Here is a 142,271-nt window from a genome sequence, read left to right on the forward strand (position 1 = left end):
CATAGCATTTCCTAACTTTGTCCTGACAAATGGTGATTGAAGACATATGGGGGGGGGGGCTTTTCTGCTTTTGTCTGTGTGCACATGCCAGAGCTCACAGTATGGGTTTGCCTCTCTTTTAAGTAACTTCTGCAGAAGTTTGATCTTCTTGAAACCTGAAATCATCTTTCATTCCCTCTCAAACAAGAAGCAATGGTTTGGCATTGCTTTATTGATGTTTACTTAACAAGCATGAAAGAGATTTCTAATGCAAACTTAAAAATAACTTGCTCTATGATTCACATGATAAGACTACAGAAGCTACAGGTGTTTGATTGCCTGCTGTACCTGTTTAGAGAATGAAAAAGACCCACACATGCATGTGCACATGAACTCCTGCTGTATATTTAGTGTTTACGATTTGCATTTAGATGCAGAATGGTATTACAAATCACATTTCCATATATTGTCCTTTGAAGATATATGGCTTTGCTTTGAAGAACGTATATTAATTACAACAATGGAGGCAAAGGAGATGCTGGACACAACAGACTGGCGTTGGAATACTAATAGGAGATTTAGTATGAAAATGCTTACAGAACAAGGATTATGTTCGCCATGCTCTGTAAGTGTTGTTTTGTTTTGTATGTACTTCAAGGAGAAAAAAAAACCTGACGCAAAAGCACTGAGGATGACAGGCTACCATGTGATTCCATATTTCCATATATTTTACTTTTAAATGCGACATAATCAGATTTCACATCATCCTGCTTCGTTTTCAATCAGTCAATCGACCTTCTTTAATGCAATTCATAATGTAAGTAAAAAAAGAAAGAAAACATGCACAAGATGCCTAACATGGAATAAATATACTCCAGAGACAGTGAGTGAAAAAAAGAATAACAAATGAAATAAGAGAAGTTAAATGACAGGTCTACAAAAGCAGCTTTTTAAAACAAGCTATTGATGAGCCTCCCACAGATCCGCAGGGGGGGCTGTTCAGGGTGATAAAATGCACTTTTAAATGTATTTTTGATGTTTGTATCAAAGCTAAGATCTCAAATAAAAAAAACCCCCAAAAACAAACATCTGATCTCCTTCACAGTAGTTCACTGTTTTCTGTCTGTTAGTGACGTCATCTGTATAATTAAGTCCTTTGCTTGGCCAGCCGGCAAATCACCATGATTTCAGCTGTGCAACCAACAGCAATGCAGAGATCGTGATTAATGTTGTACTGAGCTGATGGTGTCTTCCCAAGGAATTGGACATATTTTCTTCACAGTGTTATCTCAAATGTACTTTCTCACTACATTTCTCTACGTTCTTCAGTGGCAGAAGGTACCTGAGTACATTTACACAAGTACTGATACTTTACACCTCTTCACCATTACAGTTAAGAGGTAAATATTATACTTTTTTTTTTTTTTTTACTTCATTTCCATTCATTTGATTACTGTAGTTACTTGTTACTTTGCATATTCTGATTAACACAAAATATAATCAACAAAAGATCAGATCAGATTGAGATCAGATTTTAATAATCCCCAGGGGAAATTCACAAGCTACCCAGTTGTATATAAAGTAATTACAGTGAGCCCCATGCCTTTAGCTGCAAAATTAAAGTGGCACGCATATTCATGCGTCAATATTATAATCCAATTATATAAAATACTTTTCTCCAAAAATAGTACTTTTACTTTTGGTACTTGAAATAGATTTTGATGCGATACTTCTGTGCTTTCATTTAAGTAAAATTTTGAACACAGGCCATTTACTTTTCAGAATGTTTCTACACTGTGTTATTGTATGTACAGTATAAAAAATCTTCCACAAATGTTCTTATGTCCACAGACCACTGATGGCAGAAAACTGTTATTTAATGGTACTTGACATGGACAAAAATATGAAAAGATTAAATATGTCAACACGGCAATGTAATCTACTTAAGTCCTTACGTCATCTTCTAAGGAGCAGTGATGGCCTAGTTGTTACAGAGGCAGTGAGGTAAAAGGTCAGATCTCAGCAATGGCAAGTAAAATGAGGGCTGGAGAATGAATAAACTCACTCCCCTCAGCAATCATGGTCCTTGAACATAGACTGCTTGCTTAAGACTTCATGAACATGGCTTAATGGTGTATATCTATAATTGACTAGCTCCACTTTGAAAACACAGCAAACAAATTACTCACAAAAATTACAAAGCTGTGTTGCACTGGGAACCAGAGTGATGTAAACTGACAACCCAAACCAGCATTTCCTTCACCTTCACCACATTTGCCATGGTAAAAGTGCAGAAAGTTATATAAACACAGTAAAAGCGTTGTAGAGATGATAAAACAATTATATCATCATTAATTAAAGCTTTAAAAATAGAAAAATAGTCTCCACAGAACTGAGATGACATTGTTTTTAAGTGTTATGGCTAAGACATCCTTTGTCCTTTTTTCAAAACTGAACAGTACACTATGACACCACTTATGCTAAAAGAAATCTATCTTCATTTGAACCTAAAGATAGGACTTTAAAAAGCACTATTTTAGACCCTTGTGGATGCAAGACTTTCTGTAACATTCTCTTTCCTTTTATAGAAGAGAAAGATCATTACTACATTTTTCTTTCATTTAATAATAATGAGTCTCCTCCTGCACCCAGATAAATGAAGCTTTGTTCAAAACCATGTACCAGTTTTAACTGAACTGCTTAAAAAATGTAGATTTCATGCAAGACCTCTTCTGCATTTTTACAAAGAACTGGATATGTCTCAATAACAAGACACAGTCAAGTTGCTGGGTTGAACTCCCCTTAAATCAGTGCCTGGAAAAAAAAAAGAACTGTGGATGAGATCATGGCAGATGTGAGAGGAAGTGCTGCTCCAGGCTATGTCTCGAAGAGGCCAGAGGATACTGTGTCATCCACAGGTGCACAAATATGCAATGTAGGAAACATTATGACGGTATGGTTTCTAGTGTTGTGGCTGGAAACAGCCTGTAGGCAGCAACTCGATCCGATAAGTATGGTGAAAAGTGTGGGAAGTTCTGGCTTTCATTTCAAAGAGGTGTGAAAAAGGGAACAAGAACTTAAAACTGCTTAAACAGAAATCAAAAATTAGAAAATAAGAATGTGAAGACATAATAATTAATTTTAATTCTGCATTATTAAAGTCCGTCAGACTACCTGAATACTATTGACAAACCTGAGCAGATTGTATATTGTAAATCTTGAAACTTCACTTTTTAACAGAAAAGTGTGAAATAAACCTTTAACATCATCACAGCTCTTGACTGCAACTTCAGAGACTGGGCTATCTGCTGAGTCTCATGTTTCAGGTATGAAGAGTACCTTCAAACAGCTTTTGATCTTGAAAACGCACTGAGGTGGGGAAACAGGTAATGAGATCTTGGTGGAGCACAATAATGTACTTGTACACAATTCCACAATAGTGTGGCAACACCAACTATTCTGAAGCTCTTGCAACCTTGGTGAATAGTGAAAGTATGTGGTTGAACCATGGAGCCTGTGTTTGCTGACACACCAATATTTAATTATGGATGTATTTACCACTTCAAATAGCATAAGATCCACCACACTTCAGCAGCAAATTAATAATGAACTCCTCATTTACAAACATTTTCTCTGATGTCAGGCCTACATCAGAGCACATGATTTGCAGTTATAAAGGCCAGACATGAGGGATAAAGGCTGAAATGTTTGTAACTATGCCAACAAAAGGACAAAAACTATTTACAAGAAACACTCTATTAGAGACTGGTTAGCGTGCCAGTTTGTGCCTGTTTCTGTTCCCTGGGCTTTAATTATTGAAACCATTGTTTATTCATTTTACTTAGGAAACAATGCACAGTGTCTTGTATTTAACATTTGAGAACATTGTCTTACTTTCATTCATCTTTAAAAAAGATGTTTATATTTCTCAAAGTACAAAATATTCTTTTGGTGCTGATAGTGAAGAGTATTGCCTTAGCCATTAGAAGAATCTTGCTCAAAAACAAACTTGATAATGGAGAGAAGCCTGGTGGCTGCCTATTCACAAGCCCACGGACTTGAGGGTTTAAAACTACCAACATTTTCATGTTGGACACTGATTAATTGTACAAATATAAAAGCCTTGCCGTTCTGCTTGGAACTATGAGTATTTGCTTACTATGTTACATAATAAAAACAGGAGGTCTATTGATGGCTGTGATTTACATCTGAAAGAGTAAAAACAATTCAGGCAGATAAATAGAACAAATACATTGGGATTTACATTCTATAACATCATGTCTGAGTCTGGGGGGATAAAGGAAAAATATCCTGAAGGTTTTATTTGTCTGCACATGCCTATACAGAATCCAGGAATGTGGAGAATGGTGAGCGAGCGACAAGAGAGGCCTTGTATTTGGAGGTCTATCTCCTGCCCACCCTGTAGATTAGCCTCTTATCTGTTAAATGAGACAGTGCCGACAGATTTGGATAACAGGACTTTGGCATCAGCACCACGCTCCCTGCACTGAGAGCTTTGCTGTATCACAGAGAGTCCCTGTGCGAGAGCTAAGCAGCACAGGCAGCCTTGGACCAAGCAGTGGGTGGATATGGGGAGCCACATAATAGACAGCTTCAGACACTGCCATTCCTTCTCCTTGAACTCTGCTGTTTTTTTTTTTTCTCTTATCTCTTATCATGGGTATGACATTAACATGGGATTATGATTGATATACCGCAGGGTCTAGGTTCAAGCCCACATATCACCTGGATGTATGTGTGGCTGTGATTCCGGTAGCCACTGACTCATTTCTTCTCAGTCTGCGCTGTTACCATGCGACTAGTCAGGCAATAAGGCAGGCTGAAATGCATCCTCCAGCTCTGACTCATGATTTGATCTGGCTTGTAGTCTAGTACCTCACCCCAGGCTGGATTTGATAGGTGGCGTTAAGTGCACACCTGGGACCCGATGTAGGGTTTCCTCACTTTCTCCCCATTTCCATCTTCCCTAAGCCCAGGGCCTCAGCCAGTTATCAAGCAGGAGAGCTGCACCACACACTTGGCATCCCACGCAGACTTACTGAGACAAAGCTGCCTGCCACGTTAGGCATGAGTGCCAGTCACCGTCAGGTCCAGTGGACAAAACTGGAGCAAATTCCTGGGACCTTACATGTTCTTGCTAGTTAATAAATCTCTTAGCCCGCTGAGGACAGAAAACACAGGAAGGTGATGATTATCTAGACCAGAGGGGTAACAGGAGAGGACACAGAGTCAGGTTACACAGCACAGGCTCATCACTTTGTGCAGGGGTTGTACGCTCCAAGATATATAGGCTACATACCATAGGTAAATCTGACATCTAAGGTTACCTAGAGAGACTATATGAAACAACAAAACTAAAAGTTAGCTGTACACTTTTAGTGTGGCAGCTCTGTGAGCTTGTATTCAGGCACAGTAGTGCTTTGAGCTAAATCAGCATGCTAACATGCTGATGTTGATACAATATAAAGCAGGTATGATGTTTACCATGTTTACCATCTTAGTTTTGCATGTTAGCATGCTAATTGCTAATTGGCATAAAGTGAAGCTGAGGCTGACTAAACTTCCTTTGACTAATCTAAACGAAAATGTTTCGAAGGTCATAGCTGTTAGACTTTAGTTACCAAACTAGTCCAAATAAGGAAAAGATGAGGACTGGGGGGTGAATGTGGCATCGTAGTTATAATGTGTAAAAGAGTCATTAGGAGTCCTGTTTAAGACTGTATAATCATGTTACTGCACCACTGGATTGGATTACAGGTATTTCAGGTAGATGCTAAAGAGTTGCAGAACACATTTGGGGGCTTTTGAGGGGCTATTCAGTCATTGGGGTTTTGATTTGATTTCTGCTCCTTATTGGGGTCATCCTGTGGCCACGCCATTTGCTGATTTCTGTATTTGCTGATGTCCTCTTGATGTGTTTCAGAGTCATTAAGCATCATTTGTCTCTGATAACAAAACTGTTACCCCAGTTACAAAAGCCATTAGGGGCTTTTCCTCGGATTCCATTTAGCATGAGGCCTCACTGAGAGTTGCATGTTTACCCTGTAATGGAGTATCCTGATCTGCTAGTGGTCGGACGTACAGAGCTGCTAATGACCAATCCCCTGTAATTGCCTTCGGAGTCTCTGATGGTGGATTAATTATGTAGGGTAATTTGTGAATTATCAGCTAAATTGCCTCAGCTAGACTTGAATGGGGTTAAATTACATTGAGATACATGTAAATATGACAAGACAAACAAGTCACAATTCGCATTTCAATAAGACATAATATTTGGAAAATAATTAGTTTTTTTTGTTTTTTGACATAAAGAGGATGATTTCAGAGAGCAGAGGCTTATTAACAAACTATTTCAGTGTAAACATGTTGGAGTGATGATGGTAGCTCTTGGAAAACCTTATTTGTGCTGAGCAGCAAGAAGAGATAACCAGGGGGCAGGCACAAATGGGAACAGCACTCTGGTCTAGGCGCTGTGCTGAAAGGAAATCCTCCTCCTTCCTGTTCTATTATCAGCTCAACATAACAAGTGACGGCGCAAGCAGACACCCACTGCAGACCAAAAACAAAACCTCTAACAGGTAAATGCTGTGTCCCCGACACATGCTTTAAAGTGTTACAACACTGATCTTGATCAAATACTCCTCAAAAACACTAGCCTGTTATCTTTTCATGTGAGATCTAAAAAACTATTATAGGGCAGATATTTTAAATTGTGACTGTGACAAATATTGTGTTGAAAAAGAGAGAGCACTCTGTGAACATATAAAAAGCAGAAAGGGTCTTTCCATTTGTTATTGATTTAAGCTGAGAACGGCTGTCTGAAGTAATCTACCGTTGTGAGAGAGGGGAGATTGGCTCAATTGAGGGTCTTACTACTCAGCCAAACCCCTCAGCGGTCCAACAGTCTGCTCAGAATAACCCTTCTAATAAGTCACTTGGAAGAAAATGTGGGGAGTCAGCTGATTCCTAATCCGCTCTCTTTTTCGCTCTGTGCCCACACATCAAGAGTCAGATTGATATGTGCAATCACATGAAAGCCCCTCTGCGGTGGGGCTATCATGGTCTAGTAGACCTGCAGGTGTTTTTGTGTATGTGTCTTTTGGCAAAATTAGAGCTGGGTGATGTGTTTGCAATGTAAATCCCTCATCCACAATATGCCTCAAGTGTAAACAATAGAATGTGAGAACAGCAACTGCGAGGAAATGTGTGTATTCGTCTCTCTGACATTGATACAATTTACACGTTATGTCTGTGCTGATGATGTATTCATTAGATTTAGAGACAACTGAGAGGTGTAACACAATCATAAAAAAAGATTCTCATTTCTCTGAATCTGTTGTGTAATGTGTAAATGCAATCTGTGACTTAAAAAATGAATCCATGGAACATTTACGTATGAGATAATACATTTTTTTACATATAAATTTTGAAAGAATTTCATCACCTGTGCTCACTTAGATTAGAGCATTACTTTAGATACTCAATCTATTCTCTCAAGTCTGCATGCAGCCACTACATGCATGCGCCTTTTTCATACTGTCGCCTTGCAGGGGTGAACAAAGAGTCAGGGGGATTCAGATGACTGACAGGTCTATGAACTATTACAGACAGGCTCTGGTTCTCTATCTTAAAATCCTAATCATACTTGCCAAGGGATTTATTAGTATATAAAGGCACTTTCTTTGTTGCCATGAACATCAAGTCAATTTTTCTCCAAGATATTCACACAGTTTATAGTTTATGATAATGTATGAAGATGGCGTAACGTAAACGACACCACATATTTCACGCGAATATTTTCAGTGATGTAAAAGACAGCTAATCATTTGTTGGCAAAGCGAATGATAAAAACATCCATTTCCACTGTTGTATTTTGCAGTTTTATTTGACACTATAATGACATCTATGATTGTTGTTTCATGTTAAGTTTTTTTTTTTTTTTTTTTTTACTGTGCTGCTTCCTCCTCTAGAACACTTGCTGCCAGTCTGGGAGATGTTCCTCTTTCTTTAAACTTTTCTTTCCTCTTTCAAGTATTGTTCCCAATAGAGCTCATGCCCTATTTAAAAACCATAATAATGCAGGCTAATGTAACCAGTCATTCATATGAACTCAAAGAGATCTCAACAAAGAAATTTCTTCTTTGCATGTATCTGTTCCACCTTAAAAGGAGAAGGTAGGAAGTCGCCAAGGTGAAGAAAAGTAATCTCAAGGAATCCTTTGCAGTGCACAATGCTGGAGAGCAAGAAGTGGTTTTAATGTCTGCACACAGATCCACAAACCAATACTGACTTTTCATTTGCAAGTAAGAAACAACATTACATTTTATTTAATATTTTTGCTGAGGAGTTAAAGGAGCTACTGCTAAGGTTTGCTACTGCTACATAGCCAGCGTTACGAGCTCAGCATCAAACTTCATTCCTTTACTTGCCAAGATCTGTCTCCAGCTGTGGAAAACAACACTAATGTTAACTCTTGTCTATATTTTTTCTTCAACTGAAGTAAGCACGCTAACCAGCTAGATCCAGCGCGTCTCGCCACTTTCCAATAGCCATGCACTCTACCCTTCAGTCTGCCCTGAAGACACAGTGCTGCTCTGAGGGCGTATTATAACCTCTTGTATTGTAAATGCAACAATCACCACCACCCACTCCCAGCAAGAAACTACATTTGGCAACAGAGAAAACTTACATATAGCCCCTTTAATATAAAATTAGAACATGGATTGGACATTGACTAAATACTTCACCTGACAGCTTGTCATCCTTGGACATTTGAACCCTTGAACCTTTAAACAACCTCATGCTTGCATCTTGTGACCACAATCACAGTTGCCTTCCAGCAGTCAAGTGTTTCTCTGAGACCAAATGCACAGATGCAATCCCAAATTACTGCAAACTGTGTGCAACATGGTTGTATGATAAGACTTCTGTGCTAAACTGCCCAGCACACCTTGTCAATTAAATCCCACAATAATTACATTTTCAGTTCAGTTCAATTGCATTTATATAGCGCCAAATCATAACATACATTTTCTGAAGGCACTTTACAGAATAAGGTCAAGATCTTACATTATTATAGAGCAAATCCCAACAGTTCCCACCATGAACAAACACTTGATGACAATATTACCCTCAGCTAGTGGATGTTTGAATTCCCTGAAGTTTGATTTTCACTGTGACATTATAAATATTGATACTAAAATCAACATAACACTTTTGTTTTGACAAAGAAACTTGAATATAGTTATGGGGTTTTTGGGGGGTGGGAGCAGAGCAATGTTTTGAAGATAAGAATGTGCAAATACTGACACCTGTACAAACAGAAAATAAGGCATGTCTGTTGTTACTCATTTCAACACCCTTCTTTGGACAAATATAACCTTTAGACCATGAATATTCTCATTTGAACTGTGTGACTAGTTTTTGATTTTATAAAACATGAGCACGGTAGCGTATACAGTCTAAGTCTGTTATGATAAACTCAATGGAAGATGCTATGAGGCACAAAAACAAAATCAGATAGATACTTTCAGGAGTGTATTTAACTTTTGTTACTTATAATGGTACAGCCATGACAGTACATTAATACAGGTGGAATTACTGGTGTTTCTAATATTCATCATTGAGATAAATTTTCTGAAAAACAACACAGGCTCTGCAGATAGATACTTGTCTTCACTGATGGTCTAAGTTTGTACATTTGGATTGCAGAGAAGGCTATGAGGTTAGGTCACAAGATAACTTTACATCATTTGTCTATCAAACACACTATTGTGTATCCTGTGCTTTGTACAATTCCCTTTGTGGCTTGCCATCCTGCATCATTTTATTCTGTGTTGATTTTTTTGTTAGATCAAAGTAGGCTCATTCTCTGTAAAGTCCTTTGAGATATACTTGCGACAAAGGGCTCAATAAAAAACCTGACATTTAAATGAAATAAAATGGATTTTATTAAACTGTCCTTTGAGAAAGGTCGGCACTTAAGAAACAACTACCAACTTTAAATTGTCAAATGTGATAAGTCATGATTATATCTGTGGGAGAAAATATTTGTACTGCATGCTTACAAATAGTAAATGAATTTACATTTCATTTAATGCTTGTATTATAAAAAACACAAACATTAAATCTGCATGCATGGCAGGATATAAAGCCATGAAAGGTCCTGTTCATGTCTGTTGGCTGATAGTTGCTATGCAAAATCACAGGAGGAGGAATCAAGGATATTAAATAGTACTATTTCTCTATTTCTATTTCTCTGTCTATTCTATTGTCTGCGTGTTTGTTTAGTCCTCTTAATATGAATAAAGGACCAACATTCTGTCCTACATAAAACAAAGATGACCAGGGCAACTTTCCCACAAGAAAAATGCAGTTACATTCTTACACCCTGAAAATGAATACATTATGGCAATGAAAGTTGTAAGTGTATAATATACAAATGCCTCACACTACTGTTACTAAATGGTGTTTAATGTTCTCAGACATTTGATGAAGCTGTTACATTGTTGGAAGGTATAAGGGGAACCTAAGGTAGAATTTTCCTCACCAAATACATCTAGACAAAATGAATTACCTGTTTACCAGTGAGTAGCTTTGCAGACAAAGGGTCCTCCAGCCTTTACCTTCCATCTCTCTAGCCTACTTGCTTTCACTTGACTCAGTTCAAGATGAAGTAAATGCCTCACTCAAGGTTAGGATATTAGGTGTGTGAAATGCGTGATTATCAGTAGAGCGCTAATAAACACTCACCAGTTTATCCTTTCACCTGCATGTCTACAAATAAAGGGGAGGCGGAGTCATGCTGGTACACACGATCGGCCTCAACTTGTAGACCTGTCTGTGAGGAGGACAGAGGCAGCAAGGGAGGGGTAGCTGCCGACAGAATTACAATACAGAACAGTGAAGTAGCTGTAGACTTATCAAATAGTAGAAATATCGTCTCTCTTGACTGTGTTCAGATACCCTCTTTACTAAATGCTAGATATCCATTTGTGGCGTTGAAGGAAAGCGCATGTTTAATGGCGTTTTGGAAGTCTCCGCGGCGCTCTCCGGGTAGAAGAGGAGACATTACGGCGCGAGTTAGCTAACGTTAGCTCGTTAACAAGGTCAGTTTGAATTTCGTGTTCTGTCGCTGTTTTAGTACCAGCATCATTAGAAATGCCATCCTCGTCACCTTTGTTAACTCGGCTCATTTACAGAATTGGCATAGACTCCGTCCACCGACAGGACGGGTTACCAGCTACATTTGTCATCAGCATTCACTCTTGACGTTAGCTTGTAAGTTAGCCCTGCTTGGTGGCTATCACGGCTCAACCCGTTTGTTCTTACTCGACTTTGGTGTTCCACGTTTGGAAGTTATGGAGCTGGCTCACGTTAACGCTGCCTTGTGGAGGTTATAGCGCAGAAGCAGGCTTTTGTTATTAACAGTATCAATAGTGCAGCATGTCTGAGCTAACGTCAGCTGCAGTAATCTGAGAGAGCTGGGCATTTGTGCGGTGGTTTCTACAGCAGCAGCAGCTCGCTCCTTGTTTTCCGCCTAGAATAAAACAGGTGCACCTCTGCGCTAGCGATGGGCAGATGCAGGTTAGCACTCAACGCAGCTGCTTACTGCGTTTGCTGTTTTACATTTTTGCGCAGATTTTGGGACAATATACCCCCTTAAAGACATATTTGAAGTAGTGTGGGCTGCTAAATGATTTATCAAGGTTGAACGTCGTAGGTGGCGTTATCATTTACAAAGGCCTCGTCTGCCGAGTCCAGTAGAAACGGGGGCAACTGAAACGGGCCCGGTAGCTAACGTTTTTTAGTTAGCTAACGCTAGCAGTAAGACTAACTGGCTAGCAGACTAGCTACTGGGACACAATTTCTGTCAATCCAGAAACATTTGGTTGTGTTAGCAGTTTCTGTGTATTGTTGAATCACACGTCCGAAACGACATCTGTTGTCATCAACCACAGGGTCTTTATCGTTGCTGATGTTACATTGGAAGGGGCTGGTTTAGCCCAACTTGATATTAGCGTGAATTTCCTAACGTGTTTAACGTTGCAGTAGTTCCAGTAGCTTTGCTTTAACCTTATCATATAACGAACTGGAACATGTGTGGCAAGTAACATCATAATCATTAGCAGTAGAATCTGTCGGTCAGTTTACATAAATTACGAAAATCAGCTGATACATCACAACACCAGCTAATTTTCAGACAAAAGTGTTACTTGCTGGGAAGCTTTACAGAACAGTAATATAGCGTTGCCAATGTTTTACACTTGAAACTTCACTCTTATTTCATACTTTAGATATTTCTGAATTCATAAAAACTGCCACAAAATGATTTGTTGACTTCTACACTGGGTTTTGACAACATACAGTAGTTTTCCTGTAGCGTGAAATGAGTTTGCTCTCAGGTCATCATGCCAGGTTAGATTTTCACTCAGCCAAGGCCGATTTTGTGTTTTCTCCCCACATATTTCATTACTTTGTTGAACAGTGCAGAGGGCAACACAAGGGAAACATCCAATTGCGAAGCAAGCTTGTCTTGTGGATATGTTTGTTATTCAGCTCATGCACTATCTGGAGGCTGCTGGATGTGGTACGTCAATTCAATTGGCCCTGAGTGCCACTGTGCATCAGAGCCCTAATTATTTTTGATGGTTTTCAAGTTTTAACTACTGTTGAACTGCAGACGACGTGGACACTGTGGTTCTAAACGGTTTCGTCCCCCTAGTAGGGTAGGCCTCAGTGTGAAATGGGCAGAAATCACCCACACTCAAGCCTCTATCAGTCTACTGTTTACTATGTATAAAAAGGGCCTGTCACAGAAACAATGAGGGTTTAATAAGTTAAGTGTACATACTGTTGGAAAATGAACAAATTGTGTCATACTCAACTCCCCAATATATATTCAAATTAACATTTTTATATGAGCTGTGGTTTAACACTGGGGATTTTGAAACTATATTTCTTAAAATGTTTGAGCAAGGGTGCCATATAGCTTGGCCCCAGTTCTGTCATAAAGAAATTATCATGATCGTAACAATGAGTCACAATTATTCCCTCTTTGAGCATTGTGAAATGTCATTAAGGCAAGTTGTTTTTTAAAAATAGACTTTGTGCTTTGTTTGTGGACTATTTTACAGGCAGTCATTGTAGTGAAGTACCCTGAAGTTTTATCCAAGTTTTTAAGGTCAATCCTCTCAACTACAGGCAACATGGCTTCATTTTGCTATTTTGTTAAGGGTTAAGCCATGTTTTGATTGTCTGTTTTTTCTTAAAATGACATATCTTTGTTACTGTTAAGGTTTACTCATCTCAAACGCATCCAATTATGCACGTTTCTCTTTATTATGGTTTGTTGCTCATTTGAACGGCGTGTTGAAACACTACAAATCAGCATATTAAAACGTTTCATATTTCTTAATGAGATGTTGTTTGAATTGGATTCTGAATTACTCACACAGTGTGAAATGAGAAAGTGATAGAATCTAGGCCACAATGTGAAGAGCTTACTTTGATGCTCAGATGTTTTTTTTGTGTGTGTGTGTCTGTGTGTCTGTGTGGCAACAGCCTGAGGTGAGGTGTAATATTCATATCTTAATTAAATTAAGCTTATGGGCAAAACCTATTTTCATGTTAATGTTTGTGTTTTACATATAAACACAAATGGATGGATGAATCAGGCAATACGTTTTGTCTTTACTCTCAGCTGACATATTGTAGACCATTGAACATTCACGCTTTAAGTATTCTTGTATGACCATGTCTTAAAGAGACTGCTGAGTGTTTTTCATTTGTCTAGGATTTCCAGAGTCAAATGGGGGCTGCACAGGGGGAGAGGGTCATGGGATGTAAATCCCACTTAAGTGACTCAGTAGATAGAGATCCTAGATAAGATGCATGTCTCAACCTGGTTAATGGTTGAGGTGAGATATGACTCAGTATTCTCTGTAACCATTGTGTCACTGCTTTTTCACTGTTGTTTCCAATTGCTTTTTCTTAATATGATATTTTTGAAATACTGTTTATTTGGTACATCCATCCGGCATTGCAAACTACATGCAGGATTGTGGAGGGTACAGGATCCCTGTGGATGAGGACTGATTGTATGTTATAGTTTTCCCAGCTGGCAGTCTGTCAGAAACACCACACTAGATACTTGCAATAGATGCAAATCATCATCATTTATTCTGAAAGTAGAATACAGAGGTTACACAACATATAGTTATTGTTGTTTTGTCTTGCATACAGTAGCCTACATGTTTGTATTAGTCACTAACACTAGATGATCCACTGACACAATAGATTTTCCCAGCAAACAAATGACAAACTGTTGCTACCTTCGGATATAGGTTTTTGCCCAGTGATGAATCATACATTTTTAAATGCAAAAGCAGTGGGTTGGCCTGTGTCAATAGCACTGGTCGAGCTGTATGCTACTATAGAGCTACTAGCTCCTTACAATTTTATGATCAGATTTGAATATTATGGGCAGTTATTATAAAAAAGGAGTGAAGGAGATGGAGTAATCCATAGAAACCAAAGTGTCAAAAGTATCTGTTTGTGGTAGAATTTTTTTTATCAGGTTAAGAGAAGGCTGGATTTTGGTTCGTCAGAAAGGTCAGAGATAATTTCAGCTACACAGTTCATAGTAATATAGGCTTTTGTTTGTTAGTGGCTTTGAACATTTCAAAAATAAAGTGACGGAACATTCATTATGTGTTTGCAAAGTTTCAATTGTAAAGGCAACATACACATACAGAAGGCTGTGTTGTTAAATATTTTGTCAGTCCCATATGATTTAAGCTTGAACAAAATTTCCACTCATGATGTCTGAATCTAATGGCTTGTAAGCCTTTCAGAAAATGTATTCCCTTCATTCTTGTCCTTTGCAACATGATATGGGAACTGATGCTTTGTTGTTATAGTTAAAGGTTCTGAAAATCCTAAAAGGAGTCACGGGTTTAAGGTTGTTCTGATCACTTTTATTTGTTTTTGCTTTGACACCAATCTGAACTACTGAATAGAGGTCTACACAGAATCTGCAGGATTTACTGCTAGTTCCCAGAGATTCTGATCACTGCCACCTGCAACAATGTTTGCTATTGAAAACCTTAATGCCTCATTCAGCAGGGAAAATACAGGCACTCATGTGTTTAATAAGCCACTGTTAGAATATATAAATTGCAAACAAGTTTTATGAAATGGGTTTAAAGGTTTCAAAAACAGTTTCAGACAGTAGGAAGTAAAAGTGAACAGAAACATTATGGTGTTATCCCAGTTTCTCAGATACTTTATGTAATTTCCTTTAGGAACGGATTCAAACCAGATGTTTGAATATCACATGTCAGAGCAGCAGTGATAGTTTTATTGTTAGGATTTAGATTGGAATGGTAATTATTTTCTAATGCTATTCAGGTTTAAACGAAATGTGTAGTCGATCGTCTGATTTGTCTTAAAAGAGAGCAAGTGAGAAGAAAAAGTGAGTAGATGAGTGAGAGAACCAAACTGCCTTTTATTATGTTTGTTTAATTTTACATCTTATCCCAAAACGGTGAGGCTGAGCATCTGTTACTGCCTATATTTGGGTAAACACATATATATTTTGATTTGTGTCTTGTGTCCTGTGAGATCCCTGTCCCATTGCAGTGCAGCCCTCTTTTATGGGCCATTCCTAGCATTAGTCATCTGAATATTGCAGGGTTAGTTCAAACAGCATAAAACTTGTTATAGGGATTGGTCTTGTATATAATGACTGATAACATAGTGTAGTTTCTAGACCAGAGGGTTGTCCGATGATTGAAATGTGTTGCACTAAGACCCTCTGTAAGAAGTCTTCTGGCAATATTTTGGATTGTATAAGTTGACGTCACAACCTTGTGCCAGTCAGGCATTAGGATTCCAGGCAATTGGCTGACCCTCCTCTGCCAGTTTGTGAGTGCTACAGGATTGGGGTTGGCTGGGTCAGCACAATGGAGGTTCTAATTCCAACCCTCAGGGTACCTAATTAAAACTTACAACCTAGACAAACAACCTTTGACACTCATACATCTCATGAGAATGGCTATTACTCAAAATACAATGACAGAGAGGTAAAGATTAGCAGGATATTGTGTTATTATTTTTAAAGCAATGTTTACACTTTGAAATTTTTGAAAAATTAAGTATATAATGTAAATAGAAAATTGAGATAAACCCTGCGATTTGGTAAAATTTAATTCCTTCGTTAAATGAATTGCATGCGTTTTGGGCAGTGATTTAATCATTCCAAATATTGCTTCAGTTATTAATTGTAGTTGGAAGACAAATATTATGATCACTGTTATCCACTCATTCATTGCTCCATGTGTAATAGACACTGAGTAGTTTACCATCTAGTGAGCCATAAATTTAAATTTCAGCATTAATTCTCATATCAAAAATTGAGAAGTTATAAATCATTGTTGATTTGTGTCATCACTGAAGGATGTAGTGTACTATAGTACTATCTGCTTTTCAAACTAACTAACAGCATTCTTTCATGCTACCAACATAGTTTGCAATATACAAATTATGTTGGTAGTTTTGTGAGTAGATCTGTTGATCAGTGAGTATGAATTGTTGTGAGCAGGAACTTTACTGTGAAAGCAAAGATACTAGTATGTTTGTACTGATGTTTTTTCTTTTTCTTTTGTCACTCATGTTTTTTTTTTTTTTTTTTTTTTCCTTTATTTTTTTTTTTTTTTTTTTTTTTCTCATATAGCGGGCTGATATGGCTGTCTAACAGTCTGCCAAAGATCTCTTCATGGATCATAGAGGACAACAAAGAAAAACCACCACATCTGTGAGCGTCGCCAATAACTAGGGAATCTGACCCACAAACATATCATCAGACTGACTTCAGTGCATGTGGCCTCCTCAGTTGTTCATAGACATCTGTTGGGCACCCCAAAGGCCTATTGCTATGCACTATAAAAGGAGAGACATGAGCTGTGGGGATGCTGGGAGGAGCAGGCTTCTTTCGTGCAGGACTATCCCTCTGGTAATAGGGCTTCTGGTGACCATGGCCCCGGGTACAGTGCCAGAACAGCAAGAGACACTGGTGGAGATGATATCTGTGGAACTAGAAGCTTCCATGCAGTCCTCTGTACTCTCTGAGCTCCAGGCTGCTGCATCTTCAGTTGGTGAAGGGCCGCCTACAGCCATCCCAGATTCCTCTACAAAGAATCGGGGAGTGCACACTGGCATACCTGACTCCTCTGCAATCGTGGGTCAGGTGTTCCAGTTGAAGGTTCCCCCAGGACCTGCCAATGCAAGCTGTAATATACATGTAAGTACACTGTACACTCAATATTTTGATAAATCCATTGTAGATCTTCTGTGGGAAATATTTGGCATGTAATATTGAATCCCTCATAATCTAATAATAATGTGTTGGTATTTACAAATAATTACATGTAAATTATTTAACATAAATTTAATGGGGTCAGAATTAATCAGTCCGTATTTGTGTTTAAAAAAAAAAAAGAGACTCAGAATAACAAAGGGGTATGGGAGGACTTTGTTGTTGTACCGATAGACTGAAGGTCATTTTTTTTTCTTTTTCATTTGGGTGGTGGTTTTATTTGTGTGAGTACTAGCTTCAGGGTTTACATAAAAAAGTCTAAAATGTATTCCTCCTTAATCTGGATGTTAATGCTGAATAAAAAAGCCGAAGGCTGAACCTAATTTTGTTACAGTACAAGGTTTAAAACATTATTTTGCAAAGAACTGAATTATAATGACATTGAAAAATACTGTATTTTGGTCTTAGCTGTACTTAGATATACATACAAGTGTATAATAAAAGTATAGGTGACTCTATAGAAAGAATAACTAATCACTGAAGATGTGTGCAGTTGTATAAACTTACTAAAAACATTCACTACCTGTTTTTCCCTACAGGGACTACAGTGGCCACATGGAGCAGAATATTTTTTTTTTTATCGTTGTAGAGATAGATAATTCAGTATAGTATTTATTCCTTCATTTTTGATCACTGTATCACTGCTGATTGAAGCTGACTGTGGTGCAATTTGTTCCAGTCAAACTTATGAATGAGATGAGATGATTATTATTGGCCCAAGTGGTGATGCAGAATGATATCCTGTCATACAGTAATAACTCAAAATGAAGAGTGATGACTCACATAGTTGTTATTATGAATAGGAGCTCACTCTGCTTCCTTTTCATATTTGGCAAGATTTTGTAAACTGAATGGAACTGGGAGGGTGGTTGGGAGGGGGGGAGATAGTGAAACCATTTCTGCTTTTACCTTCTCCCTCTACCTCTGAAAGTTTGGCATTCATCTCAGTGGTTTTTCAACTTCCTGTTTCACTGGCAACTTGTTCAACATGACACGGAGAATATCTCCTCGATGTTCCCACAAAGACGTACTTACTTTTCTCTGTCTTATATCGTTATAAAATGTAAGCTCCTAGTCAGACTTAATAGTTTTCAGCCATCACTTTGGTCCTGGTAACTTTCCATGATCATTTGCAATTATTTTTGATACGATCACTTAATGAAAGTTAGTAATGAGTTTTGCCTTGCTGTATGAAAGTTGTATCTCAAAAGTACTTCTGTAGTATAAAACAATAATTGTGATTATGGTTTCTCATCCTGCAGCTCACTGAGATGGGAAAGGAGACTTTACCTTCCTGGTTATATTGGGACAAAGAAAGCTGCATTCTGAGAGGGTTGGCGCTGGATCAGGATAAAGGTGTGTATCATATCTTGGTGTCTGGAGAGGAGTTAATTGAGAAGACTGGCAGCCAATTGTCCCCCAGTACGGTCTTCTCTATTGAAGTATACCCAGAAGAAAGAGCAGACAGTGAACCAGCCCTGCTAACTCTACAGTCTGACATCAGTGGCCTCCAGCCCTTCACGTGTGGCTCTGAGGAGCCTGTAACTGTCCTCACTGTCATCCTGGATGCTGACTTGACGAAGATGGTTGCTGAACAGAGGGCCAACTTACTGGGCATTATGAGAAAATTCTCACATGTTCCCCTAGAGCAAATGAGGGTGGTACCTGTTGTCAACAACCGCTTATTTGACATGTCTGCTTTCATGGCTGGACCAGGGAATGCTAAGAAGGTGGTGGAGAATGGGGCCCTCCTGTCATGGAAACTTGGATGTGCCCTTGACCAGGGTAGCATCCCTGACATTAGCAGTGTCCAATCATCAGCAAAGGATGGGAACATGTCAGCCAGGCTAGGGTACCCAGTGGTTGGCTGGCACATTGTGAACAAAAAGCCCCATGGTGTGAAACGGGTCAGACGGCAGTTGAACAACACACCTACTCCAGTGCCCTCCCTGCTTCCTCCAACTACCCACCCAGAACCCCCTATACGTGTTGTTCCCACCCCAACTTCACCCTCTATTGCCCCAGCAACAGACAACTCTGCTCCCCCTGTCCGAGGACCTTTGCCTCTTCCAGTGAAGCCCACAATGAGGGTCAGAGATCAGATAGCCCACACACCTGTTTTTGGGCCTCCACAACCCACAAGAGTACTAGGAACTACAAGCACCATCCCTATCCAGCCGACCATGACCCGGCCTACATTTGTAGAGGCCACTGCTGTGCCAACACCACCAAGCACCACCAAAAGACCCAAAACGTCTGCCACAAGGAAACCCAAGAAACCCAAATCTTCCACTCCAGCTCCCCGGGAACCCAAGTCCACCACAGCTAAACCGCCCAGACGCACCACTCCTCTCTCTTTGGCTCCAGACTTGAATCAAACCCCAGAGATGCGTAACCCCATTGATCAGGTGAATGCATGGGTTGGCACATACTTCGAAGTTAAGATCCCTCCTGATACATTCTATGACAGGGAGGATGGTACTACTGATAAACTACGTTTGACTTTAAAGAAGACCCCCAAAGAGGCAGTGAATGAAACATCTTGGATCCAATTCAACAGCACAATCCAACTTTTGTATGGCCTTCCAGAGGAGCATCATGCAGGGAAACATGAGTACTTCATGTTGGCCACTGATAAGGGTGGGAGGAGCATCATGGATGCTTTTGAGGTACGAGTCAACCGTTGGTCTATTAATGACAAACCATCAGTTGTGTTTGCTGCTCGTTTCCATGGTGACCCCAAAACTTTAAGCAATGATGTTCATAAAAAGATTCTTTTGACCAAAAAGTTGGCTTATGCTCTTGGTGATCGCAACAGCAGCACAGTGACCCTGAGAAGCATCACTAGGGGCTCCATTGTGGTTGAATGGACCAATAACAGTCTCCAGCAAAGTCCTTGTCCAAAGGACCAGATCACAGTTCTCAGCAACAGGATCTCTGATCCCCAAGGGACACCAAAACTGGCCTTCATCAAAGCCATGGAGCCAGAATTCAAACCCATTAACATATCCATTCGTGGTACAAATAAATGTCAGAGCTACACGTTCATTCCACCAGGAGAGGTGCCATCGCCTGTTCTGCCTACAGCTACACCCTCACCTGGGACAGGTCGTAGGAGTAGTGATGATGTTTACCTACACACTGTTATTCCTGCTGTAGTGGTAGCAGCCCTGTTGCTCATAGCCGGAATCATTGCTATGGTCTGCTATCGCAAGAAACGCAAAGGAAAGATGACCATAGAGGAGCAGGCCACATTCATCAAGAAAGGAGTCCCCATAATATTTGCAGATGAGTTAGATGATTCCAAGTCACCACCGTCCTCCAGCATCCCTCTTATCCTTCAAGAGGAAAAGCCCCCACTTCCCCCTCCAGAGTACCCTAACATGGCTGGCCCTCATAGTACCCTGCTTAACCAGGATCTGCTGGAGGAGTATTCCGTTTATCAAGATGATGATCCTAATGCCCCTCCTTACCAGCCCCCACCACCATTTACTGTCCCCATAGAGGGCAAAGGCTCTCGCCCTAAGAACATGACCGCGTACAGGTCACCACCTCCCTATGTGCCTCCCTAACGCACACTGGAGCTTTCAGTTTGGAAAGCAGGTGCAATGTAGGGATGCTTGTTGAAAACTACTACTGGAGTAATTTTTCATGTGTTCAATGAAATGGCTTTGACTTTGTAGACGCAAGGCAACCATACCCATATATTTGACCACAATGGATAAGACACTAAATCGTACAATTCTACTACTGGCACAGGGCAAATGGATGGGGAACAGTTTGTAATTTCCAACACACTCTCTTTTTTTGTTTTCCTTCAGATCTGCTTTTGACTTCTTGCATATTCTTTTTTGTCTGTTTTTGCCAAGAAGAGTCAGTTTTATCTTCAATGATGTACTATTTCTATTGTATAGAAAATAATAAAGAAGCAGGAAAGACTGAAGCCCACAGGGCCTTTGAGCAGATGTCACCATGACAACAGACTTGAGGCTCTCCCTCACAATGTTAATCTTTATGAGTTCTATATCACTCTTATCTGTCCTTTGGCTAGGTTTACTAAGATTTTGCACCTGTTATTTCTAGAGGGGAATGAAATACAAAAAGCCAAACTGAAAGCATGAAACACTTTATTTACACAAAAATCAGTTTGTATCTTAGACTTTGATCTTTCTCTGTTCTCTTCTTTGCTTTGCTCCCTCTTGACAATAACATGCAAACCTTGCACTTATGCAAATTCTTGTTAAACCTTGCACTATGTGTCTTGCACAGAATTGAACACAGTAAGTGGTAGTCCAATAAGGAGAAAACAATTCTTTTTGTATCCTTGAACTCACCACATGACTGAGATTCCTCTGGTACTTGATCACAAAGGACATTACACTGATCACGCCTGTTGTAGATGTAGCCTAATTAAGTTACAAAACAAATAATGACTTTTTTTTTTCTTAATGTGTGCCACTGAACCTGCCTGTGAGATGACTGGTTTTGCTCTTGCCAAGGTGATGACTGTGGTCACAAGGCAAACCTTGTGGGGTTGCTACAACAATATGAAGGGGCCAATGGAATGCTGTGGTCCACAGCAAGGTGAGAGTAATATTGGCAATATGGTCAATGAGGTGGATCCACTGTCTTATATTCAGTTGGTTTTATTGGTGTGTGGGGTGGGTGGGCTTAGAGTACTGTATCATCACTGCTCTGCCTCTAGGTGTTGCACTGTTATGTTTAGTGCATTGCCTTTTGTCAGTTCAGATGAGGCATGGGGACAAGGGGATGTACATAATTGTGTGCCTGTGAAATTAAACAACTCCATAATGTTAGTGTTTTATCAGTAAAGTTAGTCGGGAAAGGGGGGGCCAGAGTGGGAAATAATTTTATTTTTTAATTGTATGTCTAGATTTATGATCACAATCATAAAAAAAATGACTTTATAGTTTGTGAGGGTACAAAAGAACATTTACTTGCCTATCACAAAAAATGCATTATCTCAATATGATGGGGAACAAAGAAACCACAACAATATGTGAATTATGTACATTTCATATCTGATATCACCATAAGAAAAAATGGATAAAAATCTAATGTTTTTACTGAGTTTTGATACAGTCTTAAACTTGTTTTATGAAAATATATTAATAAAATGTAATACTATTTGTAAAGCCTCAAAGATTGTGTTTTATTGAAAAAGTGGAACTGGATTAAAATGATGTTTTCAGCATAGATGTTTATGTATATAGGTTTATTAAAGAGCTAATAAAAACATCTTACCATGGAAATTACAATGCAATATACAGTAAACTCAAAATTTGCTATTATACTATACAGTATTATATTTACATGGTCAAAGAAGATACAAAAGCAGTAACAGGCTTTGTTACAACTGGAAGAATTAAGTGCAAATTATGAGATATTTTAAGGCTAGTATTTTTGAAGTCAAATATGTGATTTTAGAATATCTTACACCCCTCTTTGCTTTCTAAATCCTCAATACAGTTTATCCTAGTAAAAGACCTGTGGCATTTTTGTAGTCTTGCTTGACAGTATGTTATATTCTTGACAGCATTTCTGGAAGCAGGCTCCAATCTGCTCTAATGGTTGGCTGGTTTTGGCTATAACATGAGCTATACACACTTCTTTGTAATAAACCAAATACATAGCAGGCTGCCCTCGAGAGACAGTGTGATATTTTAAGAGAATTGCTCCCTTTCTGTGCCATTTAGGTGGGCAGTTTTTTCTGTTTTTGGCTCTGTGCTGGAGAAATATCAATAACAATGACTAATATTTGCTCTTAAATTCTTTCAGTATAGAACTTTTGTTATGATGGCTTGTTCAGGAGAGGTCAGAAACAGTTTTGTTGGTTGACACCTCACAGACAAATGTACCTTTTCAGAACAAATTGCAATACAAAACATTTTAACTTGTTCTTGTGTTGTCCCAGAAAGAAATCGTTTTACTGTTGTAGCAATAATGTACACGTGGTGAAAAGTTCAAGGGTATCAAGGTACTGAATATTCTCCATTTTGTACCTTGTACCACACAGTGTGAGTTTGTGTTAAGCACTGGTGATCAGCTGACTAACGTTCTAGTCCATGACTTATTGGAAAGAGAGAAAGATCTGTCTTATTTTTTGCCCTGACAAACACCTATAACTTCATACATAGCAATCATGTGTCTGCAGTGGTTGTAGCTTGTTGATGTGCGTGTGCTGTAGTGTGTGAATCTGAAAAACATGGTCAGTGCTTTAATTCTGTTATCTGCCTGGCTCTCATTTGCTCAGTCTTACTAGTCTTAGGTATCATACCACATAATTGGTAATTATGAGGTGGGTTATATTGCAAATTGAGTGTAATAATCATTTATCAATTAGCCAACAACCATCTAAGTGTGGGCGGCTGACTCAATTATAAGAGATATTAGTAACACTGGATAGTGTGATTAAACACAACTTAGTGAGTTTAACAGAATACAAACAGGGATGTGGGCATTTCACCCCTTGTTGCATAAATAACACACGATCTCAGCTCTTTGTTGACATGTTTACATGGTGTGGAGTGCAAACATTACAATAATGACAAAACAATGACTTCCAGCTGGAATAAAGTGCAACATAGATGTCTTCAAACACCGATGTAGAACATTGTTCAACAAGGCACCCTACTTACATATAACTCTCTTTTAATAACAATTAATTTTGATAGAGCTTCAACGAGTACTTGATTAAGTTATTAGTTGATCAACTTAACTACTTTTGTAATCATTTTAAGTAATTTTTCAAGCAATAATTTGCTGTTTTTCCTTGACTTACATGTTGGTAAATTGAATGTCTTTGGGTTTTGGGCTGTTGGTCAGATAACACAAGACTGAGGATGATGTGAACTTGGGCTTTTGGAAATTATAACATTTTCCATTGTTTTTGGATATTTAGTTACCAAACAATGAATCAATGAATTGATGCAATAATCGACAGATTAACTGATAATGAAAATGTTAATTGCAAGACTAAAAACATAGATGGAAAGTACTTTGGCAAGTACTTTTACCCACTATTCATTACATATATGTTTTCATTCTTATATTCAAACAAAATGCAATCCTCATCTCCCAGGTGTCTGTAGAAAGGTTGCTGACCATGTAAATCCCTATATAAACCTTTATTAGTTGAGGTAATATCCCTATATAAACCTTTATTACTTGAGGTAAAAAAGGTTTATATAGGGATATAGCAGCCAATATTAACTGCAGGAATAATCACTTCTGACAGTCTCTGTTTGACACTGAGCCTGTGATGCAGTTGTATGTGTTTGTTCTAGAGGAGTCACATCTTCTGATGTTGCAATTCAGGCAACTGATAGCAGCTCTGTGGAGTTGAGGTTGGGACAAAGTACAGTAATGCACACCAATATTATCAAGGACAGTTGTGACTAAAAACACTTGTCTTTTTCTTACACTGACCTATTGTGAAAAAGAAATTTTAAAGTATTGTTCAAACTGGACCTTGTTAAAATGCACCAAACCACCTTTAATTTAATTCCCTTTAATATCTCACTACACAAGTGGCATAGGAAACAAAGTGACAACTTTCTGTAAAAGTGCACAACCTACTGTAGTTTTCTCAAGGTCCATCCTCTGTATGTAGGGATATGCTTTCTATTAATACGCTCCTTGATGGATCATCTGAATAGTTTGAATCTACAAATGGACTTGAGCTAATCGATAGTAACAGCCAGTGGGAGGTAATGAGAGTGTATCAAAATGTGGAGTTGAGGCTATTTTATGCCCTGCCAGTCTCTCTCTTCATCAACCCCCCCTGCACTCATTAAAAATGTATTGGGCATGAAAGTTAATGTATGTGATGAAAAATGTATAACCTCATGAAGACCTATGGGAAGAACTGACCTTTAAGTTGTTGATGTTTGTCATGCACTGCACTTGAAAACCTGCTGTTGTGGTTGCTTTGCAGCACTGTGCACAAAACCACCCCACCAGTCTCATCCGTTTCCTGACTTATATTTTGCTTTATAATTGTTTGAAATTGCTTCACAGATTTCTGCATGTTCGCATTTGGTCTTTACGCAGCATCTGCTGTATATTTTGTTGTTTCAAAAACTGGCAGAGCACTAATAGAAACCGGTGTCTTGTAAGCATGTTTATAATTTCTGGGGTCATAACAAAGTCTAATTAGGCCTGTAGCCATGCCAGTCCAAGCTCTCATTCCAAACAGGAGGGTAATTATTTCCACTGCACTGTATCATTGACTCAAACTTTTTTCTTGATTCAAAAAAGAAAAACTAATCAGTCTTTGTATGCGCCCTAGTGCTTGAGGAGGTGGTAAGGTGATCTGCTTCTTAGCAGTGGAAATAGCAGAGAGGGTATGATGGTGGGCAGTACCACATGATATGGACAACTCTGTAATAGGCCTCATTAGATGCCCAAAGCCCAAGAAATGTGGCACTCTGTTTCCCATTAGGCTGAAAGCACAATAAAAAAATAAAAAAATAAAATCATAATAATGAAGGATAATTGAATAATTGTCAGGGACCCAAATGTATAGCCTATATTTCATATTTTATTATAGGCAATCCATAAAAATGTTATATAAAATTTACATACCATATTAGACAAAGAATGTGCTATTAACATACAGTGCATCTGCATCTATACAGACAGATTTTAACCTATATGTTATAAACGTACTCAGATAAAAGAGAGTGAATAAAATTAACCATGCAGGAGCCATACTGGTTTTACTTTTTGTATGTAAAAAATATTAAAAGAAGAGCAAATACAAAAATGTGACATTTCTCAGCAAATGTGTGTTGGTACTTTTGTCTTGTTCCACAGTATCAAAAAAAATTATTTATTTTAAAAATTGTTAAACAGAGGAGCTGGGGCATTTTTACTTCTCAATTTAGGACACTAGCTACTTTCTGCATCCTGCTAGCTGACTAAAATTAGTTTTTTGGCTAACTGCTAAGTAGCTAGCCAGAAAGCTGCTTAAAATCTGAACTGATCATCTGAGCCATGTTTAATTAACACAGTGCCTCAATCTTTCATCAGAGGTGAACTTCAATGGTGAGCAACAAAATATTATTATATATAATGAAATAAATTTGAATTATTTCACTGTTGTAGGTTTTATCATTTAAATGTGCACAGGTGGTTTAAAACATGCTGTGTATTTACTTTTATTAATCCAATTGCTCGGACAATACTAAAGACAAAAAGGTGAACCCCACAAGGTAAACCATTTATTCTTAGATTTTCTCCAGTGATGTGATCACTTGTGTTCTATGATTGCACATTCATTGGTGCAGTGATCACAACATTATGCATCTGTGTAACATTTGTGTGACTATTACACACATACAGTAGAAAATATGGTTTACACAACATTTGACATATGGCAGAAACCGAGAGTTGAAGTCACCCAATGTCTCCTGCTCATATCATTCCTTAAGAAGAGACAGTTTCTTTTGTATTGTCCCCAAACTGTGTTGGTTACCTAGTGTTTGCCAGAAAAAAAGTAGTAGGAAAATCAGCTGTGATGGTGGGAAAAGAAAGACATTGCAATGCAGTGCTTCAGGAAAGGGTCCATTCCCCTCCAGTAAATATCAACAGTCTCTTTCTCCGCCATTAACGTAAGGTAAGATAATTTGTTTTTCCAGTGTGACTTCTGAAAATATACTAACTAAAATCTCATCTGCAGGTCGCTCTCAGAGGTTATGGATGTGGCCTGTCACTGCAGTCACACTAAAGTTTGGTGTGTCACAAACACTATTTTAAGTTGTCTGTAAATGTGCTGTTAATTCTACTGTCAGTTTTTTTTTTTAATTAGTTTGTAATTTTTATCATTGTATGAAGAACTGTGAGAGTACACCTTTTGGAGCATGCATTTTCTGTTCTGCAAATGTGATGATTATCGTTTAGTAAGAGTTATTTTCAAGGGAATTAATGTCACTGAATGTGTGTGAGTATGTTTATATTGATTTGCAGCACTGATAATCATCCTGATGAAGTCCTCACCTAATCTCAGATTGCAGCTTGTCCTCCCACTGACAATGACTACAGCACCATCTTGTGAAAGAATGAAGTGAGTTCATCTGAATACTTTTCAAAGCTGCCCTGAGCACTGAATAGGGAGTCTATTCAGTATGGTGGTAGATTTGTTTCAATATTATTTGTGTGAACAGATCGACAATCTGTGCGTAAATGTGTAAGCATTTGTGTAAGCATGTGCAAGCATAAAACACCTTCCACGAATACAAAAAATAAATTTGCAAATTCAAAAAATATCTTCCAAATATAAAACGGATTTGCAAATACACAAACAAATTCCACAAATAAAAAAATATCTGTGAATACATTCAATTGATTTACAAATAAATGAAACGCATTTGTGAACATCTTCCTAAAATTACATACATTACAAATATAACTTTCAAACAGATATTTGTGAATCAATTTTATATTTGTGAAGCGAAAAAGTATTTGTGGATCTCAATTCTAAGATAATGGATTTTAATTTTACTCACATGGAGTTTTGAAACAAACTACCGCCAGTCTGAGCCGAAATCAGTCAGCCACATTCGGAAACGCGTAATCATCTGTTGATGACGCCATTTCCGCTTTTCAAACGAAGAGCCTGTAGTCTGCTGTGTGTTGTTTTTTCCCCAAAATAATCGGCGACAAGTAACGTACACTACGTTAACAGTTGTAGGATATGAAGTAACAGGACCTGGTTAAGGTCTTTGATAGTATGGCTGTTGGGGTTGATATTTGTTTTGTTAAGAAATTACGTATTGCAATTTTATGGTGGCAGTAAACATTCATGTTGCGAACTTTGGGACTGAAAGCAGGGTGCTGGATTTTTTTACACTGTGATGATGATGAAGATACTTTGTAAATAGAACACATTTTATACCCATCCATCCTGTAAAGACATCACATCAGTGATGTAATTTCTTCACATTGAGTCATTCAGTCTATTTGTGAGACAAACATTGAGAGACATCTACCTCTATAAAAACCCTATTCATAGTTTTTACACAGTGACGGTTCAAGCTTCATGAACTTTACTTTTACAATGTTCACAGCTAGAGTGAGTGATGTCACACAGAGTGGGGAGAAGCTGTTCAACTGTTTAGGATTGCAGTTTAGTTTTCATGTTGACCCCAAAAGAGCGTAGTGACATAAATGTAAATGCAGTGGACAGTGGGCACTGTTTGCTTATTGTATTTGAATATTGTCACTGTAGAGCAGGTTAAGTATTTAAAAATGAATTGTCAATAGTTTTTCAATTTTCATTTTGATATGGTCATAGAACAAATGAAAATTGGATTACAGCATTTTCTTTCTAATTTTTTTTTTTTACTTTGCTGGGCTGAAGAGCAGCACGGGAACAGGTGTGTTTACTGGGCAGCTCACACAGGTGCCTTGAGTGTCCTTTTTTATGTTGTGGTCTACTGGGGAAGCAGCATGTCAGACATGAACACAAGGAGACTGGACAAGTTGATCAAAAAGGCTGGGTGACTCACTTATGATCGTTGTGGAGAGACACATGCAATTTTTGATTCAGGCCATCCTGGACAATACCTACCACCCTCCAAAACATTCTATCAAGACAGAAAAGTATCTGTATCACACCTCAAAGTATTATTATTATTATTATTACTATTATGTCATCTTTGACTGGATATTTACTATACAAGATGTAAATAGAGGTGCTACTTGTAGTTCCCTTTATGCTAGCCATAGGGAGAACATGGAAACTCCAAATGGAAAGGCCCCAGACCCAGGGTTTGAACCAAGAACCTTCTCAGGCTGAGGCAACAGTTCTAATCACTGCACCACTGTGCGACCCCATCACAAAGTCATAGTATAGTAGAACATAAAGAAATCGTAGTAGGATAAGTCATAAAAACGTCATAGTATAGTAAAGCATAAAAATGTCATAAAAGAACGTCATAGTATAATAAGGCAATAGTACAATAGGAAGGAATGAAAAATCATAAAACATCAAAGTATAATGATGAATATAATGTCATAAAAACGTTATACTATAGTAAGGGATAAAATGTCATGGAAATGTCATAATTTAGGAAGGCACAAAATGTCATAAAAAATATCATAGTGTTGTAAGGCATGAAATGTCATGAAAATGTCATAGTATATTAACACATAAAAACGTAATAGTAGTAAGGCATGAAATGTCATAAAAAACGTCATGGTTATAAAGAAGTAAAATGTTATAAAAACGTCATACAATAGAAAAGCAGAAAATGTCATGAAAACGTCATAGTATGATAACAAATAAAAACATCGTAGTAGTAATGCATGATAATGGTAAAATGAAAAAAGGCATAAAATATTGTAAAAATGTCATAGTAAGGTAAGATATTAAATGTTGTAAAACGTCATAGTATAGTATGGCATAAATTCTCATAGTATAGTAAGAGATAAAACGGTAAAAGAAACCTCATAACAAAATATGGCTTAAAAACGTCAAAGGATATCATTGTATAGTAAGGCATAAAAATAGCAAAAAAACGACAGTATAGTATGGCAGAATAATGTCATAGTGTATTATGGAATAAAAACATCTAAAAACCTCATAGTATAGCATGGCATAAATTGTCATAGTATAGATAAGATAAAAACGTGAAAAAATCATTGTATAGTAACATGATAGTATAGTATGGCATAAAAATGCCAAAAAACAACAGTGTATAGTATGGCATAAAAAAGTGAAAAAACATGAAAGTATAGTAAGACATAAAAATGTGATAGTGTAATAAGGCATGAAAATGTGATAGTATAGTAAGGCATAAAAATGTCAAAAAAACGACATAGTATAGTATGGCTGAAAAATGTCATAAATTGTCATAGTATAGTTAGAAATAAAAAAGTAAAAAGACATCTTAATATAACATGGCTTAAAAATATCAAAAAACATCATAGTATAGTAAGGTATAAAAATGTCAAAAAACATCATAGTATAGTAAGGCATAAAAATGTCAAAAAAACGACATAGTATAGTATGGCTGAAAAATGTCATAAATTGTCATAGTATAGTTAGAAATAAAAAAGTAAAAAGACATCTTAATATAACATGGCTTAAAAATATCAAAAAACATCATAGTATAGTAAGGTATAAAAATGTCAAAAAATGCCATAGTATAGTGAGGCATAAAAACGTCATAGTATAGTATGGCATAAATTGTCATAGTATAGTAAGGCATAAAAAAGTAAAAAACATCAAAAAATAATAAGACTTAAAAATTTCAAAAAACGTCATAGTATAGTAAGGCATAAAAAAGTAAAAAAAGGTCATAGTATAATAAGGATTAAAAATGTCAAAAAACAACAGTATAGTATGGCAGAAAAATGTCAAAAAATGTTATAGTATACTATGGCATAAATTGTCATAGTATAGTTAGAGATAAAAAAAAGTCAAAAAATGTCATAGTATAGTAAGGCATGAAAACGTCTAAAACAGCATAGTATGGCATAAAAACATGGAAGAATATCATTGTATAGTATGGCATAAATTTTCATAGTATTGTAATAAATAAAAAAGTAAAAAGACATCTTGATATAACATGGCTTAAAAATGTCAAAAAACATCACACTATAGTAAGGTATAAAAAGTTCCAAAAATGTCATAGTATAGTGAGGCATAAATACAACATAGCATGGCATAAACTGTCATAGTATTGTAATAGATGAAAAAGTAAAAAACATCATAAAATAAAAAGACTTAAAAATTTCAAAAAACGTCATAGTATAGTATGGCAGAAAAATGTCATAGTATAGTATGGCATAAATTGTCATAGTATAGTTAGAGATTAAAAAAAAGTCAAAAAATGTCATAGTATAGTAAGGCATGAAAACGTCTAAAAACGTCATGGTATGGCATAAAAACGTGAAAGAATATCATTGTATATATATATTGCCATAGTATTGTAATAGATGAAAAAGTAAAAAACATCATAATATAATTTGACTTAAAAATTTTAAAAAACGTCATAGTATGGTAAGGCATAAAAAAGTTTAAAAAAAAGTCATAGTATAGTAAGGATTAAAAATGTCAAAAAACGACATAGTATGGCATAGAAATGCCAAAAACAACAGTGTATAGTATGGCATAAAAAAGTGAAAAAATGTGAAAGTATAGTAAGACATAAAAACGTGATAGTATAATAAGGCATAAAAATGTCATAGTATAGTAAGGCATAAAAATGCCCAAAAACGACAGTGTATAGTATGGCATAAAAAAATCAAAGAAAAAGGTCGTAGGATAGTATTACATAAAAACATCATAGTATAGTAAGGCATAAAAACATCTAAAAACGTCATGGTATGGCATAAAAACGTGAAAGAATATCATTGTATATATATATTGCCATAGTATTGTAATAGATGAAAAAGTAAAAAACATCATAATATAATTTGACTTAAAAATTTTAAAAAAGCGTCATAGTATGGTAAGGCATAAAAAAGTTTAAAAAAATGTCATAGTATAGTGAGGCATAAAAACGTCATAGTATAGTATGGCATAAATTGTCATAGTATTGTAATAGATAAAAAAGTAAAAAACATCATAATATAATATGACTTAAAAATTTCATAAATTGTCATGGTATAGTAAGGCATAAAAACGTAAAAAAAAATGTCATAGTATAGTAAGGCTTAAAAATGTCAAACAAACGACATAGTATAGTATGGCAGAAAAATGTCAAAAAATGTCATAGTATATTATGGCATAAAAACGTCATAGTATAGTATGGCATAAATTGTCATAGTATATTTAGATAAAAAAGAGTAAGAAAACATAATATAATATGACTTAAAAATGTCAAAAAACCAGCATAGTATAGTAACAAATAAAACATCATAATAGTAATGCATGATAATGGTAAGATGTAAAAAAAAAAAAAAAAAAAGGCATATAATATAAAAACATCATAATATAGTACGGCATAAAAAGTCATGGTATAGTAAGGCACAAAAACGTCATAGTATAATAAGGCATAAAAATGAAGTTTAGTGTAAGTTCAGTCAGGAAGACTACCTCTATTCTTCCTCTCTCACCCCACTTCTTCTGACCAGCTGATTTCGGATTCTCAGCAACCAATCTCCTCTCTCCTGTTGTCAGCTGTCATTCCAGTGCAGTTGCTGCAACCCTCCTCCACTCCAGTCTACATATCCAGTCAGCCCGTGGTCATCATCACCTCTTCCTATCTTCAAGACCACCATCAGCGTCTGGACCCCGGGGGGCACTACAATACTTCGCACAGCCTCACCACTGGTGGGGTCTAATCACCAAGGACTCTCACAGCTTACTTTGTTTGTTTGTTTTGCAAATTGCAATAAAAATTTGTTCATTAAGCAAATGAGTCTTTCTTTATTGAAATGTCATAGTATAATAAGCCATTTAATGTCATGAAAATGTCAGAGTATAGTAAAGCATAACATTTTATGAGAACTGCATATTTCATGAGGCATAATATGTCATAAAAACGTCTAGTAAAATAAACATGAAAAGTCATGAAGACGTCATACTATTGTGAGGCAAAAGATGTCAGTAAAGTACGTCATAAAATGTCATAAGAACCTGATAGTATACTAAGACAAAGAATAGTGTAGTAAGGCATTTAATGTCATGAAAATGTCATAGCATAGTAAAGGAATAAAATGTAATAGCATGGTAAGGCATAAAAATGTGATAGTATAGTATGGCATAAAAAAATCAAAAAACGTCGTAGGATAGGATGGCATAAAAAAGTGAAAAAACATCATATTATAGTAAGGCAAAAAAACGTGATAGTATAGAAGGGCATAAAAATGCCAAAAAAAACGACAGTGTATAGTATAGCATGAAAAAGTCAAAAAACATGATAGTATAGTAAGGCATAAAAACGTGATAGTATAGTAAGGCATAAAATTTCCAAAAAATGACACTGTATAGTAAGACATAAAAATGCCAAAAAACAACAGTGTATAGTATGGCATAAAAACATCAAAAAACGTGATAGTATATCAAGGCATAAAAACATGATAGTATAGTAAGGCATAAAAATGCCAAAAAAATGACAGTGTATAGTATGGCATAAAAATGCCAAAAAATGACAGTGTATAGTATGGCATTAAAACATGAAAGTATAGTAAGGCATAAAAATGCGAAAAAACGACAGTGTATACTATGGCATAAAAAAGTCAAAAAAGGCCATGGTATATTATGGCATGAAAACGTAAAAAAACGTGATGGTATAGTAAGGCATCAAAACTAGATAGTATACTAAGACATAAAAATGCCAAAAAAACGACAGTGTATAGTATGGCATAAAAACATAAAAATACGTGATAGTATATTAAGGCATAAAAACATGAAAGTATAGTAAGGCATAAAAATGCCAAAAAAACGACAGTGTATAGTATGGCATAAAAATGCCAAAAAACGCCATAGTATAGTATGGCATAAAAAAGTGAAAAAACATGAAAGTATAGTAAGACATGAAAATATGATAGTATAGTAAGGCATTAAAATGTGATAGTATAGTAAGGCATAAAAATGCCAAAAAACAACAGTGTATAGTATGGCATAAAAAAGTCAAAAAACGTCATAGGATAGTATGGCATAAAACGTCAAACAACGTGATAGTATATTAAGGCATAAAAATGCCAAAAAACGGCAGTGTATAGTATGGCATCAAAACATGATAGTATAGTAAGGCATAAAAATGCAAAAAAAAACGACAGTGTATACTATGGCATAAAAAAGTCAAAAAAGGCCATGGTATATTATGGCATGAAAACGTCAAAAAACGTGATGGTATAGTAAGGCATCAAAACGTGATAGTATACTAAGGCATAAAAATGCCAAAAAAACGACAGTGTATAGTATGGCATAAAAAACTCAAAAACATAGTAGAGTAAGGCATAAAAACGTGATAGTATAGTAAGGCATAAAATTTCCAAAAAATGACAGTGTATAGTATGGCATAAAAATGCCAAAAAACGCCATAGTATAGTATGGCATAAAAAAGTGAAAAAACATGAAAGTATAGTAAGACATAAAAATATGATAGTATAATAAGGCATGAAAATGTGATAGTATAGTAAGGCATAAAAATGCCAAAAAACAACAGTGTATAGTATGGCATAAAAAAGTCAAAAAACGTCATAGGATAGTATGGCATAAAACGTCAAACAACGTGATAGTATATTAAGGCATAAAAATGCCAAAAAACGGCAGTGTATAGTATGGCATCAAAACATGATAGTATAGTAAGGCATAAAAATGCAAAAAAAAACGACAGTGTATACTATGGCATAAAAAAGTCAAAAAAGGCCATGGTATATTATGGCATGAAAACGTCAAAAAAACGTGATGGTATAGTAAGGCATCAAAACGTGATAGTATACTAAGGCATAAAAATGCCAAAAAAACAACAGTGTATAGTATGGCAAAAAAACTCAAAAACATCATAGTAGAGTAAGGCATAAAAACGTGATAGTATAGTAAGGCATAAAATTTCCAAAAAATGACAGTGTATAGTAAGGCATAAAAATGCCAAAAAACAACAGTGTATAGTATGGCATAAAAACATCAAAATACGTGATAGTATATTAAGGCATAAAAACATGATAGTATAGTAAGGCATAAAAATGCCAAAAAAACGACAGTGTATAGTATGGCATAAAAATGCCAAAAAACGCCATAGTATAGTATGGCATAAAAAAGTGAAAAAACATGAAAGTATAGTAAGACATAAAAATATGATAGTATAATAAGGCATGAAAATGTGATAGTATAGTAAGGCATAAAAATGCCAAAAAACAACAGTGTATAGTATGGCATAAAAAAGTCAAAAAACGTCATAGGATAGTATGGCATAAAACGTCAAACAACGTGATAGTATATTAAGGCATAAAAATGCCAAAAAACGGCAGTGTATAGTATGGCATCAAAACATGATAGTATAGTAAGGCATAAAAATGCAAAAAAAAACGACAGTGTATACTATGGCATAAAAAAGTCAAAAAAGGCCATGGTATATTATGGCATGAAAACGTCAAAAAAACGTGATGGTATAGTAAGGCATCAAAACGTGATAGTATACTAAGGCATAAAAATGCCAAAAAAACAACAGTGTATAGTATGGCAAAAAAACTCAAAAACATCATAGTAGAGTAAGGCATAAAAACGTGATAGTATAGTAAGGCATAAAATTTCCAAAAAATGACAGTGTATAGTAAGGCATAAAAATGCCAAAAAACAACAGTGTATAGTATGGCATAAAAACATCAAAATACGTGATAGTATATTAAGGCATAAAAACATGATAGTATAGTAAGGCATAAAAATGCCAAAAAAACGACAGTGTATAGTATGGCATAAAAATGCCAAAAAACGCCATAGTATAGTATGGCATAAAAAAGTGAAAAAACATGAAAGTATAGTAAGACATAAAAATATGATAGTATAATAAGGCATGAAAATGTGATAGTATAGTAAGGCATAAAAATGCCAAAAAACAACAGTGTATAGTATGGCATAAAAAAGTCAAAAAACGTCATAGGATAGTATGGCATAAAACGTCAAACAACGTGATAGTATATTAAGGCATAAAAATGCCAAAAAACGGCAGTGTATAGTATGGCATCAAAACATGATAGTATAGTAAGGCATAAAAATGCAAAAAAAAACGACAGTGTATACTATGGCATAAAAAAGTCAAAAAAGGCCATGGTATATTATGGCATGAAAACGTCAAAAAAACGTGATGGTATAGTAAGGCATCAAAACGTGATAGTATACTAAGGCATAAAAATGCCAAAAAAACAACAGTGTATAGTATGGCAAAAAAACTCAAAAACATCATAGTAGAGTAAGGCATAAAAACGTGATAGTATAGTAAGGCATAAAATTTCCAAAAAATGACAGTGTATAGTAAGGCATAAAAATGCCAAAAAACAACAGTGTATAGTATGGCATAAAAACATCAAAATACGTGATAGTATATTAAGGCATAAAAACATGATAGTATAGTAAGGCATAAAAATGCCAAAAAAACGACAGTGTATAGTATGGCATAAAAATGCCAAAAAACGCCATAGTATAGTATGGCATAAAAAAGTGAAAAAACATGAAAGTATAGTAAGACATAAAAATATGATAGTATAATAAGGCATGAAAATGTGATAGTATAGTAAGGCATAAAAATGCCAAAAAACAACAGTGTATAGTATGGCATAAAAAAGTCAAAAAACGTCATAGGATAGTATGGCATAAAACGTCAAACAACGTGATAGTATATTAAGACATAAAAATGCCAAAAAATGACAGTGTATAGTATGGCATCAAAACATGATAGTATAGTAAGGCATAAAAATGCAAAAAAAAACGACAGTGTATACTATGGTATAAAAAAGTCAAAAAAGGCCATGGTATATTATGGCATGAAAACGTCAAAAAACGTGATGGTATAGTAAGGCATCAAAACGTGATAGTATACTAAGGCATAAAATTTCCAATAAATGACAGTGTATAGTAAGGCATAAAAATGCCAAAAAACAACAGTGTATAGTATGGCATAAAACCATCAAAATATGTGATAGTATATTAAGGCATAAAAAAATGATAGTATAGTAAGGCATAAAAATGCCAAAAAAAACGACAGTGTATAGTATGGCATAAAACCATCAAAATATGGGATAGTATATTAAGGCATAAAAACATGATAGTATAGTAAGGCATAAAAACATGATAGTATAGTAAGGCATAAAAACATGATAGTATAGTAAGGCATAAAAACATGATAGTATAGTAAGGCATAAAAACATGATAGTATAGTAAGGCATAAAAACATGATAGTATAGTAAGGCATAAAAACATGATAGTATAGTAAGGCATAAAAACATGATAGTATAGTAAGGCATAAAAACATGATAGTATAGTAAGGCATAAAAACATGATAGTATAGTAAGGCATAAAAACATGATAGTATAGTAAGGCATAAAAACATGATAGTATAGTAAGGCATAAAAACATGATAGTATAGTAAGGCATAAAAATGCCCAAAAAATGACAGTGTATAGTATGGCATAAAAAGGCCAAAAAATGCCATAGTATAGTATGGCATAAAAAAGTCAAAAAACGTCATAGGATAGTATGGCATAAAACGTCAAACAACGTGATAGTATCATAAGGCATGAAAATGCCAAAAAACGACAGTGTATATTATGGCATAAAAACATCAAAAAACGTGATAGTATATCAAGGCATAAAAACATGATAGTATAGTAAGGCATAAAAATGCCAAAAAAATGACAGTGTATAGTATGGCCTAAAAATGCCAAAAAACGACAGTGTATAGTATGGCATAAAAAAGGCAAAAAACGTCATTGGATATTATGACATAAAAATGTCAAAAAATGTCGTAGTATAGTAAGGCATAAAAACGTAATAGTATAGTAAGGCATAAAAATGCCAAAAAAACGACAGTGTATAGTGTGGCATAAAAAAGCTAAAAAAACAACAGTGTAATATATGGCATGAAAACTTCAAAAAACATCAGAGTATAGTATGGCATAAAAACATCAAAAAACGTGATAGTATAATAAGGCATAAAAACGTGATAGTATAATAAGGCATAAAAATGCCAAAAAAACGACCTTGTATAGTATGGCATAAAAATTCGATAGTATAGTAAGGCATAAAAATGCTAAAAAAATGACATTGTATAGTATGGCATAAAAACGTCAAAAAACATCATAGTATAGTATGGCATAAAAACATCAAAAAACGTGATTGTATAGTAAGGCATAAAAACGTGATAGGATAGTATGACATAAAAAAGTCAAAAAACGCCATAGTATAGGAAGGCATTGAAATGCCAAAAAACAACAGTGTATAGTATGGCATAAAAAAGACAAAAAACATCATAGGATAGTATAGCATAAATAAGTAAAAAAAAACATCTTAGGTTACTATGGCATAAAAAAGTCAAAAAACGTCATAGTATTGTAAGGCATAAAAATGTGATGATAAAGCAAGGCCTAAAAATGCCAAAAAACAACATTGTATAGTATGGCATAAAAAAGTCAAAAAACATCATGGCATGGCATGAAAATGTCAAAAAATGTCATAGTATAGTAAGGCATAAAACTGTGATTGTATAGTAAGGCATAAAAATGCCAAAAAACGACAGTGTATAGTATGGCATAAAAATGCCAAAAAACGACAGTGTATGATATTGCATAAAAAAGTCAAAAAAAGTCATAGGATAGTATGACATAAAAAAGTCAAAAAACGTCATTGTATAGGAAGGCATTGAAATGACAAAAAACGACAGTGTATAGTATGGCATAAAAACATCAAAAAACGTCATTGTATACGAAGGCATTGAAATGACAAAAAACGACAGTGTATAGTGTGGCATAAAAAAGTCAAAAAAGGTCATGGGATATTATGGCATAAAAAAGTCAAAAAAACGTCATAGATTAGTATGGCAAAAAAAAGTCAAAAACGTCATAGTATATTAAGGCATAAAAATGTGATAGTATCGTAAGGCATCAAAACGTGATAGTTTACTGAGGCATAAAAATGTCAAAAAACGACAGTGTATAGTATGGCATAAAAATGTCAAAAAACATCATAGTATAGTAAGGCATCAAAACGTGATAGTTTACTGAGGCATAAAAATGTCAAAAAACGACAGTGTATAGTATGGCATAAAAATGTCAAAAAACATCATAGTATAGTAAGGCATCAAAACGTGATAGTATAGTAAGGCATCAAAACGTGATAGTATAGTGAGGCATAAAAATTCGAAAAAAATGACTGTATAGTACGGCATAAAAACGTCATAAAACATCATAGTATAGTAAGGCATAAAAACTTGATAGTATAGTAAGGCATCAAAACGTGATAGTATACTAAGGCATAAAAATGTCAAAAAACGACAGTGTATAGTATGGCATAAAAATGTTAAAAAACATCATAGTATTGTGTGGCATAAAAACGTCATAAAACATCATAGTAAAGTAAGGCATCAAAATTTGATAGTATAATAAGGCATAAAAATGCCAAAAAAAGGAAGGTGTATAGTATGGCATAAAAACATCATAAAACATCATAGTATAGTAAGGCATCAAAACGTGATAGTATAATAAGGCATAAAAATGCGAAAAAAATTACAGTGTATAGTATAGCATAAAAACGTCCAAAAACATCATAGTATAGTAAGGCATCAAAACGTGATAGTATATTAAGGCATCAAAAAGTAAAAAAAACGTCATAGGTTAGTATGGCATAAAAACGTCAAAAAATGTGATAGTATAGTAAGGCATAAAAATGCCATAGTATAGTAAGGCATAAAAATGCCAAAAAACGGCAGTGTATTGTATGACATAAAAAAGTCAAACATCATCATAGCACAGTGAGATATAAAAACGTGATAGTATAGTAAGGCATAAAAATGCCAAAAAAAGACGTGGTATAGTATGGCATAAAAACGTCCAAAAACATTATAGTATAGTGAGGCATAAAAACTTGATAGTATAGTAAGGCATAAGAATGCCAAAAAAAAATACATAGTATAGTATGGCATAAAAACGTCCAAAAACATCATAGTATAGTAAGGCATCAAAACATGATAGTATAGTAAGGAATCAAAATGTGATAGTATACTAAGGAATGAAAATGCCAAAAAAAGGAAGGTGTATAGTATGGCATAAAAACGTCATAAAACATCATAGTATAGTAAGGCATCAAAACGTGATAGTATAGTAAGGCATAAAAATGCGAAAAAAAATTACAGTGTTTATTATGGCAAACAAAAGTCAAAAAACGTCATGGGATATTATGGCATAAAAATATCAAAAAATGTCAAAGTATAGTAATACATAAAAATGTGATAGTATAGTAAGGCACAAAAATGCCAAAAAACAGCAGTGTATTGTGTGGAATAAAAAAGGCAAAAAACGTCATAGTATAGTATAGCATAAAAACGTCAAAAAACGTTGTGGGATATTATGGCATGAAAACATCAAAAAACATCATAGTATAGTATGGCATAAAAACGTCCAAAAATGTCATAGTAATATAAGGCATCAAAACATGGTAGTATACTAAGGCAAGAAAATGCCAAAAAAAGAACTATATATAGTATGGCATAAAAACGTCATAAAACATCATAGTATAGTAAGGCATAAAAATGTGATAGTACAGTAAGGCATCAAAACGTAATAGTATACTAAGGCATAAAGATGTCAAAAAACGACAGTGTATAGTATGGCATAAAAACGTCATAAAACATCATAGTATAATAAGGCATCAAAACATGATAGTAAAGTAAGGCATAAAAATGCCAAAAGAATGACAGTGTATAGTATGGCATAAAAATTTGATAGTATAGTAAGGCATAAAAATGCCAAAAAACAACAATGCATAGTATGGCATAAAAATGCTAAAAAAACAACAGTGTATAGTATGGCATAAAAATGTCAAAAAACATCATAGTATAGTATGGCATAAAAACATCAAAAAACGTGATTGTATAGTAAGGCATGAAAACGTGATAGTATAGTAAGGCATAAAAATGTCAAAAAACGACAGTGTATAGTATGGCATAAAAAAGTCAAAAAACCTCATAGGATATTATGACATAAAAAAGTCAAAAAACACCATAGTATAGTATGGCATAAAAATGCGAAAGAAATTACAGTGTATAGTATGGCATAAAAAAGTCAAAAAACTTCATGGGATATTATGGCATAAAAATATCAAAAAATGTCATAGTATAGTAAGGCATCAAAACGTGATAGTATAGTAAGGCATCAAAATGTCATAGTATACTAAGGCATAAAAATGCCAAAGAAAGGAAGGTGTATAGTATGGCATAAAAACATCCTAAAACATCATAGTATAGTATGGCATAAAAACGTCCAAAAATGTCATAGTATAGTAAGGCATAAAAATGCCAAAAAAAGGACAATATATAGTATGGCATAAAAACATCATAAAACATCATAGTATAGTAAGGCATAAAAATGTGATAGTACAGTAAGGCATCAAAACGTCATAGTATACTAAGGCATAAAAATGTCAAAAAACGACAGTGTATAGTATGGCATAAAAAAGTCAAAAAACGTCATGGGATATTATGGCAAGAAAACGTCAAAAAACGTCATAGTATAGTAAGGTGTAAAAATGTGATAGTATAGTAAGGCACAAAAATGCCAAAAAAATGGCATTGTATAGTATGGCATAAAAAAGTCAAAAAACGTCATAGTATAGTATGGCATAAAAACGTCAAAACACATCATAGTATATAAGGCATAAAAACCTGGTAGTATATTAAGTCATAAAAGTGCCAAAAAAACGACAGTGTATAGTACGGCATAAAAATTCCAAAAAACAACAGTGTATAGCAAGGCATAAAAATGTCAAAAAAAGTGATATTATAGTAAGGCATAAAAATGCCAAAAAAACGGGAGTGTATAGTATGGCATAAAAAAGTCAATAAATATCATTGTATAATAAGGCATAAAAACATCATAGTACATTAACAAATAAAACACCATAGTAGTAATGCATGATAATGATAAGATGTAAAAAAACGCATATCATTTCATAAAATTATCATAATATAGTATGGCATAAAAAGTCATGGTATTGTAAGGCACAAAAACATCATAGTCTAACAAGGCATAAAAATTAAGATTAGTGTAAATTCAATCTTGAAGACTATCTCTATTCTCCCTGTCTCACCCCACTTCTTGTAAGCAGCAGACTTCAGATGCTCAGCAACCAATCAGATCTCACCATGATCTCAACCAGCCAATCAAGTTGTCCCTGTCAAACTCTAAAATCTGTTCTCCTCTCTCCTCTTGTCAGTTTTCATTTCAGCGACCATCCTCCACTTCAGGCTTCACATCCTGTCAGGCCGAGCTCATCATCACTCTAATCACATTCAGATTTCCAGCTTCACATCTTCCTATCTTCAAGACCACCACCAGTGTCTGGACCCCAAGGGGGTTTACAATACTTTGCACAGCCTAACCCCCTTATCATGTGATGACATCATGATGGGGGTCTAATCGCCAAAGACTCTCACATCTTACTTTGTTTGTTTGTTTTGCACATTGCAATAAAAGTTTGTTCTTTAAGCAAATGAGTCTTTCTTAATTGAAATGTCATAGTATTATAAGCCATAAAATGTCATGAAGACATCATAATTATAATAAGGCATATAATGTCATGAAATTTTCATAGTATATTGAGGCATAAAATATAAAATAAAAATGTCGTAGTATAGTAAGGCATATAATGTTATAAAAACATCATACTATAACAAGGCGTAAAAACATCATAGTATAATAAGTCATGAAAACGTCATAGTATATAGTGAGGCATAAAATGTCATCGGAACGTCATAGAATAGTATGGCATAATAAAGTTAAAAAAATGTCATAGTATAGTAAGGAATAAAAATGTCGAAGAACAACATAGTATACTAAGGAATAAAAAAGTCAAAAAATCTCATAGTATAGTAAGGCATAACAATTTAGATAAAAAACTAAAAACACATCATAATATAATATGACTTGAGAATGTTAAAAAACAGCATAGTATAGTATGTCATAAAAATATCAAAAAACCTCAAAGTATAGTAAGAGATAAAAAAGTCAAAAAACGTCATAGCATAGTATGACATAAAAAAAATCAAAAAATGTCATAGTATAGTAAGGGATAAAAACGTCATAGTATAGTAAGGCATAAAATTGTAAAAAAAAAACGATATAGTATAGTATGGCATAAAAATGTCAACAAATGTCATTGTATAGTAAGGCACAAAAACGCCAAAAAACGTCATAGTATAGTATGGCATAAAAAAAATCAAAAAATGTCATAGCATAGTAAGGGATAAAAACGTCATAGTATAGTAAGGCATAAAATTGTAAAAAATCGATATCATATAGTACGGTATAAAAATGTCAAAAAACGTCATTGTATAGGAAGGCACAAAAACGTCAAAAAACGTCATAGTATAGTATCTTATAAATTGTCATAGTATAGTAAGGCATAAAAATGTGGAAAAACGACATCGTGTACAGTATGGCATAAAAACGTTAAGAAACATCATAGCATAGTAAAGCATAAAAACGTCATAGTATAGTAAAGCATAAAAAAGTAAAAAAACTTCATAGTATAGTAAGGCACAAAAACGTCAAAAAACGTCATAGTGTATAGTATGGCATAAAAACGTCAAAAAATTTCAAGTATAGTAAGGCATAAAAATGTCCAAAAACGACAGTATAGTATGGCATAAATTGTCATAGTATAGTAAGAGATAAAAAAGTTAAAAAAACATCATAATATGACTTAAAAATGTCAAAAAAAAGCATAGTATAGTATGGAATAAAAACGTCAAAAAATTACATAGTATAGTAAGGCATTAAAATGTCGAAATACGACAGTATAGTACGGCATACATTGTCATAGTATAGTAAGAGATAAAAAAGTAAATAAAACATCATAATATAATATGAGTTAAAAATGTCAAAAAAACAGCATAGTATTGTAAGGCATAAAAACGTAAAAAAATATCATTGTATAGTAAGGAATAAAAATGCCAAAAAATGTCATAGTATAGTAAGGGATAAAAACGTAAAAATATATCATAGTATAGTAAGGAATAAAAACACCAAAAAACGTTATAGTATAGTAAGGCACAAAAACGTTATCGGCATAAAAATGTAAAAAAACATCTTAAAACGTCATAGTATAGTATGACTTAAAAATTTCATAGGATAGTAAGGCATAAAAATGTCAAAAACGACATAGTATAGTATGGCATAATTGTCATAGTATAATAAAAGATAAAAAAGTAATAAAATATCATGATATAATATGACTTAAAAATGTAAAACAAACAGCATAGTATAGTAAGGCATAAAAATGTCAAAAAACAACACAGTACAGTATCATAAATTGTCATAGTATAGTAAAATTTAAAAAAGTCAAAAAATGTCATAGTATAGTATGGCATAAAAAAGTAAAAAAAAGTCATAGTATAGTGAGGCATAAAAATGTGGAAAAACGACATTGTGTATAGAATGGCATAAAAACATAGCATAGTAAGGAATAAAAATGTCAAAAAACGTCTTAAAACATCATAGTATAGTAAGGCATAGAAATGTCCAAAAATGACACAGTATAGTGTCATAGTATAGTATAGGCATAAATTGTCATAGTATAGTAATAGATAAAAAAGTAAAAAAAAAATCATAATATAATACGACTTAAAAAAGTCAAAAAACATCATAGTATACTAAGGCATAAAAACGTCATATTATAGTGAGGCATATAATGTTATAAAAACATCATAGTATAGTAAATCAAAAAAGTAAAAAAAAAATCATAATATAATATGACTTAAAAATGTCAAAAAACAGCATAGTATAGTGAGGCATAAAAACATCTAAAAACATCATAGCATAGTTAGGCATAAAAACATCATAGTATAGTAAGGCATAAAAACATCATAGTATAGTAAGGCATAAAAACGTCAAAAAACATCATAGTAATGTAAGGCATAAAAATTTCAGAGTATAGTAAGGTATCAAATGTCATAAAAAATGCCAAAGTATAATAAGGCATAATAACGTCATAGTATAATAAGGCATAAAATGTTATAGGACAGTAAGGCATAAACGTGTCATAGTATAGTAAGCCATAAAGTTATAATATAGTCAGGCATAAAAGGTCATATAGTATAGCAAGGAATAAAAAGCCGTAGTTTAGTAAGGAACAACAAGTAGCGCTATAGTAAGGCATACACAAAAGTTTTAGTATAGTCAAGCATAAAAATGTCACAGTATGGTAAGGCATAAAAAGTGATAGTCTAATAAGGTATATAAATGTAATAGAATCGAAAGAAAAAAAAACTCATAGTATAGTAAGGCACCAAAACATCACACTATAGTAAGGTATAAAAAATCATAGTATAGCTATAGCTGTGGTGGGGTCTGCAGTCAAATGCTTTTTCCCTTCACAAATAGAAAATTGATTCTCAAATGTTTGTTTGAAATTTGTAAATGTTCAGAAGATATTCACAATGTTTTTCATTTATTTGTAATGTATTCGCAGATCATTTTCTCATTTGTGGAATTTGTTTGTGTAGTTGCAAATTTGTTTTAAATTAGCAAGAATACTTGTTAATTTGCAAATTTATTTTTTGTATTTGTGGTAGGTATTTCTATATTTACAGATTACACATTTATGCCTGGATTGTCAATCTGTGCACACAAATAATATTGAAACAAATCTGCCTCCATAATTCAGAAATACATTCTGTTGTCTTGTCGGTAGTGGCTGAACAGATCTTACATTTTGGGACAGGGTCATGAAAGCATGTCTCTGAAGCACATCAGGGAGAACAGAGAGAAAATCAGAGATCACTGCTCTATCAGTAGATGGCAGTAGCATCACACCATGGTAAAGGTGCTGATTAATAACCTTTACATGAGATCATCATGTCTTTTGTAGACAAAGAACAAGTAGCCTTAAGCTGGTGGTAAGCAAAATACAAAATCGCAGTTAACATTTATCAGATACTGCATGTACAGGCTACAAGATCCTATTGTAAGATATTTCAGTTTGTTTAAATCCAAAACCTACACGTGATTCAATGAAGGAATCACTGATGTTTGCTTTTAATGAAAGAGTGCATCAGCAAAGAAGTGATCCTCCGTTAATTCCCGTTGATAATAAATGTGTCGGCCCTCTCTTAAGTCACACACTCATAATTAGAAAGTGAGATAAGTTGGAACAGCTGTGAGACTCCATAATTCAGTCACAGATTTAGAAAGTGTAGACTAATTGCATTTTCCTTCTTATCTCATAAATTGGATCCATTCCAGAGCAGGGATGGAAATCTTTGTCTTAACCCATTTGCGTGTATGCTGTGGATTTTCAGAGGCGTGACAAAGCTAAGAGGTTTGGTGGTGGGGTGGTGGGGTGGATGGGTGGTTGGGTGTGTGTGTGTATATGTGTGTAGGGGTGGTGTTCATAACCAACTAGTAGAAAAGACATGACAGATACTGTCTTGTACTGGCTGCTCGCACTGGCGTTAATGGTGTGAGTAGCATTTGAAGCTGAGACTTGCTGCAGGGGCCGAGGGCAGCAGCAGAAGACACTTGTCATGTGAGAGGTTATTAGAAACATTTACATGGCTGTGCATTAGAGAGTCGAGAAGAAACAGCAGTTCCGAGGTCAGGTTAGATCCCCCAGCTCTGTAATGTCATGTTGAACCAACCTCTACCTGACATGCAAAGATCACTGCTGAATCAACATGTAGTTTTTTTTTTTCTTTTTGCTCTAAATTATACACAACGCAGCAGCAGGATCACTGTCACTTCATGCATCATACAGCACTTTGTGGTGTGCGTGGAAGCTCTTTTCCCTCTGTCATTACTTGCAGGTCAGACAACACACAACATCTCAAAATAAAACATGAGTGTTGCTCAGTATGAGATTGCTGTACACCATTTCTACCTTTTTGCAGGCATCTTGTGATCTGCCAGTCTCATATTAGCATAGGATGTTTGTGCAGAGCTTTGGTCTTTGCGTCCTCCATGCTCCCTGCTGGCCTGATGGCCAGATGGGTCAGTGACTGTGTAGCCGGGGCTTTGCGGGCCCCTTCTGTTCTCTGTGAGGGTCCACTCATGGGATTGAAACCCCAGAGACCAGAATTATAGAAGCTGGATCACAAGGTAGATGGGTTGCAAGCTGAGCGGAGACATTCACGCACATACGCATTCAGTGTACACACAATCCCACACAGGTACGTTTACGTGCATGGCAGAGAGTGTATGTGCACACAAGGTTGGTGTGTACTACATATTAAAGTCCTGGTGGAGATAGATCTGTCAGAGGGCATAATGTTTTACCGATTACAGTGGAATTAACAAAAGAAAATGTGATTTTATTTAATAAGCTAGAAGCAGACCTGATCTTTTATCATTTCAGACAAGCTGTTCAGGAGGGTTACATTACTGAAGTGAGATTTTTCTTGTCATGTCATGTGGAAATTTAGTCAAGTCATCTTCAACTGTTATTGCAGTCCATTAACTCCATTGTGAAGATACATAATTGATGCAGCCTTTGGGTAGAGTTTAATCAAATGGAGAGTGCTCCACACTCCACCGCCAACTGAAAAATGAGGCACACAATATTCTGCGATGTAGTTTGCGAGGGAAGACTATAATTCACGCTTTGAATTGATTTATAATCATTTGACTGTACACTTCCTGCACAATGCCCAAAGCAAAACTCATAGCTTTTAAGCTTTTAAAGGTGGACTCATGTGAAGGATTTATGAGCCTGAATTAGGATCAGTAAGTAAATGCATAACCCGAGACACCTGTTTCTGCTAATCTACTCCCAGACAAGCAAACGAAGAAGTGTGGTGTGTGATTTATTCTCTGTACCTTTTGGGTTTTCAATTTCATTTCATCTTTGTTTGATGTGGATTTCCATCACTCTTCCCCAACTATTCATTTCCATTTCAGTGTTTTGCTTCTCTTAGGCATTTACTTTTCTTTGAAATAACAGTGATCTGTGTGGGATGTGGAAATGCATTGTTTATTCCATGCTCCTTGAAATCAAGGGCTTACCTCTCTAGTTAAATTTCACAGCCAGCCAGCACTTATCTCTGTCAACTCCTGTTTAAGCTACACATGATCCGCCCTGGTTTAAACGCAGCTGGCTTTTGTTTGTGCCGTGAACCTGAGCTGCGATTCAATGTTAAAAATGTGCTACTTTATTTCATACAAGCTTCGAAAAGTGAGTTACATCTTGCACTCAGCCAAAGCATAACAAATATGCAACATATTCTCGAGATGTATGCCAGCACTCTGTATTTCTTTTCTCCATGAGTGCATTTTTCTGACAGGGGAAATTGGGGAAAAGTGGCAGATTAGTGCACCTACTCAGCTGCGAATCCTGAAGAGCATTCGTCTCACTCAGCCGTCTTAATAACACAACAGTCAATTAAATCCATGAAGTCAGATATGTAATTTTCAAATAATCATTACTGGGGAATTAGAAGTTTGGATATCGAAGAGATGGGAGGGGAAGACGGGGAGGGGACCGCGAGAGAGGTATAACCATCATTACAGTAGAGGCAAGACGTACTAAATCCCCCAGCCAAAGATGAGTGAAGATAAAGGAGGTGACTGAGCTAATTGTGTACTGTCAGAATCCATATCTCTAACGACTGTCAAGTGAGCAAATTTCAAATGTATTCTCTCCACCCACCCACCTCCCCCCAGGAGTAAAAGTGGTGAGAGAGGGAGAGGGAGAGAGAGAGAGGAATAAATACCAGGAGACACTAATGTGATGAGAATGATGCCTGGTCTCTTCCGCTGATTAAAAATGCAATAACGCTGTGACACACACACACACACACACACACACACACACACACACACACACACACACACACACACACACACACACACAGAGTGCAGCCTAAGCAGGGCAAGGAGTAGCTCTGTGGAGCCACAGATAAGAAATGGCACCTAGTGACCCCAAACCAATTTATTCACTCAGAAAAGTAGGGACTGTATCTTTTTCTGAGATCGCTCATAGAAAAACAAACAGCGTTTCAGCTGTAGAGACTCTTCACTAAATTTACGTGTGATCTTCCTCCAGGTGGTAATTAGTGCCTATGAGAAGATGTGGATTTTATGATTCATGTCTAACCACTGGCTATCTTACTGTACCACTAATTATAAAATCTTAGCGTCTCTATGTGCTGGTAACAGTAACAGAGGGAATACAGAGGAAGCAAAAGAATCTGGTAAACAAAAGGCATCATAAGGAGGTTTTGAGAACAAGATGCAGCGGGGAAAAAAAATAAGAAAAGTGAAGAGTGTCTTTATCCACCCTGTGTTATATCAGGCTTCAGTTGGTCACTGACGGGAAACAGATAAGGTTTCACTCCGGCTGGACTTGGATAATTGGACATTTATGGAGAGATAGGAGAGCCCAGGGCCCAGGAGCCATGAAACAGAGCTAATCTAGACTCAGCATCAGTAAATTGTCTGTGAAAGAGTGCATCAGGAGTTCTGACAAGATAAAGAAGGCTTTCCTCAAAGGCGGAGCTGGACCAAAGTGACATAAAAACTTAGATAGAAGAGAGCCTGAGCCTTTGATGCTGGGACTTCTACATGTCACATGAAATGTACATTTCACAGAGCAGCGGTGTCACCTTGTCATCCAAATTGGGTCACGCAGACTTGTAATTCTTACAAGGACAGTTTTGACAACTTTGTAACTAGACAGCTCTTAAGAGTCAGAACTTTTTGGCAAGTGTGCACCATGTACATTTTTAAAATCTATTGTTCAGCTTCAAATGTCCCACGCGTAATAATCTGCGACTGACAGTCCTTGGAGTTTGAAACATTTAAGTCCTGGTGGAGTGTGCCTTGCTCTCAGTCCACCATGATTAGTTTCCTCCTCTTTGATGTTTCCCCCACTTGATTCTCCCAGGAAACTGCTGCCTACAAAACAGGTGTATACTGAGCAGGTGGGCTCCTTACACAGGAGCCTTAAGAGTTAGGAGCTGGAGTAAACCATACCTCACACTAGGCAGGTAAAAAACATTCCTGAACAAGCCATGCTTAGTTTTAAAGATCTCTAAGTTTTTTTTTGCTTTATATATCAAAAGCCAGAATGCTATTGCTTGTTTAATGTTTCTTCTCTTTTTTGCTGAGCTGCAAATCTAAACTCTGTTCAGCCCCTACTGATTACTTGCACACAGACACTGACACAGGCAATTAATTTGGTGGGGTAGAGGCTAGTCTTAATTGGACATAAGTGGGATTTTTCTTGGCTGTGTGCAACAGAAAATGACAGACTGTGCGTATGAGAAGTAAAGACCATCTGGTCCCACAGGAGCTGAGAGAGATGCCAGACAAATGGAAAGAGAAACAACACAAAACCTGTGTTGGTAAGGATGTCTCTCTCACGCACGCACACGCACACACACACGCACACGCACACAGAAAAGAGAAATCAGCAGCTCTTGGTCATATATCACTTGCCCATGTACCAGCCAAGAGGGAGACGCTTAAAGGGTGCAGAAACAGAAGTCTTTCATGCGTGGCCTATTCATGTTTTTATATAATAATCAATATTGAAAATAGGAACATTATGCTTGCAGGCAGGCACAAGAATAAAGAATGGTTAGCTTGTAAAGGCTTGGTCATCAGCAGGACAAATTGATCTGACATGTTATATTATTCGTGGAGGGGATTGGTGGCCAGACTTTGGAAGGAGCAGCGGCGAGAAAGAGGAACAACGGATGAGACAGAGAGAGCAAAGGGTGAGTGAAGGAGTGAGCGAGTGGACATCCTCTCCTCTCCTCTCGCACGGTCTCATCTCTGCATGACAGCACCGCTCAGCGAGCCTGCTAATGTGCCTCGTCATGGAGTGAGACAGTAAACGAGCACGTGACATTTCCATCAGTTTACAGAAATCCATAAACAACTCGGTGATTAATTGTACTTATTCATACGTAAGTTAAACACCCCGCACTCTCTCATGCTATGACACACAAACACTCGTACAAACAGACTCACACATGCGACATGCACAGAAATAACTATGATATGCTGTTGGGTTTAATTGTATAAAAGATAACAAAATGATTTTATTACATGTTCATTATATAGCAGATATCACAACATACTTGCATGATTGCTCTGATATTAATGTTTCCCACACCATAATTAGGCATAATGTACCCAGTACGAAACTATGTAAAACAAACATGCTTGCAGATACGGGGGTCGGGGGGAGAGGGGAAGTGGGGGGTGAGGGGGGTCAATTCAACAACAGATTAAAGCCATATTCTGTCATTTAATGAAGCTTAGTCCTGGTAAAGAAAACAAACCGCAGGAGGATGCCGAAGCTCATTATCATTTTCAGAATTTATTTCTCTCTTTTTTTCTTTTTTTTTTGTTTACATCAAATATAACAGACATACATTGGCACATGCAAAGTGAACACTTTGTGGTGCTTTTCATTACCATCCAAATCCAATTGAACAAAGACTGGATATCTATTTTTGTACTCCAAACATGAAAATACTCTCAAATATTTACAAAGAAAATATACTTACAATGCCCATCACTCTAACATAATAATCATCTGGGACTGATTTGAGTTGATTTTGGTAAAACAAAATACTGTATGTGGCAGAGCTTGCTGTTCAAGGTCATTAAATTAAACTTCAAGAAAAAAGAGGCACAGAATAAAATCACTTATAAACAATACAAAACAGAAATCAGATAATGGGAACCCCAAGAGAATATGGCTTTAATGACATTTCAAAAGAAAACATCTTGAAAGCAGATCCATTGTCCCTTTTCTTTTTTGCGGCTGTCTTCTTTCGCAGTGACCCCCCTTTTAGCAGGCAAGTTGTTCTCTGTCAGAGAGCGAAGGGGGGCCACGACACAAGCGTAAAACCTACAGTTTGGTTCTGGCGGCCCAACCACACTGGCCTACAGCTGTGCTAGTTTCTGTCAGGACACATGTATCATGTCTGGATGAAGGTTGGATGCTATCCACACAGTCCTGGAGTGCATAGGTACTGCAGGTGATGCTGGGATGCCTGCGCTTGCTCTCCTGTCTCTGTCTGTCTTTCTCTGTTCCGCTATTGCTCCCTTCCCCTTTTTCAATCACAGATAAAGGACAAACAGCATTCATTTTCAAGCAGATCAGATCCTGAGGTTGTTGTAACTCACATATGTTTTCTTGGTTGCTTGACCTGAGAACAGAGTAAAAAAATAAAGAAAAAAGAATCAAGATCAACTTTGATAAAGAAAATAAAAGAAGAAAAAAAAAATGCATCTCCAAAATGGGTAAGCAGAGGCATATGAACACACCGCTTTGGGAAACTCGTCCTACTGTGCCGTGCATTCTTATCATCAGCTGTGTGCAATCAGTAGCTACATTTTCTGAGCCAGTGTATCATTTCGACTCCCAATGCCCCGATGTGAAGCCTTAGATTCTATTTTCAGATGTGAACTAGTGATAAAAAACACAAACACCACACAAGTGGGCACCGAACAAATGCTACGGCACGCAATGTGATCCCAGTCTGGATTGCCATGGAAACATATCTGAATGTGGCTGAGTGCCTAGGTGCTGTGTGTGTTTGTGTGTTCTCTCGTACTGTGTATCTATCGTTATGAGAACCAATTTGAGTTCCAAACCTTCAGAGTGAAGGCGTTTTTTGTGAACTCAGGTCATTCTGGCTTATCATGACTTCTTTAAAAGGCTTTTTTTTTTTTCAGGCAGGAATTGAGTCTTGAGTTGAGGTTAGTCTCTGGATTACGGCAGGGTGTGGTGTTGTGGTTAAGACTGGGATAAAAAAAATGTCTATGTAGTCCAATAGAAAAGCACAAGGATGTGTATATCTATACACACTTTGTACTGTCTGTATGGTGGAGAAGGTCAATATACATTTTCTTCATCACAGACTTTGCTATAAATACCCATTCTGCTGCTTTAATGTTGCTATGCCGACCAACTCCCATGGGCTATGCAATTAAAGTCGCACCATTTCTTTACAGCAGCATTTTGTAGTCTTGGCCAGCAAGTATGATGAATAAAACATTAGTAAATGTACAACAGAGTCTTTCTGGTAACCATAAACAGTCTTCAGAATGAGCAATCATTTTGGAGAAACTTCTGCTTGTCTGTGTGTGTGTGTGTGTGTGTCTACTTCTCTGAGATGAACACATCTACCTATGTGATCATTTAAATTTTTAATATTGATAGCTGATTATATTCATCTCATCCCTTAACTTTTCTTGTTTGTTAGGCTGTGTTTTCCTACCACAGTATTCACTGTTAATGAAATGAATTCCATCTGAAAAGCATGAATGCATCCACACCCGCCTGTTTTGGTTCATTTATATCTGGAAAAAATATACCGGACAGTGAATCGTTTCACTATCTCTGAATTACAGGGTGAATCCTCCCGTCTGAGAGGTGCAATCATGAAGATATTACACTGTATCAATACCAATGGAAATCTGCGGAGCTGTTAATGCTCTTAATCCTATAAATCACTCCAAGTCATCTCATACAGAGCTGATGGGCCCTGAAAGGGAGGTATTTGGCGCTCTGATGGTTACAGAAATTGACGGACAGTCTCCAGGGATGGTTGAGGCACAGTTCAGGTTTCGGGGCGGTCATGCACATAAATTTGCCATTAATAAATGTCACTTCCACTGTCGCTAAAAAAGAAGGGCAAGAGCAGGAGAGAGTGTGTAGGGAAGAGAGACGAGGCGAGAAGACATTCATGTAGGGGAGACAGAAGGTGAAAGACACACAGAACAGATGACACGGTGCACTTTTGGGAGGGCCTCCCAGAGACCGCATGCCCTGCTTGGGGATGTTTGATGTGCTGCTGCGACAGATGTTAAGGTTTCACCCAATATGCAGAATATGTATGTGCGCGATGAGCCACATGTGTGACTGGCAAGGATGCGTTCCCGATCCCCTGATACACTTGCATCATCTCTCTGACTTAACTCTGTGCGTAACTCTCACACTCAGTCACACACTGATACACACATTGAAAACCGCATGCACAGATGAACTCTCACGATCGTACGCATACACACATACACAAGCTCATTCGGCTCATGACAGATGAGCGTGACAACTGTTGGGTGTTTGGAGAAATTCCCAGGAAAATCTGTCATCTCATAGGCAGAATTCAAAGAGGGGTTGAGGGGCTGGCGCACCTGTGGGTGCCATGATCACTCTATGTGATTAGAAGCGTTGCGGGAGAGGAAGCCTTTGGAGCCTCTGATGTGTGATTTGCATGAGCTGTCAATCAACTCCGTCTTCATCCTGACTCCATAGCAACACTGGTCTAAAATCAAGCATTTACGCTTTTTCCTCTCTAAAACCATTTTTAGTGTCGGTGTTGCTCACCTAAAAACAAACACTACATCACCTAACTATGGAGGAATGTAGGCTTCCCCCTCATGTACTAATACCCAGTATTATCTTTGCTAACAGGATCATGCTTACTGTTTCAGATGAAGGGTGGTATGAGTAACACACAGCTACAGAGACAGATTATCTCCCTCCATTCCCGGCGACAAAGCTTCGCTTCTTCAAATCTCTTCACAGAGCAGTTCCCCATCTTCACTCATGCTCTCTGCCGTGCACTTGGGCTAAAGGTCTAGGCATTTATCGGGAAACAAGATAGCTGGGTCCATTCTATAGGGCATTATACATACTTTTTATCCAGTAGCCACCCAATTAAATTGCTGGAATGAGACTTTCTGGTGATGAAAGGAAATATGTGAAAGATACGAGAAAGAATAGAGACATCTCACTCGCTCTTCTAGGAAAATAAAGATTTAAAACCAATTGAAAGCTCCACTCTGCAGATATATACGTATATATATATATATATATAGAGAGAGAGCGATCTGAACTCTCGGTCTTTGTGGTCTATATCATGAACTAATCTCCATAAGCTTTATTCTATAACTCATTGAAAACAAACCAGACAGTGACTGCACCTGCTGTAAGACACAAATACTTGATATGAAACTCATGTGTGTGTGTGATGCTAGCTTTCATAAATATTACCACAATTAGAGCTAACTTATGTGTGACCAAATGTATAAAAGCATTAATATGGTGTTCTTTATTATAAATGACTAACTATTGAACTATTGCATTCAGTTTTAAAATAGTAAATAGAATCAGTAAAGTACACACACACACACACACACACAGTATATAAATATATGTATACATGTGTATACCAATCTAATAAATGGTTTATAACATGCTACAGTGTAGTTGTAAGCAGATATAAGTGTTATTGTTATAAGTATACTTCCATAAGGGTAATCTGGTGTATAAATAGATAATGGATGATAATACAGAAAATACTTTATTCTATATTTAAATCTAAATTCATTTTGACTAGAAGTCATCTTTTAAGCCTTTTGATCTCATATAAACTTGAATGAGCATGGTTCATGGTGCATATGCATGGGGCTCTGAGGCTTTGTGATTGTCTCACTGGGACACTTACTCATGGGGTCAGCAGCAGGGTTCTCACATAGCTCAGTCTTAGCCTCTCCATTGGGCCTTTCATTGGGCTTCTGGGACAGACGTGATGACATTGTGGCAGCTGTGACCACGGCCTTGAAGCTACGCTTCCTCTTCTGTACGTTCAGCTCAGGGTGGAAGATAATGATGTACACCTTGGGCATGTAGAGCATGCCCAGTGCTACTGAGGCACTGAGGTTCATGGAGATGGTCAGGGTGGTTGTCTGAATGTACAGCTGGAAGAAGACACAGAGAGATAAAAAGTGATTTTAATACAGAGCAGAAAACCTTCACATAAATGGACAGTTCCTTTGTTTGTGGTATGGACTTTGATTTGACTATAAGGCAGACAAATAATTCAGGAGTAGCATTTAAACCCTTATCAAGAAAAATGAGGGACAAGGCAGCTATGATGGTTAAACATCTGTGGCCAATTACAGAACAGTTACACTGCTGAGCACAGTGATGAGGCAAAACCTAATAATAACCATTGCCTGATAACAAGATATGAGCATCCAGCAAAAAAAAGTTCATTGGTCGTTGTCCTTTCTTCATTCATTCTCAGAGTGAAGAAAAATCTGACACAAGGAGCCACATCATTAGGGGATGTTGTTTGATATACTAGTGTAGTACAAAACTTCCTGATAAGAACTGACAATTTAATTCAGTGATAAAATTCTTGTTTTGATGATCTAACATTATTATCAGATACAGTATATAGGTGGTCTGCATATTTGCTGCGTGTTGCTGTGGCAAAAGGAGCAGCCATGCGCACGATAACATAATCCAGAAGCATTTATTAAAGCCTGACCTGCAGCTACTTACTCAAGTCGAAGATGGTTCAAGCGTATTAATGACAATAGCAGAAGCATCACCATGTCTTTATCAAAATGTCCTCACGTGGCCGTTTTTCTACGAGTCCATCCATTCAGACCCTCGACTAGATTGGCAGACGATGACTGTGACATGTTGCAGTCACCTCTTCTCTCCCTTCCCACCGGATGTTGCATCTCACCACTCAAACGTTCATCAGACCAATCTACAGCCTCTCAGCTGCTTATTCCTCCTCTAACAGTCCCTCTATCTGCGCCCATGTTAATGTAAAATACAACAACAGACTAAGTATGGACTAAGAACACTGTATCTGCATTATACAGCGGGTCTGCATTTGTTTCTCTGCTGCTCTAAATACAGTGGAGTGCAGCCCATGAAAGGCTCTCACTGCGTTAAGTGGTAAGATCATTCATAAGGCTGCCATTCATGTGAGACTTACACCGCCACTTTCTCTTTCTATGACATTCTTTTTTCTGACGTTACATAACACCTTTCACATTGTCAAATTGTAATTGTGAACTTACATAACCCAGATCCCGGTATTATTCAGGTGAACATGAATTTTATATGGTGACCTCATTAAAAGGTAGTGATTTCACTAAGAGGAAGTGAAGTCAGTAATTCAGCAAAAAGGCAAGAGCCTCTTGTTTCATTTAAGGGTCTTGGAGGAGAAAGAATCACTTCAAGAGGGGGCATTATTGTTTCAAGAGCACATCACCAAGGCATCCTCACTAATCTACAGCACTTGAAAGCGTCACTTATATGCTGCCTTCCAGTCAGCCACTGGTAATGTGGATGGGGAGAGGTTACAACTGTAAACACATTAGCCACCACAGGGTAGTATCTGCAGAGCAGCGAAATGCTCAGCGCTTCACTGAGAGGGAGAAATGTCACCATTTGCATACAGTTTTTCCTGGTAAATAGCACGACTAATGGTAATTTCTCTCATACAAGATGGACTCATTTACATGCCAGTCATGCCTTTGTCTTCCAATCTCCACCAATCATTCAGATGCCTGATATCATCAACATGCCAATACACTCAACTGCTTCTTTCTCCCTCCATCGCCTCCTGTTTCTCTGTGGAGCAGCATCAGAGGCAGTGATCTGGCTGGTGCGCCATGCATTAATAACTGTATGAATATCACAATGCTCTCAGTGCACTCTGTCCTGTGTCACTCGAAGCTGGGTGAGAACAGAAATGTTGCTGTGCCTTCTGAATTTGCAGCCGTTATGATTAGATATTGGGCCAAGTGATCAAAGCATTGCGAGGAGTAGACATGGCGTCAAATATAATCACCAGAGAATCTCCGCCCAGTGCTGTGTTTCCGTGTTTGGTAGTTGGTAACCTGTCTGGTATCCATAGCAACACTACAGAGTTTGGTGCGAGCAACTACACAGGACTGGAATAAGCTTTTAATGAGATTCTGATACCTTAGACGCTGCAATGCTGACCCTATCAGAACTGATTTATTGACCATGCAGGAGAGCAGGCGCACAATGAGCATTAGGTGCTTGCTCATACTAATCACTCACACAAGCAAACACACCACACACACACACACACACACACACACACACACACACACACAAACGTGTAGGTATGTGGGCTTTTACTCCCTCTAATGCAGCTACGCATGCACACAAACACACACAAACCAAATCCTTTTTCTTACTGTCTGTAATCACCGAGACAGGGTTTTTCTTTGTGCCTCTCTATGAGCTTGACCCAAATTCCTACCCCCTCTCACCCACCACTCGAATGTTTAGCTTGTCACAGAACATTCATAATTAATTCCTGTTGCTTTAACATAAATAAATACATGAAGTCATTTTCACAACCGCTTGGCAACTCTCTATTTATAGCCGCAGTAATGATTTATTAACATCCTCATCAGGAATCAAATGGTTGATTTTGAATTTTACATCTCATTGACAAGTCAAATGCCAACATCCAGCCACAACAAATGACATGTCTTCCATTTAGACAAAAGGCTGTTGAGGGTAATTTTCATAATTATACCCACCAGGGATATACTTACTGCAAAGGCAATTTAGTTGGGTATGGTTGAGCACTATAAATGCACACAGTGATAAGGACTTGATTCAGTAAGTGACAATTAGGATGCTCTCTGCCCCATTAGAGAATGCCTTCAATAATGGATCCAGAGGATTTGCAGTCTCCTCTCAACTACCTGGATGTCTCTTGTTCTTTTGGGTGGCCTACTTTCCAGCCCGGCTCATGTCATGAATAACTCTGTCTGGCTTTGTGCTGCAAAGCCCTGTTCCGTATTGGAGACACCGCTTTCTGTGCGGATGGTCTTCCCTCCATTTTGACTCAGCAGAGGAGGTCCCCATTTGTGGACATCGTGATTGGTAGATAAAGAGGCTGTGAGACATATAACCTGCTCTGCGTCTGTTGAACAGGTAGATGATAATCAAAACAATCTGAGGGCAAGACGCTGATTTGTTTCCACCTGTCTTTATTGTGTTTTGTTCATTGTTCTAAATAGGGCCCATATATATTATCAACCATCCAAGAGGAGGAATGAACTGACTGGACAGACCTTGGCCAAAACTTAAGAGAACTCCAGAGGGCCAAAGATACTGTTTTGATGAAAACCTAGTAATTGTTGTGGCTGACTTACTGCCTGTACTGCGTACTGGGGGTAGAGGAGAACACATGCTGTGTCTGCAGAAAGCAGTGTCCTCACAATCTTATGGTTTTTTTTTAACAAACAAAATTAAGCTTTGAAACAGTGACCCTGTCAGAACCAACAATTTCCACAGTCATGAATTCAACTTTGATCACAAAAATCAAACTCTGGTCCCATTATGTTTTGGGGCAAGGTTATAAAGATAAATCTGTATTTGAAAACAGTTATTATTATTATAATTATTATATCTGGCATTTACATATCTTTTTCCTTATCCAGATACAGGTAGCATGTTAATACCAGGTGTAAGTGAGGTATATGTATACTAGGTAAATGGCACATTGATGAAGGTGAAATTTAAGTTATTTATTAAACCTGTTTCCTTTGAAAATTAGTTCATGCTAAACTCTTACTTTCATAACTACAAAACATGCACAGGTAACAACTTCTGTATGAGCAGTAAATCTTCCCTTAAAGTTACAGGACCAAATATTTGGTACCAGTTTCCACAAACACTACAATCTGTCTAAAATCTTTCAGCTTTTAAAAAACATAAAAAAAAAAAAACTTGACTTAATTAAATATGGAGATGGGTGACAAACCAAAGGAAAAAAACAACATAAAGTGTCATACTAAGGTGTAGTGCCACCATGTTCTGCCAGAGCAGCTTTAATGCTTGCTTGGCATCAAATCTACAAGTCTGTGAACTCCACTGGGGAGATGAACACCATTCTTCCAAAAGATATTCCCTCATTTGGTGTTTTGATGATGGTGCTGGATGGCACTGTCTATCATGTCAGTCAGAAATCTCCCATAGGAGTTCATTCAAGTGGGTTGAGATCTGGTGACTGAGAAGGCCACAGCATCACTTTCATACTCATAAAGACCATTCAGTGATCCCTCTGTGGATGGAGGCATTGTCATCCTGGTTCTCCAGGTTTTCCCTTTTACTTGTCACCCGTCTATGGATTTCTCTTTCTTTCTTTCTTTCTGCCAGATTATGTTCATTTTATTATTTCATTCATTTTGTTATTGTCATGTTTTTATTCATTGCTAATATGTATACATTTATACAACAGTTAGGTCTGACCAACTAATTTGATTGGATTAGAGGCATTCCATGAGTGCTGCTCTATAGTACAGCAGCACTGGGACTTTTAACTACATCTATCACTCTGCTTCACAAGTGTTCTATTAACCATTAATCAGTGTTACATTAACAGTTGTTGTCTATCCTAGACAAACTTTGCAAAGATATATATATTTCCAGAAATAACATTTGAATTAAATGATATATGGTCGTCAGAAGAGGATGAAGGGAAGACGCCAGAGTACTCCAGCGCACTCCTGAGGTAACATATAGACAAAATAGCAAGCTGGTGTGCACTGTGCAGGTCAGGAAAATGTTTATGTGTTGCGTAGCAACAGTCCAGTACCAGTCCAGTTGTGGAACTATTTGTGTTGGCATTGCCAAAGAAATGATGAAATAAACAAACAAATCATAATCTGTTGCTGCTTATCTAACTAATATGGCGCTGGTAGAACTGTTGTATAAAAGCAATATCACACTTGAGGTCGTGATACTGAATTGTCTTGCATGTGGCCTTGTACCTATGACCGAATCACAGCCGTGCTGATATTCGCATCACTCCCTCTTGTGTGATATTGCTTAAATATATGTATATATGTGTGTATACAGTAGACTTGTGTTTGTTATTTTACATTTGTAAGTGTGAATAAATAAAACTAAATTAATTCATTTTAGTATTATAGTTTTGCAAACATGATATAAAACCTACATACAAAGAAGTGTAGCTACTTTTTCTGTATTACTGTTTTTACCCATGTCTAATACTCAAGTGAAAACGACAACACATCATCTTAACCTCTACTTTGCAGCTCTGAGTGGTGTAAAACAGCGATGTTACGCTTTCCCCCTTGCTTGATAAATAAATACAGACTGGTGGTCATGGTATCTTCTTCATCTTGAGGGATGTTCAGCACGTATTTTCAAAACTAAAAAATACAGCCTTTTTGCTTTTCCAATACACTTGACCAGCTTTAGCCTTTTGCCTGCAGTCTGCCATAAGTGTCGGCTCTAACTCTTGTCATCTGTAGTTGTTTGTGGAGAGACAAGAGGATTAGAAGTTTCAATTTTCATTTTCCCTGCTGAAAGATAGAATGAGAACATTTTTGCAAAGTACAGTTATTCATTGCTAATGATACATGACAGCACGGTCCATCTTCAAGAAGTTCATGTGGTTACAGGAGACATCTCACAAGAGCCTAAGTGGTTTCCAGACATTTATTGAGATTCAGTGTGTCAAATTTATCAATTTATCATGTGAATTTTACTGTATGGTATGTGAGCTTTCATGACCTGAAATTCTCTTTAAAGAGTGATTGAATTTTTGTGGGTGTTTTACTAGAAAGTTTCTGCGCCTCAGGGGAAGTGTTTCATTATATCATCATCCTACTCTTCTGAACTGGAAGAAACGTTCTGTTTTGTGGTCAAAGACGTTACAGAATAAGAGAATTCTCGTGTTCACTGACAGCATCCCTTTACATTTAGAGATTGTGAACACCATTTTACACATCTCTGTGATGTCTGGTTGTTCAAAAGTCTGTTTGAAGAGACTCCCGGGCCTGGAATTTGTTTCAAAACTGGGCTGATCTCTAGGCCTGAGGACAGATGAATTTGGATGCTGGTGACTCTCACAGTCATTAACTTGAGAGTGCTGAGTAGTTGACTGAGCACATGCAGGTGCACGGGAGGCAGAGGGGGCGTGGGGGTTGCTCTGTGATCTTTTGTTACCATTTTCGCATGGCTTCCCTCAACATGAGTTTGGATGAGCAGAGGGAGGGGGGAGGGGGAGTCACAGGTGTGGAAAATAAGGGCATCTAAATGGTGTTGAGTTAAAGAAATGCCACTCAGTGCAGTGACAACTTCTGCTGCAATACAATGTAACAAAACAACGTTAGGTCAAACAGGCGGCTGATTTTTAATTTTTTTGATTATCATTGGCAGCTGGCATCATATCATCTCAGTGTTTTCATAAATCTTCTGATATTTGACAACCTGGGGTGAGAGAGATGACTCAAATCTGTGTGGGTGTTCAGCCACATCTGCACATAAAAACACCATAGGGCAAGGTACTTTAAGAGAGGATAAAGCATCACATTTAGCCTCCACTAGTTTATTCATGTGCAGATCTGCACACAAGCAAAAACAGCATAAATCTCATCTGTCACCTAATGACACTATTTTTCACTATTTTTGTACCATTGTTTTAGTGAAGTATTCATGAAGGAATCTTATAAGCCAGTGAGTACAGTCTTTGCAGAAACAGATGTGAGGAGGAATTGTTGTAAACTTGAGCATAAGTAAGCTGAAATGATGGATAACATCGCTTCACTTCACCTGAACTACATACGCGCTGCTTTCGCAGAGGATGTTATCAAGACATGCAAAGGCACTTCTCACCAGCAGTGACTGGGGAGTAAGCAGAGATGCACCCACAAAGCCCATTACACCAAGATGCTGTGGTGTGAACTGGAGGTGAGTGTAAGGCAGGAGCTGGTGTGAAGAAAGAGTTAACAGCATAAAGGGGAAAGATAAACACATTACTGCCTCGCTAGTCGCCGCAAGTAACATAATGAACTCCTAATCGCTGCTGAGGGTGTAATTCATCTATGAAATCAGCAGCAAATTGAGATGAGGAAAATCACTTTCTGATCCATCTCATGCGGTAGCTTAGCAGGAAGGATATTGAACGGTGTGCCTCTCAAAAGGTTAGGAGTAACACTTTCCTGTCAGCATCGATATTCTGTCAGTGGAAAACTTCCCCGCCGCTCTGTCTTGCACACATGGCCTGCCAAGCAGCACGCGCAGCTCATGAGTCCGGCAGATGAATGCATCTGTATTCCGCCCAGTGCCGGCCAGATAAGCAATGACTAGCACAGAAGGTCAAAGTGTCATATTCTCAATCAACTCCAGAAGCACCCAATGTCAAATGCTTTGTTGAGTGGCGCGCAGCTGTCAGGAGATGGAATGTGTTGAATCAAACTTCTATTTACCCCCCCATTTCTCCCCGTCTTCCTCCTCCTCCTCCTCTAGCACCTCATGCTCCTCTTCTTCCACCTCCTCAACCCGTTTGTCTCTCTTTCCAGAGTAAGGCATAATACTATATGTTGAGCCTTAGGCATGAGAGCTAAGATAATGGCATCTGGAGCTGCGGGCATCCCCACCCGTATCACTCCTCAGGCATTTCACTATTCTTGGTGCTTAACATCCACTCTCCCTCCGCCTTGATATGCCTTTTTCTGTCTGTGGTGGTCTGAGTGTAGGTTTCCATGCACATCGGAATCATGTGAATATGAAATCATAAGAAAATGAAGCAATAACTTATACAGTCACTAAATGTGTGTGTGAATGTGTATTTGTGTTTTCGTTTTGTGTTTGCACAAATATGCATGTGTGCATGTTTGGACAAGATAAAAACAGGGCCGAAGGAATGAAAGGGAAATTTGTGAGAGGAGGGAGAGAGACAGACAAAGAGAGGGGTGGTGACAGAGAGAGAGAGAAAGCAAAAGAGAAAGAAATGACTCACCTTCTCCGCCGACTGGGCTGTGCCAAAGAAAATCGGGATGAAGGCCAGCCAGACTATGCATGTGGTGTACATAGTGAAGCCAATGGGCTTGGCCTCATTGAAGTCTTCTGGTACGTCCCTTGTCTTGATGGCATAGATGGTGCAGGTCACCATCAACAGGATGCTGTAGCCCAGTGAGCAGATTATCTGTAGGTCTGTGATGTCACACTTCAGCACACCGCGGGCCAGCATGGGGTTTATGGTTTTCTGCTCATCGTAGTCGACGATGGTGTTTGGTGGGTCCACAGCGAACCACACCAGCACGCCCAGCAGCTGCACGCAGATCAGACTGGAAGTGATGGCGATCTGGGAGGTGGGACTGATGAAACGCGGGGCCGTGACCGTCTGCTTGCCCTGCTCGAAGATCCGATAGATACGGTTGGTCTTGGTGAGCAGTGCGGCGTAGCTGATACACATGCCCAGGCCCAGGAAGATCCTCCTGAAGGCACACACAGCCACGTCAGGCTTGGCGATCATGAGGAAAGTGATGATGTAACACAGAAAGATGCCCGTTAGCAGCACGTAGCTCAGCTCCCGGCCCGACGCCCTAACGATGGGTGTGTCATTGTAGCGTATGAAAGTCGCCATGACGAAGATGGTGGCAATGATGCCAAGCATGGCCAGGAAGACGGGGATTATCGCCCAGGGGGAGTGCCACTCCAGCTTGACGATGGGGATGGGCTGGCAGGCGGTTCTGTTGGGGTTGGGCCTCATGTTATAGGCACACAGTCTGCAGGAAGTCTCGTCGTACTGGTACTGGTAGCCATCACACAGCTCACAGTGCCAGCAGCATGGCATGCCCTTTACCCTCTTCTTCCTTTCTCCAGTTTTGCAGGGCAGACTGCACACAGAGATCGGCACATCCTGCTCCCCATCTGGCCACTGAAGCTCCTCCAGCTGGGAGAGAGATGACACACAGCGCAGGAAGAGAAGGTTAGCAACAGAGAGATAAGCCAGAGTTACCACCAAAGATAAGAAACCATGTGGATGGTGAAGATTACCTAAAATGATGCAAACATTCATAAACAGCTCCAATGCAGCTTATCAACTGGCCACTAATTACTACATTATGAATCTCATGAAATTACACTATTTGCAACAACAAAGTGCAACGCAATCTTTGCACATACATAAAAAAAAAAACTTCAGCGTAGTCAAAAATAACAAAAAAAAAAAAAAACGATTAACTAATACAAGTACAACATCTTTCTTGCCAATTTCTTAGAGGGATTGCCTTTTCTAATACTTGAAAGTAATTGAAATCACCATGGCAACAGAGCTTACCTTTGTTCAGTGAAATAAAAATAAAGAAATGTGAAATGCAAAAGACATTATGTTTTAATACAGGAGTCAGTGAGGTATGAAATATGTGATGAGAAGGAGGGAGAATGGGATTTGGGATTGCAAAATGCTTCTTTTAGACTTTGCAGAGCTATTTCTATTTATGATCTTGTCATCAAAATGAAAAGTGCAGTATACAGAAACACTGAAGAACTATCTGGAATTCCAATCCAATAACACTCTGAGATGTTTTGTGATTCAAGCTCAAACTATAGTTTGAACGTACAACTCAGCCTAAAAATTTTTTTAAGACTCTTACATGTTTTGTTATGGTGCTCAAAAAGCTTTCATAAAACTTTGAGCTGATCTTTTGATTTATTATGAACGTGTACTGATCCGTGGCTCTGAAAGCACCAGAAGATTAAAGATACGCCAACATGGTTTAGACAGTTTCACAGAAATATACAGTATCAGACATGAACCAAAATAAATCAACTGGAGTTTAACCAAAAAAAAAGCAATAAAATATGGAAATCTGATTTTTTTTATTGTCTACTAAAACTGCTGATATCATAAAAACAAATGTTTTGAGAGAATGAGTATTAAAATCACAAGAGCTGCATAAAATGTTACTGAAAATAGACACAAATTCATTTTTGTTCAAATTTGAACACACATAACACATAACTTAAAGAATTAGTTTGACATTTTTAAGAAGCGTATTCTATTTTTTGCTGTGAGTTAGCGGAGAAAATCAATACCACTCTCATGTCTGTCTGAATATGAAGCCACCAACAGGAGACAGTTAGCTGGAAACAGCACCAAACAAAACACCAATGTATTTAATGTCATGTAATTAATCCATAAAAAAACTGACTGCTGGTTGCCTGGCAATGTCACGGTGACTATATGACCACAGGAAGACTCCCAAGAAATAGTCTGGCACATAACCCATGTAAAACCACAACTTTGTCATTTTTTACATTTCTTAAACAACAAACAAAATATAACGTGCTAATTGGTGAGTTTTAGGGGGCAGTAGTCACTCCTTAACATAAACATCAGCAGGTGCAAATACCATCACATATAACATGAGTCCAGCTAAGGATACAAATAGCATAGCCTCCTCCAAATGTTGCAACTAACAATAATTGCACATACAGAGCTGCAGCAAAGAAAGAAGCACACACACACACACAAACACACACGTACGTCTGCAGTTTGTTTGTGTTGTGTGTACCTGTATGACAAATGCGTTGTTTCTGTGGTGTCTGGGCAGATTATCATCTGCCATTTATCTGGGGGCATGAAGGTGCCATTTGTTATTTGGACAATGAATGGTGCTCTCTGGAAAACCTCCCGATTACACCCAGTGTGGAAACAGTAATGAGACCAACAGCTCTGTTTCCATGGAGACCAGAAGCAAGATTTTTGACACCTTGGACTTGTACGGTTGCTATAGTTTTCATTTGGGTTTTGCTACAGTTGTTAATTTTACAGTTAATTTGAGCTTTTGTGAGCCAGAACATTGTAACATTGAACTTTTTTATCGATGATCAGGATGCTCATTCCTGGGTGACCTTTAAATTAGATTCCTCTTTATGTGGTAGTGAACAGAGTAATACCTATTGCATTGGAATATAATTGTATTGTAACAGCATTTGGTTTGTAATCACACTTAAACAGAATGAAGCAAAAATCCCCAGCAACAGACATTCCAGACGTTCCACCTGTGCTATCAAATCCATTCGGTTGTGTTTAATTCTTGTGATCTCGAGAACCATTATGCAAACGTTAACTCATCTGTATGTAATGTCATGTTTTGTTTTTTTGTCACATAGAAATACACAGAAATTTCAGCTCATTTTCATCCTATCATTCAGTATAGGTAATTTCAACCAAGCTCTGCACCTACCACTAATATTAGAAAGTATTTTTTATTTTTTTTTGCAAGTAAATTAAAGTTATTTAAAGAAAAATGTCTCATCTATGCTTTTATCCCATGGGTTCTACAATTTTTTCTATATGCCAAAAAAGTCAAATAAATTACATTTTCAAATAGTTTTATATTAAAATCCTTCCGTTTTCCTGTGAAGTAGCAATAGCTTTAATATGATTGATCTTACACTCTGGGGTGTTAAATTCCCTCAGATAAAATGCAATCATGGATTTTGAGTCCCATCATGTACAGTAAAACCTGCAGGAGAGCTGCTGAGCACCAGGAGGAACATGGGAGGTGTGTATTTAGTTGTCAGTTCCTAACAACATCAACATCTTCAGCAGCTCTCTGCTGCCAAAGACTGAACATATACAGACTGACACTTGGGTTAAAAACATGTTCTTTCTCTTCCTCCCACTCTCCTGCACCGTCTGTCCTCCAACCAATGCAGTGGTAGAGGAGTGATCTCCAACAACAGAGCAAGAGCTAACCTCACTGTTTTTTTTAATGCTTTCTTCTCAAATCGAGTCCCCTCTGATGTTTTAGTCCTGCCCTAACCTCCCTTTACAAGTAGAAACATATCAAACCTTTTAAATAGCATGCAAAATATGACAGACTAAAATTACTGCCTTTTATCCCCCTTCACACTCTGATTTTAAAATCTTCTGTTGGTTTAATTGCATGTTTTTTTACTCTTCTTAAAGGCAGCTGTTGGGATAGTGATAACCTTTGAGAAAATCATGTTTCAAGTGCAACTATAAAAACTTCTTCTATTAAATAAAGTCTAAAAGTATCTTTATGTAGGAATGTGGAATACGTTTAATTATTGGATTACATTAGTAGGCAACACATCGACAAGAATGTGTGTATGAACATGTTTCTACATTGATTGTTGGAGGAAAATATTACAGCTGAAGAATTTTGGAAGATTTATCTGCTGCGCAAAAAGTAACACTTTCTTTTTCTTGCTAAATTGCACAAACAGATTCATTTTCTGCACCTAAAATACATCAATTAGACTGTAAGTAAAACACGTCTGCACCTGAGCTCTCTCCATATTTGAGATGCAAATAATGTGCAACCCCTTGTCACATAAGAGATTTCAATTTTGGAAAACATAAAAAGCATCGCTGAGTTTGGATATCCTTTTTGGATACAAGCATACAAACAACATTTATAATTGGGTGTCTGTCGTTTGTGTGTTCCCAGTATCAGAAAACTGTCATACCCTGAGCTGGAGGGTCTCCACCCACTGTCCTACCATCTTATACTCTGGGGTGGAGGAATTGGTCATCTGGAACTGGAACAGGTCGTAGCGCCCTGGAGCATCGCCATTCTTGTTAAACACAACAGAGGTGCCGGCGCTACCTGTTCAGAGCAAGCAGCAGAAAAAGCAGCAAAAGGACAACAGAAAAGAAAAGTGTTAGACAGGATACAGCATCTCTTCTAATCAGAGAAAAACATGAACTTTTAACCCTTTGTCTCTAACTGGGTGGTGGCCTACATGGACCACACAAAGGACCACAGAGTGTGTGCCTGTTCTGTTCCAAACACCGTGACCTATATCTTGAACCTTTATGATAATTAGGAACAGGGAGGCAAGCTCCCCACCGACCAATAAAGCCTTTTCTCACCTGCTTCCTATGCATCATCATGGCTGCACAGTGGCCACTGGGGGAAGAGATTTTCTCATTCAAAACACGGTTGGTCATGTGGACTCTCAGCTGCACTCTAATATCAGAAATTGACTGCTGTTTAAAATGAGCGCATACCTCCTCGGGTTAAAAGTAATGCCTTTCAGTCACACAGTGGACAACAACAGGAGATGGAAGGGGGATAAACAGGTCAGCCAAAGCATCATACGGTCCCCATCTGCTCTCAGTGTGGAGCAGCCTGTCTCAAGCAGAGCCCTGAAGATTTCACTAATTAGCTTAGAGAGGACTGCGGACACCTGAAACATTGCGCATGAGAAAATGAGTTTTTTAAACGTGTATTTACGCGTGCACGTCACTCAATAATACGAGCCTCATGACTACAGAGTGCGTGCAAGGTAGCGTGTTAATGCAGATGTCACTCAACATGAGATCTCCCTCGCAGCAGAGAATGTTGAATGGCGTTCATAGGAACAATGGTTGCACTTTATTTTATACATGAGGTCTGCATTGTTGATGAGGTCATTTCTACCGTCCCACAATGCCGGGAGAGAATGAAAAACGGCTGCTTTTTACAAGTCTATTCACCTTGGCACCGCACACAGTAGCTCATCAGCACAAATGGAGATACCATTTTTGAAATGGGACGGGGGGAGTCTGACGACACTTGGCATGGGAATTAAGTACTTTAATAGCTCTGGCTATAAAAAGTGTAGAGAAAGGACCAGGAGCATATGTCCAAAACACTTTTGGGAGCATGTTGTCTTTTGTATCTAGAACAGAGCTCATGGCTTTCGGATGGAAGGCCACTCCACCTTTTCCTTAGTTTTCAGCCAGAAGGGAATTTTATCTCCCTCCAGTTTTTTTTTCCAAGGACATTTGTCATTGAACATTCTACAAAAGTTTCAAGGCAAAGGACTCTTGTAAAACAAGGAAGGCAGAGGTAGCAAGAAGGAAAAACTCGTTTCAGGCCTGAGAACAAGGGCCATTTCAATAAAATACTGTGAACAAGCATCCAAATTTCCCTTTTTGACTTTGTGACACTGTTGTGCATTACAAGTGTCCGTTTATAAGACTTAAAGTGTCCATTTCCATGTGGATGCAGAGCCACAAATCCCTCATTATCTGCTGTTATGCAAAGTGACAGCGCACATATTCCACATTATGTGGAAATGGCACCACTAGAGTTGTTTGACCCATCTGTCTTTCCGTTTAAAAGCAGAACACTAATTCATCAGTACCCGTGTGTCAGCACAGAAAATGAAGCTGGACGGGTGTTCAGAATGAATTCGACAGTACTTGTGAAGCCCATAGTGAAAACTCTGTCAATATGAAAACCAAACTAAAACTCGGTGGGTGGCAGTCACCGTCCTGTCACTTCTGCTTCCACCAAACAGACGGCAGACTTGTTGACACAGCGTAAAAAGATGTTGACAACATATTGACTCCTGTGAGCAATAGCTGTGACAGGGTTACCATTCTTACTCCACGCCCCAGCAAAAATATACAGCTCACACAAATACACAAACACACAAAGTCATTCAGTAAAGTGACATGAGTGATTGGGCACTTGGCGCTCTTCAGCTTCGGAGCAAATAATTAAGTAGTGTTTCTGTGTGTGCAGATAAAAAGGCATTAGAAATTCCTTCCTATTTTCTATTGCCTGATATTTTCAAGGGAACAAAATGGTCTGCATGGACTCCTTAGCGAGAGCGCTGTCTAAGATGAAAGATTTATGCATTTGCATGTGGCTCTGAACTAAGACATGACAAAAGTGCTGTGTTGCTGTGCTGTGCTGAGCAGTGTGGGTGGACTGGGGATCCACTGCTGTGTTTCTCTCGGATCATTATTCTCTCCTTTTCCCCCCCCCCCGTCCTCACTCCTCAGCTCTATGACTCCGGCGCAGTGGGGAGATCAACAAAAGGAGGCTTGCACTCCTTCACTCTCAAACATACATTAGCAGTGGCACATACACAGGATAATGTGCATGGTTCCAGTCTGAATGCAATAAGGGGCAGTGAGATATGCCTGACAGAGCCGCAACAGAACAACCTTCAGTCGCCAGTAAAAAAAAAAAAAAAAAAAAAAAAAAAAAGGTTTCAGAATATAATAGCAAGACAGGAAGAGGAGGGGGAGGTAGAGACAGTGGAGATCTTAATTTCGACTCAGGTGAAATGAACCTCCTTTTTGGTCAGAGCCACACCGACTTAAATGTTTTTCTGAGGCTAAAAATCCAGAAAAGTCAGCACAAGCCCAGATGGTTGTTGAGACTGAACAGCAGATTCTCAATCCCATGCATAAATCTGCACTTCGTTAAGGTCACCATGAATTTGAATCGCACTGCTCAGGAAATTGCATACATTCTGTTTCTTTAGTTCCACCTTAAAGACCGAGGGCTTCTCGCCTGCTGGAACTCTGCACTGCTGCCGCAGCCACAGTGGTAGACAAAGGCAGGCAGCTCATTGCTTGAGCTCTCTGACAAAAGTTTGCCGTCACACATTTTTGTACATAAATAATTATAAAGAGTAATTGTTGCAATGCTTACACTGAAAAGGCAACAAGAAAGAAAGAGCACCATGTCCCGTGTCAAGTGATATAGTGACTGTTTTTTTGGCAACAAATCTCATGAAAAAAACAAAAGCAATGAATTGAATTGAATTGTCTGAGTATAGCCAAAGCAGGATAGTATATATTCCCCAGTGCCATAGACCTCCATCAGTGAGCCACACCATTGCACTGGATGGCAAAGAACAAGTAACATTAGCTTGTTTTAGTAAATGACTCGCCCTTTTAAAAAAAAATGAAATTAAATATTTGTGACTCATTTGTAAAGAGTTATGTCTTCAGAGTGACCAAATGGAAAGAGTTGAAAGATGGACTAATGCATTTGGTCTTTTCATGGGATTTGAGCCTTATCCTACATATAAAGCAGGTAAAAATTTCACCAGCTGGTTTCAGACATTTGAATCACTACCTACATGAAATAAAAAAAAAAACAAAAAAAAAACAAGCCAATCAGAGCTCTGCAGACAGGATTAAGAATGGGGATGATGGATGGAGCGCTCTAGAATAAAACTGTGATTCATATATGGTAAGTGCATAAACACTGCAAAGCAAAGGGCCCCAAATAAATAAAAGAAAAACACAAATACAAACCAAGCAGTCCTTTTCATCCGATACCTGATCTGACCTTTTGTATTGTGAAAGGCAGACTTTTGTGTAGTAGTATTGCAACACCTCTGCTTTTTGAAGAGAAAGACGAGTAAGCCACAAGGTCAATCCATCCATCCTTTAGCTTCCTATGTTCAAATCATTCAAGTGTGTCTCTTGAAGTAGGGCAATTTGAGTGTCCTGCTTTTTCAGTAAGAACCTTTTTTACGCTTCAGTGTGATTCAACCCTTTAGCATTAAGTGAAGTAATTTTGATTGAACTTATAGTTATAAAACTTCAATATCATGCCCTCTAAAACAAATTCTTCGTATTTCCATGGTTGAAACTGGAATGCATAGACTTCAGCTCTACAGGCACTGAAAAGGGGCATTGTGAGAAAAACACACATAATACACACACCGGCATTTAATTACAAAAGAAAAAGAAGAGAAGAAAAAATATCATAGCTCAGGGCATTATAGTAAGTTATAGTAAGATCAGTTAAAAAAGAAAAAATAGAGAGGAAAAAGAAAAAGGAAAAGCTCCCCCCCGAACTCCTTGATATTAACGACCAGGTAGAGACATATCCAAACATGATGCAGAATATATATCCTTATATATTGCTATTGAATGCAGAGGATTCCAAAATCTAGCTGGCATCCAATCAATGGATGGCGAACACTGAAAAATTTAAATTATGCAACCATTATCAAAGCCTCTGTTTTGCCTAATGTTGACGTGGCTCAGTGCTGATTGGTTTGGGCAACACAAAGTAGTAATTTAGTCTGATTATCAGACAAGAAATGTAATTGTTCAAATTCCTCAAGTTCCCCCCCTTTCAATTAATAATAGCACTAGAAAAGCAGGGTCAAAATGAACAGCAGGACTTGATCACTGCTGCCACAGTTTGTTCTTTCTGAATAATGGATTCATTTAATAAAAAAAACCTTGACAAAGTGTTTATACGTTCTGTAGGAAAAGCTTTTTAAAAATATAAGCAGACTGTCTGTGGTGTGTCTGTGTTTTTTGGTTTATTCATTCATTTAACCCTGATCCTTTTCAGTCATGGGATGTGTGTAGGTGTATAAGACTGCACTTCATATTAAGTGTGAAATTTTGTGTTTGGAGTATAGACTTATAGACTTAAATGAGCCAAAAAATAAACAGTGAAATGCAGGATTTGAAGAGGATCATTAGTATAATACGCCTATCCCAGTAAAGTACATACAGGTATACATTTCCCACATATACCACCAGTCATCACCAGTGTTATTTTAATACTTAAAAGAAAAGAAACAGTGAGCTGGGTCCACCTCTAAAAGTAGGCCAGTTTTCTGAGGAGATTACGCTGATTCCTTATTTCAAACAGCTGAATCTTAATCTAGAACATTTTGTGAAGAAACATTGCACTTCAGAAGAGCCTCTAATGATCACTGGCTGACATACATGCCAGCACATTTGTAATGACAAAGGCTTCTCTTGTTTTAAACTCATCTCCCATTTGGCTCTCTTCCCCCCACTCACTCCTGCATTTCACAGCATTTGTCATTAATAGCTATTTTCCATTAATTGTTTATTATCTTGTACATCTCTTTCTGCACAGGGCTGAATTATGTAGAGGTTCAAGTAGTGGTGGACCCATAATAAATCACATTGGCTCAAAATATTCCACAGATGCAGAAAGTGTTGTGATGCTTTTGACTAGGAATGAAAGTATGCAAATTTAAATTGTAGCCAGCTCACAAGCGACTGCATCTGATGTGTAAAATAGAGGAAGTGGTACTTTATGCATTTATTTACTATTATTACCTTTTTATAGTCTGAAACTGGGATGATATATTTCATCTTGACACAGGAAACTGATGTGGACACACATCACCTTTGAGGAAAATACATCCACTGTAAAATCTGTCTGGTAAATATGTAGTGGAAGCAAGAGGATGATTAGCTTAGCAGAGCATAAAGACTGGAAAGAGCTTGCCTGGCTCTGTCCAAGGGTTAAAGAATGCCTCTAAAGCTAAATAATAAACACATTTTATCTTTGTCTATTTAATCCATTTGAAAACCAAATGCCCAGGTAATAGTCCATAAAACCATAACTTGTCATTTTTACATTTGTTGTACTTTTGTACAGATTAAACAAACAAAATGGAGCATGTTTCTTAGAGTTGGTTTCAGTCTCTGTGCTAAGCTCAGCTAACCGGCTGCTGGCCACAGCTGCATATTTACCGTACAGATGTGAAAGTGCCATCCATCTTCTCACGTGAGTCTCGGCAGAAAACAAAAATGTTCCTTTAACTAATGTACTCGGGTCACTAGGCTCAATTGAGCTCATATACCGTGAGAGATAAAATGATATCATTGCAAAGACATCATTGTTTTATCTCATTTGTTTTTAGATGTGGTTCATCCATCTTGTGTTCCTCACATCTACAGTATGCTCCATTATTCTGTATCTCCACAATAGAGCTTGAAACATAGTGGACGAAATTCATTTCATGCTGTTCAATAAAACAACAGAACAGAGTATATCTGCAGCGATGAGTAACCAGTAACTAATTTTAACTTGCTTACTATAAGATGTAAAATGTCCTTCAAAACTGAAGTAGATAGCACACGACTTTGCTTTTCTTACCCACACAGTCTGTAGGCATCTGTTGTTTAGACTTCTGCAATGTGTCACTCACCGTTGAAGCTGGTGTTACGTATGTACTTCAGCAGAGTCTTTCCGTCGGCAGACTCCATTTGTGGACAGACGCCAAGATGATCAGGACACAAGTCCCTGTGCATGTTGTGGAGAGCGTGGGCCATGGCATACACCGCGTCAATCACAAACTGTACCTTCCCTTCCTGCTCGTACTTGGAGTTGATCCCGATGCGCTCTTGGCCTGAGGGAAGAAAAAGGAAGAGGAGGGCTAACAGCCAAATACACCCTGAGCCATTAGGCATTACATTCTCTCAGCGCTCCCTGTCATCTGCAGCTTCATTTTTATTCCTCCATTTACCGTTTGCTGCCAGTCACTTCAGTTTTGAAGGCATTACACCTAAAGGGACAATGTGTCAAAGGAAATAAGAAGACACATTTAATTCCCAAGTGGAAAATATCAAGCTGAACTGCAAGACAAAGTGTTTGTGACAAATACAGCAGATTCAGATTGACTTGCTGTGGTGTATTACGAAGTAATTGGCTGCTGAGAATGGACGTCGTTTGCCCCATCTGCAAGATGATGAAGATCACCGTGAACTTTAGTAACATACTCTTCCACAGTGGCTTCCTGCTCTTTATATCCTCCTCCCAGTGTACTGCCCTTTTGCTATGGGCTGCTGCAAAGGTTTTTGCCTCATGCTGCTGATACACTGCTTGAATACATAATGTACAACCTCTGCTGGATTTTTGTTTTTGTTACAAACTGAAGAAGCTATTTTATCCTCCTGGTAGATAAAAGCTGCATTTCAACGGGTGAATGAAAATGATAACAGCAAAAATACTACTGTTACTTTTACTACTAATAATGATCATCATCATGATCATAATCATTATCATCATAATTATAACATTCAAGCGCCTGGATAATAAAAATGCACCATCAAGAAAATAACGGCAAACACTAAAAGACAATTTTCTCTTCAGTGAGAGCTGTTCATAGTTCCCGTGGAGAGCTCAGTGGAGGAGCAGATGATGTTAATAGGACACATATAAGGGTGTGGGAGACTTGCATAGAGTGAGGGAGGTCAAAAGCAATCTGTGCTGACATTTCAACCCATTCCTCAGAACTTAACATATATTTCAGCCCACACATAACCTTTTTGGTTTTCCGAGCTCTGCATAGGGTGCTCAATGGACAGCCTGTGAATGCAAAAGCCTCCCGTTAGTACAACATTCATAAATATCAGCTTGGCTTGAGGTATAAAAAAAAGAAGAGAATATAGTGACAGCTATTTTCAGAGGAAATGAAGAAAAGATAAAAGACATTTATAGTCATTTTTATAGAGCGTTTGTGGGACTCACTAAGTGGACGAGCGTCTTCTGTCTTTGACGCATGACAGACGACGCTAAACAGGAGATTATAAAGGAAACAAAATCCCCCAGCAAACAGTAATTTGTGTCACACTGCTATTACCATCATCACGTATGCAAGCAAGATTAATACAGCATCCCACATCACAGGCATCATCCACGTAGATAATACATGCAGTGAAATGCCAGTCACAGTGCTGGCAGGCAGAGTTTAGGTAATAGATGCATGTATCACTGTTAGCAACAACACTATCATTAATTCTACCACAAAGGTGGCAATAAAGCAAAAGGGGGGCATGAACGGTATTTACGTGGCATTTTGTCATTTTCCCCCGTAATTTCGAACCTAAATGAAATGTACTCAGTTAGACTATGCTGAGCTGTAAAGGTGACTGAGTTAAGGGGGAATGGAGGGAATATGGGATTTAAGAGTTACAGGACATTAGCCACAGGAGCATACGGTGTGTAACTGTAGTATGACTAATACCACGTGGTGCATTATTATTCTAATTATAAACTCAGCCTGTCATGCACCCGCTGGGTGGAAACACCTGGTGATAGACTTTCTGGCTGCGCTGCAGACAAGAGGGGCAAATTTAAAACCCCAAAGGTCTATCATCAGCTTCTAATGCAAACCAAAGGTCAAGTTCACCTCAAACTGATATAGGAGGATGATATTATGCATCATCTTTTAGTGTTTTACAGAAATTATCCTAATTAGTTCATGTCAAAACCCATGTACCTGTGCATTTACGGCTCGAATCCTCTCTCTTTGAGGCACTGAGGAGCCTGCAGTCAAAGTTTTCTTCCCAAAACTCAGCAAACCACACGTTCCTGCGATTGTTCTCCAGGGTGAGCGCAGTAAAGTATTCATCAAACCCTGGGAACAGAGGAAAGAGGAGAATGGCTCAGTTCCGGGCCAATTATCAACCAATTCCAACCTGGAGGAAATGAAGCGAAGCTTGTGAAGCAGTGTGGTGCTGCGGTGGCGGTGGCAGTGGTGGCGGTGTGGTGGTGGGTGCTAGGTGTTGGAAGCACACCAGCAAGCACTACTTCATCAAAATTTGACCACGGTGGTTCCTCTTCCTCTCAAGCCCCATGGAACTTTAATCACTTCTTTCATCTAGGAAATTACATTAATTAAAAAACAGGATGCATAATAAATAACGCAGGGATTGTAAGTGGTGCCACAGCCTGTTGCCTCGGGCTGTGAGGTCCTGTAGGTGCTGAACAGGTTTTCCTCACTTCATAAAATCCATTACTACAGAAGTGGATTGAAGGCATGATGTATTAGCTTATTACTAATTTCAACAGGGCTTAGGTGCCTGTACGACGCATTAATTTGAGGAGAGATAACTTGCTGCAACAAAGCAGAAAGAAAGCCTGTATTGCTGGATTTTGCTCTCTTGTTTGTGCAACTCTACCACCCAATGTGGGTCAGGAAGCTGAGCTGGAACTGAACTTCACTGAGATTTTTTTTTTTTTTAAAAACACACAATTTTCCGTCTGGAGAATAACGAATTTCACATTTTAAAGTCTCTCTGTCTGTGTCTCCACTGTCTGTTATCCAGTCATATCAGCTGAGTCGTGGGTAGAGGTGATAATGGCTAATCAGAGCTGAATGACTCAGCTGATTTTCTTTTCAAAAGACCATCAATGATGCATGGTGGATTAATAATATTCTTGCTGCTGCCAGAGTGTACATTTGTCCTGACTAGACCTTCCCTAATTAAGAAAAGCTTCATAAAACTCAAGCTTTCAAATTTCCCCGATTGTAATGTTTAGTGGTTATTAGGACTGTGACACTGGACAGAACTTTAAATAGGTGGTGCATGCTGACAATATTCTATTTCTGTGGTAAATTTGTACATGTCCTGGCAAATACAGCAGTATAATTTCCTCGTTTACTTCCTTTTTCTTGTGGGTGGACATTTTTAGGCTGCGGTTTTACAGAGGAATCCACTCCTAAGCTCATAAAAACAGGTGGTAACAGTATTTCTTTTGGACTTTATTGACAAAAAATGTTAAAATGATCAAAAAAAGCATAAATGCTTAATATTAAAAACCAGATTAAAGACCTTTCATTTCGTGTTCGTTTCAATAATGATAAAGAGACTAATTTCTCCAGCAGTCTGCGATCAGAGACTCCTGACTTTTAAAGCAAGTAAAACCACACTGATCAATATGTGCTGTCTGCAAGAGGGGACACTGTTACATTTACTGGTTCTACGTTTAATAATAAAATAGCCAATTTATTCAGACTGATTTTAGTCTGGTCATGTGCAACCCACGGCCATATGTAACAACAAGGTCATACTTGCTCTCTGAGGACTGTCGAAAGTCATTCTGAGAAATGCAGGAAACTGCCAACTTAAGCTGAAATAGGTGAGACAGACGGAGACGAAGTAGGTAAATAAAATTACATCACCTCTCTTGAAATGCATTGAACGTCACAGACTTTTGAATAGTATATCTTATATGTGCATTTTCTTTTTGGCATTTGTGTTGATTTGCATTTAAATGGGCTTGTGAGTGAGTCAATGATATGGAAATGTTAAAAAATGTCCAATATGTTCTTGAAACCAAGCTAATCAATTTCTTTTCATATTGACAATGGTTGAAATTACTATGTATAGTGTGAATGGGGTCGTTCGTAAATATGTGCATACACACACACACACACACACACACGTATATCTTGAACGAATTGTGAAGATTGCAGTTATGTGGTATGTGCCATAACCATTCAGGCACCAGGATATTGCCCCCAATATTTTCATATTTACACTCGACCACATGACTATTTAACAAAGACAGTGAATATCAGACTGATCTGCCAGATGGCACAGAAACACGACTTTAAATTAAGGCTACTGTTGATCTGTATCTAATGGACGTGTAAATTGCAACTGCTTGCTAACAAGATCAGTTTTATAAGATGATAAGATGTCAGTGTTTAAAGCTTTTTGCTGCCCCTGAGTGGCTATAAAAACAGTTATTGCAGGTTTTTCATAGATTTCATAACTTTTGAACTCTAGTATGGTCTGTAAATAATTACACAAACAAACAATGAGTCCCTTTAAAACAGTCCAGTTGAAAACTATACATGTGGTGTGAGTCTGTCTGTGTGTGTGTGTGTGTGTGTGTGTGTGTGTGTGTGTGTGTGTGTGTGCACGCTCTGGTATGTCTGTACCTTTAATGGAGGAGCGCTTGGGCAGTATAGTGACTGCTCCCACCGCTACATCTTCAAGCTGGTGGATGGGACTGCTCTTGGCCCCCCAGCTGTCAGATCCAATCCACAGGAAATGGCCCACCTGATTGGCCCTCTTGGTGGCATTGAGAACTCCCCTGCAAGGACATCCGTGTGTGAATTAGGAGAGAGTACAAGAGGCGTGTGCAATCTAATATCTATTACAAAAAAGGCACAGCTGGCTTTAAGGAGCTGTTTGGGCATTTCAGCCCTGTCATGTACAGTTTTTCATTCGTTCTTCTCATTAAAGGCGAGAAAGAAAGGAGGAAAACTACTATTTTTTTCATTAACTGGTTTATGTTTTGTTTTGAGAAAATATGTTGTTTCTATATCTTATTTAAAGATAATAGGGATAGCAATAGGCAGTTACTCTCATTAATCTCTCATTCGTCTCTTCTTTCACATTTTACAATCACATTCACTTCATTCTGAATTTACAGGTACTAAATGTTTGATTCTGTGTTTCTTTACATAAACACTCCCCATGGGGCATTGTAAATGAAACAATATCTCTGTTGCTTTGTTGCGATCTGTATTCCCACTCCTCCTCTGAGGCATGCTTGTGTTTGTGTTTTTGGAGGTATGTTTGTGTAGCAGACATCCTGTGCGCATGGTAAATCTGTGCCTCTAGCCTGTCTTCAGGAGCTGCTACTCAGAGATTAAAGACTTGAACATGGCAAGTCATCAACACGCCTGAGCGACATGGATGAAGCCAGAATGTGCTGCGCTCCTCACCGTATGTCTTCTTCACTGGCAAAAATGACGACTGCCCGCGAGTGCTGCGTTTCCAGGAGTTGTTGGATGGCTTTGTCATAATCCTCCAGCTTGGGGTTGTGGGGTATTTTCAAAGACTGGGCGATGCAGATTCCACCTTTTAATGGGAAAGGAGTAAGAAATGATAAGGCCTCTGGGATGATCTCAACCATTCACTCACTCTCACACACAAATGTATACACACTCACATGCACACACAAGCCTGAGGTCATAATAGCTGCTTTTTTTTTTCTATGAAAATCTCACCCATATGGAAATGGAAAACACATCTACACACAATAGTGAGATTTTGATGATGCTGTCATGCTTGCTACAGAGTCTAAATGATAGTCTTACAGTGTATACATTTACATTTTGGCAATGATCTGCAAACCACAGCAGCATGCAATATAACACTCAAACTGCGCCTACCGACTGAGCACCAGCACCATTTCACAGAGAGTTACAAACATATCGGCTATAACAAATCCAATAATCCGCACCAACAGGGACATAAAGCTACAGATTTCATATTAAGTATTTGTGAAAATCCAACAGCTTTCCATTGACTTTTCATTTAAAGCCATTATCAAACATCTCTTGTTGGACCCTGAACCAATCAGATAGCACAGCAGGCAATAACAAACAAAGAGGATATTAATATTGACAATAAATCATTCTCAGACAGGTCACCACTAATGAGTTTTTACAGGATGAAGGGTACTGATTACTTCCGTGTGCTGCTAAATTGTTGCTAGATACTGTATTTGGCACAGTATATTATTGCAATTGGCTTTTAACAGATTGCTAGGTATTGTTATCTTCAGGGTTTTATTCAACAACTCATTATCAGGCAGAGAAGCAAAATTATATCTTTCACAAAAAAAAAAAAAATAGTAATAATAAAAGAGTTTTTGCTCCGCTCTGGTACGGTAATTATAGGTGTGAAGGACACGCTAACCTTTGAAGCACTTTAGATAAACAGATAATATGATCACCTGTGCAAGGGAACATCCTAACTACTGTAGGCCTAGGCTGAGGCAGCAGCCTGAGTCAACAGCAAAGCTCTACACAAACCAATTAAAATATCTCCTGCTCAAGCATTTTAATAGTCTACCCAATAACCTTTCAGTTTGAATTTCCCTGAGTAGACAGAGAAATGGAGGGAATCTCCTAATTGCCAGTCTCCTCAGGCTCATTACTTTGATATAAACAGCTTTTAGCTGGCAGATCACACATCTCCAGTCATGGTTTACTGTGGCATTTCTAAAGGCAGAAGATAGCAAAATGACAACTGCTGAACCGCCCCTTAACTATCCATTTTTCTACTACCAGCAGGCAGAATTAGGAATATTTCTTGATGTGAGAAAACATTCAGGGATGACTGCTGTTATCCTCCCCAAGTGGACTACACATGAAAAAAAAGTGAAGATCCCGCCAATGGCCTAGCTGTTGCTCAAGGGTTTGTAGTATCCTGTTAAAGTGAGACGTGCTTGGTGTCATTTGTGCAGAGCAGTCAGCATTTGCAGGTCTCTAAGGGATGACACCAAAGCTCTGTTTCACAACAGAGATTTAAGTTGATTCCAGCCAGAAAATCCTACAGTGCGACACTGCACTTCAAGATTTCTGTTTTAGAAAACTAGCGCTGTTTAACATCTGATTCTGGCGTATTAGCAGCAGCTTTCAGCTCCAGGGGGCCAGTAAGTCTGCAGGTAGGTATCACACGCACTTTTCACTCCAGAGAGGCAAAAAAGGATAAACTCATAATATGCTGAGAACTGAAGTCTCATGAAAATACATTATCCCCATTACAACAAAGAACCCTGTGGGCCTGTGTGAAGAGTTATGATGGTCTTGAACAGTGATGTATTATAGGTCAAAACAGTCAATAATACAGATGGAGACCACAGGAGCCACTGATGAAGATAAGAAACATTTGGAGCAAATCCCATCTTCAGAGTGAGGCAGAGGGCACCAGAGCTGAACGTGCTGCGAGCTTAAGACCGCCCTAAAGGCTGCAGATCGGCGGTTGTGCAGCGGTGGCTAAATTATTGAATGCCTGCAGAATACCTCATCTGTCAGTCAGTCAGATGGCCAGTCAGTCTTTTAGTTGGGGAGGCGGGTGTGATGGAAATGCAAGTGGTGTATCTGTGCTTCCAGAGCGCTGTGCTGTGGGTCGGACTGCCTTCACCTGTCACTGGAAGGTATTGTGCGGACTTGAAAGAGTCCTCGAAAGAAACTGTGGGTTTAAAAGAAGAGCTGCACGTCTGTGTTGGCTGGAGATGTGTGTTGCGAGACAGATAAATGTCAGGCTGTGGGAGAGGAGAGTGTTTTATTCCAACTTGTTGAAGTCTCATCCAAGAAATAGGATTGTATAGTGATACTGTACTGTCTAGCTGTCACTTAGAGTCAGTGAGGACGACACGTATGCTTTTTAAATTTCTGCTTACAATAGAAGTGAGATGTGCTGGTTTGTGACACTGGATTTTTTCGCTGCACCTTATTCATTTACCTATGATCCCACAACATTATCTCAAAAGTATATGCACCGTGAACCCCTACCCTCTGCTCCACATTTGATTAATATATCAAAGACAGCTTAATGATCATGATGACTAAATTCATCAGGTCTTGGAAGTTCTCCACTTATCTGTCTGAGTGCCATAGGTCATGCCCTGCATTAACTGCTTCCATTATTCATCCTCAATGCCCTCGGTTCTGAAAATGCACTTCAGGGTGGGGAATCCAGCTTTGCCATTTTGCTTAGTGAAATACAAATCCCTTTAAATTAGAGGCTCTTGATGGATTTGACCCCCCACCTGCCTACTCAACACCCTCCAAACCCAAACCTCCAGGGGATCCATAATGCTGCAATTATATTTATCACCTCGACAGTCAAAAGGCAGACTTGCTCGCTCCCGTCTCCCCGCCTGAGCACGTGGGAGCACATCAAAATGGGCTGCCATGCAGCTGACATTCATATTCAGCATCTGTGTGCCCTTCCATATCCTGCACGACATTCCTCGTTGCTGTTCTGGGATTTGACAATGTTGAGGGGTCATGTAGAAATATCATGGTCTATTTTATAGTGTTTGCAAACGCATCAGGCCTCTTCTACAGTCTATTCCTACTGCTAAATATGAGTGCTATACACTGGCTGATTTTTGTTTCCCCCCTCAGTGCCCAGACTTGATCTAAGGACGCATAGTGTTGGCAACTTGCTGCAATCAATTCCACAGTGATATTTTGTGGGAGGTTTTCCTCAAATGCAAGCCTTTTTATCAAATGGGAAAACTGAACTCCATCGCTCTGGCTTGAGTCCAGACAGACACAGAAAAATACAAACAAGATTAATCTCTGCCAGCTTCACCTGCAGCCAGGATGAAGGTGCACAATGGAACAGTGCCTATATAGGAGAGAGAAAGAAAGAAAAAAAAAGAAAAAACAGAAGAGATCAATACAGGCTGACCATCACTCCAGTCTCAGCTTGGGGTAATGGGCAACCATATTGCATTAGTCCGCTAGATGGTTCTCCTTGAAGTGGTGAAGCGAGAATCCTGCTAATGCATCTGACATTTCACTGCAACCAAACAGAGCAGCCACAAAAACCGTCTCAAGGTCTCATTGATCAACTTGCAGGGATGCTGCAACAAAATCCACCCTACAATGTTGCTTTTGCTCTGCAGTTACTCATAACACACTTACAGTATTTTCCAGATATTCTCCTTCCTATTCACTCAGATTTTTTTCAGTTCAATCCATTCCAGTCAGTTTTGGTGCAAAACCGCCACCTTTGAGTGAATCCTGTGAATGTATAGTTGTGCTATTACATAATTATTGTGTTTATTAAAGATAAGATGCCTTGGGTAAAGGGAGCTTTTCTTGAGAGGAAATAATTCCCATTTGTATATGAATACAAAATACTGCAAAGTGAGTGCAGCTCGGAAGCAACAGGATGAGTCAACAACAACAATGGTTTATGATTTCATACTCCTTGTGTAGCTGTTCAGGAGTCATAAGAATATCAGTGTGTTTACGGCTTTTTGCAAAAGGGAGAAGTGGAAAATATATCTGAGAACACCAGCTGGAAGAAACTGCATTTATCACAGGATATAAGATGAAGTGAAACTTCCAAAATAAGCCTTAAAGCAGGAGTTTTCCTTATTTGTTTGTACACAGGCTGCTTTCTCGCTGTCTCTCTTCCTCTCTCTCTGTCGATGCAAATTACGCAGCCACAAACAGCTTCTTAAAGTTTTAATGAGTGATCACACTGGACACAAATGGACACTGATAAAAAATGCATGGTGGACTTCTGATCGGTGCCTGTGGGATGTCATTAGCTTTGCTCATTTTAGAGGTTTCCGCACATTAGTCTGTTAGAAAAGACAGATCACTCCCTGCAGATTTACAGGAAATGGATTGGGATCCAAAGAGGTGAAGGTGAGAAGCAGCAAAATACTTGGTCCTGGTGTCGTGAGTTGCACGGATGTGCTATCATGGGTAATGGAGGGTAATTTTTCCAGCCCAGATTATATTCATCTTAAAGTGATTCTTTCAAAAAGATGGAAAAGGAATTGGGGTTTTGAACACAGACCTATTGCCAACTCTCGTGCGTTAAAAACCATCTTACCGTCATCCAACATGACTGTAGTAATGTATCCTTGTCCTGATCTTGTAGAAATACTGCAGCAGCAACTGTGTGAAGTCTCTACAGACCTAAGCACAGTACAATAGATCACATGATTTGACAAAGATAGCCGACCCATTGTACTGTATAGCAACTGAGTGTCTCCTGGCTACAGCAATGACTGCTGATTCACATGTACAGCCAAATGCCAACAACAGCATCAATGTGGAAAAAGCAGGTGAGTCAAGCGTGTGCACAATTTTCAGCCCAGTTACAGGCAAAACCACAACACCTCGTCTGAACGCAAAATCTGTGTTATGCTGTAAGTGCTCCTCAGGACCCTTATCCTAACCTCTGCAAACCGAAATCTAAATGCAACAAGGAGGATCACTGCCACTTTAAACAATCACCATTAATGTTACATTACAGGACCCAACAAACATGACTGATTCTAATAGCTTGCTTTCTAGACCAGTCAGTGGTTCAGCTCTCTCTTTTTAATCACATGGTTTCTTAGGGAAATGCCTCGAGACGTTCACCAGAGAAGGCAGGCTTCTCTTCTAAAAAGACTAAATATCTAAAACCCTGCTGCTTCATACACACAACTGGACCAGAGTGGTTTGAACTGACCATAAAGCTGACTGTCATCATTAACATCCTCAGAGCCCTGCACTCTCACTAGCAGGGATAAAAAATGAGGTTGAGTGAAACTGAAAAGGCAGAGCATAAAACAAAACTCTCCCAAATGACCAGTTGCCAGGCCTCTCTCTCTCTCTCTCTCTCTCTCTCTCTCTCTCTCTCTCTCTCTCTCTCTCTCTTCTGTGTTGGCCAAAGACACCGAATTAGAAATTTTCAGACAATTCCTCCTCTGAGTTTGCAAAAAGCTGAAATGGTTATATTTAAAAGAAAAAACAAACAAACAAACAAACAAACAAAACAGTGACATGGGTACAGGCAATGCTCATTACTGCGACACAGCATCTTCTCTAAAAGCCGTTTCTCTGTCTACATTTCCAGTAACACTCCACAATTCACTGGGGAACAGAAGCAGAAGTTGCCAAACAGATCAATAATTCATCCACCGAAAACAGATTTCACAATGAACTGGAAAACTGAACTTTCTCTGGGTCAAAACTGAAAGTGCATGTTTTAAATAAGACAAATAAATTAATTTTGTGTAGTGTCCATCACTGATCACCTTTCCTTACCTGCTTCTTTGGAGAGTTGTGTGAAGGCCTCTACTCCTTTCTCTCCATAGCTGCCCTCCGAGGCAATGGTGGAGACGTAAGACCAGCCCAAGGCTTGAATAATGTCCACCATGGCCTGGGCCTGGAATGAGTCTGGAGGAACCACCCGCGAGAAGAAGTCATAGCGCCTGTCGTCACTCAACTCCGGGGCTGTTGACGCATAGCTGATCTGCGGGATCTTGAGGAGAAAGGGTTGGGGTCGGAGAGAGGAAAGGAACGTTTACTCGTGTGTTGGCGTTATTCTGGTGCAGCATCATATTTCTGACATATCACATTTTTAAATGGCCATGTCCGAAATCACTCACTATTTACTATACAATACACAATATTTGCTGTCTGACATTTTATTTGAGAGTGAAATTCATGCACCGTATGCCCTCAATGTGCCACATAGGATAGAAACGAAAATCACAGTGATTGCCAGGGTCAGTTATCTTTGGAGGCTTAAGGAATAGTATGACACTTTAGGAAATACACTTTCTTGCTGAGAGTTATGAGGAGATGAATAACTCATGTCTTTATGCCATAAACTGTATGAAGCTACCTCTAGCAGCTGGTTGGCTACAGTAAGGTTAGCAGCCAGCTTGGCTCTGTCTTAAGGTAACAAAACCTGCCTACTAGGGCCTCTATATCTCACTGATTAACACTTTATACGTTGTTTAATCCATACAAAGACAGAAGTTTTTATAAAGTTGAAACAACAACAAAGGCCCCAGAACTAAATGTCTAAAGGAAGAGCATTCGACAGTGTCGGAGCCACATCTTCAAAGGCATGGTCACCTTTTAGTCGAGCTCGAGCATGAAGGACAATCAGTAAGCCCTTGTTAGAAGAACCTAAGTGACCTTCTAGTGATATAAGGATGGAGTTGGTCAGAGATGTACACAGCTGCCTGAACATGTAGGGCACTATATGTGAAAACAAGTACCACAAAATGAATTTAAACTTAAACGTGATGGGAAGCCAATGTAAAGATGATAGGATGGGTGTGATGTGAGAAGTGCTGCTTCAACCATTTGTAGACGGCCCAGAGAAGACTTGCTGAGGCAGGTGAAAAGGGAGTTGCAATAATCTAGTCGGGACGATATAAAAATTTGGCTGTGTTTCATAAATGGGAAAAACACATATGGGTTAACGATGTGATGTGTTGATCGAAATGCATAGCCTGATCAAAGATCAGAGATTTCTAAGATCAGATTGTCCAGTGAAGAAAGGGATAGATCCAATAGAATGAACAACCTGGGAGGCTATATGCTATCTGAAGCAATGATAAGGACCTCAGTCCTTTAACCACATTTATCTGTAAGAAGTTGTTATCCATCCACTTCTTTATCGCTATCAGACAGTTATGCAAAACAGACAGTTTATCACTCATCGGGCCTAGAGGAAAATATCATTGTCATAAACATCATCAGAAAAACAGTGTAAAGAGATGCATTTAAATTTGCTAATTATATAAATTAAGGGAAGCACATATGAAACAAATAGTATTGGACCAGAGATAGAACCATGGGGCACACCACCAGAAAGAGCAGCCATTTCAGACATGTAGGAGTGAAGCAAAACATAAAAACTCCAATCTGAGCGATAGGAGGAGAACCAGTCCAGAGCACTCCCAGAGACACCCACCCACTGCCTGAGCCTTTCAATCAGGATGCTGTGATCTACAGTGAAAAAAAAAAGCTGCAGTAATATCCAGTAGCACCAAAACAGAACATTCGCTCAGATCAGAAGACATCATTATGTCACTGGAGACTCTGAGGAGAGCTGTTTCAGTGGAATACTTCTGACGGAAACCAGATTGGTATTTATTGAATATGTTGTGTGCAGTCAAGACAGTGAGCTGTTTGGCAACAACTTTCTCTAAAACTTTTGAAATAAAAAGGCAGCTTGGATACCGCCTGGTAGTTTTCGGGAAGGGATGGGTCAAGGTTCTATTTTTTATTTTTTTTTTTCCAGAGGATGCTGAACAGCTGCATGTTTAGAATAAACTGGGACACAACCAGATTGCAGGCAGCTATTTATGATAAGGTAAACACATAGACCAGGCATGGACCAATGGACCCAAGTACATTTTTAAGCATGGAGGCAGGTAAAACAAATACAGGGCTGGAGGAAGGTTTCATACTGCCACCAGGTCAATCGGTTCTCGCAGAGGAGAAGGAAAACTGCAGCTTTTTTTACATTTTTTTTTACATTTTGTAAATTTTTACATTTTAATTTTGTACTGATTGCTTGTGGGCTGATTCTTTTCCCTCTGGACAGAGCCATGCTAGCTGTTGCCCCCTGTTTCCAGCCTTTGTGCTAAGCTAAGCCAACTACTTGCTTGCTGTAATTTTGTATTTAACATACAGGCATGAGAGTGGTATCAGTCTTCCCATCCAAGCAAGAACATGAATAAGCATACTTCCCAAAGTGTCAAAGTTTAATGTGTGCGAGTAAACTAGAGAAGTTTAAGCTCTAATTTAAGTTTACAACTTTCGAATGCAATGTTTTTAGAAGGTAAAGTAATAGTGTAGGTTATGGGATATAGAACATAAGAGACACAACGTAAATAGGTGTAACAGCAATACTTATATGTAATAGGCTATACATTAACATACATATTTTTTGACAACTTTCACATGGTTATCCCAATAATAAACTGAAAGTCTGAAAACACAAGCAGGAGCTGCACTTTCTTCTCTCAACATATTAGTCATGATTTATTGCAAAACTGTCTTTACAGCACTTTTTATGACCTAGCAGGTCTAAGAATAGATACTAGGAACTTTGCTCTTAAACTTAAACCCTGTATCTGCACATGATTTATTTTACAAATAAGGAAAAAAGAAAAAAAGAAAAACTCAGTTTTCTTATTGTCGAGATCTCACAATCCCCTCAACATTCAAGACTTTAAGCAAAGACAGAGGTTATAATGTAACCGATGTTCCACACTCAAATCACATGATGATAACTGAGCTATCTGCACGAAAAATGAGCCAAATCCATCCACTGAAGAAGACCATTAGATTCAGAAAAAGAAAAGTTAAGAAAAGTAAGTAAGTGGACCTCGAGTTGAGAGTTTTTTTATTTGAACCTATCCAGTGCTTTTTGTTGCGCAGATTTAGTAACTGGACCTTGATTCAAGATATTTTTTGGGGCTGGGATTTGCGGTGAATTGCGGTTTTGTTGTTGTTATATTCCCTCCTTAAATGAAGCTGCCTAATCACACCTACCACCATCAAGCTCTTTAGAAAGATGCAAGATAGTCACTTTTCCTAATGTTCAGGAAACTCCTTAATAGCCTGCAGGTGTTCTTCTTTACACTTCTTTAAATTGCTCAGATTTTTAGCCATACTAGCAGCATGGCTCTCGGGAGGGACTCTGTCAGTCTAAAATATCCCAGCGAGTAGCCTATTGGAAGGATTGCCATGAAATTCATTACACAAATTCATGTCCGCCTAAGGATGAATTGTGAGCTCTTTTTTGATCCCGTAACCTTTTCCCTAGTGTCATCATTAGGACAAAATTTGTCAAATACTTTTGGGTTATGACTAAACATTCAGCTATATGTTGTGTTTAGTGCTAATTAGCAAAGGTTAGTATGCCAAGATGGTGAATATGGTAACAGGATAATTTGGCTCAAGGCAACACAAAGCTGGATAGCACAAAATGCCGCTAAAATGCATATGCACAAGTTGAAAATGTTTCAGTTTTATTGAAAAATCTGCACATCTCCCGCTGCTTTATGAATCTGTTTCATAAAGACACAGAGATGAGAAGAAGAACGAGAGAGACTGGAGGGAAATAACAAAAAGAACAGGAGTCTCTGGTGAATTCTGAGTTCAGTCAGACACTGAGCTGAACAAAAACACACAACACACAAAAACTCCTGCAGACACAGTCAGTGTGCCTGTTGCTAGCTAACTAACTCACAGCTAACATCTGTACCACTGGTAGAGTAAATTGGCTGCTTGAGTGCAAGCACAAAATTACAGGGAAGCAAAAGTTTGCATTCATATTTTTCACATTAGCTCTGTTAACTAAAAGGTAAATCATGAAAAAGCCAGTATAAAGTAAAATAATTGATAAAGAAATGTTGTATTGGGTTGTTCACATTGCTGCCTGATGAAGGGCTAAACATCTAATCAGCAACTGCGTTTGAGGTTTTGAAACTGCAATCACACCTGGTGGCCGGTCTGGGATCAAAAAGTTTACCTTCCATTAGACAGGCGGATGCTCATGCAGGGACGTACATCATTTTCTCTTGAACCCAGTGCAGTAGCTCATCAAACAGTCTAATCTAAGCACTGTATGAATGCCATCCATTTCTGTTAGAGTGATCAAAAACTGCCGGACACTGGGGAAACACAGGAATGAGGACACAGTGGCTCGCTGATGGGATTGCTTCAACTGACAGAGTGTGAGTTATAGCTTTGACCCACAACTCAAAGGGGGTCAACTGAACAAAGCTGACAAATTGTGGAGCAGAGTAGAAGGTCAATCTCAAGACGAATCAATATGTTTGAAGTCGCCAAAAAATAAAAAAAATAGAAAAAATAAAAACAAATAAATAAAATACCATCTACAAAATCTGTGAGCACAAAATCAGTGATGCAATTAAACAAATTCACAGGTGGCAATGCAGCAGCGATGCCACAAGTTAAATCACTTCAGTGCTGTCTAGATTGAGTGTACTGGGTCAAAGAGGGAGTACAGGAAAGTAATGGAAAAGCAACAGCCACAGCGATTTGCATTTAAAAAGACTCGTCTTTCCAAAAAGTGAAGCACACATTTGGAACATCTGATAGGAGATCTATCTTTAACAGGGCTGCTGTAGTAATACTACGGAGTCAAAAGGTGTTCATGAGGCTTGTTGAATCACGTCCTGTCTTCGCCCCAGCTGGGATAGAAAGCTGCTTGAACATTTGTCTCTCTGGAGCTTTTTGCTGCAGGGAACCATTTAAGATGGCGATGTCTTTTTACTTTGTCCCAGGCTTGTACCCTGTTGATATAATTTCTCCCTTTCCTTGTTCCCCAGGAACCTACACCTCCTTGCAGCACAAACATCCACATTTTCAGCCTGTGCTTTTTTAATTACCACTTTGACCTCCAGCTAACAAAAGTGCTTGATCAAAACCTTGATTAGGAAAATGCGAGGATTAAACCTGCTGGAATTACGATACAAGGAGTTGCTGACTAACTGATACTGATTACAATCTAACATCTTTGTGGTTTTTTTTTTCCTCTCTCTCTCTCTCTGGCAAGTTAAGGTCTATAAATGAACTTGAATGCATGTTAGTAATTTAACCTTCTGTATGAAATCGGCAAATTAAATTAAATTCCTCTTAACTTTATAATGTATTTCTCTGTAGATTAGAAGCAACAAAGTTTAACTTTTCCACTTTGGTCACAGTTGCATAAGTGATGCCCAGAACTGTATCAATTAAATAAGCTCTTGTTGCAACCAATTGCAGCAGATTTGAATGTCTTTAGTGCAGCTGATTATACAGAGATAACGCAGGGAGAATGGATTTTTTTATCAACATTTTTGAATTATTTTCTGTAAATAATTAGATTGGAATGAGTAAGAGATTATTTTCTCTTAATCCTTCCTTATTAGGAATTTGCCCTTTTCACACTTGCACTTGATTCGGCTCACAAATCTCCTCATTTCCTTAAGAACTTCGAAGCTATTAGGCGTGAAACATGGCATCACACATGACAACATGATCTATACTCTAGTGGCAGCAAGGTGAAAGGTTGATTGCGATGCCTGCGAGCTGTCTGCATTCACAACAACTACAATAACCACAGAGCGATCATGAGAAACTGAATTCAGGCCAAGAAAGAATGAATAACGACGCCACCTTTCAGGATCACTATTACCCAAAGCTGATGTCTGGCACCTGTCATCTACAGTATAGATCAAAGTTAGGATTGCTGAGGGTAATCGCCTGGCTTGCTCGTGAATGTATCTGGGCTGACAGGATCGATGGAAGGAAAACACAGAGGTCTGTTATAGGGGACACTGTTTTATTGATTTACCACCACAAAGTGCTACGGCCGCCCTGAATAAAAATCTGATGCTTAAGTCTGAAGAAGGTTAAGAAAAAAGAAGACAGGGGTGGGAGGTGGTAGTTAGGGGGGAGGATGGTAATCTGCTTACTGACATTAAATGAGAATTTCAACCTGGGTGTTTAAGAGGAGAGGTGACTCAGCGAGGTTGTGTAAAGGTTAGACACGTTCACAGTAAGTGGGAATGCCAGGCGAAGTTAATTAGAGTGCCTTGGCCTTTCTGTTGCATTTTCACATACATAAGCCCACAAGCATCAGGAGCAGCCCTAAAGAAAGGTGAGAGACTGTAATGTTTGTGCTTAAACTGTCCTGCTCTGCTGATGTGAAGGTAATGATTCTGACGAGCAGAGAGAGGCTCGTGCAGACGCGGCTTGCTGTGCTGCTCTGCTCTGTGTTTTCTCTCATACAGTTGATGTAAAAAGAAACGCTATTTGAAGAAAATGGGCAGCATATGGCACAACACGAATCTCAGTTGGAGTAATGGCAACCATCTATCCTTGCCATCTGAGAAGAGGGAAGTCTGCAGATATGAAAAGACAGGCTGTCTCCACAGAAACAGAGGGGTATAACAGTCCATGGGCTCTTAAACAAAAACTTAGACCAAAAACAAAAGCCATCCTTCAAACACAGAGCTTTTCCCTACAAAAGGCAGCACTGAGTAGACTCCATCAGTGTCAAAAATTCGGCACAGGGAACTAGAGGGTTGTCCAGACTGGCTTTGGTATCAATTAATCCAAGAGCAGCTCTCAAAAACATAGCTGCAAACGAGCTGTGACTGTGAGAAATGTTTCCCATGAATGGCTTTAACAGGAGCGAGGGCAGCCAGGCAGTTCCTGTTGCAGGAATCCCTGTGCCTCTATTTGCTGCATGATTAGCTTCTAAGTATATCTTGACATCAGTCAGCTCCACTCGGCTGTTTGCAACTATCTCCACGGCGATAGCGGAAATGACAGTGGGTTCTGACAGCCCCGACTCTAACCCCATGTCGTCTCTGGCCGGACGCCAATGCACAGATTGTTCTTGTGACACCAGCACAATGACACGCACACACAAACTGTAAATATGATCCTATGAACTGGCCAAGGGGCCATTTCTAAAGCAATTCCAGAACTACACACCCCACCCATAATGGAATAAATATTTTCCCACAAAAAAACATCCCTCATCCAAAGATTTATTTGTGGCTCCACTGCCCGGTGTTGTAAAACTGCAACGGTCGATATCCTACAAACAAAATAATATAGTACGATAAACAGGCCTATAAAGATATTGAGCAGTTATCAAGTTTTACATCTTTCCTGCTAAATCAAGGCTCTGCAGATCTGTGGCGGAGGGGTGGGGGTCAGCCAGGCATTGGTTTGTATTCAGACAGCAGTGCCATTTGTTAGCAGGGCAGAGGTAATGACTGTGTCCATACATGCAACCTCAGGCTGGGCTTTGGTAATCTCTCTTCACCAGAGCACAGCACTGCCAGCACAGCTGAGGAAGCAGGGAGGAAGGGTGGGGGAAACCGACAGCTTTCCCTCCCTCTCTCTGTCACTCTCACCCCCTCTCTTCCTGCCCATCTGTGTCTCTCACTCTCACTCAAATTCTCCTTTTGTGAAGGCTGCGTTTCATCATTGTGCCCTCACACAACCTGTGACTTTCAGCCTCGCTCCCTTGTTCTCCGCCCCTCTGTGTGTTTCAGCGCCGTTGGAGTGAGACAAGCGAGTCTCATCTTCCTGTGTGTCTCTCCCTCCCTCCCTGTCATCTGTCTGCATGCAGACACGCCCACACAGATGATCAACAGACACTTCCTGCCCACAGAAGTCCTCAGGCTGCCAGTTTCCCCCCAAGTCGAGACAATCTGCCCTCAGTCATTTGCTTGAATGCCAGCCAACTCTCCCCTCCTCACTGTCCTTACTCTTTCTCTTTTGCCCCCCCCCCTCCTCCAAAATTTTCTCCCCATTTTTCATTTAGGTTCTCCCTCCTGAAAATCAACCATGTTTTTAATCGACAATGTATCTGCAAAGTGTTCACTGCCAATGTAAAATGTTTATACTGAATGTATCTGCAAAATGTTGTCGGCGAATTTCCCTAAAGTATGATATTACATTATATTATTGTCACGGTTATGTTCAGGGAACTCAGAGCATTTGGTCGAACCTGCATTTATCGATTTTTTTAATGTGGGGGCAGCATAAGATGCTGTAAACACAACACTGACTGCCTTATATCACCTTATAAAAGGTGATATTGGCAAATGTTTTAACAAACAGCTGCATTAGCATTCATTAGGAGTAGTGTCTCTGGCCACCTCAAGAATTTAAGCCCAATACTCAGGCTGAAAACATCTGGTTCTTTAGCTGCTAAATACTCCACTCCAACTGACTTAGTCTTCCAGCAGGGCAGATAGCACACAGTGGGGTTTTTTTTTTTTTTTTAATTTTTGCTGAAAACAGCTGCTTGCTGAGACTAAAGAAGCTATGCTGATGAAAGCTGTTAGAGTGAAGCAACATTATAAAGTTAGCTAGTCAGTTAAAAGACACTGAAACGCTTTGTAAATCTGAGGGGAACTGTAGAGTTGAGTCATAATTCTCAGCAGTCACTTACCACATACACAGTCATTTGATCCATTGTTGAAATAAAAATTTTGATTACAGGAAGATTATGGTCACTGTTAAATTGAAAAATTGAAGAATTGCCGACTGTTAGTATCAGACGAGACAAATAAGCATTTCACGATTTCATGAAAACCGCAATCTTTCACTAACCAAGTGCTTTAGCTGCTGTAACAACACGTGAAATGCAGAATGAGTTTCAGCCTCCACTGTCAAAGACCTTCCTCCCTGAGACCTGTTTGCTATATACGAATGTCCAAATGCGTCGCTAGTGAATATAACCCAGGCTGTGATTCTGTTTCCTCCACATCGCAAAGAAAATTAGAAATTAATGGATGTATTTTTTTTAGAGACTGGCTACTTCTTTTTAAGTCCCTCTCCACCAAGCGCCTACTTCCTCCCTTCCCTCCTTCCCAAGGCCAGCCTCACATCACACTCCTACTATATCTCTCCTCCGTTTTTCAGCCAGTTATTCTATGAGGACCTTACCTGAGTAGAGTTTAGCCAGTCTGGATGTTTACTGTGTTTTGCAGCTTTTTGCTGCAGGAATCACAAACAACACCCTTTTAGACTTGCCCACACCGCTGAACTAGCCATGGTGTTACATGACAGAAAGTTAGGCTTTCATAATCCTTTATCTAACACGACCTTCCACCGTCTCCTTCTTTCCGCCCACTTCACTTTTTCCCAGTCGATTCCCTCACCCTCAGTCTCTCCCGCTCGCTCCATGCCAGTCCCCTGGGCAGCTCCAGCGCTCTGTGCAGGGCCTGAGCTCTTGCATGGCTGCCCTGCCAGAGTGTATTTTAAGACAACCAGCATGTTTCTCCATGGGTATAGAGGCTAGGTATGACTCACAAATCAGATATTTGACCAGGAGAGCCACACAGTAGAGTAGAGCCGAGGCGTGGGAGGAAAGTGTGGATAGCTCACAAAGGGAACCTGACCGACCTCCATCTTTCCATCTGGTAAACAGACTGCTATTCCAACTCTATTGGTATTTCAAAGAAATAATCGTTTCCCAACACCAAATAGGTCTCAGAGCCTCATTGGAGAAGAGTCCACATCAAGGAGAGGCTCACTGTAAAGGTGCTGGTTCCTGCTGCAAATACATGTCAAAATTGGAGCCTAGTGACTTAAGGATCCTGCCTTTCAAGTTGGCATGACAGTCGAGCTTTTGTGCTGTCACTCGTGAGATTTATTATGTACAGATCCAGTATCTCTTCAAGTCATTTTGTAAAGCTTCTTTTGACTTAGGCTGCACACAAAGCGAGGCCCTGCAGAGAACAATGCAGTTCAGCAGAACGGCCTTGATCATCGTGGCTGTGCTGTGTGCTCTCTCCAGGTGCGACAGAAACTCGACTCGCGGTAAGAATAATACATAGCCTGCAGTTTTATGACTAAGTGTTATCAAATGTATTCCTTCATATCCACAGGGTCTCGCATTACAGTGGCTGTATTGATTTTTCCCTGACTGCAAAGTGCACTGGACGCAGCTTTGTTATCTCTACTGTGTTCTTTACAGCCTGGATGATAACTTTATTTTTTCTCTGAAAAATATGAAATATCAATAAACCCATACTCCATGTCATTATGTAAGTAGGAAAGAGAAAAACAAGAGTGTTCTTTCATGACAAACATCTGAATACAAATGTACATTACATGTTTGTGTTGTGGGAATTGTTGGTGTGCGCAACATCTTTACATCTCTGCTCTGCCTCATTGCTCTGTCCATTCCCCAATATGGCTCTGACATATTATTCATCAAAGAGCGAACATAGGTGCATGTTTTTTTCCCCACCTGCACCTGGAGCATGCAGGGTCTGACACATTCATTGTCAGTCGTGCACCTGCAACACTCTGACCTGCATCCCAATGATTCTCTCTGTTCTATCGTCCCATCTCCCCCTGTACAGCTCTCTTTTCAGACTCGACAGAGCATCATCTCCAGGCCCATTTCTCCCCTAATAGCGCAGACAAATGCGGGTGAGCCTCCTCAATCTTATCTTTTCTCTCTGTCTGCTCCTCACAAAGAATTCTTTAGCGGGGCCATGTAATTACGCTCTGATCACAGCAGTGGAAAATATCATAGATATCCTATTCCTTCTGTTAGTGTCTCTGAGCCCCTACTTGATGCAATGCACTAGAGATATATGTACCACATATATGCACTGGTTTAGAACAGAACGCTTTAATGGGAAGTTATCTGCTCGCTTGGCATTGCCTGCAGTGCTGCCTTGAAACTCTCCCAGAGTTGAGATTATCGTATTTTATCAGCAACACCTGCATTCCCAACACGCATCAAATCCACTGCCAGTCCGTCTGGATCTGTGTGTCAGAGAAGTTGCAAATGTGAACAAGAATGTGCAGATAAACACACTCTCCTGGCACGCGTTATTTAAATAGCTAAAACCGCTGTGATGCCGTTTTGTTTTCACAGACTACACTGCGCATTGTGGTAACTGTAATGATTTTCATGGGTGGTGCATGGAGGTGAACGTATGCAATTGTAGTGTGATTTATGCAAAGCTGATACTCTTATATCACAGGAAATAAGCAGAATTGGCTGCTTAAACTGCCATTCACAGTAAGATATTCATACTCGTTGACCAGGGCTTCAAAAACCTAATATAACAAAAAACAACATTTAAATATACAAAAAGGCAATAAAAATCCAGAAACACATTCACAAGAAGAGTAGTTAAAATGAAATGGAAAAGCAAATGAAGGAATAAATGAATAAACAAATACAAAACAGATAAAACATTCAAAATATAGCACCATAAAAGTAAAAGCAGAAAAAACCCAAAACATCCAAGTATAAAGCTGATGAAAAAAAAAAAAAAAACGATAAAAGGGATTTAAAAGACAACAATGAGCTTGGTAAAAAAAAAAAAAAAAGTCTTCAAGGTAAGCCATTTCACAGTCTACTAAGGGACTTTATTGCCCTGAGTTTAGCTGCACAGACAGACCTGGGACCGGCAAACTCTGACTGGCCCTCACATTAACCATCTATGGCCTGAAGCATTTCATTGGTAGAGCTTGTTGGTGGAAGTACATATCAACAGCCTGGGAGGCTCAGTTCAGGGCAATAAAGTCCCTTTCCTCTGCAGTCTCTAAGTCTTAATAGCAAAAAGCAAAACCTTTCCTCTTCTGTCTAGACAGGGGACAGTAAGGACAGCCTGAGGATCTCAGCGTGATTCATGAGGAAATAAAAGTACTTTGATCGAAAGATTAACTTTACATCTCGTAGCCAATGGGATGATGCTGAAATTATGATTTCTTAATGGTTAAAACTCTGACTTCTGCATTTTTTATTGATTTGGATGTTTGAGGCTACAGAACAGACAGAGCAAAACATTAGCTGTTTGATGGTCCTTATTAGTTTTGCGAAGAGTCTTTTTAATCTGCTTTATAGCCATGGTAACTAACATGGCTCTGTGGTTCATGGTTTCCAGAGGATGTATCCTAGCAACCTTTCATACACAGTCTATGATGAATCCTAATTACTTTGGTGATCCCCTGACTTTTCCAATAGGTGCACCGTGAGGTTAACGTGTGATTTTGGTTGAGATGCCAACAGCTAATGGATGGATGGCCAAAAAATGTGGCACAAACACATCCCGCCCCCTTCCATCAATTTCTGTACAATATGAAAATATATTAAGAGACTCTAGAAACTTGCTTGACTTGTGCCCAGTCTGCACACGTTTTAGTCATAGTCACATTGAGGTCATGTGGTAAATACAGTGCAGTCTCTCAAAATCAATCTGCGCATTAACTGCATTGCTACACAACTATAATGTAACGTTAACGGAAACTGGCAAGCACACTGGTAAGGTCCTTTAACCTGTGAAAGAAATTAACCAGTTATACCATTATTAGTAGTAGCACAAGTTGGAATAATAGCAAAACTAGTAGAAGTCAGCATTAATGTTGTGTGCTCTTGAGCAGTGTGGTATAAGGTTGGTTTCCATCTACTCCTTTTTATGTGCAATTAATCTAATACATAAAACAATGTTTCACCCTGTGTCTGTTTGTGTTAAACAATGTTTTCACTGCTTGAGGTTTGACCGGTGCTGCTTTAATCACATCATCTGAATGCGCACTCTTCTTCTGCAGTAGTTTAATGGCATCCGACCGGAAAAAATGGCACTACCAACTGTTTATCTCAACGAACGAACTCCTAATATTCACATAACTGTAGTGGATGGAAAAATCATGCTGGAGTTGGATGGAAACCCACCTACAGAGAAAGGGGGCTGTTGCAAAACTGTAGGACCTTGAGGTAAAGCTTTTTTAAGTCTCTGTAGGTCGACTGTCTTCCCACCCTGTGGCTCAGACAGATGGGAATGATCCTGTGTCCAGTCATGACCTGGCCAGCCATGGGCTCTCTTTGTTTTGCTTTGTGCTGCTGGTGTGGTGCATCACTGAGGGCATCTGACCTGGTAGTCCTTTCAGCAACGCACTGGCTCCACCGCACAGCAAGAACAATGGGCAATTGTCCACTCAGTGAGCGAAAGATGCTTTAGCCAGTGTTGTCCTGAATAACCTGCCAACTCTGGAAGAACTGGACATAGTCTTTTGGATAGAGCTATTCTGTGTAAACAGACTCTCATTCTCACCAAGATCATGATTCATCAGAGCGAGTGTCTCGACTAATGGACCGAGAAGATTTATGTGGAATGTGTTTTTGTGTCACGCACATTTCACATAACTTCCACTCGCAGTGAGACAAAGTGTCAGAAGGCTGCACACTGACATGTATTTCAGAGCCAGAATCAGAGATGCGCAACAGACGCCAGATCAGACAATTACCCTCAGACAAGTTAACCAGCCGAAACAGGATGGGGCCCAGTCGAATACAATGGAACTGTCACACACCACTACTGAAGGGTTATCTTTATTTTCAACGCGAGCACTAACATGCATCTTTCTCGAAACAGCTCATGTGGATCTCAAGTCTGCTAATATCACAATCTGTCAAATAGTAACTCAAACACAACCTCTTAGATATATATTTAGAAGATCTGAAACCGAGGCTTTTAAACTTGTTGGTTCATTGATCATCAAAAATAAAAAATAAAAAAATGTATGAAACGTGCTGATGTTTCAGTATTTCCAAGTACATAGAACATAAAAAAAAGAAAAATGATGACAGGGTTCAGAGAGGGAACATTCCTCTATAGCAGTATAGGAGCTGAACCCATGAAGACAGTATATAGGCAAGATAGTATTATGTGAACTGTGTATGTACTAAAAGTGAAACATCAACATTATCACGTGGTGTGAATCAGCACATAAAAACCCCAAACACCAAAGTCTTGTGGTAAACTAGGCTGTTCCAAGCCACTTGTGCTATGGCCAGCAGAGTGAGTGGTTTTAAGTGCCTTGCGTTTATTTAGTTCTTGACTTAATGTTCATTGGAAAACATTCAAAACCATATGTGTGGATGGTTTCTCCAAATGAAAAAGTCTGATGTGTTTCCAACTGTGCACAGGAACTGGAAAATTGGTTGAGCACAGAGAGTGTAGGATTATTGCCACCCTAAAACACACACACACACACACACACACACACACACACACACACAGGCTTGTTTTTGACACTTAGGAGGACACTGCATTGACGAACGTACATACCCTGTAAGCTTTAGCCTAACCTTGGCCATAACCACATGTCTAACCTCAACCCTCACCCCAACCTCAGCCTAAGCCTTAACCACAAAACAAATCTAATGGTTAACCTTGTGGGGACCAGCTCAATTGGCCCCAGAGGAGAGGTAAGTGATTAATGCAAGCAAACACTTACAAGGACTTACATTTATTACTTGAGGACTTGCCCAACAAGTCCTCCAAAAATGAATCAACAGAGTACATTGTTTCTAACTGCCCTCCAGAACAACACACACACTCAAGGTGTTTTGTGATCTGATGCCAGAGTTGACATTTCAACATCACTGTGACGTTTTCACACTCCTGCCTCTGTGGACTTTGTCACTCTATAATAACATCACACTACTTCTTCCTTTGCTCCCAAAGGACAACAGTTTTTTTTTGAGTTTTTTTTTTGCTAAAATGAACAATACTTTCCTTTTTATTGGACAGTTTGTCTTGACTTACCCCAACCTTAACCACTACCTGCCTAACTACAGCCGTTAGCCCAAGGTCTCAGCTTTGAAATGTTTGCTTAACCTTGTGGGTTACAACTTTTTGACACCAGATGGTACACAAATTCCCATAATGTGAATATTTCAACATATTTCTGTCCATAAAACGTGATCAACACATGCACACATGCAGGCTTTAACAGGAAATCCATCAGCCACAGTATGAAAACTGAACCAAACTGACGGAGGTATTTCATCAGGACGGTGCAAATGTAATCCTAAAACAAAAGTCCTTTAGTCCTCCTGAATTTTATATGAAATTTAGAATTTTCCCATTGGCAGAGTTGCAGGGATATTTGGGTGTGACTGGCTTCTGCACCAAAAAAATGGTTTTGTTTTCCAAAAGCCTACATGAATTTACTGGCAAATATCACATCTGATTGGCCTTGGACCTCCAGGTAGAGGGGGGATGACAGCTCTATGCGTAATCTATTGATAAATGACATGCTATTGATCCGCTTAGCATCACTGTGGGCCACACGTGAGTGCTCCAACACTGATAAGGCAGTTAAAAAACACTATAGTCTGTCATCGATAACTCTTGTCCAGTAGTCAATTGTCATTTAAGCAACCTTATTTGAAAGGAAAGAGCTTCCCTAATTTGCAAAATATCAATGGTGATTGAGGTCTTCCCCCAAATCAATGTAACTGTCACATGCAGGCGTTTCAGAGAGCACTTGAAATCCCATAGGATTTGCATCTGAAAACAGTAATCCTGTCAACTGATTTTTTATGTATGCTCTGGCTGCTGCAGCACAGCATACTTTTCAAGCTCAAAAGAACAGAGACACAAAAACATGTTCAAACAGTACTCGTACAGCACTGCACATCCAGCCAGAGAAAAAATAAATAAAAAAGCACACAAATACAGAGAAAATGAAATTGAAGCTAATGAAACTTAAGTTCCACTATTTCATTTTCACATGTAAAATCAACAGGTATTTTAGCATAACTACCCGAGGCCCATGCTGCACTCTAATAATTTAGTCTCCCTATAAAGGTCCACATTGCGCAGGCTGATATAATGGTTATATATTACTATCTGCTGTTAGCAACCGTTCTGACGCACCCTCAGGCCCTGCTGTAATAACACAACTGAAGGACAAGGAATGAATCCCGATGACAGCTTATTATGTATCCTGTGAGAGAGCACACTGGACCCTGACATCTCTGAGATACAAACAGCACACACGCACAAATGCAGTGACATACACACACAAGCGCAGATGAATTTAACATGTTTTATGTGCACAGTTCACTTACCTTTAACGGTATGAACATTTCAGAGCCTCACCGTATTTATCAGACAGCTAAAGCTATCAGTTACTTTACTGATGGAGATTTTACTCACAAAACATTTAAGCTTACAAAATATCATTTATTGTTACAGATCCAACTACCCAGCAAAATATAAGGTCGTTAAAACTAGCTCCCGCTTGACCAGCTAAAACAGTAAAATGCTATGATTAATTACACAGTGACGCATCAGTAACAATAATTCAATGACATTACACATAATAATATAAGATTCACAAGTTTTTCTGCATGAGTAGTAGAATTTACTTGTAATGGAGTGCTTTTGTTTTTGTGCATCGTTGTATTGCTACTTCCAACACTGTCAGCCACTAAAATTTCTACCACTACTCCATTACAGTGAAGGTCAAAGAAAAAATTTGTTTCATTTAAATCAACTGCAACATCTCTTTCAGAAACGATGTCAAAACCGGGGCACATGAAACTAAAACGACTGTATTCGCATTTGGCTTCATACCACTAGAGGTAACTGAGAAAATATAAACACTATAGCCGAAGGACCGTTGTGTTTTCTCTTCGCTCTCTTGCAGCTCAAGCTGGCGTGCGCTGACTCTCTGTCTATTTCTTGCTGCTCTTCAGTGGCATGCCTATCTACATTAGAGCCCTCACATGGGCATGCAGTCTAAACACAGCCTCGTGCCTCCAGCCTCCAGGGACAGTAAGACAGCCATGTGAGCAGTGCACCTCCTGTCCCTTTAAAGTTGGCAGCATACTGAACAAAGTTTATTGTGTATTGTGTTCCATCGGTCTATTTGAACATATGTGGCTGTGGCCATTAACTGTGTGAGCTGTGTGATTTACACAATGTGCTGAACATGAACATGATAGCAATGTCGGTCTGACTGTTAGTTGGTTGTTCCACCGCTTTGGTCAAGATGGTTTTGCCATTAAACTGGAATATATTCAAACATTCATGATCCTCAGAGGATAAATCCTAATGACGGGTGATTCCATGACATTTCTTGATGTCCAACATCACGCCAAAAAATTATATTTGGTTTATGACCAAATACCTGAAAAACTAATGACATTCCCATCAGCCTATAAGCTATAATTTGTTTTTAGTGCTGATTAGCAAATGTCGCCTTATCTAGCCGCATGGTTTTGGTCTAATTTGATGAGTGATGGAAAGTAACATAATCCATTAAGTATTACTATAATTATGACTACTACTAGTTTTGTATTAAAATACACAAGTTTGAAATACTCTTCAACTTTATAGATCAACATGTCAGAGGAAAATATTTCCCTTTAACTTCACTAAATATATCTGACAGCTAGTTTCCAATTACTTTACACACAGCATGCTAACATGCTAAACTACAATGATGAACATTAACATTATACCTTCCAAACATCAGCATGTTAACAATTTCATTATGAGCATTTTAGCAAACTGACAGCAGCGTTTAGCTTCAGCACCACTGTGCTGTAGGTAAAACCTCTCAGAACCACTAGTGTGACCACAGTCTTGTTACCAAAGGCTTGGGTTAACCATGATAACTTGTAGTCACTCATGTGTTTAGTGCCAATTAGCAAATGTTAGCTTACTACCATGCTAAAATAAGATGGTGAACAAAGTAAACTGCTAAACATCATTGTGTTAGCATTACTGACATTAGTATCACACCACAAGTACAGTCTCTCAGAGCAGCTTGTGGTGTTGTGTTGATTCAGCAACACTTAAAGTTCCCCAATTCAGCATTTATAAACACTATATATAAACATGTGGTTTACAGTACACAGTACATAATGTTATTCTTTGACTAGACTCTTTAAGTCTTTATTAATGTACAGAATTTATCAGTTATAACATCTCCTATATGAAAACATATTCTAAATAATTCCAATAGCACTTTACTACATTGTCATTGTCATCTGTTTATACACCTGCTTCTACTGATGGGTGCCCACAGGAGGAATTATAATATAATTATAATATAATAATTATAATTATATTAATATATTAATATAATAATATTGTTGATAAATACATTAATAAACATAGCTGTGTAGCTACATTTTAGTGTGTTATGAACTATTTATTAAATGTTTATGTACTGCTTATAAATTCTAAACTACGGGGACTTCAAATAAAGTGCTGGCCTTGTTTCCTTCAGCTTGCCCCATTTTCCTTAAAATGCAACATCTTTTATGTGCTAAGAGGGAATTCTCCCCGACAAGTAGATCCACAGGATTAGTCTGAATTGCAGTGTAATTTCTAAGGTGTCATGTGATTCCAGAGCTGGATGAGGAAAGTGACATGCTTCCTTTTGAAGCTGCAGCTTCTAAAAGCAGCCTTTTAACAAATTCACTTAACTCATTTACCAGGAACTGAGAAACCGTGAGAGGAAACCTAGTGAAAACAGATCATATTTAAAAAGGCAAATTTCTTATCGATCTATAAAAAACATTTTGTGTGCAGGTTTTCTAAACAGACTTAGATGTTATTTAGTCATACAGCACACAAGTCTACTATGGTTGAGTAACTTTGTAATTCATGTTGCATAGATCTCAGATCACTACAATGTGCCTTGTGCTAATGCATTTCAACTGGATCGTTTTCTAGTGAAGCAACGGGGACATTTTTCCTTTTGGTAGGATGAGTGAGAGGCCGACCAGCAGCCAGCAGAGACATCCTCATGATTCTCCACTCATCCCCGTAAGAGGATCGGACGTAATGGGGTTTCCTCTTCTCTCCCTCCTTCTGCTCACCAGATAAACTGCAGAAAACTTCCGGAAAAGTCTAAGAGTGCCATTCTTTTTATAAATATATTTTATAGTCATATCGACAATAAGTTTTAAAGGAACACCGGTGTGACCTCAATGTGAGTGAGGCTAAGCTTTTAAGCAGGTGGCCTCTTCACTCCTCCAGTGCAGTGGGAGAAAATGGGGTAATAACCTGACTGGGGGAGTCAAGCCAAGCAAACACCCCAAACCCTATACGTGAGGGATGGCGCAGCATTAAAGATGCTGCATCAATCAGCTGTAAGGGGAGTCATTACGTGGAAACAAACTATAATATTTCTGGAAACAAATGACGGATGGAATCACAGTGTATTACCCCTGTTTTCATTGAGAAACATTTATTCATATAGCATGCTATTATGTAGCTGAATAATAAAGTGCACCATCCCCCCAGGCCTGTGGGAATAGCCGAGACCTTAATATCAGACGTGCATGGTTTCTCATATTCTCCCCCTGGCAGGCTGCTGACCTAATGACCTCATGTCAGCACCAATGACAACTTGTCTGACACAGGGATATTTTATTCATTTTATTAATATTGCATCACTTGCTCACACTGCATCGTGTTTGCGTGCGTGAATATATACCTGCTCCACTGAACATGAGCCCAGCACCACTCCTCCACGACACTATTTCTCCCAAAAAGGGCAAAAGGGTGGAAAATTTGGAGAATCGGGCTGTGAGGCAACATTCTCTCTGTGTGGTTATCAGTTTAATTATTGCCTTTGCAGGTCTGAATCTCAAACTGCTAGACACATTTTCCTGGAGTACAGTCCGTGCTCTGGAAACAGTTACCAGCAATACAATTCCATTTTACAAACACCCAAATTTAAATACAAAAACAATGTGCTATTTTTCTTTTCTTCTTTAATTTATTCATCCATTTCCGACATCAAATCTATGCATCGCTTATCGCTTCACAATATCAGCAGTTTTCAGTCCTGGTGCTCAAACTCAGAGCACTGCTGCCATTCTGGATGCTACCTGCATCCTGCACTTCTAACACTATGTCCACACCAACATTTGCACACCATCATTTCACTAAGTCAGGTGAGACACAATTGCTGCTGGTCATGAATTGATCTTGCCTTGTTCACTTCTCGCAGAGTTCAATCTGAGTGACCTGTGACCTGCGAAACAACGTGATTCACCGATGTCCAGCCAATTTGAAAGTACAGGTGGGATTGACCTCTCCTTAAGTAAGTATTGATTGTTTGTATCCTTGTTTGTTTAACTGGATGCTTACTGCAGTAGAAGAAGACTCACGCTGTGTGGCTGGCAATGAGTGCAAAGACAGAGATATAGAAAAAATACTACAGTGTAAAGTAACTGATAAAAAAAAAAAAAAAAAAGGTGTAAAATTCTCAACTTGTGGAACGCTATTGTTAGCCTGTTAGCCATGCTAACACCTGCTGCTTTCACTTGTAACCCTGCCCACATAATTTCCTGTCCCACCTGCTTTTTGCCACAGTGTGTGGGTAAATTTTACCCTGCCAATTCTGATGTGACCGGGCCATAAGTCAGCATCCGATTAAATGGCTGGACTAAAACCCTGCAGGGTTCTCATTGCCAAGGACTAAGAACGATAATCACTAGATTCACTAGAAAATCTGCATAAATGCGTCAGTGTAACTGATGACTCAATAACCCTTTAAAGTCTGTCAGGCAATTTTGTGAATAGCGCGTCATTAGACCGTGACAGAAACAAAGTGCCTATACGTGTGAACTATTTTGAAAGTCTACCTTCTTTTGGAGAGTTTTGTGTTCAACACGCTACAAGAAATTGTATATGCCTATTTGGTGTTCTGCATAAAAACAGTAAAAAAAAAAAAAAAGCAGATCCCAATTCTTCTTTCATTCTACACAGACAATCAACCGCAAACTGTCTCCCTGAGCTACTCCTGTACTCTACAGTTAAAGTGATATTCACATCGTTTATTTGATATTCACATGGCTATCATGGTTATTGCTAGTAATTCACTAATTGGGCATATTGTCCTCACATGTACAGTGTATTATGAATGATCAAATGCACAGCTGATGTGCTCACACCCCCAATTTAACTTGACAAATATCAGTTATGGTCAAAATATTTCTACTATTCTACTGATGATAAACAGAATCATCATAATATTTAAATTCTGTGCATAAAATAATATAATAATATTATTTGGCTTTAGTGGCTTTCAAAGGAGTAGAGTTATGTGTTAACAAAGACCCAGAGCCTTAGTTTTGAGAGAAGATTACTTTCTTATCCATGTTTCAGATTTCTGTCATAAAGTTATAAAGCACTGAATGGGGCCTTTGTGTCACACTCTGAATAAAAGCCAATTAGCAAGTGATGGAGAGAAACTACGAGAGCCAAAACCACTGGTGTGTATCGTGAAATATCAAGACACTTGTGTTTTCATTCCTTTAGCAACGGTAATGGAGCTCTCTGTCTCTATACTGTATGTGAGTGTGTGTGCATTTAACTACTCATATGCTGCACACTTGACATATCAACCGTGTCTCCTGAGATAGTGCTGAATACATTGCTAGAGATGTGACTAATTGACCTGCACCGCTTCATGCATCTATGTACAAATGGCAACCGTGTTTAGAAAAGCAGACACATTTAACCTCTGACATTTGGTGCAGAGCTTGTTATGTGACACACACACACACACACACACACACACCCTTCATATTCCTTCAGTGTCCGTCATTACCACTGTCAGCTGAATAGATCACACTGCAAGGCTTCAATCTCCCTCAAATCAATCACAGAGATGATTCTGTGAAAAAAAGAGAGATAAAAAGCCGACCGGAGCCTGTCAGGGCTATGAGCGTGGAGGATGTCAATGCCTCACTTAGACAGCTAGTCTGAAGGGGCCGCTTCCCCAGACAGGAGGACAAGACGGAGTTCACCTGCATTCAATACAAAGTTTTGCCTTGGTCTTCGTGAGAAGAGATGCGATGGAGAATAGCGAGCTGCACTCCCTGGTGTAAATGTCATCTGGATAAAAATCAATTTCATGATTCATTCAAGAGGCCAGGACTTACAAATGGACAAAGTTGCCCTGTCTTTTCAACTAGAGAGTCGTCCTCCCCGAGAATGACTGGATGCAGAGGGTAAGGATTGGATGATTTTTCAAAAGGTGCACAACATCATAGCTCCTGGTAACAATCCAAAAGTTTGGCTGATTGATTTTTTTTCTCCTGTGGCATTGTTGCTTCTCATTTCCAACACAGCATGAAAGGCAGCGAAATAAAAACATCTTAGCAGCAAATCGGCCTCACCATGGCAACAGTATTGATCAACCCTCCTGGGTCCCCAGAAAAATCTATCCCTCATGTCAATTTCCCAGCATTAACAGTTCAGCAGCTACTCATGTCCTGAATAGACAGCCATGATATTTAGCGTCTGGCAATAAAATCTACAATCACTATTTAGCTTCCCTGATGATTCATTTATCGCAGAGGTGAAACATAAAATGACCTGATTAGATTCACTGAGAACAAAGTGGGAAGTAGGCTAGGAGGACAGCTCCGGGAGAGGTCATTGTTTCTAGGCTTGAAGTGGAGAAAATTTAACTTCAAAGTCCATCAGATTGCTCAGTTATGGAGCATTTCCAATAATCAACTATAATCTGTATCAGCCAGGACAAGAAACTGAACGCTCTGTATGGGGCCCAATTGATGTTGCTTTCTCTTTGATTTGAGAAAAAATAATCAGCTTTGGTTCTTTAATCATATCTGAACAGGTGTTCTCTCAAGCTCTTGATGCTTTTGACTGGAACCGTTTGATACTTGATGGATTGCAGTTGAAAACAATCTCAGAAACTTGAAATTGCTACCCCACACTAATCTAATGTTGTAAGACTAATGAGAGTAAATTAGCTGGGAGCTCTCACTTCTGGTATGTATTGATTATACGGTATCATGTGGCTTCACATTTAATTAATCATCGCTATTACCGATCCCATCATCACAACTGATACCAGATGGGGGGGGGTTTTTGCTGTTGAAGGGCAAACAGGTTCGGAGGAAGACTGAATTTATCTTCTCTCAGGTGTGCAGATTTGACTGTGGTGATTAGATCCACCTTTCTGACATCACTATGGGGAAATGAGGAGAAACATAGAGTGACGGACGGAGCTGCATGACAACTGCTGTCAGATTCCTCAAGCTTGATTAGCTTAAACGCCTGAGCTCCAGTGCAACATCACATGTGGACTACACCTACACTCCCACAGCTTGACACTTACAGACACACTGGTACACCTGTTGTAAGGAGCAAAGAGGAGAGGGGATTATGAAATTCTCTCTCTCTCTCTGTCTCTCTCTCTATCTCTCTCCTTCTCTCTCTCCCCCTAAACCCTGTAAACTTCACAAATGCAAACATGGCTGCTTGGGAGAAGAAAAAAAAAAAAGGACGACTTACAACTCTCACATTCTGCAACAAAATACAGGGTGTAGTGAGGACGATTCAAAGCATAACTGGAGGGCTTTACTAACTTGGTATAATAAAAATTTAATCTGTTAACTCAGCCTGCAAAGAGTGAATAGGAAGCACAGCCAGGCTGAAGGTTGCGGTGAGGACAGTCAGTCTAATTGTCCAGCCAGTGGAGCCACAAAACTCCAGAGGATGGCTGCTGTGAAAAAAAAAAAAAAAAAAAAAAAATCATGCGTAAGTGTGTGTGTGTGAGAAAAGAAAAGGAAGAGAAAGGAGGACGGGTGGGGGCTAAAAGCGTGTTAAGTATTTTTATGGTTTTACAGTTGCAGTTAAACAGCTACTTACAGCCAGGCCCATAGTTTGTCTAATTGAACTGGAACAAAACGACAAGACGGTGAGTTACAATCTGCAACCACAAACCATTAGCGCCAACACTGCAGCTCAGGTGATCCTCCTTGGGTTTAACGCCGCTCTCCTCACACCAGTACATAAGTCTGCGCATTTGCAAAACAAGCATCCACATGGTATTTCAAGTAATTAGTTATTTTGCTATGGAGATGTGTTTTAAATAATTAATCTGCTGTATTGGTGCCCTGCTGTGTTTCCCACTCCACTGCAGCACCAGCAGTGGGCCAACTCTATTAGCTGACTCTCAGCCAACAGGAACAGAGATGTGTTGCCATCAACCCAAGCTAACTCATTTTGAAATTAGGGGTGCAAATTTATTTCATTCACTTTGCAGCTATTGAGCTCAATTAGGGTGCAGAGAGTTTGAAACAGGCCAATTTCGTTGAGGGGGCCCCCCTGTAGAAATACACTGCAAAAGCAAGCCACCTCAACTATGAATCAAGGCTTTCAGGTTCAAAACAATTCATAAGAAACGCCTACGGTCTTTCCCCTACAAGAGCCTCATACGATCATGTGTAATCACATGAAGCAGGCCTGTTATTCTCAGGAGGGGGTTGTTGAGTTTGGGTGTGATTGTGTCAGGCTGTCAGTGCCCACTCATCCAGACTCCGGAGTGAGACTGGAACAGACGGGAGCTGTTCTTTCAGCACCACCGGGGACAAGCAACAGCACTCTCAGCTGTCTCATCCACACAGTGTAGTGGAGGGGAAAACCACCCAAACTCTCTCTGCCCCGTCCTTTTGATCCTATATTTCAAGATGGGGAGAAGTCTAAGTGAGAACTGATCCTAACATTCAATGGATTGGAAATTTAAAAACAGCAGATTTCTTTTTTCTGTTGTTGTTGTTAGTATCAAAATCTTTTTCCCTCAGGAGATACGGTTTTAGTTGTTTACCACTCATGGCATCCCTTTTCATCTGCTTGCCGTTACTGGGTGGGTAACAAAGAGGAGGCGCATCACTTTCACTCTTCCCTAAAAAGCTGATTAATACAAAAAAAAAAAAAAAGCTTGAACACACTGGTGACTAGGCTGTTCCCACAAAACTATTGCACACGCTCGAAGACTTGCCTGAAAGAGGCGTAGGATGTTGGCAACCATAATCGATACTGAACTCGCCGAGGCTCCGATGACTCCCACCACTTTTTCAGGCTTGACAAACACCGGTGGCTCCCCGTTAGTGCACCTCACGTCGGAGGTGTCCTTCGTGATTAGGGCTTGGACGAAAGTTAAAGATTGCTCCAGCGCGTAGGTATCCCTCGAACAAGTGTCCAGCACCCGGGCGCCTAAGGTAATGTTGGGTAGGAGTTGCTCGTCCTGGTTTATTTGGTCTAAAGCGTACATCATGGCCTCAAGCCGCTGGATGCCGTTCTCCTTTTTGAGGTCACCGCACGGCGTGCCGTCGGTCCCTCTGGCGTGCACAGGGAAGAGTCCGCCGAGGGTCAGGTGCCCCTCAGTCCGTATTGAATGGGGTGCATACGTCTCCTGAGGCAGCGCGAAATCTACCACAGTCCTCATGAGCCAGAACACTCTCCATACAGAGCTCAGCCTCACGCACACCCCGGGACGAGCCATGGTCAACTTTTAGGAAGGTTGGAGTCTGCAATCCGCCGACGATAGAACCAGAGAGGCAGAGAAGTTTGTTAATACGAATCCATCCTTGTCACCAGGGAGGAGATTCAACAAGCTGAAGGGCTGGAGAACCAAGACGCTCTAGACGGCTCAGACAAACTGCGCCCATCGCTTTGCAGCCGGGAGTGAGCGGTGCAGCTTGTTGAATAGTGAAGCCTCTGACTGTAATTCAGTGCCCTCGGAAAGAGAGGGTACATCCATTAGTCAGGAAATATCAGTAAAAGAACAGAAACAGCCGCCACAGATGAACTGGCCTAATTTTGTCCATTTATACTAAATCCAAAAATCCGAGTGGAAACACAGAGAAGTCGCTGCTAATAACTAACATATCTTCACAACCCGAAGCGGCAATTCTACCGAATAAGATTAAAAAAATGAATTTGAGGAATGATCTCTGAAAACCAACAGCTCACTTAAATGTTAGGACCGGCAGAAGTGGGAGACATTCTTCTCGCTCAGACCAACTCCACGGGAGAGCAGGGATGGCTCGGTCGGCTGTGGTGTATGTCTCCCAGGGGTGCATATCATCTCCACAGTGCACAAAAAAAAATAGAAAGAAAGAAAGAAGGAGGAAAAAGGCGTCTAGCCTGAGCTGTAATGTGCGTTCACTGAGCAGAGGACTGAGGAAATCCAGCTAATTAAAGCCTCGGCTCTTTCTGTCTCCGCAACCGGTCGCATTTATACAAAATGAATGAGTCACAGCGAGGGATTCACTGTGTGCGCCGAGTTTTCAGCCCCCTTTCCTTGCGAGACGTCATTCAGTTGGCTGGAAAAAAAAAAGAAAAAAAAAAGTACCATCACTTCATGGCAGGAAGTTGCCGCTCAGTGTCTTCAGACACCAGTTCAGCGAGAAGGTAAACAAGAGGAACAAATGCTCTCATTGACTTGATAGTAAGACAATTGTTCCTGTGAGTGCGCGCCGCATCTCAGCATTCATAATCTCTTTCTCTCGCTGCGTCCCCTCCCTCCTTTATCCCCCACCTCCCCTTCAAACAGACACAGACACACACACACACACACACACACACACACACACACACACAAAGAAAGTCTGAGTGTTTTTTCTCTCCCTGTTTTCTTTTGATGCTGACGGTGGCAGGCATGAGACGCATATCTGTGGCATTATGAAAACACGACAGCGCTGCAGGTATGGAGGGCTTCACTAAAAAGTGCCTTTCCTTTCCTGAAATAGTTTTGGATTCATTAGCTGATAGCGACCTTTAAAAACGGAACCAGCAGAGGAAAAGGGGGGGGGGGGGGGGGAGGGGGGGGGGGGGCTAGGGGAGATAGAGAGAGAGGGAGGGAGGGAGGAAGAGAGGAGAACAGACACGTTTGGAGGGGTCCAGGCTGGTCTCCCAGGCAACCCTTCTTCAGAAGACACTCCTGATTCATCCTGTGCCCCCACCCCCACAGCACGCGCATTGGCACGCAGACCGGTGAGAATTAACCACACCTTTAGGAGCCCTCACATCTTAACAAAACACTATCATCACCAAAGTATTTAACTGCACAGATGGTGCTTTTACAAACAAGTGAGATTATGATAATTTGCTTTTTTGGGGGAACGCATTAGCCTGGGACTCACTTGGCAATATGTGGCATTAATTACAAAAAGGGAGTTTCTGTGCGTAATTCAAAGTAAATCTCATATTCAAATGAATTCATTGTCAGGCTCTACTAATGACTGCTGTGAGTTACAGTGTGAGAAAAGGTGCCCACTGAGCACTTTGTAGATAGGCTACATAATTCATGCACGAGCCTTCATTTTCAACTGACCACTTTTAGACCAGCCACCACACATCCAACAATAGCAGCAACTGCTGCTGCTGCTGCTGCTGAAAAAAAATCACAGCAGTACTGTGGGAAACAGTCAAACAGGAAACAGTAAATGGATTATAGGATAAGTCAGTTAGGTGTTTGATCACTGAGCAATAAACAGCCTCAGAGTTGCTTTATCGAGAAAATGATTATGAGGCATAGAATCCCATTTTATGAACATGTTCGTTCCATTCGTTTCTGTTCAATTAAAAGATTAGAAAAGGCAATGTAGCTCTTATTGAAACATGTCCTATTGACATTACAGGCTTGGATGGACAAATTTCTAATTAATTAAGTTGAATAGAGATTAATTCAAGCCTAATCCTGCCATGTAGTGTGTTTATCTCCATTAGCCGCACTGATTGCTTGAATATCTTTCAACAGGCAAATCGTGCATTTCCAACTCGGAGGGACAATAATACGGTTCTGGGTGCAAATACTGTACACTGGGGCCAGAATTCATGAGATGCACCAAAAATATATTTAAGGAAAGTGTGTGGGAACTGCTGGGAAGAGACTGCTGAGGAGAGAAATGAGGGATGTGAAAGGAGAGGGAGGCAGATGGCCTCCTCCAGTGTGAGCACACTGAGATAGGCAGGCAGGCCTGGAAAAATGCAGCAATAGCCCCAACAAATGACACCCAGAGAGACTGGTGTCGCAACGCACAACACTAATTCCACTGCCCGGACTCTGCGGTGAGAGCCTGACTCCCACTTACACTGTCAACGGAAAGGTTACTTTTGAAAAATGGGGCCCTCACCGTGATTTAATTCACTGACTAACCCCAAGAAGAGGGCCCTTTCCCCCGGGGAGGCTGTGTGATTTAGACTGAGATTACACTTCGGCTTGGATCACATCTCTTTCTCCTTTCTCACATGTTCACACACACACACACACACACACACACATACACTGAAATTCTATTTCAATTTCATGATGAAAAGTAGGAAGCAACAAGTAAGGAGGAGTGAGAATGTATCCTGGAAGAGGTTTTTGTTCAATATATAGCTGACCAAACAAACAAACACAGCCATGGTTTCCATATGCCAGGGGAGCACTACATTTCAGTGCATCCCACTGGATAAATTATGGGCTCAGATGAGAAACCAGCACTTTTGTTTCAAGCATTCAATAACATGTCTGCTCGATGCAGTCTTCCTCAAGTCAATTACAGGGCTGGCACTGTGTGCTCCTTTAAAGAACGACAAATCAAACAACAATAAAAAGTCAACCTTCAAGACAAGAGGCAATAAGGTTTCCTTTTGGGCTGACACTAGGCACAATGGGGTCTGTCTGTCACATTAATTAACCTGGAAACCGCTTTAATTCCCAGACTCAAATGAAAGGGCCATCGTTTCCAAAGGAAAGAAATACCTCCAGAACAGGAGGTAATTGCATGTCGAGGTGATTTGTTTGAAAGCACACAGGCCACCAGCCTGTTTGGAGTCATGCATATTCTGTGAGGGGTGAGGTGTTAATGTTAGATCAATGTAGGGGCAATGTTAGATTAGCAACATGAAGGTCACTGAGCTGCTGGGCCCCCATGTCTCATTTTGTACCATCTGCTTTGGAATAATAAAATCAGACTACCTATGCTTTTCTTTATCACTGTAAGCAGAATAAGTGAGGAGAAAAAAAAACAAAAAAAACAACGTATTGTAATTCTACAGGCACGCTGTATGAGAAGACAAATTCTTACCTCTTCTGCTGTTTATGCCAAAGACAAAGCAGGTGCACTGCGGCTAGGACGATAGACTCTCCACGCTCTCAATTATGACTGTAATCCATCTGTCATACCTGCTCCCTTCTAATTATGTCTCTGTAAAGCTGCTGCTGTGGGCTCAGTACCCATTCACACTCTGAAATGTGAAAGATAGACAGATAATGCACAAGTGACCACTGGAATACATATCTGCAGCGGGTAGTGTGGTAACAAGAGCTTTTTCTCCCCGGGCTATCTTTCAAACTCACGGGTTATATGACAATGAGCCTGCTTAGCTGGTTATACAGAGATGTGGGCTTAGAGACCAGTAAAATTCAAAGTGAGAGGAAAAAAAAGATACCCACAAGAATATTAACCCGCAACTGCTGCTATTTCTCTTTCTTCCAGATGTGAAAAGTACCTGCTCCTGATTGGGAGCCAGTCTGGTAGCGATAATGATCAGAGGGATTATATGTGGCAGTAATGGACACAAAGGTGCTGACCTCCCACCCACACAGTCCTGCAATCTTCCAGAGGTCCTATTAGTGGGTGACTGGGCCTTTGTTTTGATGGCTAACCACATGGTCCGCTGGGTTTACGTGATAAGTGGGTGCAGCTGTGTTAGTTAGCCAGGAGGACTTTAGCCACAAATTTGATTGTAATAGCGAATGCCTCTTGCCTTGTGTCTGTTAATTAGTCGACCTTCTGAGCAGCTCTGGACCTCTATGATTTATTTTATCACAAGTGTCTTCATGGTACATTGTGATGGACGAGATTTTATCCACAGTCTTTGCAGATGACTCATAACAATCCCTCTCCCTGTGTTTATGTGTGGGTGGGGGTGATGTGACATGCCTGTGTGAGGATAGAGAGGCAGGTGGAGATGGTCCGACTACCTTTAATGACTATATCTGTCAAAAGAAAAAGTATTTGCTCTGATGAATAAATTATATTTTCACTGCAAATCATTGTTTTGTTGGTAACATTTTACAACAGGATACAATGGTAGTTATTAGTAATAGTAGATGAGCAACAGATTCTGGAACTAAATGAAGAATGAAAAATCAATAACAAGTAGTCCCTGAATATTTCCAGGAAAACACATAAAATAATGCTTTTGGGCAAACTTCAAGACTATGTTAAAGGAATAGGTTGACATGTTTATTCCCTTTCTTGCAGAGAGTTAGATGAGGAGATCAACACTACACTCATGTCTGTAGGCTATATACGAAACTACAGCTAGGGGCCGGTTAGCTCATCTTAGCATAAAGACTGGATAGGGGGAAACAGCTACCATGAGTCTGTCAACAATCAGACTACCAGCACCTCCAAAAAGCTCATTAATTAAAATGTTATATCTTGTTTTTTTAGTCCATACAAAAACAAAAGTGCAACAACGACTTGTTTAAGTTTTAAGAGCCTGATGTTTTTTTGTCTGTGCGCAGTAACTTCCTGGTGACTTCTCATCACCACGAGGTTGCAAGGGAACCAGCAGAGACTCCAGTACACTCGGCTTATTGAGAGAGGTGTCAAGCGGCAAGAGAGCAGGTAAGCAGATTGGTATTGGTATTTGTGGTCTCTGTAGTATCACCATTGAAAGGGACAAAAAGCTTTAATTTAGTTTTCAGTGTTAGGCATTGATTTTCTCATCTGACTTTCAGCAAGAAAGCAAATGAGATGCATTGCCCAAAATGCTGAACTATTCCTTTAATGACATCATAAGTCATGATTAATTCCTTGATATCTGTGGATCAACATACTGACAGCTTTCTTAATGAGTAGTTCCTGACTAACTCTGGATCAGCTGCTGTGCAACACAAAAATAAAAATTACTCATTGATTCTAATGGTTACTATATTTGTGCTCCCTTAAGTAAAGTGATGAATCGCACTGCGTAGCTGCATGTTTCTCAACGTGATGAGTTGCTTATCACTACTTTATCACTTCTGTCTCCTCCTGAGCAAAGTAAAATATTGTCATGTTTACTGGGACTTCATTGTTAATTCTTTTACAACCAACCAGAGACAGAATTTTGGAATAAGAGAAAACCTGCTCAGTGATAAACATCAGTACAATGTGTGCAGCTCAACAGTTTGGATCTACGATTACCATTATTATTCAACAATGGCTTGTCCTTGTTTTGAATTGATTTCTGCCCCCTGTTGTAAAGATTGTCCAGCAATAAAGACATTTTGAAAAGTACATACTGTGGTTCCAAACGTATTGTGGCGCTGCACTTGTGATGTGACACTTCCAATCTCAACAAACTACAAGCCTTCTCTCTCTCTCTCTCTCTCTCTCCCCCTCTCTCCCTCCTTCTCCTCCTCCTCCTCAGCTGAGACCCTTCCGAACTCAAAAAGAGGCACCAGTGCCAAATGTCAGCATGTTTAAAATGCACCAATTTGGGCAGATTAAAACCATCTTCATGTTAATGAAGACGCTAACGCTGAGACACTGCACATACTGCACTGCAGATGGACATCATAACCTCATCATCCCTTTCACTTTGGAAGGCGAGCCTCACAGTTTGTTATTCATTTCAATTTATGTCTTGGCAGCTGGTCACATACCACCACCACACTGAGTTGGTTTATGTATTTGCATTGCACAAGCCTCACTTCAAACTATTTCATTTTTCTAAAGTAACTGTATTACTGCAACACAAATGAGCTCAATTCCTCCATTTTTCAGATGAACTTTACATTTGAAAAAAATATTTTTGTTGTTGAAACTGTGTGACTGGATTATGCCTCTGCTTCTTGAATTAACTGCAGTGCTGTTTGTGTTGCAAATAACATATTTTTTTCATCTTACACAGCTCATTACCATATGGAGCTGCTAGCGAGGACTGTGGTGGAGGGCAGGCCTACTTATTTCTGCTAAGTGCCCCTGCAGTCTTTACCAGAGTTTGAAAAGCATATACAAAAAGGTACACACATACACACACACACACATTTTGAACAAGAATTTGCTTAGCTTGACTGCTGTGCAATTCATCATGCACATGAATTAATCTCTCTCACTCATTAGGTGGAAAGCTGTTACAAATTACTGCACATAGCTATCACATAAGGTGGAACAATAAATCACTGTGTTCATGTATAAAAGCCATCCACTTGAATCGACACTTATGGCTGCTGCCTCCTACACTGTTCATCACCTCCTTTAGCTGAAGGCTGTACACAATTAAAAGAGGTTCAAGTTAAACCGCTCTCCACTTTGACCATGTGCGAGCCTGAGGAGTGCGCAGTCTGACAATAATCCCCTGGGTTTATCTGTTCAGTGAGCTCAGTGCTTCCAACGGTCCCCCAGTATCCCTCCTGTCTCTCAGCTTCGGTCTGTCTCCCTTTAGACTCCCCATGGCCCAGTGGTCCCAGAGGAGCATTGTGGCTAGAATTAAGGGTCACAAAAGCCACCTTTTCCCCAGGGGCTCTCCACTGTCAGCACACTGGGTGCCTTTTGGAGTCATCCCAGCTGATCTCTCGCATTTATAAAAAGGGGGAGATTCAAGGAGAGGAAATGCATATATTCACGCAAAGCTGCCTACTGGGTTACAATAACCGTGGCTAGCTTTTGGATGCACAATGGAGGCGAAAGGAGTCACGGTCAAGTCAGGGTGCCTATCCCCGAGTGACATCTCTGGCTGAGGAATCATGGCTCAAAGTGAAAGAGAATAACGGGGAGCACACTGTGTTTACAGAGTTTGGAGGCAGGAATGATTGTGTATTGTAACATTTAATGGGTGCCCGACAGTGTCGAGTGAAAGCAAGTCCTGTCGACACACAGGGCCGAGCACAATACAGACAGAGCAGAATGGGAGTTCTTATGGTTGCTTGGGGATTGAATAAAGCCCAGTTCATTTGCTACATATCACGTTTTGTTACATGGCTTCCGACAATTCCTCATATTTCATCCGTGGAGCTGGCAATGGGCGTTTTATATCCTTCCTATTTCCTCCACCTTTCAGCTCGCTTTAAGCTCCTCCATGTCATGAGGGTTTTTTTTCCTTTTGGAATTTCTCCCTTTTTGCTTTCAAGCTGAAAATCAAATCTATAAATCAAAGGCAATGGGAGAAAGACACGGGAACTGAAGGACATTTAAATCCTTTCAGAGTTCCCAAAGCTTCAGAGAGCGAAATAAACAGGAAATTAAAATGGAGCTAGAAACGGTAGCAATCCTTCTTTTCAGGGGATTGAAACCAGGTGCATTTCTTAATGCTTCTTCCTGCTTTATATTCTGTTCTGTCGGGAATGGATCCTCCTCTCCTTTATTAATTTCCTTGAAAAGGGAAAAGAATTACAGTCTTTGAGAAATGCTAAAAATGCCAAAGATTTCATGACAGTTTCTTTTTGTTAAATTGTTTTTTGAGATTTTTTGTCTCCTGAGTCAGCAAAAGAGGTTGTCATGCTTAATGTGCAAAAAAAAAACTTCCAGTGCCAAGGTGCTCTTAAACTGTCTTTCATCAGGCTGAACGTAGCCTGCAACTGTGTCTGCTCACCTGGCTGTGTGTTTTACAGAAATGTTGCTGCTGAACACAGTTGCATGGCTGACCTTCAGACTGAACTCAATTTGCATAAAAGCATATGATTAAATAAGGCGCAGCCACCACTGAGAAAACACATTGCTTCACACTTGACAAGCACTGACCACATCCACAAGTGGGTGAGTAACCACAGTTTACCAGTGACTGAACAAAGTTTGGTAACAAGAGTCTGCAGCCACGTTGGAGGCTCCGAGAGGCTGGACGGGGACGCAGCGTTGTTTTGAGCTGAATGCTCACGTCAGCCAGCTGACAAGTTCACAGTAACAAAGCTAACATGCTGATGTTAAGTTTATGTCAACCATCTTAGTTCAGTGTGTTAGCATGCTAACACTAGCATGCACCAAATGCAAAGTACAGCTTAGGCTGATGGGAACGCTATTAGTTTTGCAAGTATCTCATTATAAACCAAAGTATAAGAGGAATTAAAATTCTGATCATAGGATGGCACCAGATGAAAAGTTAAAAGGGATCAAAGTTATTACAGTTCATCATAAGGGGAACATGACTTAATGAACAACATTTCATGGCAACTCATCCAGTAGTTGTTGAGAAGTCCCGCTAAAAAACCACAAAAGTCAACCCTATGGAGGTGCTAGAGGTAAATCCAGGGGATTACCAAAGTAAGTAGGCTAAATCCTCTGGGGGTCATGAGTGTTTCTACAAAATTTCATGGCAAACCATCCAAAAGATGTTGAGATATTTCAGTTTGGATCAAAGTGGTGGGCCAACTGACAGACACTGCCAACCCTACAGCAGCTGCTAGTGTGGCTAAAAGAGGAACATCCCTTTAAGCAAATTAATAATCAGGAAAAATGGAGCTCAATCAAAGAAAATAAATTTAAAAAGAAGAAAAAAAAGTCAAATTGTCTTTAGACTTTATAATCCTATCCAAGAGTCTGGATCCAAATGAGTCTTTGTAGACAAATCAAAGAAAATAATGTTTTTCCTCTCAGAGAGGCGTTCAACAGAATACACACAGACATTTAGTTGAAAGCTGACAATGACAAATTCAGATGGAATACATGACTCTCACTCCTACATCTGTGTAGAAAATGAGAGGCTATCACAGGCAAACACTATGAGTCATGTAATTCTTCACAGCCTCTTTGCAGAATTTTAATTAAAACTGAGCCTAATGCCTACACATACATCACACCCTCTGTGATCACCTAAGTAATACTATTGATTAACATCCTATAGATCTTTTCACGCAATGTCAAAACTGGTGTTGATATCGAACATTAATTTCAGGCAACATTTCTTAATCAAAGAAGGGCCAGGAGCTCAATGCTGCGCAAACACAAATAGATCTACTGCTTGTGGTGCATAGATCAATATTTTTTCTTCATTGTGTTGACTTGATGTGTGAACAGGAAATCTGAAGCGCAAACATAATCACATCAAAATGACAACCGTATGAAAAATTATATGTCTGCTTCTTTCCTTCAAAAAAAAACTCCTACACAATAAATTGCACGCCATCAAGCCGAGGTTATAAATCATGGCACTCTGAGGCAAAGGCAGGAATGAGAGGCATGCTTTCCTTTTAAGTGGAGGCTTACAATTGAACCTCAGGCACTAGAGTCCATAAATCGCAGCATCAATTATTAACCCAAATCTGTTTTAATGTGCCAAAAGAAACCCCAGTGGGCAAGCTAATGTAACTAGCAGGAAACGAGGAGAACAGATAAAATGACCAGTGTGGCCAGAGTCGGCCCCTTTTTACGTCTGAGCTGGCCTAGAGTGCAGGAAAACATCAAGCACGAGTCCATCCTGTCAGACTTTAGGGGCCATCAGGAGCCATATTAGCAGCTAAATAATAGAGAATTCCATTCATTTGAGAGTGGAAATACGCTGGTAGATTGGGCCTTGAGGACATAATTGATGAAGGCCTCAAAGCAGCAGCATCCCCTGTCCGCTCTCAGGATGCTTTTAGAAAACATGCATGTCGAAGATCACAAGATGATACAAGAGATTTGAAAGTGCACTGAGAGCAAACTGTAAACCATTAGGAGACAACCTCAGCAATCACAACGTAGCTGCAGGGATATGAGTATATCACGATCACAGGCTGAGACCAAAAGCAAATAGAAATTCAGTCCCTTCAGGGTCAGTAATTTCCTGCACAGTTCATTTTGCAGTAGATGTTTTTCAGCATTTTATTAAACTGTTCAAGATCACAAGGTATGCAGGACACTGAATGCAAAACCTCTTAAGGACACTCTTGGCATGAAGGCTGTAGTGAGGAGAATTTCTGTAAACATCATTATCTCTCGATTTCACAATCACAAACGGAGGAAACTTACATAAAAAGAAACAGGTTAGTGAAGGATGTTTAAGCTTTGAACAGAACAAATTGTACAAACTGAATCCTGGAATATATATTTTTTCACTTCAGGAAAAAAAATGAAATGAAGTTAAGGCTCTGATGACATTTTCCTCACTTCCACTATTTATTATTTAATTATTCATCATGTTTTCTGGGGGTGGGGGGGTGTGGGGGGGATGCTGATACAGGAGCAAGTCCTAATTTTGAAAAGCGGATGCTTTCCAGCATACAGCAGCAACCCAATTGCCTCCACTCTGTGTACATGATGCAAAACCTGTAACTGTTTTTGATTTTCACACATTAAAACATTGCTCGGGGCAAAATATACCACTACAGCACATCTAGCCAGTCAGTTGGTTGTGGTTGTTCTTATTTATTCAAGCAATCGGCTTTATTTCCATTCGGTGATCACTGGGGAGGCTCTCCAGGACGCACTCAGATCTCTTCCTTCATCTGACAGAGGAGAGGAAGGGAGTGTGCGAGATGAACACTGAAGCTGTCTTATTAGTGCTTAACTCTCCTGCTTAGGCCTCCAGATTGACAGGGAAAAAAGAAAAAGTGTTCATGCAGCCTGCGCCATAAACAGTGGCAGTGATAAATATCTGCTGTCACTTCCAACATGACTCACTTGTCTGAGTCTCAGCTTTACTGCACACAAAAGAGGCTGGAGCAAAGCAACCATACACTACTGCTAAATCTTTATCAGATTACAGATAATAGATGCACTCTATAAAATAGCTTATATTACCAGAGAGTGAGTTGAAGAGCGGAACACAGTTCAGCACCAAATAGTGAATAATGAGCATAATTTTATAAAAAGCACACACAACCATTGAAAACAGGTAAAAAGCCATACAAGCCTTCATTACTCGTAGACTGTATGGCCCATTCCTGTCATTTTATGTAGGCTTCAGTTTCTTGTCTTCCATGTGGCCTCTCCGGACCACCAGCGGTCACCACAGGCCTGCTGTCTGTTAGTTAAAGTGAGGTTTCGGGTTTGTAGGTGGAGGGTGTCAGTCCTGCAGAGAATCCACCAGAGAGAAAATAATGGGCCTGAACAGAAAAACATACCTACATGGACATTATATTTTCTGTGTGGCAAGTTGCTAAGTTACACTGCCATCGCATTTCAGCAGTGGAGGAGACATTATTAATAATATAGAAATACTCCATGGCATTGAAAATGTCACTGACAGTAAGGAAAAGTAAGGAAAGTATTTTTACCAAAAATTACTCATAGTATGAAAAGTAAAGTAGTCATAATGCAGAATAACTGCTTCTAAAATACTTTATATTATATCATTGGATTATTATCATTATTATTATTCATGTGTCAAACTATAAGTAGCATTTTACTACTGTATTGGTCAAAGTGGATCTAATTTGAACTATTTCATATACTGTTGGGCCAGTTTGATCTTTAACATTGCATAATAGTTTATAAACTCACCATATGATTTGAATGAAAAATCTTAATCTGGTGAGCAACCAGTAACTAAAGCTGTCAAGAAAAAAAAAAAAAAGTATAATATTTCCCACTGAACTGTAGTGGAGTGAAAGTATTTCCCATAGTATATCCCACTGTGTATTTAGTTATATATATTTATATATAGATATCACATAAAATATAAGTGCCTCAAATTTCTACTTGAGTACAGTTCTTCAGTAAGTGTATTTTTCATGCTCCACCACTGCATTTCAAAATCACAGAAGCAAGATAAGGGAGAGGCTAGTAATAAGCCTAGAAATAGTAGGTAATTCCATGTAAATAGTTTACAATCTCAAAAAGTGCTTTTACAAATGTGTATCCATGGCCTTACATGAAACCATCACCTGTTGCTTTTGATCGGTTTTAATTATACATTTGTTCTGTGTGTGTTCATGAAGCTTACCTCCCACAGTCCAAACACATGCAAATCAGGGGGATTAATGACTCTAAATTACCCATAGGTGTAAGTGTGACTTATTAAGTGAATCAGTGATCGCTCTGTGATAAACCAGCCGTCTGTCCAGGTTGTTTTCCTGCCTTTATCCCAATGTGTGCTGTGACAGAGTCCACAGACTCCTGAATAAGAATGAGAAGACTATGCATTTAGTTTCCCTTTAATGCAGCAGCAGAATGAAAACCAGCATCCCTATATTATTACAAGTTACTGCCAAGCTAAGATCAGTACAATACGGATGAAATCTTTGAGCCTTGAAATTACATTCCATTACAAACTCAAAAGAAACAAGAGCTTCAAGAGCTACGTCTATAGGGGTCCTATATTTCTTAGTTTTATTAATCACCTATTAATCAGTGCTGTATAAATGGATCATTAATGAGCCAAGAACAAAAATTAAAGTAATAAGTAACAGTTTGGAAATCTATGTCACTAGTCCCTCATTTACAACTCCAGACTTGAAATATTATAATATGGACATTATCTCAGACATCTCATGACTTATACAATGACAGTCATGACCATGAACAGTATTTCCTTTCCAACCACCCATCATGTCTGCAGAAGAATAGCTCTATGTGACAAAACAGCAGAGGAGATTTAAAAAAAAAAAAAAAAAACCTGTTGAGGGTCCAGGCATGTGTCTTTTTCTTGGAAACCCAGCTATATGAAGGATTAGCTTGTGCTCTTTGGCAGAATAAGAAATAGAATTATAATCAATGTGACTTAATTAAATCTTGTTTACTTGCAGCCGTAAGCATGATTTATCTATATTTTGTTTCAAAGAAGATGCAGTGAGTTTTTTTTTTTCCCCACAGGATATGTCAGCTAAAGTTTACCTCTGAGTAATTCAGATTGACTACCTCTCATAAATGTCAGACACGCCGGGATTGAAGTAGAACTGGCAGCCCTTTAGAATTCCTCCATTTTTATTTCCCAGAACAGCGACAACATGCAGAGAACATATGCTGCCAAGCAGCCTTTGCAACAACAACAAGAAAATCTTACCAATCCTCCAAGTTGCATTCAAACATTTCCTCTATTCGAATGCACCAAGCGGGAGTGGAAACAGCATAATAGTCCTATAATCTTACAGCTTTTAAAAAGCTAATGTGAGCACGCTCTCCCGTATGCAATAAGCCACTTTGTTTGTTGAAAACTCGCCAAGTGGCAAAAAAGCAGCTGCTATCTCTGCAGTCTCAAGGGGCTAGTTAATTTTAGAAAGATAATCTTCTGCAATATGCTGAGGGATTAAGACGTTAAAAGTCCCAGCATGGGAAGACGATAAGGCTGTATAGTCATGGACTGTGAGAAGCATCCAGTGCATTTTAGGAATAGAGTATGTTACTTATCATGCTAATCAGCATGCAGCTCAGGAAAAACAAACACCAGTTGTTCAATGACATGTCTATGTAATTTGCCACTACCCCTCTATCTGTGAGCCACAAATGATGATCATGATGACAGCAGTTCATCTTTGGCTATTAGCATTGTCTCCTAAGGCTGTGTTGCCGTAGTTTCTCAAGAGATTACCTGCAGGAGAGGAATGCCACACTGAAGCAAGTACTGTCTATGGCTTAATCAATGTCATTTGCATATGCAGGATAAAACTAATCCTCATCAGAGGGTGGTTCTCCACCTGAGGCAATGTCTTGTCCTTTCCAAGCAATCCTTCTCTTATTAAATGATCCCTTGACGATATTCACCTTGCCAGAGAGAACAAAGCATGCTACCACACTGTGTGCAGTGGGAGGGAATTCTACAGGGATGTTTGGACTCTGTATGAAAGTGTGATGTGATGCAGAGAATAAAGACCTGGGCTAGGCTGAGCCAAATGTTGGGGTGCGCGAATAAGCAGACCTGCTGTAATGCTGTTTGGCTCTGGAAGTCAACCAAACAGCAAGTTCCAGGTGAATAACAATGTGTGGATTTGCAGGAATCAGGTTCAAAGTCTGAGGGGAGCACAGCAAGCTTTTTGCCCCGCCACCCGCTTGCTTCTTGGGCTGCAGCCAAGGTTTTTTAAACACCCAGTCAGGGGTAACAGCTGGGGTTCTCCTGCTATTCCTTTGCTGCACTTGAACGCAACACATAACATACAGGGCAGGAAAAATGCAACTAATGTACCCGAAGCAAACCTGAGGATGGAGAAGCTATTCCTCTGTTGGAGGGATTTGTGTCACATTAGAGGGATGCTGAGCAGAAAAGAACTGGGTTTCAAAAGATCCCTTAAGGCACTGTATTGTGGAGACAACCTCTTCCCTCTCACAGGCTCCTTTCTGTATAAGATAAGCAAATATACACTGGCAGACAAACGTGACATTTTCCTGGTGCAGGAGCTGCTTAAGAGGACGCTTCATAGGTGGGCAAGGCAGATAAGACGACAGCCGGGATTGGAGGGACTGGAAAACCAGCGTGAAAAGAAGATGACATAAAACAGCAAGAGTGGGATTTTCGCACACCCTTTCATTTTCAAACATCCCTTATGCAAAGATCCACCAAGAGGGTGAGGCTCGAGCATGGGTGACCCACCTGCACTAGACTGGTGCTCTTCTTCATGCATATTTCTTTATGGTAATGTCTACCTCAGGGTGCTGTTTGGCTGTCTTTCCTGGCTGAGGAGGATGAGAATCTCACCCTGTTTATAGCCTATCAGATGGATTACAGACTCATTATCAACAGTGCCGTGTGGCCATAGAGGCCTGTCTTTAACACCACATTTCTACTGTGTCAGCCACAACACTAAATTCCATAGCAGGAGTTTTGTGGTGTGTGTTTTGTGTGTGTGAGTGTATATGTGTGTGTGTGTTTTGTGTGTGTGAGTGTATATGTGTGTGTGTAGAGAGAAAAGTGGCTAGACTAAAGGCATGGCCGATCCGGTTTTATACGGTGTCTCATTTCTAAAGTTGGAGCAAAGTGATTGGCCACTGAGTTTACCAAAAGACTTACATTTCATGACCATGGCAACGAATTACCTGCAGAGCAGCATAGCAATACATAGCAGCAGTATATTCACCAGTATATAAAAATGAATGGCTATTACTACTTTCTTTTTCTGCTCAATTTTTTTCTTTTTACAGCCCTGACTGCAGTGTTATACTGAACCTAGATAAGCATATCGGCTGCAGAGAGCCACGGCGAGGAATGTTGGTGTGATGTAATGTGATGTGAAGCTCTCTGAAGGTCTGGGCTCAGCGACGCCATATATGAGACAGTTTAACATCACTACCCATTATGAATTTACCTGCAAAAGGTGACGAGAGAAGAAACTAGTGTTATTCAGCTTGGAAATGACAGCACTGGCCAGAGTCTCTCTAAATCAGATTGATGATCCATTTTCCCTGCCCCGGGGCCACAGTAATGTAGGGGCCTGGGATCCACCGAGGCTGCACAGAGACAGATGGGACCTTGTCTGCTATGACCTTGCTGAGCTAATATTTCTCCCAGGCCTTGTCTGTTGCCTCATCATTAAAGGTGCCATGGCTATCAACATTGAGGGAATACTTCAAAGACACTGTTTACTTGGACAGGACAGATTCCGGGTGAAGAAAAATCACAGCAGCAGAGTAACAAGGCAAAGAGGGATTGTTTGGCAAATGGTGAAAGTGTGGTGTGTGTGTTTGTGTGTGTGTTTGTGCAATGTGTTTCTTCTTTCTTTGAAAGTCGTGCAGGCTGTGCATACGCAGTATTCTGCACAAGTAACCAAACAAACTGCTTGTCGAAAAAGACAAAGTAAGTCATCAAGTTTATATTCTTATGTTGAATCAGACCATGTCGCGTCATCATTCCATGTCAATTAATCTGTTAATCAGCAACTACTGTGACAATCAATTAATCGTTTCAGTAAATTTTCAAGCGAAATTGCCAAAATCTCACCGGATACAGTCTTTCATAAATTTATCAAGAAAATAATCGCCTGGTTAATCCTTAATGAAAAAATAATTTTTTTCTTGCAGCTCTAACTGAATCTCATAAGAGTGGGATTTGTTTAAGCCTGTCAGATTAAAGACGTTCTCCTACAAAAGTAAATATCCTTACTGTTTCATAAGGCCTATGAAGGTTTTATTTTGCAGATATGTTTGTAATTGTAACATCTTTCAAAATATTTTCATTGCTGAGTGCACTAAATGCCAAAGTTTCAAAATTTTAAACACACTGGTTTTAAAGACTGTTCTGTAGTGTCTTATTTTTTCTCTTAGACTGGTCAAATTAAGTTCGACAGTTAAAAAAAAGCTAATGATGCTATAAAAGTTAAAAAGCTCCCAACCCAACCCCCAATGCTAAAAAGCTCCTTGAAAATATTCAGCAGTGAAGACAGACAATAATTAATTTAGACTAATGGTTCCCACCCAACCTGTGGGCTGAGGCCCACTGGTGGGCCCTGAAGGTATTGCAAGTGGACCAACAAATCATTTTCAAAGCAGAACAATATTGGTGAAAAGATGTAATCAGAACGGCGATCTTTAAAAACATTCAAAACATATTTAAAATACTTAAAAATCCCTTTTATGTTGTCACCAGCTGGACCAAAGAGAGTCAAGAGACAGATAGTGAATCAACAAGTGATCTCCCTCCTGTCAATCAAAAAAGAAGAATTGAGCTTCCCCTGCTTTCAATGCTGAATGCTCAATCGATATTATTAAATTAAAAAGTGCTCAGAGAACATATTATTTGGCCTCTGTATTGTTAAGGTGTTGGATGTGCACTTACAACATTTTTGATATTTTCAAGTGGGCCATGAGTTGGAAAAGGTTGGTAAAGTCCAACGAAACAGCTATGTGCAACAGATCAATTTAGACATCTATCTGAAGTTTGACTATCCAGCCACAGTTAAAGTCTGTCTTTGTGAATCGTTGCGTGTGTTTTTACTATCCATTTCAGTTTTGGCAATGGAGTAAAAGTACTTAAATACAGGACATTTGAAGTTATGCTACCAATTAACCATTGCACCCATTCACATTCGGCCTTCTCATGTTTGTATGTCATCCACGTTCAAAATGGCAGTTTATTTGATCTGGTTTTCTTTACTGGTAAGTCATTCTTTTGCAGCTTTGTGTGATTTCAAGCCTCTGAATACATCCAGTGACATTTGGAATGTATTGCGATGCCGGAGTCAGACCGGGAAATATGGTCTAGGAAGCAATCCAGCAGGTCACTGTTACTCACCGCCAGCCAGTGAGAGAGAGATAAGGAAATAATCAGAACAGAGAGGCGAGGGCTAACTTCAGCCAGAATGCACTGACAGATGGGCTCCCACTTTTATTCTTTGGTATCCCTCCTCTCTTATTTCATCCAAACTAACCAATGCTGTCTCTGTTCATATGTGCTGTCTTATGGAAACAATTTAGTCTTTTATAACTTTTATGTAACTTTAGCGCTCAGTATACAATAAAGCAAAAGAACACCCCTCAAGCCCAAACTCCCTTATCTACAGTTTCTTATCTCTCATTAGCTTTGGCCTTGTGATGAGTGTTGGGGGTTTGCAGAGGGGGTGGGGGTGGGGGGGTAATCTATTGAAATATGGTTTCATTTTGGATAGACTTTATCAGCAAAGCTATTTAAATTCTGATAATGAAGAATACTGTAAATCCCCCGAGTGCCCTTGTACCACAACATACACACAGCACAACAACACACAGTGGGTGGTAATCATTGTGTAATCACTCAAACAGCAGCGCACATCTAGGCCCCCAAGCCTCCAGCCACTCCCACTGCAGCCCAGCCCCTCATATTTGCTGCATTTGTTCTAGGATCTAAGCAATAAGTAAAGCCTCCTCGTGGCCTCAGAGCCAGATTGAATTGCAAAAACATGTTGCACCTGGTGCAGCGAGAACGGGAGGGAGAAGCAGCAACACTGTCTGCATTCGCTATCCGATGGCTGCAACCTTATTGAAAATCTGATAATGATATTTGGTGAGCTTAATGGTTGCCCTCTGCAGGCTATAATCAGTCTCACTCAATCCCGTTTTCGTACCCACCGCTCCTCCATCCCCCTCCTTCTGTTTTTCATCTTCTGCCTCACTTTCACAGCGTGCGGCTGACAGAGAGGCATGATATACGGCTGCTTCTCTCAGTTTTAAAACTCCCGGCGCCACATCATTTTTCCTTGGCCTTTGTTTTCCAGTAGAATTAGTATTAGCGATTCAGAGTCCTGCTCAAGGACACTTCAGCAGGGAAAGATGCTCATGTGACAGAGGCTTGAATCCACACTTTTTAATTAAAGGAAAGTCTTCTTCCTCACTACACCCCCTGCTATTTTATAGTAAATGTAGGAGGCCAATGCATGGTACATGTTCAGAGCTTCCCTCTAACATGAAATGCATAATGACCCAATTTGCCCACAGGGAACATTAAAGTTTCATCTTATGTGTTCTAATGGAGTCATACAGACTTAACTGAAAGACTACATCTAAAGCTATATCTATCTGCTGCTGTGACATTTTATTAGGAGTTCTTCCAGAAGCGTGAACAATACATCACTTCCTCTGAAATACCTAGAGGCCACCAAAACCACATTGGCATTTTCATTTTAACACATTTGCAGTAATTAACAGAGCTAACTTTTTTATTGTGATTAATAATGGAGAAGAAGATAGCATTATTGAGCCACACATTAAATTGCACTCATTAAACTGACTTTCCTGAATGCACCAACTCAGACTACTAAGCGGGACTGTGGAAAGGTCAAAGTGATCATTATATAATTTAGCTGGAGAACAATTATGAAATGGTCTAATAAGAGTGATTTCTAATGAGCAGTGTGAGAGTGACACCTCCTTCTCTGTGGAGCTAATCTATCTAGTTGTCAAAATGAAGATCCATTTCAGAGCTTTCAGAGTTATCCAAGTGTAATCTAACCTGTTTCTGGTTCACAAATGCAATGTTACTTCTGTACTCAACTATATTTTTAACATACTTGTACTTTACTTTAGTATTTCCATTTTCAACTTTGATGCTTCTACTCCCCTACATTTACTCCACTACAGCTGACAGCTATAGTTATTAGTTTTAACTTCAAAAAACATATGGTAATCTGCTAAAAATGCAATGCATTGTTAAAGATTAAACCAGTGGTTCCCAGCATTAGTAAGTGCAAATTTGTGTAGCAGAGCCTTATTTTTTTCCCCCCTCTCTACCCCATTAATCATCTCACAACCCCTCCAGATTTATCTTACGACCCTTTAGAGGCTACCACTGGATTAAACTACCTAACTGTATGTAAAGTAATTAAAAAAAGAGCTCCAGCCTGACTGGCCAGAACAGTGAAATGCGACTTTCAGATTGATGCATTGGTATAAGCAAAGTAATAATGTAATATATAATCATACATCCGTTGCAGAGGCCATTTTTCTGCATACTGAGTAGATTTATTTTTGCTTTTTTAAGTATATTTAGCTGATAATACTTTTACTTTAGCAGGATTTTAAATGCAGGACTTTTACTTGTAATAGAGCATTTTTACACTGCGGAATTGCTACAGTGAGTACTTCTTTCTCCACTGGGGCTAAACATTAAAGCAACAGATTCACTTATGGTTCTCTTTTTTAGACATCCTCTCAGAAAATAAGCCATTCATTTCCATGTGTAGAGCACAAAGTGGGACTGAAAAATATATTTTGAAAGTTTTGGCATCTCATCAGCTTTGCTACAAATTCAATCCAAATACAGTATTTTCCCTCCTGTGCAAGCAAGGCGGGGGGGGTAAAGTTGGGAATGGTTCCAGGAGACCAACTCTCCACTTTGCTAGCTTCAGCACTCAATAGCTTCATGATTAAAGCCAGTCTATTTTATTGATTGAAAAGGAAGGAGAGAAAACCCAGAACCTTTCTACTCTTCACTCTCCGCTTTTCCATCTGTAAAAGTGGTGGAAAAGCCTCCCTTGACCATGTCCAGGCAATTTGGTTTGAGCGGGCCTCTCCTGTTGCACTCAGTGACTCCGGCCATGCTCTGTTACCTCATCTCATCAGCTGGGAAAGTATTTGTGCTTGTAGCTCCAGAGAAAGCGGCCACGAGTTAAATTGAGTTACCTGTTCAGAGATGGTTTCATTTTCCATGGATGGCCCCAGAGATCCTTGATGGAACTGCTAACTGCTCATCACCCCTCATGTCCCCCAGTGTCTGTCTGAGCAGAGCGCGGTGACACGGCAACAGCGACGTGGCAACAGCGACGTGGCTCAGGTGGCACAGACAACTGGCTGCAGGATCCATCACACTGTCTCAACTGTGCTGTGCAGTCGGATAAACCTGCTCTGCTGCCTCTAGCTTTGCGAAGCAACATTGTGTTTCTCTATATATATTTTTTTTTTTTTTTTTACATATGTATAGATCATAAACTTACACAAGCTACTTCCTGACATATTTGCTGCTTCTCTCAACTTCATTCATTCTTTACAGCAACCAACTGTCTGCATTCATGGCCATGCACAAGGACATACACACATGCAATCAGGCATTTCAGATGATATATGGGCAATAGATTTCCTGAGTAATAAGATAATGATTAATTTTATGGCTGCGATTTATGTGAAAGCTCTATATTATGTATGTTAATCCTTATTGATTCGCATATAATGAACTTTCTAAGATATGTCAATCCACCATAAGTGATATGGAAGGGGTAGAGGCTGGAGGCTTGGCTCATGTCCTGTCTGTCTCTGTTGATAACCACAGGGCAAGAGATGAAAGGCGGAGAGGAGAGGTGTAAAGGAGTGATGTGGGGAGATAAGAGCTGAGAGGATAAACGAAAGGAGAGGAGTAAAGGGTGAGAGGAGAAGTGGCCAGAAGCAGCTGGAGGAAGGTTTAGAGGATGAGCTCGGAGGAGGGAGAGAAGAGAAGATATGAGAGCAGAAGAGGGAAACAAGAGATGACAAAAAAGGGAAGAGAGGAGGAAGGAGATGAGAGGATAACAGATAAAAGAGCAGGGGAAGAGCAGACAGCCTGCCAACCCACAGTCACGTCAGACAATTTACTATGTTCTGGCCCATAATGTTTTATAGCACAATCACTGATAGCACAGTAGTCAGTAGTGATCTCATTTCACAACCCATATCCTTCAGTAATGTGAACACAAAGGGAGAAGCAGAGCCATTAGCAGCGTCCAGTGCTCATCTACTGATACTCATGCATAATTGGCTTCCATGGAAGGAAGCAGGAAAGGGTAAACAGCAAGCAATCATATTAACTCCTGTGAGTCCTAATTGAAATCCGTTAACAATCAGCACAGATGACAGAGGCTGTGGAGACGGGGGGCTGTTCATACCCCGAGCCCTCTTTCCTGCACGCCGCTCTCTGTGCATTGACACGCGTGAAAACGTGGGTTTGCATTATAATCAAGAGTTATGCTTGATTCCTGTGCTCATGGGTTGCATCTCTGCACATCATACACAGTGTAAATTAGCTGGATCTGAAATGGGAAAGTATCCAGGACTGTCAATGGGAATGTGAATGAATATCAATTAACAACATAATTTGAAATGAATCTTAAAAGAATAGCACAGCATTTTTGGAAATACTTCTATGCACCTTCTTGCTGACAGTTAGATGAAAAGATCAATACCTCCCTCATATCTGTTAAATATGAAGCTACAACCAGCAGCTGGTTGATTAGCCTATAGCAAAAAAAAAAAAAAAAAAAAAAAAAAAAAAAAAGCAGCCGGAAACCACTAGCCTGGCTCTGAGTGAAGGTAAAGAAATCCTCCTACCACCTCTCTATTTAATACAAGTTAAATCTCATTTGTTTAATTCCTATAAAACTGACGTGTAAAAATGACAAGTTGCGGCCGAGAAATACAAACATGCACATAACCCCCAAATAAAACCACAACGTGTCATTTTTGCACTTTAGGTTTTGTACTGAATACACAACTGAGACACAGCGTGAAATTTGTGAGCTTTATAGGTCTGGGTAGACGGGTTTCTTACCTTTGGACTAGAGCCAGACCACTAAATTAGCAAGTCCCATATATCGGCTGCTGCTAATTTATTGCAGATAAACCTGTATCTGTTTATAAGACGAATGAGTAACAACAAATTGTAGAACAAGAATGCCAGAGTAGGTTCGATATGATTTAGCAACAGTCTGACTGGCATGTTGATTTTCCCAATGTAAAATGTCCCTCTCATGTGTTTAAGTCACAATTTATAATCAAAGAGATCTGTATCAAGATTGTTTGTCGTGTGATGTGTTTATGTTTAAAGGAAATTACTATTATTGTTGTCAGCTTTCTCACAAATACCGATATTAATATTGGCTCGAAAAATCCGGTTCTGGTCGGGCTACACTCTGGACAGAGCCAGGCTCGCTGTTAAAGTAGCATGTGTGTACCTGTATGTTTTTTGTAAGTTTTTTACCCATTAGTTTTAGTTCTATTTATCTACTGAATATGGTGGTTCTTTAAATGTATCTGTATTTACTTTATGTAGCTCTAGTTATAGTGTCAGAGGAAAGAGGAGCGCTTTGGATGCTCCATCATTCCAGTTGAGTCTTAAACCACTAGATGGTGTGCTTGTCTCTTCACACTTACAGTACACCACATCCACCAGATGGGTTGAGTGGAGAGAAGCTCTAACCGGGGAAGATAGAGTCATATTGTCTTTGAGCATACTGTGTGTGCAACACACATTATGCAACACATACAACCACTATCTCACTAGGTTTGGGGTGTTTTTGAGTCAGACATTCTCAAATAATGCACTGCAACTCAAGAATATAGAGCGTATGGAACAACTGAGCAGCTCCTCGTGACAAGCAAACAATCTAACACTGTCTGAAACGGCTTTTCAACAAAGAGCTCCTCCAGACTGCAAATTCACCCACGGAGAGAAAAGAAATAAAACCCAATCTCCCGAAACTTTATCCAGGCACTGACTCACTCATATTTGAGAGACTGGCTGCAAGCCATGCTAACAAAAAGCCGTTGAAAGGCAGAATAAATACTGAACAAGGGTGCGTATGTTCAGGTTCAAGGGTTCAGAACTGGCGGACAGAGACTATGGAAACCCTTGAGCTGCAGGGTTTACAGAGTTCCTGTGAGATATTTTTAGTGCACTAATGTGGCAGACAGGCCTGCTCTTGTGTCTTGTCCCGCCCTGTCACTTTGTCAAATATTTATTCAATAACAAACATACAGCACGACATTGTTTATTTTCCTGTCCGTTTCTAGTCTTTATCTTTCAAATCACATTACAACATGTTATTGAAGGAATAAAGCTGCTACTTGATATTAAGCTGTTGTAGATATTGTTAACACAATTGTAACACTTATTCTTTATGAGTCAAGCATTACTTTTGAGTGCAGAGGAAGAATAATAATAGAAGAAGTCTCACATACATTTCTGCATTCCAGTATTTCTGTGCTTTAATGTTCAGCATAAATACTGCACATTCCAGTCTTGCATCTGAGAATATGAAGCTTTATATTATCGACTCTTAGTGAGAGCATCACCGCTTCTCAAGGGCAAGATAAGAGCAGACATTTCCCTGTGCTGCCGTGTGTTTCTTCTTTCCTTTCTCCTTCTTCCTCTCTGCAGCAGATGGTAAAGAGAAAATCACTTTCTGCTGGGGGCAGGATGCATCAGGGTCAGGGTTTAAGCTTTGAGGTCCACTCTGAACCTGGCTGATTGGGCAGGACTATTTTGCATACGCTGAGTCTAATCAAATATATGCGAAAGAAGGCGGTGGGATTTGCAAAGCAGCTTGATACAAAGATACTGATTAGATTAGGGATTTTACAGAACAGCAGGCTGGAGCCACACTGTCCAGTCCGACAACAGACACATACAGGAGCATGCACAAACAAATAGAGACCAACAGAAAGATTTGTTGGCGATACTTAGTTGAAGAGGAGTTGAAGAGAAGAAGAAGGTCTTAATATTGACATTCCACAAGACCTCATTTTGCTGAAACTACACAGACCATTACTGTATGATGAGAGGCAATCCGGAGAAAAAGGCAAAAATCATTGTCTTACAATTTAAGTGAAAAAGTCTGCACAGAAACTCGACTATGTGTGTGTCTTGTTTACCTGTTCATGCTTTGATTGAGCTGATCTCCGAAGACAATGACAATTGATTGCACACGAAAATGACAGATCCTTTACAGAATGGAAGTCAATACTGAAAATAATGAGCTACTGAAATGTTGAAGTTATGAACAGCAGCAAAACAAGGGCTGCTTGAGAGAAAGAACATGTTTTTCCCGCACAATTATACTGTAGCTAAAAACAAATGCAGCCGCTGACATCATGCTGGCACGATGGTAGACCTTATTTAAATGCCTCGTATGCTCATATTCTTCTGAGCGCCCCAAACCATGAATCATTACCAGCTTATGCAGATGAACATACTGGTTTATAGGGCTTATGTGATCTGTTTACAATTAAGGACTTAGAAAAACACTACATACATGATTGAAGCAGCCCATCCAACGAACAGGAGTGTTACATAATACCCTGAAACAATTAATCAATGAAACATAAATATTTAAAAAGCTATCCGGATAGAGATCTCCTTTAGAAGAGGACAAAGTTCAATTTGCAGAAAAATAGACAAATTACTTTGAGGCCATTTGAGCCATGATATAAGCCCACATGAACATAACACCTACATGGAGGGTCTGTTTAGAATCCTTTTCTAATATATCTCAAATGTACATGTGTGGGTGTATATATTTCTTACATGTTCCAGCCAAGCTGATGACTAGCCTTGGGACAAGACTGTGTGTAATGCCACAATGCCAAAGATGGTGATAGCTTGCTCATTTCAACACAAATACATCCAAATGGTGTTTTCTCACCCTTAATCCTATTCAGAAACACAGAGGAGGAATATTCTGAACCCATTTTAGACTGAAGCCTTCCACCTAACATTCAGCCTCAGCTCCCTGCGTACACCTTCCTGTGGACTACACATCTGCTCCCATCAGCCCACCTTTTGAGAACTGAACCCCATCCATGCGAGCCCGAATCCACAGGGAATCCGGCTCTGTGCCTCTGCAGAGTGAGTGAGTGAGTGAGTGAGTGAGTGAGGGAGTGAGGGAGTGGGAGTCAGTCAAAGCCTTGAGCACTTATGGGGAGGGGGAGGTGGAGGGTTGGGGGTAGCAGTGAGGAGGTGGCTGCTGGGAGGCAAAGCTAATTCACTGTGACAGAAATCAGAGCTGTCAGGACCACCACGACCAAGCAGCATGGACAGCATATATCCAGTCAAACCCACAGCCGAGGGGAAGGAGGGATGTCGGGGGCTGAGAAAGAAAGCAAGGAATGTGCTGCATAAGGCACTTAGAGAGAACGAGTGTGTGTGAATGTGTTTGTGTGTGGATTGGTGGGGGGGGGGCAGCAACATCTAATATCTATCCACTCAAAACCACTGAAATAGAAACGACAATGTAAGGAAGAACAGCGGTAAGAAGAAACCTTTAGAGTGAGAGACTTTCAACAATGAAGTAGGATTTGCCAAAATCAAGAACTAAAAATAATAACAGGTGTATTTACAACGATAAGTAAACAGACATCCAGAGTCACACACACACACGAAACAGGAAAAAAGTACAGTAGGCACAGCTAAGTTTCAGTCCACTGGGATTATTGGTGAGAGGTTACTGGATAACACATGTAATATTCATGAGTAAGGCTCCTAGGTTCTAATAACATGTTAGTAAGCAAAATACTAAAAGTTTAATGGAACAGAATATTAATAGCATATTGTGGGAAAACTGATATTCTTGAGAGAGGGAGAAACAGAGGTATGGAAGGGCAGCCACCAGTATCATCACTTAATGATGAGAGAGGGAGACACAAGGCTGGTCTCTAAATGACACAGAGGAGGAGGAGGAGGGGATTGTGGGAGATTAAGTGAGCTCTGTGCTGTATGTTACACACCGCAAAGCACTGCAGGATGTTTGTTGAGCGGCGCTCTCATTTGGGACGAGGAGAACACCAGCAGGGAGACCTCAAACTTGGCTGAGGAGAGAGGCGATTGTTCCTCGAGCGCCTCAGGAGGAGGATCTGAGAAGCAGATAAGGATTAGGCAGCAACGTTGTGAGTGTTCATTGATGCGATGCAACTTCGAAAGAGGAAATGCGCAGGAAAGTTGGAGTCTCGTTTCTTTGCTAAGCAGTTTACTTTGGATTTGTGGATTGGAAGAGTTTTTTTTTTTTTTTTTTTTTTTTGCTTTTTGGAGGGAAGAATAGGATTAACTTGGAGAGCCAAACTGCTCACTTGTCTGGAAGTGGTGTGAACTTTTCCCCTTTCTGCTTTCAAATTCATACAGACTTTACAAGTCAGTAGCAGAAAATCTGTTTGAACTGATTATGTTTAACTTCAAGCCAGCTGATATCAACTGAGGGGAAACATCTTTTTCAGGTGAAGTATTTCCCTCTGTGTGTATGACTTTAAACACTATATGTGTTTAAACGTTTCCTATTTAGTGGACAATGATCTAATGATCTGTGCAACAGTGTAGATTAATAAATGAGTTGATGTCGGGAAATTATATGAATCATTAAGAGAAAAAAAAAAAAGCCAGAGGTCCCTGGTTCCGGCTTCTCACTACAATATTTTTTGTCGTCGTCAACGATAGTGAAACAAAAATCTTAGGGTTTTGGACTGTTTGTTGGACAAAGCAAGACATTTGAGGGCTTTGAGAAAACATTCAAAGCATTTTTCACTGACATTTTATAGACCAAATGATTCATTGATTAACCAAGCCAAATAATCAACAGATTAACAGACAGTGAAAATAAATACTGCAACCCTACAATGATTAGTGCACCAAAAAAAATGTACTATTTCTGTGTGCACACAAACATTCCTAAATAGTCTGAGGTGAGTATTTGTGATTCAAAAGCTGAATTAAAAGATTTCTCTGAGGCAAAAGGGATTTGCTGCTTCTACATTAAACCATTTTTCATCTGCCATAGATACTGAGGCTTCCTGTATGGCATTAACCTTGCAGTCATCTTATATGTCTACTGAACAGTCAAAGAAGCAGGTGGATTTGAAAAAGAGTGGCTTTGTAATAGATGGTGTTTCTTATCTGATTGTATCTAACCAGGGAGCGCTACACGGATTAGAAAACTTGGGAGGATCCGACTTCCAGAAACATGACCTCCGGACTGTATCCAGGCTCTCTCCTGGTGCTGCTCTGTCTCCTCCACTTCTCTGAGGAGACCTGTCCATCCATGTGCCTTTGTACATCTGACACAGTGAGCTGTAGCTCCAGTGGTCTGGCCAAGCTACCTCTCTCTCTGCCCTCCTTCTCCGTCACCCTCGACGTCAGCCACAACCATCTGTCCTGGCTGGGTCCGGGTAGCTTCAACAAGATGCCAAGACTGGAAAACCTCAGGATGGCCCACAATCAGCTCCCTGCTCTGGGCCATGGGGTGTTTCACAACGCCTCCGGCCTCAGGCTCCTTGACCTATCCTCCAACAAGCTGCAGGTGGTGGAGCAGCACTACTTCCAGGGGCTGTGGAGGCTGGAGGAGCTCCTTCTCTTCAATAACAGGATCACTCAGGTGGAGGCCAGCACACTGAGTGGTCTGAGCAGCTTAAAGAAGGCCTACTTCAGCCTCAACCAGATCACACACTTCCCATTCTTCTCCATCCAAGACCATAGTCATCCTTTCCTGACCATGCTCGACCTCTCGTCCAACAGAATGAGTCGTCTGCCCTGGGAGGACGTGAAAGCTTTGCCGGGGTTGGTGCAGCGGGGGCTGTATCTCCACAACAACTCTCTGATCTGTGACTGCTCCATGTACAGTGTGTTCTGGCACTGGGATCTGAGGGGTTATGACTCACTGAAGGACTTTACGGATGAGCACACCTGCTCCATCTATGGGGACCCACGAGCTTCCATCCGGTTCCTGCGACACAACCGCTTCTTCCAAAACTGCACTGTGGAGAAAGCCATCTCGCAGCCTGTGACCGTGCTCCTCTCCAACGTGTTGGTCTCACAGGGAGACAGAGTGCACCTGGACTGCCAAACATCCCTGAGTAGCACAGACCTCTCATTTACATGGCTTTCCCCCAGCAAGGGGTACATCACCCAGGCTAGCATAAATGACACGCTAATTAGCCTCTTTCCTAATGGCACCTTGGAGATCCAAGCAGCCAAGGTCAATGACTCAGGTCTGTACGTGTGCACAGCTGTGGATATTAAACAGGCACTGAATGCAACTCGTGAGGTGAATGTGACGGTGTTGCTGCCTGCAGGAGAGTCATTCAACACCGGCTACACGACGTTACTGGGCTGTGTGGTGACCATGGTCTTCATCCTCATGTACCTCTACCTGACTCCATGTCGCTGCAGCTGCTGCAAACAGCCCAAACCTGTCGTTATCCCCATTGCGACCTATGACCCCAGCACCCTAGCTTCTGTTTTCTCCCCCTCCACAAGAGACCAGGCCAAAATCCAAACTAATAAGCATGTGGCATTCATGGAGCCGATGATAAGTGAAGAAGGAACAGAATGGACATGTGAGAGCTGATGCTGAAGAGGGTAGCGTGTCTTTTCCTTTATTTTTCGGCGGGGGAAAGAGAAGACCTTGGGACAAATCAGAACTCCTTACTCAGCAATTAGCATCGCGATGTTATTAGAAGTGAGTGTTAACGCTGCAAAGGAAAAAAAGAACATAATGTCTCTTTCCTGACTGTCAGCTGCAGTTAAAAGGCCTCCTGAAAAAAAAAAAAAAAAAAAAAAAAGCAATATCTCCTGTTCCAATTCTGCTCTTCTCTGTCATCTGGCCCAGTAGTCAAAATGAAAGTTTCAACTTTGGTTTATTACAGTCAGTGTACTGACACTGCAAAATCATAGTAGAGCCATTATCAGCCCTAAAAATCAGCTAATAACTTCTCTGTGTGCTCAGGTACAGCAATAGGAGGGAATATTTCTCCCGGGATCAGAGAATGAATCTGGCTCACTTTTCGCACAAAGTGTTTAACAAGGATTAAAAGTCCCGGAAAACGCTTAAAGCTTATGACTGTGACGGACTGGAGGAAGTAAGTTCAGCCTATCTTAGTTGAGTTGAGGTGCACCACAATTAGTGTGGCAGTAGCACTGCATTGCACTGAAAATAATCTAAAATTTACAGACCGTATATCTTATAATATGCAGTTTTAACATGAAGAACCTAAAACTCTATCCAACTCCTGAAAACTTCTGTCCCCTGTTTTCCTAATAAAGCATTCAGTCCCTTGAGATCTATTGCCCGCTCTAATGTAGCTTTGGTTTTGAAGGCAATTATTATAGGCACTATCATACAAAAAAGAGGAATTAAGATACAGCAAGAAAAGCAATGAATGTTTCTGTACAGAAGCTATAGCTTAGAGCAAACATTTAAAAGTGTTATCTAGCAGAAAACAGAGGTGCATCCTGCGGTGATCCATCATACATATACATATCTCACACAAACCTGTTGCATTAATCTGGCAGCGAAAAACAATGACTGTCTATCGGCGCTTTGCTTATCTGGCAAATAGTGAAGTACAGAAATCAGGAGTGTCAACAAACCAAAAACAAACAATTGGACTGCTCTTCAAAGACACCATCTCTTTGATCAAACACAGCAGAGCACTTTGAACACTGCGGAACAAACACAACCACAAAATTTGAACTGAAGTGACAAATATTTCAAGCAGCTCTGATGCAAACCCCAAGGGGGGCCTTACTTTGTATTGCTTTGTTTTGTTTTTTTTTTCAATTCAGTGTAGCATGCTTTAAATGACAGAATTACACACTGCAACAACAGAGATGAAAGATGCTGAAGAAGGACCTGCATGCTTTGCCACGAAAAAACATAAGTGTGTGGGATGAGAACATGTCGACAACATTAAAGACGAAAGAGAGCATATGGGTGGTCGGGGATAAAAGAGATGCTCAAAACCTGATGAAACAAACAGTAGCCTCAAAAGAGAAAAAAAAAAATCAATTTCTCAAAGTCCAAGCATCCATAATGTTTTGAGATTGTAGTTTAATCTCAATGCACACACTCGTGGGACTAAGGATTGCATTGAGATTGAATAGGATTAGATGTAATCCTTCATATAATGTCAAAGACAAGTTGTCAGTAACCGCACATCTCACAAAGGAAAGCATGTCATTAGAGCAGGGGGCCTTTGATTAGTTCTAAATCCTTAATTAAAATTTGACTCCTTTCAACCCCAAGGAGAAAAATGTTGTTGTGCAACTTGAATGTAAATTCACAGAGAAAAAAAAAAGGTGGAAAATCTACAGTCAAATGGGCAACCGTGCATGTAACTGGGACAGACGAGCTCTTTGACAGACTTTCATCACTATTAAACTCTCAGGGATTAAACAAAATCCATTAGACTAAGAGACCACAGTATTGTAATGCACTCTGTTTAATCATACTACCACTGACTTTTTTTATATTTAGCAAAGTTTAAAATGTTTTCCCAATCGTAAACAACATTTATATTACTGAACAAAGATTACGTAACCTGTCGCCATGTACCCGTGTGATGTAACATCTATCGGTGTCTGTCATGATCTGTTGTTTTTCAAAGACATTACATGGTGTGATGAGTTGGGGCTAGGTTTTAGGAGATTACCACAAGGATATAAAAACAGGTGCTTTGTCGATTTCAGTGTTTTTAAATCCCTCTAATCTGGTTGCGCTCCCTGACACAGCACACGCAGCTGGGTTGGGATTTATTGTTTCTGATATGATTAGCAGATGGGTTAAAAAACAGAGGACAGGATGTGAGCATTTGATGAAGGGCTTTCTATTTCACAGAGGGTCCACAGGTGACCCTGGTTATGTAAGCACATCGCAGATTTAGGAATCACCCTCAGTGTAGGCAGCATGTCAGTTAGAATGAGTGAAGTTAGGATCCTTGTATCCAGCATTTTATTTTAACCTTGTGACAGCAAGTACTTTACCAACAATGGGAGGCCTCAGCAGTGCATTTCGAAATAAATAAAAAGCACACCATAAATCGGCATTTTGCTCCATCAAATTGTTCCA

General features: G+C 39.3%; 3 protein-coding genes across 3 annotated transcripts; 2 read left to right on the forward strand and 1 right to left on the reverse strand.

Moving 5' to 3' along the window:
- Positions 1-10,856: 10,856 nt before the first annotated feature.
- LOC111217375 (dystroglycan-like) lies at positions 10,857-23,036 on the forward strand. Its single transcript, XM_022739210.1, has 3 exons — positions 10,857-11,108; positions 16,736-17,302; positions 18,640-23,036. Exons 2-3 carry the CDS (start codon positions 16,880-16,882, stop codon positions 20,947-20,949), a joined length of 2,733 nt encoding a protein of 910 aa, XP_022594931.1. The 5' UTR covers positions 10,857-11,108; positions 16,736-16,879; the 3' UTR covers positions 20,950-23,036.
- Positions 23,037-51,300: 28,264 nt separating this feature from the next.
- Positions 51,301-111,588, reverse strand: LOC111217300 (metabotropic glutamate receptor 7-like). Its single transcript, XM_022739097.1, has 10 exons — positions 110,400-111,588; positions 85,560-85,776; positions 79,707-79,842; positions 78,915-79,069; positions 76,464-76,601; positions 74,391-74,591; positions 68,130-68,269; positions 63,643-64,578; positions 55,525-55,777; positions 51,301-52,218 (listed from the first exon to the last, which is right to left on the reverse strand). Exons 1-10 carry the CDS (start codon positions 110,901-110,903, stop codon positions 52,169-52,171), a joined length of 2,730 nt encoding a protein of 909 aa, XP_022594818.1. The 5' UTR covers positions 110,904-111,588; the 3' UTR covers positions 51,301-52,168.
- Positions 111,589-138,389: 26,801 nt separating this feature from the next.
- Positions 138,390-139,772, forward strand: LOC111217285 (amphoterin-induced protein 3-like). Its single transcript, XM_022739067.1, has one exon. It carries the CDS (start codon positions 138,390-138,392, stop codon positions 139,770-139,772), a length of 1,383 nt encoding a protein of 460 aa, XP_022594788.1.
- The last annotated feature ends 2,499 nt before the right edge of the window (positions 139,773-142,271 follow it).

The sequence above is a fragment of the Seriola dumerili genome, unplaced genomic scaffold (assembly GCF_002260705.1).
Source record: "Seriola dumerili isolate Sdu_G_001 unplaced genomic scaffold, Sdu_1.0 BDQW01000043.1, whole genome shotgun sequence".
Classification (NCBI taxonomy): domain Eukaryota; kingdom Metazoa; phylum Chordata; class Actinopteri; order Carangiformes; family Carangidae; genus Seriola; species Seriola dumerili.

Excerpts from the sequence above, each read along its gene's own strand:
- LOC111217375 (XM_022739210.1), top strand. The coding sequence starts at position 16,880 with ATGTGGCCTCCTCAGTTGTTCATAGACATCTGTTGGGCACCCCAAAGG. Across the intron at positions 17,303-18,639 it reads ATGCAAGCTGTAATATACAT|CTCACTGAGATGGGAAAGGA; the intron begins GTAAGTACACTG and ends CTCATCCTGCAG.
- LOC111217300 (XM_022739097.1), bottom strand. The coding sequence starts at position 110,903 with ATGGCTCGTCCCGGGGTGTGCGTGAGGCTGAGCTCTGTATGGAGAGTG. Across the intron at positions 79,070-79,706 it reads GCCAGTGAAGAAGACATACG|GGGAGTTCTCAATGCCACCA; the intron begins GTGAGGAGCGCA and ends ATGTCCTTGCAG. Across the intron at positions 52,219-55,524 it reads CCCTGCTGCTGACCCCATGA|GTCAAGCAACCAAGAAAACA; the intron begins GTAAGTGTCCCA and ends CTCTGTTCTCAG.
- LOC111217285 (XM_022739067.1), top strand. The coding sequence starts at position 138,390 with ATGACCTCCGGACTGTATCCAGGCTCTCTCCTGGTGCTGCTCTGTCTC.